The following is a 109,076-nucleotide window of genomic DNA, read 5'->3' on the forward strand; positions in this document are numbered from 1 at the left end:
CTGGTATTCCGAGTCCTTCCTCCACTCGAGCCTCCAGTGGAGGAGATGCTTGAAATCGGTTTGCCCATAAGCGTTGCTGAATCCTCCCCTCAACCGAGTGCAGGAAGCAAATGGAGTGTAAGAGGGAGTCAGAACACGGCCCTCGGTGTCCTTCCACTCTGTACGTAAAGAAGGATGACCAACGAAGCTGGGGTGCCGAGACCCGGGCGCACAAAACAACACACGCTTGTTTGCCATTTTCGATTGAGCATTCTAGCTCCTTGGTTATAATTACATGAATGAAACTTGGGAGGACAGGAGTTTTGTTCCAGCGGACAAACACGGGCTGTCCGTTTCCCTCCCGTAGATGTCCATGCATTGACAGCAGACGGGAATTCCCCAACATTTACAACTTCACCGGGAAGTATGGAACTTTAAAACGCAAATGAAATTTCGTGTAGTGGTCATATAATGGATTTTGGGAGAATTTTAATGAAACGGGAGTTGTAGCCGTTTTCTGTAATTATGCTCCCTCCGCAGACGGACGTGTTTCACTGTACACGTAACAATGTGAAAAAGCCAGCTTACAACTGAAGGCAATAAAGTCGTCTTCACCTCTAAGCGCAACTTTGTTGCTGAGAAGACATCTCTTCTAATTCAACACACTGATTCAACACAGGAACTAATTCAACAGCTAACCTAGCGCTTTCCTCTTCTTTTTGGGTGTTTCTTTTCTGTCCTTCAAACACAGCGCTTGTGTTGTACATCTCTCCGTTCTTCGTCCGGTTTTTTTGCGCGCTGTGTGTGTTTCCTTCAAAATGTGCACTGAACATTTTTATTTTTGCTCTGTATTTCATTTTTTCTATTGTTGTTCTGATAGGTTGTACATCGTGTCGTATTTGGATTTGAACCATCTGTAATATATTCCTGTCTTTTTTGTTGCTATAATGATTTGATTACTGCGTTATCACTTTTTTCAAGTTTACAATGTGTATTGTATACCGTCGAACACGGATATATCGAACTCCAAAGGCATCCCGAGATATTTCGATATATCGATAATTCGAAATATGAAATATGCCCATCTGAAGCGTATCTGAAAACTCCGCACATCACTGAGAGCTTTTCAAGGTCGCTACAAGCAGTAGCCTACCGGTTTGTTCCTCACAGCACGGTAAATTCCAGCCACACCACTACCATCATTACGCTTTAACATAAAAAATAATCTGTAAGATTCGCTTGCTTCTTCTTCCGTGTCATAAGTTTACAAGGCTGTTCTAAATCCAAAGTCTTCCGTTTTTCGGTGACCATGGCTCCGAAACGTGGGCCGTGGACAAAAACACGTAACACGCCACATAGGTCCCCCTGAGCGATCCACCACTGAAAACCGCTCAAGCACACAGAAAAAAATGCCAGAAACCGAGCGCAGCAGGAGAAGTCACCATCATAATCCCATCCACATCATCAGGAGAAGCGCACTTTCAGGGGCACTTGGGGCGCAGCGTTCGATATATCGAATGTGGCCGTGATCAAGAGTTCGATACACGCGTAGAACAGCGCTTTTCTTTTGCACGGGATTTCCAAGGGGATGTTCAGACTGTTCGATATAGACAATAATTCGATATATCTGTGTTCGATATATCCGTGTCCGACTGTATTTGCATTTGCAGTGTGAACTTTCCTGCTTCTTTTTGTTTATTTTTTCCGCTTTACTGCGCTAATACAACACGTGTGCTATGTAACCCCCCTATGTAATACCCCTTCACGGGGGCCTTTAGGGGTATTGTGAATAAATAAATAAAATAAATAAATAAGTATAAGCCAGGTTATATCAAAACATGGCGGCATGTTTTTTTTGTTTTGTTTTTTATGATTTTTACGGGCGAAGCACCTTAAGGCTAAGGCTTGTCCGGCGTCCGTGCTCACGGCACAGCACCGCGTAAACCGAAACATCTGTGAACAAAAGGTTCACAAAAGGTTAACACGAACAAAATAAAAGGGTCACAAAAAGTTAGAGAGACAGAGAGAGAGAGAGAGAGAGAGAGAGAGAGAGAGAGAGAGAGAGAGAGAGAGAGAGAGAGAGAGAGAGAGAGACGCACAGCATCGTGTAATAAAAGGTTCACAAAACGTGTTCACAAAACACAAAACAATGTTCACAAAACAAAGAGAGGGAGTGTTCCTGGAGAGCCGTGCTGCGCATGCGCAAGGAGCATTGAATTGAATTGGATTGGATTGGATTCGGATTTGGATTGGATTGGAAATCGTTTTAGCAGCAGTAAGCACTCTCACAGGTTATTTACGGTAAGAACGATCCCCAGTGCTTCGCCCACTCGTCATGATTCACTCCATGGAGATGTGTGAATTTTATTTCCCTTACGCTGAAGGTATGGCACAGTTTTACGATACCGGGGACTTGAGTGGGCATCGCAATGTCACGCTACGCTCGCGTGGTATTTTGGTCTACATTGCTCTGTAGTGGGAGACCGTCTGCTGGATCCTAGCCGAGAGGGTCGCTGTAAAAACGAGTTTGACAAGTGGAGGGGGAGAAGGAAGAAGCGCCTTGGCAGCAGTTCGCACAGGGCGCCGAACGAGGTAAGACCGGCCATGGTTGGCAATGATGTATTAAAGGAGTGAACCCAAAATGAAAGTTCGTATGTTGACTGAGGCTGCCGCTAACCCCAAAACACACCCTTTTGGGTTAGAAATTTGTTACCATCCGCCTTACTAGAAGGTGCAGTGATACCGTACAGCGACCGCCCATCGCATGTGGCTTGCTTCTGACCGGACCTGTACCTGCCGTATTTTTGCTACGGTTGATAGTACAGTCGAACCTCATTATACCGAACACTGATACAGCGAATCATGATATATAGCAAACTAAATACGAAGTCTGTTTGGTCAAACTACATTTCGATGACACCCATTCTTTTGATAAGGAAACCGAAACCTGGACAGCCACGCGATATCGGCTATAACGAAGAAAATATTTGGTTTCCGCGAGGCTTAAACGTCAACAGCTAGCATATTAAAAAGAAGTTTTAAAAAAGGTGGGTCAGAACAACCATTTTTTAGTAACTTGAAAAACTGCGCAAGTAGAAGTGGGCACTGTGAAAAACTTCATTCCATTCAGACTGTGAAAAGCCACCATTCGAAGGCCACAACGTACCTCCTTCACGTAAATAAGAATGCAGGCCTGTTTTGCCGAACGAACTTAGTTCTGTTGCAATTTCATGATCTCACGTTCCGGTCTGTTTAGTTTGAAATGCCAGAAGGAGACAAATAAGGATTACCTCGTTTATAGTGGGTTCGAAGCCTAGAACAATGCGTTAATCGTTTCGTAAAACATCAGGCGACTTGACAAATAGGGTCACGTAAGTGGCAGTGTTGCCAATGCCAGTTGGCCAGTGTTGCGTCCAACAGGCCCAACACACTCCACAGCTTTGCAAGACACCATCAGCCGGTGTAGTGCCACATGCAGCGTTCACATGTTCACGCGTTATTGCTTATGCCACCATTCCCACTGCTATAAAAAAATGCACCAAATTTTAAGCGCAAATAGCCCGTTCTGCAAGCTTGTAAGCCGTTTAATTTGCATTTGATTACGTATGTCAGTCTTGGCCAATTGCAACAAGTTGCCCATAATGCATCATAAGCTCAGTGTGATGAAATAACAGGTGCGTCATATTCCGATTCTGTTCTAATTATATAACTCACCTGAGTGAAGTTCAGAGTTATTTTGGCAAGGCAACCTTTTGAAAGAACCAAATTTGAATTTTGTCTCTGTTGCCCCTATAATACCAAAAGTCAAAACAAAGGCCATTGCATGCATAAAAGAAAATGGAGCTTCTTTAACTTTGCTGGCCACTGCATTTGTGTAGCTGGTCACACCACAGGTGTGCGAATATAAGGTTCTTGACATCCTTTACCATTAGTCCTAATGTAGTGCTTTAAAGTTGCTGCTACACTTTGTCAGACTGTGAGGCACCATGAGTGGCAAGACTTAATTCACCTTGGGTGATTTTTGTGCAAAGAACACACGCTAAAAAAGTCCTTATTAAATAGGTAGCCACGAGCTACTTTGCAAGAATCATTTCAATTCTTCTAATGTAGTCTACAATGTGCTACAAAAACCTTTAAGCATAATTACCAAGCTACCAACAGTGCCTGTACTGTAAGCCAGGCTACAAGGTATACAAGTATAGCATGTTATAATACTATACCTTGTTATGAACCACTTTTGCAATCAGTCAGAGCAAGCTAAACTTGTTACAACTTCACATGAAGCAACTATAGGCAATTAACATGCTCCAGCACATATATCAATTTAAAGGGACAGCAGCTTACTACAAAGTTTGGAAAAGAATACTGCCCTCCAAGATATGGCATAGCATGCTTCAAGCAACCTGGACGCATACCAAAATGAAGAAAAAGGTCCACACAAAGGTTGATTTGTCTGGCATTTTTATTCAACACACTATTAATAGCTTCTACGCAGCTTTTTAACATCGCTATACGGCAAACAAAACCATATTCACAAGGTAGGCACCGCCGCCACCGCTCCAGCTACAACGCCTCCTCCACAACCTTTTCAACACACCACCTTTTTTTTTCACCTCATCTTTCAGATTAACTTAATTCTCCACTGTTCCCTTTCAAGTTGTGTGGAGGAGGACATTGGGACAAGGAATTTTCGTTCCTGAGTTCATGGTGACTATCCCCCGTTACCACAGGTCAGAAAAGGCATGAGCTCATCAAGCAATGCATAAGTGAGCCCAGAACTACTGCTCATTCGTGGTCACTAGTGGGCGGCTTGTTCTGCAGGCCGTACGCATTCAACAGCGACTCCGGACTTGGATCACGGCCCAAGAACCGACGGAACACTTCGCTGCCACTGCAGGTGCCGCCCAGCTCCAGGAAGGTCTCCCGGAACCTTCAAAAAATTGAGAGCAGCTCAAGTCACACACAGAGAAGGTGAACCGTACAATGTAGTTGTATTTTGCATTGGACTCAATCTGAATAAAATTCGCGATACTCCACAACTGCCTCTCGTGTTTATTAATGCACTACTCGCGGCACTCCGCAGGGCTTGGTGCTAGGTCCAATATTGTTACAAGTGTTCAAAGTTCAAGAAAGACGTCAAACAACCGTTGCAGTACGTGTGAGCACAGCGGTAGCTCATTCTTCCAAATTGCGGTAACAAGGACAACAGTCAGATTTATTCTAACCGGCCTCAGATGTAGGCACACAATATTAGCACAGCTGCTACAACTGCAATGATAAATCAATATTTACAAATACGTCTAACAACATGTGCTGCTCGTTTTGTAGAGCTCTGTCTTGAAAGCGGTGTCCAAGGCAGAGAGCTTTGTAACAGCTCAGGCATAAACAACCTTTAGGGTTGAAAGATCCAGAATAAAATCGCGCATGGCGCTATTTTGGAGAATAAAAGAAACGCCACAGTGGAACTCCCTAGCACAGACGTAGAGCTGCATCCTTCCAGTTCAGGATCACAGCAGCTCAAGAAAAAAATGCACCCTCTGAAATGCCAGTCTTTTTCACGCAGGTGGGGTGTACACACCATGTAGCATCACTGCCCACTAACGTTAATGTCAGCAGAAAACACTGTCGCTGTTTTCACATGACAAGTATAGCCACAGAACCTGCCTAAGACATTGACAACATAGCATTTGTCCAGATGACTGGGCAGAACACCTACAAAGCATCAGTTCCACAGGTACATTACATCTTATGCCAAGGATGTTACCCTTCCCAATTCTGCAAGCGTACACCATCCCCTGGCAATAAAATGATTTTTTGATTTGACTGTAGGGTCTAACGCGCCGACACAACGCAGGCGATGAGGCGCGCTGTAGTGGAGGGCTTCCGGTTAATTTTGACCACCTGGGGATCTTTAACGCGCGCCATAATCTCGTACACATGGGCGTTTTTGATTTTCGCCTTCATCAGAAAAGCGGGGAATCAAAACCGCGTCCTCGTGCTGAGCAGCACAACGCCTTGGCAACTGAGCCCCCGCGGCGGGCCCCTGGCGATAAAATGGCCAAATGTGCTGACTGTGTAGGCGCACACAAGATGTCTGTGAAACCGATGATAAGTATATGTAAGCAGCCAACAACCACATCAGCAACAAATAAAACACTTCAGGCCTATTCCTAACGCCAGTACATTAAGTAATTACCTGTTGAGCTAAACTATTTCCAAGTAAGAGGAAAGTTGCCGATTCCCTAAAGAGCCTTTATCGCACTAAAAAAAGCCTTAAGCAACACACCCAAAATAATACCCAAAGCAAAACAAATGTGCGACACGGGCACTCTGGAGCAAGATGGGGACTATGCTGCTTTCTACTTCACTATCCACTCAGCGACGACAGCCGAGCCATTTATTTTGCGAGAGCCATGATGTTGTTTCCCGCAGGCGTGCAATATATTAATAAGTGATGGCCACTCACCGTTTTCCTACAGAACTAAGCTCTGTCGAAGAAGACCCGGCACTCTGGAAGGCCTCCAGTATGTCGGCAGCGATCATCTGCGCGGTCAAAAAGGAGCCCGTGAGGTACACTCCCCAAAAACAAGGCAGCAGTCACCATGCTGGTTAACACGTGAGGCACAGACCCATTTCAGTACCATGGCTTCCCTACATAATTTAGGGCGGTGTGAGGGGGCAAAGGAGTGAAGAGAAAAGGCGTGGGGATATTGTTGAACTCAACGGGGAGTTCACCCTCACACAACCCAGTCCAGGGAAGGGAAGGGGGGTTTCAAAGAATAGGAAGAGAGAAGGGGGAAGAGAAGAGCGGTAGGAGAGTGGGGGACAGTCTATATCATGTTCGTCTCGTCCCTGACTCGATGGCTACAAACGCAGCACTAGTCCTATTGTAACCAGGAAGTTGAGTAGGTGCTGGAAGACCTCCCGTCGGATGGCGTCCGGCCCCGTGGGGAACAAGAAGTCTTCTAGAGCTTGTGGTTTGGGGCACCGAGTCACCACTCCACCCTACCTTCCAACCCCCTTCCACCGCTCACGTGCCTGACTGGCAAGTCCTCTTCAGCTGAGGACCAACTGGCCCTGACATGCTGAGCCACCGACCTAATCAACGCTTATATGTGTCCTGAATAACCTTTAGGCACCACTACTTCCCATTCTATCCTCTGCCCTCTCCCTTCTCTCTCCACCTTCTGCACTCTTACCCTCTCTCCCCATCCTCATTTTGCACCCCACCCTATTTTCCCTCACCCCTCTTCTCTTTCCCTACTTTACCGTGCTCTTCCTCCACCCCTCCTCACCTTTCACCCTCTCTATACAAACCTTCCTCCTCCTCCTCCTCTCTTCCTAGTCAGCTCCCTCCCCACCCAGTCACCAGTTGGTCGTACGACGCACCAGTGACCCACACTAGTAACTTAAAATGAGGATTATAGGTTACTGGTTAAAACCCACCCTTGGTGCAAGTGACACACCAGTGACCTATGTATTGCCACAACATTAGCATTATTAGTGCCATACACACCGACCATTTTAATCTCCAAAACAGCTTTAGCCAAACACGAGGGAGAAGCTCACGCAGATGAGTAAAATGGAAGATGAAATAGAAAAAGTTGCTTAGACGGTGGGACTAGCGGCGGCAGCTGAATTGTAGGCACAAGTTCGCCCTTTAAATAAATAGTGTTTCTTTACCCTCTACAAAGCCTCAGCGCTCATTTCAGCCATTACAATATGCCTCTGTTTATAATGCACGAGTACTTGGCATCAGCCCCCTCCCACACACAATATTCCTGGCCACGCCACTGCACGAGTGACCTCTTTTCCCACTTTCTATTTCAATAAATCACTTTCCTCCCTCCCTCCCTCCCTCCCTCCCTCCCTTTCTCCCTCACTCACTCACTCCCTCCCTCCCTCCCTCCCTCCCTCCCTCCCTCCCCGCCCGCCTGCCCGCCCACTTGCCCGCCCGCCCGCCCGCCTGCCCGCCCGCCTGCCCGCCCGCTCGCCCGCCCGCCCGCCCGCCCGCCCGCTCGCTCGCTCGCTCGCTCGCTCGCTCACTCACTCACTCACTCACTCACTCACCCACCCTTAAGTGACCCACCGATTCCCAGAGAGCCAGTGGCCAATTAGTGAGTATGCTCACTGGCTGATTCAGGTGCAGACAGATAGACAGACAGAAACTAAACACCATCATCTTCAAAGAAAAAGAAAGGGCCCTGTACCCGAGCCCAGAGGGGACAGAACCGGGACGCTGGGCTGGTGAGGAAGCTCTCCAGGGAGCAGAGGCGGCCCTCGTGTTGCGGATGCGTGGCCATCGGCACAAACTGTTGCCACAGGGATCCGCTCAGTTCTCGCCAGAAGTCCCGCCTGCGTCCGCCAACCAAAGACAGCTCAGCTTAGCGAGTTCGTGGAGTTGACCCAACTAAACAGATTCTGTGTTGTAAACGCCATAAGCAAAACTTGGCTACTCATCAAAGAACTTATGCCTGAACGTGCATCCCCCCAGTTTTTACTAATGGAAGGAATTGAATGAAAACAACATTGGGTTTCCCCCCCACAGACACCGGTTACACCAGTGCTATATACAGCACAGCATGCACTGGCCTTGCCATACAGAACTCGCACTCCACAGGGCCAGAGTAGACTAAAAACAAAATTAAAGCCGTTCCACTCAATGTGAAAGCTGCCGGAAGTGCAGAGCAGTGATCCGCCATAATGGGCTGTGGCGCTGTTATCTGTTCACTGCTACCACCCAATGCAATTCAAATTTCCCGCCTTCGCAGTGCTCATGCGCCCCCGGCCTGAAACTGCACCAACGGGAGTTCTGTTCTTTTTCTTCTCGCTTTTACTCCCGCACGTGCGGGTGTTGCACTGCCATTTTTTTTTTTCACTTACTATCGTAAAAACCAACCCAACGAGCATTCCTAACTAAATGAACGTGGGCGCTGCCGGTTAGTTACGTATATTTTGCCTCAAATGTACCTGCAGTTTTCTTTGCGCTATACAACGGGGAGATGTATGACAAGCGCCAGCGGTTCAAGAGTTTCGAACGTTTATGACTATGTAAACCACTTGGCTTTTGAAGCCCCTGGGTTACGCAGCTACGACGGAACGCCATGTGTGGCTCTACTTGGGTCCATCGAGCGAGCTACGATGACAAGGTGAGCCCCTAAAGTGCTCTGCACTTAAAAAAAACACAGCTCTTCCCTGCCTCATGCCAGTAAGGAGTAAGGATGGAAGAATCATGTCCCCTAAAGATGTCATTCCAGCAATGCAGAGCCAAATTGCAGAAAACATGAAGCACTACCATAAATCCAAGGACACCTAAGCACTTCCAATCAGCTGTGAATGAGAAACCGTTAAGGGAGTACTGACACCAAATTTTAGCTTTTCCAATTTTATGCCGCAAACAATACCTCTTCACCCACTAATAATAAAAATCAAGCAAAACCCGGTAAGCAGTCTACATAGGAATGCGAAGTTACAATGCATTTCTTTCAACCAGTTTTGGTTTCGGTCTGCGGCAGCACAGATGACAGTTCTGGGCAACGCTGGAACGTATTACATCACACTGTTCTGGCCACAAAACCGCCAGTTGTAATGTCAGTCAAAAGCTGTGTTTTCACACGCATTTTTTGCATCGTGTGCGGTGGTCTCCCGTGGTTTGCATTGGCCTGCCCGAGCTTGCATGGCAACTGGGACACAAAAAATTTAAAAAGAAATTCGAAAATTCGTGCAATTAGACGTTATTGACGGGGTTTAATTTTTAATTGAGACAAACTTGAGTTCCTTTCTGTTCATGATGTTGGCCTTCTATTAGTTTTTGAAAATGTAGCATTACATTTTTTCCACTTTGCCAAAGTTCATAATGCCGCTGAGAGACCCGGTCTGGCGGAGCGACACCACCACCAACAGCAGCGCAGGAGAGTGTTTCCACTTTCGGAAAGGGCTACCCATTGTCACCAAGCACCAACCAGTTCCCAGGGCGTGGACTATCTTTCGTCATGCTGACAGCGCCTTTGCTGGCAATGGCAATCTGAGGTAGGTCATGGCCGGGCCAATTAAAATTTATTATCGATGTACTTCCCAACTTGCCTGGCCATGAAAATTGCTAAAAGGTATCTTCACAAACTATTGAAGCAAATTACAGTCGAACCCCAGTTATACATCCCCATGTTTTAAGACAACCCGGGTTTCACGACAGACTAGTTGAGTCCCAGCAACAAAGTCCCCGTACAAAGAATGCATTGAAAGCCTCAGTTATGCAACGACTCACGCAAAGCGCACAACCGACCGTCTCATCTTCCGTGTCTCTCCCCTCTGGTAGCCGTCCACTCCTTTGCCCAATCGCTTTCCCCCTCTCCTTGCTGGCGTCTCCTCTTGTTGCACAGCGGTCGCAGGTGCAGTGTGCAGGTGTTACTTCTCCCACTCAGCAGTGAATCTCCAACACACCCTGGCAGGCTAAGGCTACCATGTGTGTTTGTCATGATCGTGTGTGCCATAATTCGCACTAGCTGGCGAGAATCGTGGCAGTGGACTCCAGTACAAGGTTTGTTTTAACGCAGCGTAACTGGCAGCAGCACTGCATTATTCTTTTCGCATTTACTTTTCTTAGCGATTTGGGTTTCCGAGCCCTGCAAAGCCTCAGTTTGTAGTTTACATTTAAGTGTCTTGCAAATCCGTCCTGCGACACTGTATATATAGGCGTAACTGTTGTTCAGATTCTACGATGCCCGCATTTTACGACGCTTCGCCACGGTCCCAAGAAAATCGTATAATTGAGGCTCTACTGTATATTATATTTTAGGACTCTGACTTTGGTGTCAGCACTCCTTTAACGTTCAATCGAACACACTAACTCCTCCTTCCAGTTTTGCAATGCAAGTACTTGTGGCTGCTGTGCCTCCGAGTGAGGGCAGCGGGGCACGTGCTTGATATGACATGTCGCTAGCACTGAACACAGCGGCACTACCAACATTCTATGTGGCTTTGTGCAGGTGCAGGCATTGCCCAACAGCATAATCCTTTACTTGTGTTTTTATTGTTGCAAAGCTCATGCTACGAAATGCTTCACAATAGCACAGAAGCCATTTCTCATCTTTGGATGCCAATGTTAAGTTAACGCCGACACTCTATTTTTTTGTTCGATTGGCCATTTACAGCTTTCGCAGTACATCTTCTTTCTTTTCAAGCCACAATCCCAATAAGCAAGGGAAGGCTACGACTATGGTTGGCTGAAGCTCACCGCGTATGGAGGTCCAGGTCCAGCTTGGAGTAGTACAGCTCCCAGCACAGGTCCCACGCCGCCATGTGTCTGTCAGCTGCGGGGTTAAAACAATTAACAGAAGAGCTTTAGGAATGAGAAACGACAAAACCTGCATCCTCCTCATGTGCGTATCAGACGACGGGCCATTGGTTCGAAGAAAATTCTATTTGCGCACGCCAATTACTGCCAGTCGAGAAAGGGCTGGCCATACAAGCAAGATGCACAGGGGACGACCGTGCGGTAACAATCAGGAGTGGGTGTTGTGGCCAAATTTTGAAATCCTCTCCCTCATCTCTCTTCAGTCCATCTCCAAATGAACAACACGTTCTTCCTATAACTGCTAAGCTGCTCCCCAAATTCTCCCACACGCGCGCATGTTCTCAGGTTTTAACACTTAGTCACTCATTCAACTCAGACACAACAGTGACATCAGACCCACTCACTCTGTCATCTCACTCAGTCACCCCCAAATTTCCACCACTCCCCACTCCTCCCCCTCTTCCCTCAGTCCTGTTGATGATGATAATACGACATCGACAAAGACACACGTGGCAGACCCTTGCAGAGGAGAGCAACAAAGTGTACAACTACCGTATAAGCCGGAATATAGGTCCACCCCCATACCTTGCAGCCGAGAAATGGGTAAAAAAAATTAGCTACACAAAGTCGTTTAATTGGGGCTATAAGCACTTGTTTCGTCTCAGGTGCTCGTTGGGAGCTGTCTGATATCTTGTCGGACGACTGCTTCTGTCTGGCTGTCTCCCACAAAGCAAGTCGTCCTCAGTACAGCCCAGGGAATCGCATATGCAGCGCTTATTTCAAAAGACCAATGTCATCAGGAAGTGAGTGCCAAGCATGCGACTCCCATGTGCTGACCGTTTGTGAGAGTCGGTCTGCGCGGGCGTCTTGCGGTCGTTGCTGGCCATCCATTCATAGAGAGGTCGCACGACGGCCATGGACAAAAATCGCCACCTCGTACTTCAGTTTCAGGTGCACAGTGTGGCGCCCACAAAATGAGGTATTCCAAGCATTGCATACCAGGAGCTGCCCCTTCAGCGTACACCAGTAGCACTCTTTCTGGCAACACCAAACTGGCCCTAAGCAGAAATGTTGCCATTGGCTTTTGCGTACTATATAACGTTTCTTTAAGTGCTGCGGTGAACTCATCTCGAGCGAGAAGAAAATAGCACGCACATGTCCACTGACAGTGAGAGACGAGCAAAAAAGATGATGGCATGTCTGATAGATGGCAGTGGCAATGGTGCCTTTGTGGTGTGGATGGGCCCGATGCGCTGCCTAGTTGCCAGATGTCAACCAACATTACACCAGTGACCAGTTTATAGGCTGAGGGATGACTTTAAGGCAAATTTTTTGGTAAGCCTTCTTGCCCTATATTCCCACTTATATGGAAAACCTCACTACACATAGGTCGGTAGGCTCACTCATAAGCTGGCCTCACATTCATGGGCCTCTTGCTCATACGGGAGGGCGAGTGGGCATATCGTGAAAGCCATGGTTCACTATATTTCATCGAATGTACAAGGTACCGAAAAGCATACAGAAAATTGTTACGGACTCGTATGGTTTATGTGGCCGCGTCGGCTCAGTGCTTCATTTCACAACGCTTGGGTGATGATGGGCCAGGCCCTAGTCGCGGGATGCAAAAACCGAGAAAGCACACCATGGTGAAAGAGGCTACAGCAGCTTGAAATGGCGCTCATTGTAACTGGTGTCAGGGGGAAGGGGCTGACTGAAACTGAGGCAGCGGCCCGATGAGAGCAACATGAAAGTTCAACAGAAAGGTCGCAACAGCAGACCCAACAAAGGGTCCAACAAGGCTTTTGCCTTCACATTCTAGGCAACTTCCAAGCATCCCCCATAATTATTTTCAGGAGATCGGCGTGAAGCTGGTTCACCCCTGACCTGCATGCAGTGCCTGGTGCAGGTCGGCAGGTAGGGGCTTGGAGGCGAGCCGGGGGGCCAGGGTGGGTCCGAGCAGCAGCCACTGGAAGAGGACGCTGCACACCTCCACGCGGTCCCACTCGAGGCCCCGTGTGCCCGACAGCAGGGCGTGCGTCGACCGGTTTAGGCAGTGCTCCAGCACCTGGGCCAAGCGCCCCACCAGGGCGCCCAGCTCCGTGTAGGACAGGCCGGGCACGGGTGGCGGCGGCACGCTCAGCATCATGCTCGCCACGGGGACGCTGCCCAGCAGGGCACTGCGACCTGAGCGGAGTGCCACAAGGTTCAACCCTAGCGCCACTGTTGTTCATTTCCCTGATGGCACAGTGTTCCCCGACTGCTCTGGAGTACCGCAAGATTCACCCCTTGCACCAATGTTGTTTGTTGCCCCAATTATACGAATGAAGTTCACTGACTTCCCTGGGGGGTACCGAAAGGTTTACCCGTTGCACCAATGTTGTTTGTCTCCCCGGTTGTGCGAACAAAGTTCACCGACTGCCCTAGGGTACTGCAAGGTTCACCCTTGCACTGATAATGTCCACTGCCTCACTCGTACAAAGTTCACCGACTGCCCTAGAGTACTGCAAAGGCCAACACTCCAGCCATTGTTGTATTTTGCCAAAATTGTATGAACAAAGTTCACCATCTGCCCCGGAGTACTGCAAGGCTCAAGCCTTGCACCAATGTTGTCCGTTGCCCTGGTTGTGCAAACAAAGTTCACTGACTGCCTCTGAGTACCACAAAGTTCACCCCTTGCACCGACGTTCTTCGTTGCCCCAGTTGTGCGAACAAAGCTCACCAACTGCACTGGAGTATCACAAGGTTCACCCCTTGCACGGTTGCACAAACTAAGTTCACCAACTGCCCTGGAGTGTCACAAGGCTTAAACCTTGCACGAATGGTGTCTTTTGCCCCAATTGCATGAACAAAGTTTATCGATTGCTAATAGAAGTCGTTCACAGGATGCAACTGAGTGTCACTGTGGCCAACACCACTACAGGTTCCCAATAAATTAAATTTGCCATCTGCATTTCACAAGTCATTTATGGAACATAAGGCTGCACATACGGGCCTGGAAAGCTTGCCAGTCTGTATTGCTGGTCTAAGAATACTTTTGCAATCAAACTTATTTGCCATTTCGTACTGGTCAGATCAGCCTCGAAGCACCTCTGTATTTTATTTGCCCGTAAAATGTCTACGGCAGGAGCAGTTTTGGACTGTCCAGGGACAGCTCAGAACTGCTCTGGACAAGCAAATAAAAGAGACCATTAATTACTCTTCGCCTACTGCGCAAGAGTACACCTGCGGAGTATTATGAACGCAACTCACTGTTTCCCATTTTCCGCTTCACTCCCTTTACCTGAAATGACATTTAGCTGTACTGACTGAGAAACATGGGAAGCAGCCACTACACCTGCTCAAAGACTAAATGTAGGACAAAGCAGGGGCCCCCCTGGCTGTCAAGGTTCGCTGGGTTTAGGCACATCTGGCTTTATGCAAGCAAAAATCACACAATAACAATCACAACGCAGCAAGGGGACAACAGCACTAGAATGACAGCAAAGTGACGCATGCAGGTACTAGTAAGAGCCTTCAGTTAGTAAGAACTACTCACGAATGCACCAGCTCATCCAAAACCTAATTTCTCAGTGCGTAGCAGTGACTTCTTGGGGCACTAAAACAGGGAAGAGCACATTCCTTGCACGAGACAGCCAGTCTCCCCCATCTCCTTCCACAATAATGGCCACAAACTTCTTCTTCCCGCGTTGCTGTCCCTAACGATGTTTGCCGTGGGCCTTGGGGGTAACACTTGCCTCTGGCTGGCTCCATCCAGCTGCCGGTGTGCTTTCCCGGCCTTGAATAGGGGTCCAGGAAAAAGCTGCCCGCCAGCTCCCCTATGAGAGAACACAAAGAAGGGTGCAAAAAACCGTCAAGAGTTATTTTGCTTTTGTCCCCCTCTCTCTTTGTTTCCCCCTGCAGGGGTATCATTAAAGAAAATTAGGAGTGGGCACTTCACATTAACCAGCACTGAACAACCTTACTCACTTTGGAATAGTTTAACCACATTCATTTGCCCTCTCTGTGCCCTTATTTGCAGCACTTGCACTTGTGTCCAGAAGCACCACTTGCAACAAAGTGAGAGAACGAAGCATGTGCATCAGAAATGAATGCACAAGGCCACAAAAGAAGTGAATCCAGGCAGTGGCTAAGAAATTCAGTGTCACTTTCCTTGCAAAAGAAACTGCTAAGAGGACATGCGACATGATATGTGTGCATCCATATGTGCATACATACATACATATAATGTGGGCTTACTGGGTCTGGCTACGGGACAACAAATGACCCCGGCTAGCCTCGTTAGAGACGTTGAGCGACGATGTCAGCTCGACGCCCGGAAATGACCCATCCAAAATGCCCCAGAGAGGTACGCGGCGTCCACAAGGGAGACGCCGCGACGGGTTCGACTCACCGACACAGGCGACGACAGGCTCCAAAGGGCCAGGACGAACCATGGGGTTTATTGGCCGAGTCGTACAGTGCATAATAACGCCAAGACCGGGTTAAGAACTACACTGTACCGACACGCGTCCGATCGGGGCCAAACAGCGCCCGACCGGCCGGCGCGGCGGGGAGGAGACGAGCCGGCCGGGGGCATGGAGCGCCCCGGTATCCGACTCCCTTCTCCTGGACGTGGGGCGGCGAGGGTGCGATACGATCCGCGACCCCTCGCGTTCCCTATACTCTATCCTCCATCTCCTTCCCGAGTCCCTGGAGTCAGGGAGACATCCAGAGAGCTCGCGAGAGAGCCGACCGATCCCAGAGAGCAGAGAGCCGCAAAACGTCCGCGTCGCGGTTTTAAGGCGCTGAGGAGAGGAGGCAGGTTCCCGGGCGAGGAGGAGCGACAGCGGCGGCGGGACAGTCGGTGCCCGCCGGCGCGTCGGCCCGCGAGGTTGACGTCACGAGCGCGGGAAAGCGCGCTCGTTCGAACATCGCGCTCGCGGGAGGAGGAAAGGGGATCAAGCGGATCCCCACATCCCCCCCTCCTCAAGACCGAGCCCGGTCTGAAGGACCGGCTCGACAACAGCAGGCACAGCACATACCCTACGAGCTTACAACGGGTCCCCAGCCCAAGAAGTCCGTGAATGTCCGCACGTTCGAGTCCACGCCGACACACACGCCCACACTTCGAAGACACGCCGTTCCAAAGTTCGACACGACTCCAGAGTGGTCGGCACGAGCAGGGGCCGTCCAGATGACTCGCCAGGGCACCAGGGAGCCAGGCCCAAGACCGCCAGGCCGCGGGGCAGGTTCACGCCGGACGCTCGAGCAACAGGCTCGAGGGTTGAAGCTGCCAGGCGTAGCTTGACCAGCTGCAGCAGGAGAGGGCCACCGGAGGTGGAAGATAGCCGCAGCTGCAGGGTGCCGTACCGGCTGAAGGTCCCGAAGAAGCACCCAGTGCGCGCTCGTTGAAGGCGCCAAGGAGAGGAGCCGCGGCGAGCGACGCCGCACGAGGCATCGTGAGGGAGTGCCCCGAGAAAGCGCCGGAGCGCCCGAGTTGCTTGGGTGTGCCATGGCCACAGCGAGTGGCGACGAAGAGCCGCCGGCCGATGCAGGATGGCGTGTGGCAAGGGCCGTGTGTGGTGCGGCAACTGAAGACTGAAGAACACCGGGCTGGGGACCGAGCCGAGGCACAGTGCTGCAAAAGGGAGACGAAAGGCGAAACCCAAAACTACCTGCCGGGAACAGCGATAGGGGCGTGCAAAGGCTCGGGCCAAAAAGTGGCCGTTACGCCGGTGCCGCGAGAAACTGGGGAGAGCTAACGGCTTCGTAGTGCGTAACAGCGGTCGCACGGAAGGTAGCCGGCATTCCCCGTTTCGCTTCCATCGGCGGCCATCCTCCCCCCCTTCCAAAGCGTCGCTATCGGCGACGAAGGCATGGAGGGAAGAATACTGGAACGAAGGGCGTGAGGCCCGCGTCGTTCCCTAGGCCGCCGATTGAGTGGCGTGCCCTTCTCCCGCGGTACCCGCGGTGTCTCTCCGGTCTCTCCGACATCCGCCATGAGAGAGGGTCTACCTGGCGTGTCACGTGGGCTCATTGGGCCAATTCGTGGGCCCGTCGCCTGACGTGACGCGCTTCCGCCCGCCACGGAGAAGAGGGGGCAAACTCGCTGCCCAGCCGGGCGTCGCGAAGAAACCTCTCCGTGGCTGCGGCGTTGGCGCTCGGTAGGGTTGGTCATGGGGCGGAAACGTCGCCCCGCGCCAACGCTCCGCTCGGACGTGAGGACGCATGATCAGGCCCGCGGAAAAAGCCTAACGGGTGAATATCGCGGTCCTTTGTCCTCATCACGCATGCCTAGCGCTTCCGCAGGGCGAAAATGTCGCCAATCCGCGAAGCAAACAGCGGCAGCCCGAAAGGAACCGACGACTACGGCTACCGGGGTGGAGTCCCCAAGTGTACGCCGCATTTTGCCGTGGTTGCGCCTCTCGATTGGGTACATGAAGTGGGATAACTTGCGTGATCCGGACTTCGCGCTGTGGCATGCGCGGCACGAGCGAGAAGAGAAGAGCCTCCTCGCTGTGTGCGCGGCCGGACTATTTCGCAGAGTGACTCAACTTCGTAAAAGTCTTACGGTCGCTCGCTTATCCGGCCTGTCGCGAGTCGGGGAAGCCCAACGCGGCCTCCCTAGACTGCGGCAAATCGTCACCCCAGATGCGCCTCTCGGGGCATTGTCGGGTGAGATTTTATCGGCAGAACTCCCATCCGCTCCTTGCAAGCACGGGTCCGAGGCAAAAAATAAAAAACGCGCTTGCAGCAGCCTGGCTGCATAGCGCACGGGACCTACCGCAACACCAGCGGTCATCAGCCTCCGGCGACAGCGTCGCCCGCTCCATCTCGGAGCGCGACTCACACAGAGCCAAACGACGTACTATTTACATATTTACAAACGGACCTTACTGCTGCGTTCGGAGGAGGTTTGTTCTGCCAAAGGCGATGCCGGCGGACCGCATGTGGGGTACCGTGGGTACGCTTTTCGTCTAGGGATTGCCAAATTCGTGGCAGTGCTCCTTTCGACGATCGCACCGACGAACACATTCGAGCACGTGGTCGCATGTTCCGTCAGGTGCGGCGCGCGTCAGGAACTCCGGGTTAGCGACGGGGGCTAATATCCGCCGCCACGTTCGCGTTTCCCTTCCTTTAGCGCAACGGCAAGAGCGAGGATAGTGGAGATCAACTCGCTACATGCTTGGCCAGGTCGTGGAGCGGCACAACTTCGTAAAGTCTTGCGGCCACTCGCCCAGCCGCCCGCGAGTCACGGAAGTATCGTACACCTTCCTCAAACTGCGGGTGCTCACCACCGTGAAACTCTCAGGGGGAATTTCCTTAGGTGGGATAAACTTCAGCGAGAGACATTGAGCATGTAGCAGATACGAATCCGAGAAATAAAAAAAAAACACGCCTGCAGCAGTACGAGCTGCAAAGCGCTCGAGGCTGACCGCAATACCAGCGGTTAGTAGCCTCCGGCGACCGCGTCGCCCGCTCACACAGAGCACGACTCACACAGAGCCAGTTAAAATCATATTTACAACACGGATCGTTCTGATCACCGGGCAGCTGCTCGTCTCTGCTGAATGCAATACCGGCTGACAATGGGTCTGCTCGGTATGCGATATCGCCCGGGAATTGCAACGTTTGCACGCTTAATGCATTCCCTTCGGGGCTCGCACCAACTGGCCGACGTTCAGCGCGTGGCTACGGGGTCAGTCGGGCGCTAGGCGCGTTAGGAACATTCAAGCGGCCACGGGGGCTCACGTAATGTGTCCGCCACCACGTGGTGCTACCGCTCCCATTGCGCACGGTGACGTTTTCACGGGCGCAGCTTATATGGCCAGCACGCGTGGTTCGCGTATCCGCTTAAGCCAGCTGAATGCCACGTGGTCCGTCTCCACTACGAACGAACTTTTGTCGACGAAACGGTCAAACTCGTTCAGAACGTGTGGCCCGATCTCTAAGTAGTCCGTAGCACTACGCGGCGGGCGGGCCGCCGTGCTTTGGAAACACGAGATCGTAAAGCGAGCTATGCCTGGGAAACAGAGTGCTCCCCAGTGGGCCTAGCTGTGGACTCAGCGCACTGCATCTCACGCGCGCCGGGCAAGATCGACAACAAAGCGTCGTACAATGCCTGCGCGGGGATGTGCTATGCGGTCCCGGCCGTGTCGTGGGAGCAAAATGCGCTCTTTTGCGACAAGGCCTTGGCGTCCGCGCGTGCGATGATGCACTCGGTAGGACGAATGCGCGTTATCGTCGTCGGAGCAGGATGCTCCCCGACGAGGCGCAAGGGGCTCCTTGGCGAAACGCAAACTTGGCCACAAAAGCCGTTTGTCGTCTGCACGTGGAGATACATTGGCCGCAGGCTAACGTCGTCCGAGCAAAAGGTGTTCTCGTTTCCGACGTAGCGAGCGTATGGCTCTGCTCCAGGTTCATATCGTACGTCAAGTTCGCAGGCTCGGGATCGCCACTACGTTGAGTCGTACAGAACACAGGAGATGCTGGCGCGGGTCGGGCGATAATCGCCTCGGTTCCCGGGCAGCGGTGAGCGGCGGGAGCACGTGACGACGCAAAGCGTCGTGCTCCCAAAAGCCATGCTGGCGCGGGTTGGGCGATAACTGCCTCGATCCGCGGACAGCGGTGAGCGGCGGGAGCACGTTACGCCGAAGCGTCGTGCTCGGAAGCCGAACCGCTCACCTCACAGTAAATCGCACAGGGACTAAGGCCAGGGGCCTGCTCCGTCGCGCAGTGTCGATACCGTGTTGGGCGCCAATGTGGGCTTACTGGGTCTGGCTACGGGACAACAAACGACCCCGGCTAGCCTCGTTAGAGACGTTGAGCGACGATGTCAGCTCGACGCCCGGAAATGACCCATCCAAAATGCCCCAGAGAGGTACGCGGCGTCCACAAGGGAGACGCCGCGACGGGTTCGACTCACCGACACAGGCGACGACAGGCTCCAAAGGGCCAGGACGAACCATGGGGTTTATTGGCCGAGTCGTACAGTGCATAATAACGCCAAGACCGGGTTAAGAACTACACTGTACCGACACGCGTCCGATCGGGGCCAAACAGCGCCCGACCGGCCGGCGCGGCGGGGAGGAGACGAGCCGGCCGGGGGCATGGAGCGCCCCGGTATCCGACTCCCTTCTCCTGGACGTGGGGCGGCGAGGGTGCGATACGATCCGCGACCCCTCGCGTTCCCTATACTCTATCCTCCATCTCCTTCCCGAGTCCCTGGAGTCAGGGAGACATCCAGAGAGCTCGCGAGAGAGCCGACCGATCCCAGAGAGCAGAGAGCCGCAAAACGTCCGCGTCGCGGTTTTAAGGCGCTGAGGAGAGGAGGCAGGTTCCCGGGCGAGGAGGAGCGACAGCGGCGGCGGGACAGTCGGTGCCCGCCGGCGCGTCGGCCCGCGAGGTTGACGTCACGAGCGCGGGAAAGCGCGCTCGTTCGAACATCGCGCTCGCGGGAGGAGGAAAGGGGATCAAGCGGATCCCCACAATAAATACATATGGACATACATATACACGCACATACATACAACATACAGTCAAACCCAACTATACTGAACCCGTCTAAATTGAATGATCCTGTATATCGAAATACTTCTGGTCATGGTATATTTGCAAAGAGAGCAACAATTACACCCATAACAATTACACCCAAAAATACCCGAAATTGCTTCAAATCTGCCACCTGTGTGTGCCAGTGATGACTTTGAAAATCCTGAGGAGTGCAACGAAGCCACTGCCGGTGTTGGTGAAATGTGCAGTGAGCAGCAGGAATTTCGGACACCGCTGCCATATCGACGGCCAGCGAGTTTATGCGTGTGGACGATGGTGTTGTGGCCATGGGAGAGTTTGTAAGACTACGTTGCCAACATCGTACCGAGTACAAGTGAAAAGCAGGTGCAACGAGGACGGCGACGACAATGCTTCGCTCACAACCTCCGAAATGAATGGTACACTCGCTCTAGTCCAGCGCTTCTCCGCGAATGTGAAAGGTTGCGACCTCAGCTGCTCCGAGTCATTCAACAGTGCGCAGGCACTAAGGCTGTTCAAGCAGAAGAAGATACCGGATTATTTCGAGCTAAAGTAAGGCAGTTTCATTTATAAAGTCTGTCAATAAATAGTAAGTGCTTTTATGACTTCCAAATCCTTAGCATGCTTATATCGAATTATCGCCTATATCAAACTGATAACTGCTTTTTTGCAAGTTCAATATAACCGGGTTTGACTGTATACATATGCACATGCATACATACTTATACATAACACACGTTTGGTTTTTCAAACAGAGACGAAAAATGAAAACACTCGCGTGTCCAGATTTTGGCACACAATAAGAATTCCCAAGTGGTCGATATGAATCTGGAGCCCTCCACCATGCCACGCCTCATAGCCCAGGCGTAGCTTCGATGTGTTAAGCCCCACGAACCGGAAATATTGTCACGGGACACCTAGGTGGCCAATGCCCCATACTGCCATGGCTCATCACAGAAGACGACGAGGACGACGAAGAAGTGGCTGGGTCGCAGCGCGCGCTGTTATGGCCGCATTGCAAATTCTGTAAATAGATCGTTCCTCATCCTTCAACCATCGTTCGAGTCATTGGCTCTGCCGCCATGTGACAATATGAACACATTTGTACGTACGATGTGGTGTGACGTATATAACATGCACATTTGTGCGTGCCCATATCCACATACGTGCGTGTGGACAGACAAACGTCTACTTGAAGCCAGGCACACGTCGTACTCTACAGTGACCAAACGACAGTGTACCCACCTGACGGGTGCAGTATGTCGAAAGCGCGCACGTCCGAATGCCACGCGTGCGTGGCTAGACTGGGCGACTCCCGCACTGTGATGCCCAGAAGCTCGTGCAACACTTGCCACAGGTTCTGCAGCACGTCTGGCAGGGGGAAGTACTCGCGCACGGATGCCTCGTCGAACCTGGAACGTCGTGATCGCAGTCACAGTGATGATGACAGACATGGCAATTCCCTCTCAGAGCAGGCAGGATAAGTTTCGAAAACTGGGCTCATTCTACGCTACGGTATGGTAAATACATACGGTGCAAAACCACTGGTAACAACGCCAGCAGTAACAACGTGTTGGATACGACAGTGAATGGCTGTGGCACACCTTATGTTTCGGGGCGAAATAAATTGCTTAAAACAATGCTGCCGTTCACTTATATTGGTTAGAACAACAGTGTAAGCGGGCGTAAAATTTCGTATTTGGAGCATGGTGTGAAATTCCCACCTTACGACATGGTCGCGTGCTGCTCCAAGATCGGGTACGCGTTCGGTTGGGGAGCGGTGACTCTTGCTCGGACTGGGGGAAGCGGCGCATCGGCGTACTCCGAGTCGGAGTATCAGAGCGACCACCCGAATACCGCATTAGACGCCGTAGTGAAGGAAGCCGTGCTGCTGCTCCCACAGCATCTGTGTCACACCTTTCAATTTTAGCTCCCTCAGGAAAAGTAATCGAATGCTCCTTTCGTTGCGATTACGCTAGCCTTGAAGGAGAGCTCTCATGGATGCCCCTGTTGTCTTTTTTAGCCAGCTCCGAGACCAAGGTGTCCTTTCCAAATCCCTCTAGACGCAGTAAGGGCCCCCACACTACTTCACAAAATTTGGACAAGGAATCAAACGTAAGCAGGTGATTCGGAAGCTTCCTCTGATCTGGCCAGCATTAGTTTCTCATGCACGTTGCACTGAGTAACAATTACTACATTATTGCTGCAAGTGGCTTAGACACTATTTATATCCCCCCCACCTCAAACTGTAGTCTCACAGAGAGTTAATGACTGAAAATCAGCACGCAAAAACACACCACAAAAAAGGGATGAGAAGTAGACAGGACAGCATTGAACGTTCACCAACTCACCCAAATCACAGTCCTCTCACAGAGAGATAGAGAGAGAGAGAGAGAGTTTAAGCCAATCTTAACAATAATAAAACATCCGCCTGCCCGTCTGCCTGCCAAGATTTTTTCTTCCCCACATTACTATTGTATTTTTTGAAACATGCAGTGTCGTCGACTTCCGACCTCCAATCTAACAGCATGCATGCGATCCGAAAACAAACACTGTGTTGATAAAAGGCTGCCCATGTTGCTATTCCCCTGCAATTGGCTACCACCTGAGTCTCATTTCAGCCTTTGCACTCCCAACGTTTCGCGATGCCGCTGACGTCCGCAGAGCACACTCCAAGTGTTATAGCCCAGCAAGAGCAGGCTCTGTGTCGCCTCATTGAAAACAGAAAGCTGTGGCCAGCAATCCTCTGCCCACCTGGCCAGCATGGCCTGCCGCTGCTTCCTGCGCCAGTAGGGCACGTCCCACAGCTGGAGCTGGTCCCGGAAGCCCCGCTCCTGGCAGAACGCCCCCAGGGCACCCAGCTCCTGCTCTGCCCGGGGTCGCACCTGCTCCGACAAGCTGCAGTTTGAAGATAAACAAAGACGGCATGGGTCACAAGTGCAGTTCGGCACCAGCTCCAACACTTCAGACTTCCGCCAACAAAAAATCCAAGCTCAGGGGCGGTATTCCCTTGTTTTGTCCGCTTTGTGTCCGTTTCAAAAGTGTCCGTTTTGAGCAAGCCCTAATTGGCTAAAAGCGAACACCTGGATGTGACGCCATGCAAGCACGGCGGAGGTATGAGGCGCGGCTTCTCGGAGCAGACGATTAGGAGCAGACGATTTTTGCGCCTTGTTGTCGGTTCGCTGGCGGAACAATAAACACATAAAAGATAGTTTAAAATTGGTTCAGCCGTTTAGAATGTGTTTTCAAGAACAGTTGTGCAAAAGCCAACCTAAAGCCCGCCTACAACAGGAAGTATGTCGCAGTAAAACGGACGCAAAACAGACGTTTTCAAAATGGACAAACACGAGAATACTACCCCAGGTGCAGCACTGCATGGTCCAATATGGTAAGCTGAAAGTGGAATGATGAGATCCCAACTCAAGGCCAGTGGCTCTTCGTCTCCTTCATTGGCGTTTTCAATAAACGTCACCTGTTTGTCAAGATGCGTGACGGACGACCAGCGCCCATAAAAATAAACACATAAAGAAGAAGAAAGATGAATAACCAGTGCTGCCACTTGTGCTACACGTGCCAACTGTTAATCAAGAACCATCCCCAAGTCGCACAACAGTCGATTCCTTTGAACTACATGCCTTGTTATACCAGCCTTGGTCGTGTCACAACCTGTTCTTCTGTATTCACCTCAATATAACAGTTTTAAGAGGGGACACTGGTCTTGAAACAACTTTGTTTATTTTCAAGTAAGCCTTGTGACACTTGTCAGCCTTGCTGCTTTCTTCCCACCGATTTGGAATTTGCATATTAGAGTTTGGGTTTGGGCTTAGCGCTTGTACCCGTCGCCCCCTTTGTCCTTGTCGTTTTGTTGGCGCTACACGAAGTCATGAAATTTGAAATTATTTTTTGAGTCAGTCAATTAGTTCCCAAGATAATTAGGTATCATCAGTGAATTTTGGTCACAATAAACAAAACGGTGTTGGTCATACAGCTGTAACCTTTATATCTTCCAATACTATGAATCCTGGGGAGTGCAATAATCGAAGCAGTTTTTCGATGTATCGCTTGGAACTAATTTTACAACTGTTGGGATGGACGATAGGTAGAATCTGGCTTCATGTTGTGGAAATCGGAAGTTCGATTTTTTCCGGGCGCATCCTTTTTTTCTTTTTTTAAATTGCCATTGGCGTATTTGGAAACTAAAATCGAATATTTTAGCAGAACAAACACCCCTGAGTCACACAGAATCGTCAAAGCTCCTTCACTGGGTCTGTTTACTGAACGCTACCGTTGATTCTGGGCATGAAGGCTCAGTTAGCCACACTGAGAGCAACCCAGTGGCGGCGGGCGGCGTGTCTTTAGAATTTTCAAAATAATGTCTAAAAATACATATACAATTTAAACTTGTAGAAATACTTGTGTTAAAAGGTTTTCAATAAGTGAATAAACTTTTCAGCAGTCACAGTAGCTGCTAGGTTTGCAGGTCACGTGACCGGGACACATATTGTAGTGTCAAGTTTCTACACCACAAACCGCCACCTTTCAGAAAGTTTCAGAAAGTTTGGTGCCAAATTAAAATTATTTCCGCCAATTTGTTTATAAATTGCTTGTGGTTACCGGGCTATATAAAGTGCTAGCTTTCATACGAGCTAGAGAACAAATACGCAACAAAAATCGGTTGTCCGTACCTTTAACAAGTGCTTAGGTCTCCTCAGACTTTCCACATTTGACAAATGTGGTAAGATTGTAATCTCTAAGATCGTAATCTCAAGGTCAAGATTGACAAGACAGGACAATCAGAGACGAAATGATGAAAAGGCAGGAAGGCGGAACCCCTCCTTCCCACCAGCATCACAGAGAGGGAGGAGAAAGCGGCTACCTGTCGAGGAGTGCGTCGACGCGCTCTGTGCTGGCGGCCATCTTGGTCTCCATGGAGAGGGCAGCAAAGTGGGGGTACCCCAGGGCCTCGGCCTGCAACCGACGCTGTGCGCGGATCTCCTCGATGGGCAGGCTGTTGTTGAGCGGGTTGGCTGTGGCTCGGCTGTGGTATGCCTGCCAGAGGTTCCACCGCTGCACCCGGTCACCGCAGTGCTGCAGGAACCCCCGGTACGCCTCCTCCTCCAGCGTGGCAAACCAGGGGCCATGCGATGGCTGGCTCCTGCAAGGTAGGGCGGGTAACGTCGTGCGGGATGAAGGGGGGGGGGGGGCATGCAATTTGATTATTGATTGATTTATTGATTGATCGATACAGTCCACTTTCGATGATTTGTTACACGATTGTAGGTCGCCCCTTTTTTCCAAATTTGACCATGCAATGTTGGGAGGTTGACTTAGAATCGAAATCGAACTGTGTACCACTATACTCGGTTACAACTTAAGAACGGCAACGGAAGTTGCCGCTGTGCCTCATCACCGCAGCCGGATGTTACTCCGCGTGGCGCAAGTAGTGCGCTACTGCGTTACTGAGAAAATTGTGAACATGACACGAGCTGTTCCCATGATTTTCTGGACTCAGTATGATTTTAAATTACTGCAGTGATGACAAACAAACTACGTGAGAAAAGGCAGACGATATCACGCATTCATAGCGACCTCTTTTCAAAACACGCACGCCTGTTAACATCCGGGTCCATCGCTTAAACGAAGGGATACCGTACATGAGCTTTTGCCGTTCTTAACTTGTTCCCGAGCATAGTAACGACAAGAGAAACGAGAAATCAGGGGTGCTATGAGGTAGGGACAGCTTTGCACCCTCGTTTCCATGGTTATGGTTGAATCGTAGCGTATTAATTTACCATTGCATACATTCTGGCAACAATAATAAAGTTGATCCCGACTTTGAAAGTTGGCGTTGCCGATCTGTGCCCTTTGTCCACTGTACTTAGAGCGACTAACCTCCCACCATTGCGTTCGGAAGTGTACTGAACAATGTGATGTGATTGTGGCTACGCGGCCGCTTCCGTCAGCCGCCATGTTGTTTGTTTTGGTATCGCGCGGCAATGGCTGCTGCCGGTTTCTTTGATGGTTGTCATCTTGCAGCGAATGTGTTCTTCCTGCTCAACCCAGAGTGTATGGTTATTCCGCGTACTTACACAAAAGCTTTTCTTTTTTAACATCCCTTCCCTCTGCGCTTACTGTCCCCAGCCTGGCACCCTCTACCACATCATATGGGAGTGCCAACGTACTCCAGACTTGCCCCCCCTTTCCAACCCAACCTTCGAGCAGTGGAGGGCTTCCCTGGCCAGCCTGGACCCGGATATCCAGCTTAAGTTGGTGACCCGAGCACGGACGGCCAGCCGAAGTCAAGGCATCCCGGACTAGGGATGCCTTCCACGGGGAGACGCCCACACATCAGCCTCTGCTGGAGAAATAAAATCTCTCTCTCTCTCTCTCTCTCTCTCTCTCTCTCTCTCTCTCTCTCTCTCTCTCTCTCTCTCTCTCTCTCTCTCTCTCTCTCTCTCTCTCTCTCTCTCTCTCTCTCTCTCTCTCTCTCTCTCTCTCTCTCTCTCTCTCTCTCTCTCTCTCTCTCTCTCTCTCTCTCTCTCTCTCTCTCTCTCTCAACATCTGCTGCGTGCACCACAAGCGCATGGCCCTTGAGGGAGCATCGATCATTGATGGAAGAGCCGTCGTATGGGGGGGGTATTGGTAGTTGATGGAATAACTTCTCTTCATGATACAATTTTATAGGCGGCGCTCGCATTTCTTTTCCTTTTTTTTTTTTTTTTTGAGAGATTCAGTTTTTGGTGGGTCGACCTACATTTGAGTCGACTTACAATCGTGTAAATACAGTAATTGGAATTTTCGGTTACTTAGAAATGACGTTCCAGTACCAGGAATTTTACATGTGATTCGCTAGAAGAATCACTCGCTAATTCTAATAAAGAAGGGAAGCATGTTGCGGACTAATGGCAATGCTTTGATCACGTCTTACTGATTAATGACCAACTCTGATTGATTTATCAGTTGATTGATTGATTAGTCAAACAATTTACTGATTGATTAATGACCAACTGCAGCTGGTTGACTGATCAATTGTTTGACTGACTGGTATATCAGTGACTGATTGATCAATGGAGTGACAGACAAAGGAGTGACTGATTGATCAATGAACAACTGCGATTGATTGATTGATGAAGCCATCGGCAGATTGGCATATCAGTTCATCAGTAAAATAACGGACTGGTTGATTAATAACCATTTGCAATTGATTGAGTGATATGTTATCCATTAATCCACCAAATGACTTACTGGTTGCTTGTTGACCAATTGCAATTTATTCACTTACTAATCTGACTGACTGACTGAGGAACTGATAAATCAGTCAAAGGATTTCCGACTGATTAATGGCCAACTTTGAGTGGTTGATTTATTGATTCGCTGATCCCTATATTACCTAATCAGTCAAATTACTCACTGATTGATTAATGGTCAACTGCAACTGACTGATTGACTGATTGATATATTGGCTAATCACTCAAATGACTCTCTAATTGATTAACAACAAATTTGAATTGTTTGTTTGATTGATGAACTGATTTACTGATTGATATGTCGATTAATCAGTCAAGTGACTTATTGATTAACGACCAGGGTTAAAATTGTGAGTTGTGTTCATTTCAAAAATGTCCATTTTGCGTGCATTTCAACCGTAAGGTGCCTGCACTTGTAAGGCTTCTGGCCAATAACATGCACAAAAATCGGCGCCCCGCCTTTCTTATGCTACATCCCATTAGGGTCGTCAGAATGGACACTTTGCTCCTGCTCGAAATAGACACTTTGAAATGGACAAAAATAACAATTCTGTCCCGGCTGTGATTGATTAATTAATTCATCGACCAAAAAGCTAATTTTCATAACTGAGGACTCCGTCACCAGGCAATGCATTTACTCTAGCGACCCTTATTCATCCATACATACAGTCAAGTCTAGTCTGTGCTCTTACAATAAGACCATACCAGCATCACATGCCTAGCATCCGCTTTCTTCCTATGTTTTGCCGTACACTATCTTGCTTCAACGCTGTCATTATATTTTTTTTCCCCTTTCAAGGAGCCATGAAGACAAAATGCAAGTTTGTGTTATTCGAAAGGTTTCGTGTTTTATAGTGCTCCCAGCGCTTGTCCAAATGAGAAAGTAATCCATTTAGGTAAAAATTTTGATTTTCCCGCTCTATCGTGCGTTTTCGTGGTTCCAAATGACATCACAGGAACCGACCGCTCTGCAGCCTAGGGTCCCTTGATTCACGCATCCGCCGTACAGGGTGGAGACATGTATGCGCTGGCGCCGCCATTTTGGTCCACTCGCTCGCTGCCGAAACAAGTCATTGTATCAAAACCGCGGTAAAATTATCGCCGCAATGGGATTAACTGGCGAAGTTTGAATCATCTTATCTGTTTCGCGTTGCTGGGTCTCATGGGAAACGAGAACAACGCGTTGTGCACGTTGACCCAACTGCAGCGGCACGGGACCGTTCAAAGGGTGTCTCCACCCTGTACGTTGGCGCTGGCACTGAGGTACTCGCGCGTTTCTTTAAGTTATTGAACCTAGGTGGCGCCACCATTCGTAAGTTCCGTAGATTGTGGCGCCGCTCAGCGGCCGCAGGCGATGGCGCCGCAGCGGTGATCAACGGCGAAGCCGCCGACGCGCCATCATAGCGCGACCAGGCGCGACTGTGGAGATGGTGGCGATACTGCATTTCCTTGGTGTTGTCGTTTCATGAATTAAGTGCGATGGCTCGTAAATTTAGCAGCAATCGAATGTGTTCCGTCCCGCAGTGCAAGAACCGAGCGGTTGCTAACAAAATAAGCCTGCATTCGTTTCCGCGCGACGACCGACTCAAAAAAGCATGGACCGTAAAACTGCGGATCGGCAAACCTGTGACGCCGGCAATGGTACTGTGCAGCGAACACTTCGTGAACGACGACTTCTGGAGCGGGACGGGTAAACAGTGATAAGCATGTGATTTTTGTACGAATTGCAATGAGGCAAACGTGCATGGGCGAATAGCTGGCATTGTTCTCAGTGCGGGCGCCGGGCCTTTTACACAGTATGTTACAGTGGGACTTCGATTGTCAGTCTCGGACCAGAGAGGAGGCTACGAAGTTTTATCGCTAGTTGAGAGATACAGAGAGAGTGAGCAAAAATAGCTTTTCTTTGGTGGTTTTCTATTGTTACAAGCCGAGAGGTCTCACAAACCTCCCAGCGTCTAGCAGCGACGGTGCTCGTCGTGCCGTTCTTTTGTACACGCACGATGCCAAGGTATGCTAACGATATTCTACAGGCGCCAACGTAGCGCGGGCATCTAATGTTATTGCGGTGTTGCTTGGCAATTTAACCATAAACCCAGATGCCCTTTTTACTATTTCGGCCGATAATAAAGAACGTCTACAGGATAATTACTGTTGCGTGACAAAGCGACGGGAATTCCGTCGCTTTGTCGCACGACGATGTGTTTTGTCGAATAGTAGGATTTTCGTCGCGCGACAGAATTCCTGTTGCTTTTGCTCGCTTTCATTGCAAGTGTGAACGGGCCTTAGTCCGTCAGCTCAGCTCGCGCAGCTCCGGACAGTGCGTTTCAATCTGCACCTGCAAGTCGTGCGCGCTGTGCGGCAAGGCAGCAGGGTATTAAAAAAAAAACAGTATCCCATCTGTTTCCTCTACCCATGAAGCAAACAGGCGCGCAGCAAAACGTCACTTCCAAATGCGGTAGAGCCTGTTTTCAAAGGCGCGAGCCTTTGTGTGCGGGCTCCAATGCGTTCGCTCGTGTGGCTAGCATCAGTGATACGACATTTACGTAACTTCAGTGAGCCGTCGTTCACTCCAGCTCGTGTGGCTTCCTTTTCAAGGCCGAAGTTTGAAGGCAAATGCCTTGGACTGTGACAGATGACACCTCCTGACATTTCACGCCACAACACACCAAGTGTCCCGCATCCAGCACCGCTTCGCCCTCGGTGTAGCACCGGATTCGTTTATCCGAGGTTCCTACGTGCCTCATTACTTCGCCCCACAACAATGAGCGCGTGAAGGGCAACATCGCCCAGAAATGACGATAGATCGGATAATCGCAGATGATCGGGGTATACAGCCGGAGCATTACGATGAGCCTCCGACCACCGCTTGGTCCGCCATATTGGAATCGCCCGGTTGACTGGCGAGCCCTCTATATGCCGCGGAACTTGCGAATACCGTGGCGTGTCGTTTTCTGCCTTTATTTTCGTTCTGTGAGAAAATGGTTTCGTGAAACACAGTGCTCGCTCGACAAATATGTTCACGTAAGACACCGTCGCGTCAATCAATCGGCCAGTGTCGTCTGAGACAACCCCAAAGCCCCGCAGTTCTGTGCAGCTAAACAAGCATAGTGCGCGCAGTACCAACAACAGCAGTACGAAGCGGTACTTCTATGTTTACATGTGCTTTCGTAACTTACACTTACCACCATTCTTACGGCTTTAAAAAGAATGTGCCCTAAATTTAAGCGCAAATAGCTCGTTCGGCAAGCTCTGCCTAATTTGCGTTTACTTTCGCCGGCCTCCGCCAATCGCAGAACTGGCTCGAATGACATCATAGGTTCTGTTGCGGGAAATGAGCTAGTGGGTCGCATGGCCTTTCCCTTTTTTCCTAATTATGTAGCTTATTCGAGTGAAGTTTACGTTAAAAGTGGTGTCAGTATGACTCTAACGAGGCAATCTTTTGAATGAACCAAACTTGTGTTTTCTCTTCATGGCTCCTTTCAGGAATCTTCAACCAACCACTACACCAATCTCTACGCAGCTGGGATTGTGTTCCCCTGAGTTTTACCATCTAGGCGACGTACCGAGAACTGACACATCACTGCGCTCTCTTCGATTGCGAACACCTCGCTTGCCGAGTCAGCATTTCTGGCCATCTCAGTCTGCGAAATTCTACTACCACGCAGTTTTCAAGCCATGCTCTTGCAAGTGGTTCCTGCCGCTTCCTCGAGACAACAACAACACAAAAGAAAAAGGACTCACTTGTCAGAAGCCAGCCGTCTGACCAACTCTGGGGGGAAGTGCTTCACCAGGTCGCCATCCACCCGATGCCTGAACTTGGTGGTGGCCGAGTGCAAGTTCTGCCTGCACCCGCAAATGGGAAGGCGTGTGACTGAGTTGTCCTATCGCACAGCCACAACAGTTATAAAAGGAGCTCCTCCCAACCCACAAAGTGATCACTCTAGAAACAAGTGTACGAAACCTGCAATGCATTGCTGGGGCGTGCGAGACCGTATCCCCCATCGAGTTTGATGCTAATACATACTAGAGGGAAATCTGTCGCTGCAGTTGCATGCTGTCACGGGCACGGCCAAAGCAGCGCGCAACACTTCTAGCACACTCAACTTGGCTAGCTATATGGCTTCTTTTTGTTCTTGAAAACAAAATCAACAACGACTGTAACAGTTTTTTTTTTTTTGTTCGTCCAGCACAAAGCTTCCAAATATTCCTTGAGAAATAAATCTTTCTGGAACTCCATTTTTATAATTTGCCGCATTTAAATAATCTTTTACAATAAAATTGTTTCTTTTTGAAAGCCACAGGCAACTTTACAGCCTGTTCACCCTGTTCAGCCTTTCCAGCGTGTTCATGAGCCATGCCAAGGTCAAGTGGAACGTACCTGCCTGGTACATGACGGAAGAACGCTTCCTGAAGTGCGGCTCCCCTAGACGGTGGCACCAGGGCCCGCTTGCTCGAAGCCAAATAAGACAGTCTTATTCGCAGTCTAATCTTATTGGCAGTCTTATTCGGGGTCTTATGTTCCCTAGGCTATAAGACGCTTTCTGGAAACTTATAAGACAGCGAATAAGACTCTAAATAAGAACGCAATAAGACTGTGAATAAGCCTGCTCTGAGCAGTCTTATTCACAGTCTTATGCTGACGTGGTCGGTCGCTTCATCATAAAGCTCCATACCGTGAAAAACGAGTGCAGTAGCCGTACAAGTGGCGAACGATACCAAGCGGCAGCCGTTCGACCGTCTGCTTGGAACAAATAAATGCCTGTTATCGACGCCGTTGGAAACGCCGTCGGGAGAGAGGGTGGAAAGCGACAGACAACGCAGGCGCCGGAAGCCGCAAGGCCTACCTGCTTTGAAGTGGCACCGATGGCTGCAGCCAACCACCGTTTTCAAATTTCGCTGTGCCCGGGTAGCGCGGCTTTTTTTCTCCCTCAGTTCAAACAAAGATGGACACGAGTGATAGTCTGCGGCCCGATATTAGTCCCGAGCAGACATCGGGCGGCCAAGCGCGCGGTATGAATGTGTGATCGTCTGCTATGTCGGCTGTCACCACAGTAGCTACGAAAGGGTGGCACGGAAAGGACGGAACAAATGTATTGTTTTATAAAATCATGCCCATTAACCCAGGAACAACAAATAGGCGTTCACAATAGAACTACAATGTGACAACAAAATTACACGCAACATCAAAACGCTAGCAGCCAGTAGTACCTCTGCCCGTGAGCGTCAAATAAAATCACGTTTTCAACGAGAAGATGCGCAAACTCGCGTCTTTCTATCCTTCCCTTCGAAAGTGGCGGTTACGAAGCGCATTCTGCTTGAGCAAATGGGATCCGGAGGCGACACGTAAAAGCAGCATGCATAATACCAACATTCGGCTGTATTCTACAGCGCGATTGTATAAATCGGCAGCCCTCGCTAACGTGCTGCCGGCTAGGCAGCGGGTTGTTGCGATCGTGTGACGTGTCGTCGTTCCAGGCGGCGTGAGCCGCTGGAGTGCTCGTTGCATCCGAGTCTACGACGATGAACCCGAAGCCAATTTGCAACTTTCTAATTTACGGTGAGATGAAACGCACGACTCGTGTTGCGACAACGTCAGAAAACGTCGCTGCTTTTTGCGTCAGCCCAGTGGGTTTCTCGCGCCCACGCTTCGAGCAGACGATCTTTGTTTTACGCGGCCGGGCGACCGAGACCCGGCCGCGTGAGTTGGCGTACCAGGGATGGCGGATCATTGTAACGCATGTGTCACAAGGACCAAATACGGCGTCTGATGGTCAGCATTTCTTGAATTTATCCAATCATGGTTGAAAATAAACGCTTGCCCAACGCCGGCGACGGCAACAAGCAGTTTTGCGGCGTATTCCCCGCTTTTCCCTAGGGGCCTCTCTCGTGCTCATCTAGGTACCCGCTGTCCCTATAGTCTTCAATAAGACCGCTCTGTAGACTGGCCCGAGTGCTTTCGAGCAAGCGCACTAGCCCGAATCTTATTCGTGGTCTTATTGAAGTCCGTGAATAAGACTAGACTGTGAATAAGACTGCCAATAAGAACGTGTGTTCGTGCAAGCGGGCCCAGATTTCACTCCAGTATAAATTAGTACGAAACTCTATGGTATCCACAAGCAAAATTTGCAGAAGCGAGCACGCTGTCTATAAGGCAACTGGGCACATGTGAAAAAAGCAAAGAAATCTGCTTCGCGCCAGCTATCACCAGCCGTAATACCGTATTTTCACGCATATAACCTGCCCCTGCATATAACCCGCACCCCCACTTTCCGTCGACAAATAAAAAGAATACACATCCCCGCGTATTGCCCACATATTTTATACATAATTTATTTATTTATTTAAAAATACCTTACAGGCCCTTGTTGCAGGGCATTGTGTAAGGGGGGTAACAAAGGGTGAGTGTCGTGACAGAACTGTAAGGGAACATCAAACTTTGAATGAACTTTGAAAGAACGGAACAGCAAATAACAGGATATATGTCACTAAAGAGAAAAAGAATGTACGAAAAAAGTCACTTGAAGTGACACATACATGGGAACATTGCAGGTGGGAAGGAATGCAAATATGCGCAATAAAACTTAGTAAAAAACACCTACTACACACGTAGTTAAAAATATTCTATAACAACGCGCAGAAAGCAACTTGTTCTTGTTTCGAAAACACAGGATAACAGAGTTTTACTTGTGTGTATAAGGACATCATAAACTACAAAAATGCAGCGGTCACAAAGTGTGAAGCGGTAAGAAAAAAGAAAGAAAAAGAAGAGCGCGATGCTGTTTTACCGAACACAAGGCCTTAATCTGTAAGCGGGAGGAACCGGAGTAAAAACGAATGGATATAATTACACTGGAGCGATACAGGAGGTGGCACAAATACTTGTAAAAAGAACCAGTCGACGTTTCTATCACTGAAAGAAAGAGTGGAGAAGTTGTCTGAATTTTTCGTGGTCTGATTGATATGCGATGTCATTCGAGAGATCATTCCACAAGCGAATGGCGTGAGGAAGAGCCGATGAGTTAAAGGCGTCGGTTGACCCATATAATCGCGTGAAACTTAAGTTATTATGCAACCTGCGAGATGTAACGGAAGGTATATCGAGTTGAAATGGGAATGGTTTATTACTGTACACATACTTATGGAAGAGGCATAGAAGAGAAATATCCCGCCGAGTACTCAGCAATTGAAGAGAAAGGCAGAGCTTAATTTCCGTTATGCTGCTATGGTAGTCGTAATTTCTCGAGATAAAACGGGCTGCCCTATTTTGAATCGCTTCAAGCATGTTGATTAGGTAATTTTGGTAAGGGGACCAGATGGATGCGGCGAATTCAAGTTGTGGGCGAACGAAGGTCTGATAAGCTAGTTGACGAACATGGGATGGGCAGCTATGCAAGTTACGGCGTAAGTATCCCAATGATTTTGAAGCTTTTGCACAAATGGTGGTGATATGGTGTGACCAAGAAAGATTTGGTGTGAAATGAATACCTAGGTACTTGTAGGAGGATGCGTGCGACAGAGGGTAATCATCAATGATGTACGAACAATTGGAAATATTTTGCTTGCGTGTGAAAGACATAATTTTGCACTTCTGCTTGTTTAGCGACATCAGCCATTTTTTGCACCAGTCATTAATCTTGTTGAGGTCATTTTGCAGTGTTAGGTGGTCGTCAGCACAGGTTATTGAGCGATATATAATGCAATCATCGGCGAAAATTCGCATGCGAGATGAAATGGTGATTGGCAAATCGTTAATATAAATTAAGAATAGCAGGGGGCCGAGGACACACCCCTGCGGTACACCTGAGGTTACGTGGGAAAGCGGGGATTGGATATTGTTTATTACCGTGAACTGCTGGCGGAGCGAAAGAAAGTTTCGAAGCCAAGATAAAGTGAGCGAGTCTAATCGAAGTGAAGATAATTTAGAAATCAGACGACAGTGGGGTACACGATCAAATGCTTTTGAAAAATCGAGAAAAATGCAGTCAGTCTGAAAGTTATTGTTCATGTTGCAATGTAGTTCTGACGTAAATTCCAGCAGCTGTGTTTCGCATGAAAAACCTTTTCTAAAGCCATGTTGGTTGACAAAAAAGAAGTGGTTAGATTCTAAGTGCCGGAAAACATGAGAAGCGATTATATGTTCCAGAAGTTTGCAGCAGATGCACGTTAGAGAGATGGGGCGATAACTTTCGGGTGAATGTTTATCGCCGGCTTTAAACACGGGGACTATTTTACCAATCTTCCAGTCAATGGGAAGCTGGCCTGTTGCTAATGATTGTCTGAAAATGTGATACAGGATATTAACAGAAACAGAAAGGGTGTTTTTCAGAACTTTGGAATTTATGTCGTCAATGCCAGCTGAAGTAGATAGCTTAAGATTAGTGACAAGAAGTGCGATACCCTCAGACGTTATTTCAATAGGTTGCATGTAATCTATGTTGAGATCGGGAACGTTCGGAACATCGGTGTGGTCTTCCCGGGTGAAAACAGATGAAAAGAAGGTGTTAAATGCTGAGGTGCAATGACTGTCTGAGAGGGGAGCAAGGTGATCATCTAGCAAGGAAATCTGTTGAACATCGTGTTCCGGAGATATTTGTTTCCAGAATTTTCTAGGATTTGATTTCAGAAGGGAAGGCAAATCGTTAGAGAAATACTTTTGTTTAGCAGATTTAATTGTGGAACAGTATATTTCCATACCATTTTTGTACGCCTCCCATGACGAGGACGTACCAAGTCGTTTTGCCGCGCGGTATAGACGTTTCTTTTTATTTCTGAGCTGTCGGATGGATTTTGTAAACCAGGGGTTAGTTTTATCATTTTTGACGGAAACAAGTGGAATATACCGATCTGCTAGCGCGCATAATTTGTTTCTGTAGAGCACCCAGTTATCATTTACGTCACGATTGGAAAAGGATGGCAGGAATATGTCATTGTAGAAGGTTTCTAGTTCAGCGTTGATTTTGCTGTAGTTAGCTTTATTGTAATCACGGATTTTTTTCTGTTCAATGCCAGAGAAAGGTAGTCGAATGTTAAGGGTTACTTGAAGAAGACTGTGATCGCTGAATCCATCTATGTTCAGTATGGTATTTACTGTTTCAGGAGCGGTGGTGAGAAGTAGGTCGAGGATGTTAGAACCGTGAGTGGGCTGATTCACCATTTGCGATAAGTTAAAGTCTAAGGTTAGGTTGATAAATTCTGTAGAAATGCGGCAAGGGGAAGACAACTGGTTCCAGTCAATCGCGGGAAAATTGAAATCGCCAAGGATGAATATGGAATCGGTATGGCAGAGATGGATGGCCTCAGTGATGCTGCTGTGCAGTTCTTCCAGAAATGAATGGTTACAGTCAGGAGGTCGGTAACAATTTCCGATGAGCAGTGTGGCGGACTTGGTTAAGCATGCTACCCAGATAATTTCTATGTTAGAGTGTACTCTGATGGCATACGATTGTAAAGTTTTTTTTACTGCGAGAAGAACTCCTCCGCCCCGCCTATTAGTACGGTCGTTTCGGTAAATGTTGAAACTGCTACGATCAGGGAGAACTTCGTTATCGGTTATGTCAGGGTAAAGCCAGGTTTCGGTGAGGGCAAGAATATCGCAGTCACAATCGTCAAGGAAGGAACATAACAAATGCCGTTTTGGCATTAGGCTGCGGATGTTAGTAGACGATAGCGATAATGTGGTGATGGCTTGAATGGGCGAAGTCATATTCCGATCTTGCCCGCACGTGTTATTTAGCTATCTGCTAGCTAGTACAACACTATCACTGGTGACTTCATAGATGTAAGTCTGCTTGTTAATGTGCAGGCGGTCAACTGAAGAGGATGGACTCTGAACTGAAGAGGATGGACTCTACTCTTCAAGCAGCATTACACACTTGTTTATGCAAAAGAACTTACCTAGTTGACTATGTAACTAGGTGACTTGCTGCATACATTTTTTATAAGCACTGTCAGTGGGATAACAGTGGCTTAGTCGCTATTACTGCTGTAGGGGCATCACGGCCCAACGCGCGTTGCGGTGAAGCTGCACCAAAGGAAATACCTCGCATATAATCCGCACCTCTACTTCCCCCCTGAAATTTTCGCATTTTTGGTGCGGGTTATACGCACGAAAATACGGTAAGCAAGCCAAGAGCATTATCTCGCCCCAAAAGTTCATATTTTGAAACGAGTTGGGGTATAGCTTTGCATCACAACCATGCTAGGGATTGTTGGGGGGCAGAAAGTCCCTATGACTAGGGATATAAGGCTGCATCCCTAGTCCTAGGGACTCCCCCTCTCCCCTCCTCCCTCAAAAGAGGGAGACTGACCGGAACTTCTCTGCCTCCTGCTCGATGCGCCTCACGGTCTGCGCGAGCAGCTTCTGTTGCGGTGCGGGGAGGTCGACGCCCATCAACCTGGCCTCCAGGCCGTGACGATGCACGATGCGACACTCCTCCGGCGAGTAACGCTGCTCGTCACGCTTCAGCTCCTGGGGACACGGGCACAATCAGCGAAGGCGTGACATTAAAGGGGCCATGAAGACAAAATACAACATTGTTCAGTTTGAAAAGGCTAGCCCTTGGCACAGCCTTTGTCAAACTTTTTTAGGCCACGCCAAAAGCGTGCGGAGCACAAAAAATTCGGAGTACAAGCTCACCGTTTTAATGATGCTGAAATGTGTTGTTTCAGAAAGTGGGAGAAAGCACCCCTCTTTCTTACTGTCAAAGACAACTTTGGTCACAGTTAAGCGTTAAGATTTTACATTGAATTCTTTGCAGCGCAGCAACCTTTGTCATGGCCTAGAAAATTTTGTCAAAGGCTGTACATCACTCAACTCAAAATATGCTTTCCTAGCTCAGAAAATGCCAGAAATATCGAAAAAATTTCAAATTAAGTCCTGCAGTGATGTGAAATGGGCAGGAGTGATGTATTGTGGGTCAGCAGTAAGAACGCAATTATGAGTGTGTTAACGGCACATTACATTCAGATGATGCGTGATCAAACGGAACTAGAGAGAGAGAGAGCAAACTTTACTCGGCAGCTCAAGTCCAAGCAGTGGAGTTATGAGTCCTCAGAGGGAAGGGGTGTTCCACGGTCCTCCGACAGTGGCGGGCTTGGCGGAGGTGCACAAAGCGTTTCAATGTGAGCAGCCAACAGGGATGACAGGATGGCCCATGAGTTTTTGCGGGGAGCGGCCCAGCTAGACCATGAGTAGGGAATATCAGGGGGGAAGGGTTTGGTGGAAAGAAATGTGGGAGACGAGGTGGCCCATACGCTGTGCCAATATGTGTGTTCATTGCGCGGACAGCCACCGCATACCGTATTTTCGCATGTATAACCCACACCAAAAAGGCAAAAATTTCAGAAGTGAAGTAGAGGTGCGGATTATATGCAAGGTATTTCCTTTGGTACAGCTTCACCCCAATGTGCATTGAGCCATGATGCCCTTACAGCAGCAATAGCGACTAAGCCGCCGTTATCCCATTGACAGTGCTTATTTTGCACATACAGCTCAACAATATCCCGACCTGAAAACATGTATGCAGCAAGTCATCTAGTTATGCAGTCAGCTGGGTAAGTTATTTTGAATAAACAAATGCGTAATGTTGCTTGAGTAGAAGCTTTGGTACATACTTTTATGTATAAAATGTGCGGCCAATACGCGGGGATACATTTTTGTTATTCGTTGACCGAAAGTGGGGGTGCGGGTTATACGCGCGAAAATACGGTACCTGACAGTACGGGCGGATGGCCTGGTGACTTCTGTATGTAGTGGAGAAAGAGATCGCAGGGGAGGGACAATGTCTGCGCCTGTCTAATGTATGTAGCGTGTCTTCGTGGCATGAATTTAGATGGGGAGGGAAGTACCATTCTTGCTGTACGGAGGTGCCTTTTATGATGCATCACTCTATCCTCTTCTGGATTCTATTCCTCAGGCCACGGCCAAGGGATGCCCGGGAAATGAGTGTCGCGGGACAGAGCGTGAGCTCGTTCATTACCCTCTATGCCTTGGTGGCCAGGGATCCATTCGAGGAAAATGTGTCGGTGGGGATGAGCTTGCATGTGTGTTGTCAGGCTGGTGTGGACAGGGGATGGAATGTCATTTGTGGCGAAGCTTTGTAGTGCTCCCTGGCGGTCCGTGCAGACTGTAATGCGGTCGGTCCAATACTGGTGAAGAATAATGGCGTCTGCAATGGCTTGAGTCTCTGCAGCTGTGGGCGAGGGGATGTTGTCGTGATGCCGTACGTGAGCTGTGCAGGGGCCAACCGATGCCGTATTCGTTGTATGGTCCACAAAACGGGCGTCCGTGTACTAGGTGTCAGGGATTGGTTCGGGCAGGTGTTGAGCGCGAGATGCTCTACGTTCTTGATCTGTGGCTGCACTCGTGTGTTTCATTATGGGTAGCACTGTGATTCTTGGTATGCTCTCCCAGGGTGGCGATGGGGGAGTGATGGGTGGGAAGAGGTCGGTGGGGTGCCTGAGGGCGCGAAGAATTTCCCCCCCTTGCATTGAAGTTGTTCCATGGTGGTGCTGAGCTTCATGATAAACTGAGGCTTTTTCTTCAAGAGTGTTGTGGAGGGCAGTGCCATTAATTAGTGCCATGGGGCCGTACAGAGGCACTCCCATTTCTAGGCGGACATGTTTTCTGATGGCTGTTTCTAGTTTCTTGGCTTGTGTCTTGGTAAGGCGCTGAAAAGGGTATGTGTTCACGACACATGTGAACACTAGGGCTTCAACTACTTTGCGTAATTCATGTAGGCCTCACTACAACTGCCCAGCCATGTTTCTTGGCAGTGGCTCATACTACTGTCACGACTAGCTTACACTAGTGTCACTAAATAGTGACACTAGCTTACACCATACACCCAGAAACACGTAACTTAGCACAAAACTAATCTCAGCGACACGGCTTGGCAACATAACTAATTCAGAAGGGACGCTCGCACATTTTCACATCATAAAAGGGAGCTCAGACGGCCCCACAGCTTTTATTTCTATATTTCGGCAGCATTTTTGTTACCCGCCCGTATAACTGAACACTTCGTTGGCACTTGTGCTCACTAAACGTCTTTTTTCACAGCCTCTAAACCTTCTAAGCCGGGTCAATTCAAAAGCTAATACAGGTCTTCGCTCTTACCTAATCGCCTCATTAACTTAGACCCCTTGTAAGAAAGTCGTGTGGTCATTAGTGCCTTCATCTTTCTATTCATCTCTCCTAAATTTGTTAAGAAACTCTATCTTTAGACTTAACATGAAGACAAAATACAACCCTGTTGAGTTTGAAAAATCTAGCCATTGGTTACCCATTAAGCTTCATTCCAGTCATCAAAAAACGTTCAGTTCAACAAAAGTACGCAATGAATATCGCAAAACCTCAAGATTTCGCACCACAGGATATCAGCAGTGACAGAATACAGGAAAAACTATAGCTATAGTTACCAGTATCTTAACTGCTCATTAGTATTCAAGTGATAAGACCAAATGAAACCAGAGGCCCCATTGCAATCACCCAGTCTAGTTTCTTCGTGGTGGCTCAGGTCAACGGCCCCAATCATGCAAACAAGATTCCGTGATGTCTGTGGGAATCGTGGCGAGCCGCAACCCACGATCCCGAGCCGGTGCGCGCTTCAGCTACTTCGTTGCAGAGACGCGGTGCGCTGAAACCGGTCTGGCGCTACACTGGATCATCGGCGCCCCTGAGAGACGGCACCACCAGTCCGTGCGCTGCATAGGCGCGCTAGCCCCACAAACGACTGCACACAAGAGAGTCGGATCAGAGGTCCAGTCTGGGTGGGATTGGCGGAACAGCGCGGCTGCGGCGGACCACGATCTCAGGTGAGAACTGTTGTAGTCGCACGCTGTGAGTGCCTGCCTCCCGTTCACGATCACGACCAGGACGGCATGATTTGTGAACGTCGTCGAGCTTTGTGCTCGCACACTTTGGGAGTCCCCAAATAAACGGCTGCACTTTAGCACAACTGTCTTCTGTGTTCTCGAATCGGCGAACCTCGCTGGGCTGCCGTAGATGCAGGAGACCACACGGTTGACACGCCGGGAGCTAGCGTGGTGGCCTACGCCGGAGTACTGGCTAGGCCGCCCTCAAAAACCCCGCAAGTTCCACACGTCATAGAAAAGATGCCGGTATGTGGCTGTGGAGTCACCACTGGTTTGTTAGTTCTTCTTTAATATCTCAATTATTTGTCTGAAGCTTGCGATAAAACTGGCATCACTGTTATCCGGACAATGCAGTCTTTCTAATGAACCAAACTCGTATTTTGTCTTCGCGGTCACCCTAACTACTACTCTGCTTGAACAATAAACAGAACACTCCCACAGAGGGAAGCAAACGATGGAAGGCGAAGTGAAAAAGAGAGAAAGGACGACACAACACAGAGGGAAGAGGAGGGAGAGGGAATTCTGTCATCAAAATAGGGAAAACAAGGCATTTGCAGATGAGGATAGGACCTCCTCACCTTGACGGCATGGTATATGGGTAAGCTCTGGTACTGCCTGGACAGGGCTCGGTGAACCCGTGCCTGAAGCTGCAGAGATAAGAAAGACAAAAAATTGGCTCAGCTTGCACTAGTAGTGCAAGGTTCGAGAAACAGCAGAGCTGGCGGCCGATCTCCCTTCGTCGGAGACCCAGCTGTTGCACCTCCCATTTATTCCCGAACTTGCCACGACTGGCAGGACCAGGTCGTTCCGTCCACAGGCTTTCACAATGTATTGGTCACCGATCACTCAAATGGCAATTATCGCCAAAATAAAGTTCCACACGTGAAAAAGAGGATGACAGTGTGGCGAAAAGTTGTGTTGGGGATGGTCATTCGCAGCTGTACAGATATCGGCGGTCAAATATATCTCTCCCAAAGTGGACCGCGTTAGCACACGCTAGAACCCAAGGCAACCAATTACGCAAACCCGGCGTCTGTGCTCCCCACTTCTGGCGTGAACACACGTGAACTGGCAAAGAGAACGGCCCACGAGAGGTCACGCTACGAATGCAGAAAGACTGTTCTCGAAGGCAGCGCTGGCCAAGGCCCGGCACTCCTCACAAGGTGGACGTTCACAAGCGCTTGGACTTTTTTCTGCGTATTTTTTTCTGGCAACGCTCGACGGTGGAACTAAAGGCTTCAGCAGCTCTGCTGTTAAAAGAAAGATAAAGAGCGAGATGACCCAGCATGCAGGTAGACTGGGTGAAACAAACCACTACAGAGAAGAGGCAAGTTTGGGAATTCACATGAAAGACACAAATTCTGGAATACCTGAAAAATGATCGATTGATTGATTGATTGATTGTAGGGTTTAACGCACCGACGCAACGCAGGCGACGAGGTGCGCCGTAGTGGAGGGTTACGGATTAATTTTGACCACCTGGGGATCTTTGACGTGCACCGAAATCTCGTACACACGGGCGTTTTCGCTTTTCGCCTCCATCAGAAAATACCTGAAAAAATCCCCAAGCATTGTCGCCTTTGCTGCAATAAAAAGCTGCCACATAAGGACGGGTAATCTCAATCATGAAGTTATTGCCACATTTCTGCGCTGTGTAGGGTGACTTTGCTTTGCTTTCTTTTAATAATATTGCAAGCCAGAACGAACAAACAACATACATATAATGTATAAAATTTTCAGGAGTTCTTTACTTTTTTTTTCGCTCCCCTCTATCAAATTATAAAAAGTTGCCTTTTTTCTCTTCCCTCCATCATAAATTATAAAAAGTTTCCTGAAAAACCTCGCCCACAAATACTGTTGTGGTATCAGTCTCACATGCTAATACAAAAGCATACGCTGATATTTTTTTTAATTGTCAGTGGGGATGAAATAAATGATGAAAAATGTTTCACAGTAACTGTTCTAACAGCTGCAGCTGATGTCATCTTGAAACTATGTCTGGACCACGACATTTTAATTGAGTTTCAGCTTTTCCCCCCACCAACAGGCACATTTTTGCAAATTGCGTACAGTGTTAACTTCGAAGCATGCCAAACTTGTATCTCGACACCACCAGAACGCACAATTCGCTTCCACATTTCACAACAAAACTACAGACATACAATGCTTCCTCTAGCTTTTCTATAACACCTTGAAGGGTCAAGTTTGGAGTTTGGGCTTAGAAGGTGGAACCAGAAAAACCGGTTTTGCCTTCCAAGCCCAAACTTCAAACGGTCGTAACTTCTGCTACAGACCAGATAGAACGATACTGTTAGTCTTATTGCACTCCTTGATTTGTGCACAGTTCACTGGTACCTTGTTCAGCTGCATCACTCCGGCAGCTTTTTAACAACGCAGTGTCTAGAGTTACGTCCGACGGAACCCAAAATTGAAAACTAGAGTTACGTCCGACGGAACTTTAAGCCAGTTTCTAGAGTTACGTCAGACGGAACCCAGAATTGAAAACTAAAGTTACGTCCAAAGGAACTTTAAGCCAGTTTCTAGGGTTACGTTCGACGTAACCAAAAATTGAAAACTAAATTTACGTCCGACAAGAGTCCTGGTCCGACGGAACTTAGGCCACTGTTTTAAGTTACGTCCGGCGTAACGTACAGCACAAAAAAAAAATTACGGTTGACTACACCAAATACCCGGACGCCCTATATGTGCAATCCAATCAGTCCAGGATCATCCGCGGACTGCCCGAGACGCGATCCGATGCTCGATTTTCCCATGTATTCCTATGGCACTTCCGGTCCGAACGCAGTCCTCGGACTTCCCGGGACTGGTAGATCGAGTGGGCCAATTATTGAAATGGTTGCTTGTACGATACATGACGTCAAATTCAAAAACACAAATGTTGCTGCTTTACGGCTAAACCGGTTCGGAATCAGTAAATCATAGGTAACATGTTCGACAGCGCCGTTTCCCCGTCAGTCGAGTGGTCAGGAGCGGGATGTAAGCGCCCGCACTACTGCAGCGATCTGGGTTCGAATCCCAGCTGGGTTGATGGAGTTTTTTTAATTAAAAGATTCAAATTTTTCTGTACTAGTCCTTGTGCACTTCTTTCCACATCTAACACATGCAAGCAAAGGGCAAGACGGGAATAACAAAATAGAACTTCCTTACGTTTTTCATTAGTCAGACAGATCAATTAACTAAAATTTATCGACATTTATTTTTTGGTGACAGAGAAGAGAAAAAGGACCACCAGGACATTCGCTTTATTACCACTAATCAAGTATTTATTATTAGGGGTAGGTTATTGATCGATTAACCTTCCGATTAATCGATTAATGCTTTAGCCGCGATTAATTGTTTTAACCGGTTAAGCTGGTGAGATAACTCGATAATATTTCATCGACAACTCTTAGACTTTATACACGAAGTACCCGCCGCGGTGGCTCAGTGGCTAAGGCGTTGCGCTGCTGAGCACGAGGTCGCGGGTTCGATTCCCGGCCGCGGCAGCCGCTTTTCTGATGGAGGCGAAAAGCAAAAACGCCCGTGTGTACGAGATTTCGGCGCACGATAAAGATCCCCAGGTGGTCAAAATTAATCCGGAGCCCTCCACTACGGCGCGCCTCATCGCCTGCGTTGCGTCGGCGCGTTAAACCCCACAATCAATCAATTTATACAGGAAGTCGACTTGCTCGTGTACCTCTGAGCTCATGTATCTTCATTCCACAGGGCAAAATTTTGAATAAAACCTACAAATATACACGCACAAAAAACGAGTAGGCAATTATATATGCCGTTTTGCCCTTGTAAAAACTATTTCTGCGGTAAGCAAGGCGCGATTAAACGGCGCCATCTGCACTCACGGCGGGTGCTGATGTTCCCGATTCTAAAAACGTGTGCGTGACGAACGAGCTGATAAGCGTCTCGCCCGCATCATGCGCCGTGACGATGACCTACTTACCTCATCTGGAATGTGTGTGAACAAGTGTATGAGCATATTGATCTTATTTCTGCTACTACATAATGTTTTTTGGTCATTTGTTCTTCCAAACCAACACAACCGAATAATCGATGCGAAAAGCCAGCCGATTAATCGGGTTAAAACATTAACCGACGGCCCTATTATTTACATTTATTAAAAGACTCTTGGCCCATGTAAATTTGTTCTCGGCAAACTGCAGACGCTACAAACTGGCACTGCGCCCAGTGCACGAGGTTAAATTTTGTTAATTCCTGTCTGGACTAGGACGTGGACTATTTGAATCCTTCAATTAAGAAAAAACACCATCAACCCAGCTGGGATTCGAACCCACATCACTGCAGTATATAGTGTGGGCGCCTATATCGCGTTCCTGTTGACCGACGGGGAGCCGGCACTGTCGAACATGTTAGTATGATTTACTCCTCACCCGGTTTGGCCGTAAAGCTGCAGCATTTGTGTTTCCAAATTTCACGTCATTTATCGTACAAGCGACCATTTCAATAACGTTGCGTCTAGATTACACATATAGAGCGTCACGGTAGCTGGTGCCGTTAGCTGTAAATTTTTTTTTGTGCTTTACATTACGCCGGACGTAACTCAAAACATTGGTCTAAAATTCCGTCGAACGTAACTCTAGTTTTCAATTCTGAGTTCCGTCAGACGTAACCCTAGAAACTGGCTTAAAGTTCCGTTGGACGTAACACTAGTTTTCATTACTGGGTTCCGTCGGACGTAACTCTAGAAACTGGCTTAAAGTTCCGTCGGACGTAACTCTAGTTTTCGATTTTGGGTTCCGTCGGACGTAACTCTAGACACTGCGTTTTAACAAAAGCTGTCAGAAAATCAAATATAAAAATTTGAATAAATGTGAACATAGTCATTTTACGCAAAAACAAATGTTATATCTACAATCAGAATGAAAAACTACATATCTTCTCCAATTTTTATCACCATAACTGTAAAAATAAAATTTCTGATCAAAGACCCATGTGCCCCCCTTAGCTTGTTCTGGCAACGCGGATTGAATTGGCCTTAACGAGGGGAAGGGACTGACGTTCTTGTAGGCCTGGGCGATCTCTTCTGTCCGGTTCACCAGATAGAGGATCCGGAGGGCACTCCACGCCGACTCCAAAGGCGCGGCGAGTCTCTCCAGGGGTTCCATGACTGACTCGAAAGTTTTCACGTAGGCTCCATCTGCAAGCAAATGAAAAGACCGTGCCTGGTTGAGACAGCATGACCATGACCCCGGTTACCAGGTCGAATGCTTCACGACCCCAGCCGACGAAGCAGCACAAGAACGCTGCTTCCACTGTAGCAGCAAGACCGCCAAGTGTTCTCAGCACTACGCTAGATTACATATCCTTGGGGGTGTGGGCTAGAGAGCAATTTTTTTTTTTTTTAGGTTTAGGGCCAATGCAAAAGTTACATCTGTTTTAATTCTTTCGTGACCGCGCCATAGGCCATCATTCACGGGTGAATGATGATTTTCAAACCTCCCGCAAAAACCAAGAACGGTGCTACTCGGACAACTGACGCCATCTGGCGTGTTCATTGGAAACCTCTTTTTCGGTTTCACTGCTGTTCATTTACATTTTGCGCGGGTAAACGGCATTGCGAGTTAAATTTGACCCCAAGGTAGCGGCAAGTTGGGCAAAAATGGTGTCCTCTTAAGGCGGAGAGCAGTTTCAGGGACTTCGGCCACTGCTGCTGCTGATTTTGTTTACCCCAGCAGCAGTGATGACTCCAGCAACGATGTGGATTCTTCAGATTTTAGTTCTGATGAAGACTGTCCCATTCAACAGCCTCAGACTCCGACAGGTGCTGCCAGGGAAGGTTCGTTTTTGACTTCGCGCTCTATTTATCAACAAAAGGTGCCTAATATCCGATGACTGCGGTATTACTTTCATGTGTAGGGTCTGGACAACGTGCAGCAGGGATATATTGAAAAATGCACCGTGCCGTATTGTATTATCACCTTCAAGATAGCCTGGCGCTCATGTAAAATTAGCGCTGCGGAGTGACAATGCGCTGCTTATCAAGAGAACTAATTTTTTTCTTGTTTTTTACTGCTGAAGTTATAATGATTTTGTGTGAGAACACAAACAAGCATGCTTGGATACATATTTTAGAGACACCGACTGACTCTCGAGTGGCTTCACGGAGTGGCACAGCCGTCAGGGCCGTTAGGTTGGTGGGCCCGCAAAAATCCAGAACTTGGTGTACAGCGGTGATGTATATATTTAATCATAGCATAAGAACGTAGAAACATTTCGCATATCTTGAAATAATTTTTAGGCTCAGAAAAATTGCCTATTTGTGCTTTGTGCATACTGTTTTCGTGCACTTTTTTTTGTTTCGTTGACCAATAAACTGTCAATAACTAGGTATGTTTTTCACAAAACTTCTGTTACGTGTTTTGAAGAGCAATTTAAAGCTACAATTCCATGCATAGCAATGCTGAATGCATTCAGTAGCTCAAGAGAAAAGAAAAGTTTTCTGGAAGCACTCAAAATTGGCCATTTTCCGTGGACACGAAAGAGTTAAATTGCAGAAGCATAACTTGTCAATGAACTTGATAAGTGTGCGTGTGCCTTTATGCCTCCACTTGAAGTGAAACCCTAATTCCCGAACCACCATCCCCTTCTTCATCCACCAGGACCATCCACCACACAGGTCGCAATTCACTAATTCACTAACTAACTCACTAACTTTGGTGGCACCACTGGCAAAGAACCATTTTGAATGCACATTTCAAACACCAAAGCTTAATGAGCTGTAAAATTAGTTCCAAGCGGTGCATAAAAAAAAAATGATTCTCTTATTGCATTGACCAGGGTTCATACTACTGGCAAATGTAAATATTACAGTTTTATGGCCAACACTGTTTTGTCCATTGTTCCTCCAAAAACAACTTATTACCTCTAATTATCTTGGGATATAATTGACAAAATAAAAAATAATGGCATATTTGAAATCACTGGGGAAATGCAAGACTGACAAGTTTTACAGAGTTTACTTGAAAATTAAAAGGAATTTTCTCAAGAGCTATGTCCCCCTTTAATACAGAGAACCATTTCTCCCCTTGTACTTTTGCCTTTCCTTTCAAGGGTGTACCTTGTACTTGTTCCTCAAGTGCAGACACCCCGCCCTCAAACTCCACGAGTAGCTTGCCGACGGCATTGTAGCACTGGGTGCCTGTGAGGTTGGCATAGTCCGGTGGAGCGTTCGTGAAGCGGAGCAGCGGATTGCTCTCGGCTGTGTCCTCCGGCACCTCGGGAAGCCTGCGGGAAAGTGGTCGGTCATCACACGCGAGTTCGATCACAAGGAATCGCACATACTCAGTAATGAGTAAGTACTAGTACTCGCAAGTGACTACATACTCGCCAGAACATGCTAATGCACCGTTTGTGACAATACGGTCATGACTACATGTACTCATGAGCACTATGGAGTGCGCAGTTACTCACTACTATGCCCAACAGCTCATGAACACATTGACTTATAATGGCCGACTGGAATCGATTATGAGAACGCACATACAAGTACTTATACCCATGAGTATAAATACTTCACGATAGGCACCATGATACATAGCCCGAGGTGTCGATCAGTTCCAGTCACCCATCGTAACTGAATGAGCCCACAAGCGGTTGGGCATACTCAGTGGTGCATACTCAGTGCTTGTGAGTAAATACTCATCAGTGCCTCTGTACCCACGATAGTGTATACAATTGTGAGTACTATACAAACGCTTATTAGTGAGTCTGTAGTCTATAGTTCATACTCAATATTGCTTTTACACTAATGAGTGATTCCATATCACTTTACACTCACTTTCTACTGTTTACACTGTCCTGTATCCACCTTTACACCCATATCTTCTAGCAAGGCCTGCACTCATTCAGCATCATACTGCCACAAGCTTGGATGCATTGATTGATTGATTGATTGTAGGGTTTAACGCGCCGACGCAACGCAGGTGATGAGGTGCGCCGTAGTGGAGGGCTCCAGATTAATTTTGACCACCTGGGGAACTTTAGCATGCACCGAAATCTCGTACACAAGGGCGTTTTTGCTTTTTGCCTCCATCAGAAAAGCAGCCGCCGCAGCCAGGAATAGAACCCGCGACCTCGTGCTCAGCAGCACAGCGCCTTAGCCACTGAGCCACCACAGCGGGTATAAGTTTCGATACAAATAGAAAGAGGTGAGTGTACAACTGAATGAGTACGCCGACCTATTCAAGGAAAACGGACCAGGAATCAATTAAGGTGACTTTGACACCAACAGTTAATCTTTCAGCTATCTGCCAAAAAGGCGCCAAATGCAGGCAGTTTGTTTGTTACAATTCTGCTCGCACCAGTCACTTCATGAAGCAACTTAGTCACAGTAACAACAAACACCAACATTCAAATCAATACGGCCCCCGACACACACGGCACAAGAAGAATAGCAGTTGACTTTCCCCCGAGCAATTCGTTAGCTGAATGAAATGCAAAAGTTAATTTTTTGAGAGCAAGAAAGGAAGCAAGTCGGCTTCCCAAGCATGAGTATCTGCCATGACCCCCTAGGTATGCCTAACACGATCTGGTCGTACCAATTTGGCCATCCCCCCAAAAGGGCACACATTCTGGTGCAAGAACCTTGGCAGAGGGGTCTGGAGTGCAATGGCACATCTTTCGGCTTTGCTCTTTCCTGTTGTAGCATAATCGACAAGCTACAAATGGTTTTGGCTTCTGCCTCCTAGGCTTTGTAACCGCTCTTAACATTTACGCAAACATTTAGAGCCCATTCCACTATTGTGATGAGAGAGAGAGAGAGAGAATGATCTTTAATGAAGCTGGCGATGTCAGCCAAGCTAAGTTGCCTGGCTTTCTATGCCAGATGAATGCGGTGACGATGATGATGATTATAATGATGATGAGGTGCACATATGTTTTCCACTCCAGCCCCGCACATCCTGTCAGGTTGATGTCAGTAAGGGAGTGTTGAGGGAAACAGAGCGCATATCTTGACTTTCTAATCTGCTTCTCTGGGATTAGCCACGCTGTCCCGACCGTCTGCTGCGCAGTGATGGAAGGCTAGAGATGGTTTAGCTGTGTCGGATGGCTTTTTCGACTACACTGTCCTGATAATACATTGGTCACCTCTCACGAAATCACGCAGTATAGACTGACACGACAACATTACCTAGTCCCACATCCAAACCTCCCCACAGAATACGAAACAACCCCCGCCAGCTTCAAAGCAACACTTTCCCTCATCCAACCAAGCTCCATTCTATGTACAGCTGCCGTCAGAAGTGATTGGAACACGAGAGCTGTGGCCGATCCGCATAGGAGAGCCGTGTGTAACTGCACCAGCGGCAAACTTAAAGGAGCCATGAAGACAAAATAGAAGTCTGTGTTAATTCGAAAGATTTCGTGTTTTACAGTGCCCCCAGCGCTTGTCCTTTATTCACTTTATTATACAGTGCCCCCAGCGATGCTTTATTCACTGAGAAATTAATTAATGTAAGTTAAAATTTTGATTTTCCCGCTAAGTTGTGCGTTTTCGTGGTCTGCAATGGCATCAGAGGAACCGACCGCTCTGCAGCCGATTGGGAAGCCTTGTTTACCGTTAGTGAACCTAGATGGCACCACCATATCGTGGGAAGCCGTTTTCTGCCTTTGGTTTGTTTTTGACCGTATTTAAACCTGGCTTGTTAGTTTTTATTCATGCAGAAAAAAATCGTTTCATGAAACATAGTGCTTGCTCGACAAATATGGTCACGTAAGACACCGTTGCTTGCGTCCATCGGCCAGAGTCGTCTGAGACAACCCCAAAGCCCTGCAGTCCTGTGCAGCTAAACCAAGCATAGTGCGCACAGTACCAACAGCAGTATGCATCGGTACTTCTATGTTTACACGTACTTTCGAAACTTCCAATGTTTGTCCCACCATTCTTACAGCTCTAAAAAGAATGTGTCCTAAATTTAAGCTCAAATAGCTCGTTCGGCAAGCTTATAAGGTATGCCTAATTTGCATTTGCTTTTGCCACCCTCCGCCAATCGCAGAGCCAGCTGGTACGACATCATAGGTTCCGTTGCGGGAAATGAGCTAGTGGGTCGCATGGCCATTCCCTTTTTTCATAATTATGTAGCATATTTTTGCGAACTTTACGTTAAAACTGGTGTCAGTATGATTCTAACGAGGCAACCTTTGAATGAACCAAACTTGTGTTTTCTCTTCATGGCTCCTTTAAGGACAAGAACACGCACGCGCGCCTGCCAACGGCAACAGCCCAACAATACATCTCAAACCACTTCTTTTAACCTAGCTTCCAACATTTTTCGCAGCACACTGGTCTCAGCGATGGCGCTGATAGCAGAGACACATCTGACAGCATCTTTGGCACACTTCCAGAGCACGCGAGCTGCCGAAGAAGTGATTGCATTCACAGAAGAAGCATTCACAGGGGTCTGCAGTGACAGTTTTTTTTTTTTAATCAAATATTTTGAGGTATGCTATCAGAGCCATCGCTGAGGCCAGTACGCTGCGAAGAATGCTCGAACACAGGTTAAAAGAAGTGTTTTGAGAGGCAGAGGTGGGCTATTGCCGTCGGTAGGCGCGCATGTGTATCTGTGGAAAACTAACTAACTATGGAAAACTAACTGTCGAATTCAGTGCGATCAAATTTTGGAATGAACTACCTGTATCAATCAAATCAACCGCATCATTTCCTACTTTTAGGCGTCTACTTCGTTCGTATTGTGGAAATAACTGCTGAGAACTACCTGGAACTTTTTTTCAGTTATTTCCCGTCTACTGTAGTTACCTTCCTTTTGCTTTAAGTAAATGTCGTTATATTATTTCTGCTTAAAATGTTTTTTGCGCTCGTTTTTGTTATTGTGGTCATTTTGTTGATGAAGTAATTGAGCATTGGTAGTTTGTATAGTCATGTGTTTTTCACATTGGTATTTGTGTGCTATAAAGTATTCATTATTGCACCAAACGTTCTTTATCCTTTTCCTTTTTTTTTTTTCCTTTACTTTTCTTTTGTATTTCTTCCTTTCTATATTTTCTTCCTTTCTTTTTTTTCTTTATTTTGTCTGCTGATCACCTGAACAATAAATTAAACGCTGGTTCGTAATAGTGTATAAGCTATAATTGTTTGGATGTATGTCTACCGATTTGGAACATTTGTTTGTAAATTGTACGCCTGCAATAATGGCTAAACCGCTAATATTAATCACTTTTCATACATTCAATAATAAGAGGTCCCCTCGGCAGTGCTTCACTTCGGGACCTCTTTCTGTACCACTCCAATGTATTTGTTCACTATCATGTAGCTAATAAACTTTGATTTGATTTGATGTGTGTTCTCATCTGCCGCCGGTGCAGATACACGGCGCTCCTATGCAGTTCGGCCACAGCTTCCATGTTCCAATTACTTCTGACGGCACCTGTACCCTGACCGACATCCTGCAGAAGGCCAATATTGCATCAACCGGGCATCCGACCTCACATCGTCCCAGGGCGTCCACAAAACCCAAACCTACCCCCTCTCCTCCCCCTCTCTCTGTGCTGTCGGATAACCTGACAACCAGCGGTCAACGCGAAGCCCAGCTCCTTTTGGCGTCCAGGGCGAAGACCACCCGGTTGTCTCATGGACACTGTACTGAGGAACCACTCTCACAGAACAGCTCAGTAAATGTTTCTGCCACCCCCACCATACACACTCCATCACGCTTTTACAGCAGATACTGGACACCCAAAAGCTTCCCTGACTGGTAGTATTGAGGGATCGTGTTGACGCCACCAATCTGACGCAAGAGCAGGAAATAACCTGCCTTCTTTTGCCCCCACAGAACCTTGGTTGATTCCTTTTATGCGTCTTTTCGGTAAGCTATTCAACAAGACGAATAAAGCGTGTATGAGCGCGGAAACGGTAGAATGGCTTTGGCTGTTACAATCAACAGATCGCTGGGGATTTGCAGTTCTTATGGGTCGCTTGTGGTCTCAACTAAGAACCCAAAGGCATTCAAACAACGCAAGCCAAGTGGCAGTGTACAAAGTAGGACGCACTGAACTAGTACAGACTTGTTAATTTATTTTGGATAAGCCGGTGGAGTTCGTTATTTTGTTTCTTGAACATGGCGAGATGTGAAACTAGACGCCCGCATTTTTGGGCCCGGTGCGCAAGACAACGAGCTAAAAACCGGCATCTTTTGAGTGCAGGAGTTGCACAACGTCCGGCGGGTACTCACAGCACGATATACTTGTGTCGTTTTTGAGCGCCGACCGCAGCAAACCGTCGTGCTGCTACGAGCAAAGCGTTGCGCGAGGGCCACATGAGCGCGGCCATGTTTTGTTTGAGAGAGAAAGTGGCGAAGAAGAACGCAAGTAAAAAAATTGGAAAAAACTTGTCTAACTACACTTTTAACCTAAAATCGTCGCGTAAAAATGATTAGTGTAGTTTTAATCATAGAGTTTCTCACTAGCTTTCTATGGTTTTAATAACTTTATTGCTGGGCTATTTATTTTTAGTAAAAGCCACTAGTGCGCTTGCTTCACGCTGTGGCGCTGCGATCGCTTTCTGCGCCGTTCAGATCGGGATCTAGAACATAACATGTAAGCGTCGTTGTGATTTCGTATTCGTTTAGTACTGCGATTTAATCTTGTGAAAAGCTCTCCCCGTGCTGTCGTCGTTGCGTAACTGTTTCCTTAACCTCTTCCGTGTGTAGAATAGAAAATGGGCAAAGTTCGAAGAAGCAAGAAGCCCCCTCCCGAAGGCTGGGAACTGATCGAGCCTACGCTTGACGAGTTGGAACAGAAAATGCGCGAATGTAAGTGTCCTGTTTTCATTTCGTGTATATTCGAGTTTAAAAAAAAAAACAGTCCAAGAGAAAAAGCGCTTTTTGTGTGCAGTAATCTGTGGTCAAGCGTATGCACATATGTACGTTTGGTCAGTCGAAGATTTTAGTTTTGACAATGAATGCTGGTTTATCACTGCGCCACACGCCTAGTAATAGAAACGCAATGAAATTAATAGTGTCAGAGATGAATTACTGTGCATCGGTCGCCCATGTTCAATCTTTATGCGTTTCTAGCGAGCGATTTATTTTCCTTTGGCCATAGTTCGCTCAACGTGCGTGTAAATTTCACCAGTCGTTTCGATGGATTATGAAACACCGAAAATGAGAGCCATTGTTAACTTCTACGAGTGCGTAAATTGAAAAGGGGGTTGTATAAAGGCTCTTCCAGTTTACCAAGAGCGACATGCGTTCTAGGGGATAGTACTCAGCATGTCAGATGGCGTTTAGACGCATGAGAATGCTTGCCAGCCGATTGCACGTAGCAGCGCTAAAAAGCGTGAATTCCTTTGCAGGTGAGACGGAGTCGCATGAGGGCAAGCGCAAGGTGGAGTCGCTGTGGCCCATCTTCAAGATCCATCACCAGAAGTCCAGATACGTGTTCGACCTCTTCCACAAGCGAAAGGCCATCAGCAAAGGTGCGGTTGGTCTGCTTGCTTCCATTCTAGTTCACTATCCCTCAGGTAGCGTCCTCCTCCTTTTCAAGCGCAGTTGAAAAGGAGGACGAATTCTGTGAAAAGAACACACGTTGTTTTTGAATGGCGCGCACTTCAGTTTGCAGCAGTGAACACAAAAATTAAATGTACAGAACTAGTCCACGCTTCATTTGTGCTGTGCGTTAAATTTTGTGTTTGGCCCCCTGTAAATTTCAAGTACTCTCTATTCAGAAATATCCCTGTAACCGATTAGCCAATTAAAGCCCAGAAAAAATCATTACTAAATCTACAACAGCAGCCATTTCCCCCCTCTCCACCTCTCTATTCATGCCGTCCAGTTTGCTTGGTCCCATTGTCGAATGCACCAAGATCATCGACAGGTCAGAGGACCACCTTTGGCATGGCACAGTAGTGTAATAGTTGAAGCAAGGCAAGCAGAAATTACTGCTACACCGTCAAAGAGGGTATTTCAAGCAGAAAACAAGGTTAAGTTTTGGTAGGTTAATGATGTGTGTCATAAATAATGACCAAATTTCCATTTGAGACAGGTGTACATTGCTTTCTAGTACAAAATATAAATTCCTCCTCCTCCAAAGGGATATATTAGTGGAAAGAGCAGATTTCTTGTCAGCATGATGTGAGCGCATGACATTTTGTTGGACTGTTGGAACATATTGTTGCATCTTATACCCTGTCTACATGAGCACTTCAAAGGCCTTTGAGCCGATTGTCATTTCACTCAAATGACACCTTTGAGCTGCTACACGACGTTTTTCAAAGGCCTTTGTTTGAAATGCCGTTTGTGTCAAGGGGTGCCACCAACGACCTTTGAGGTTCTCAAAGTCCTTTGAAACGTGAACGGTCGTACTCTCGGGCGCAGTTTCTGCATGCCATAACTACAAAAGCAAGTATTTGAGTTAAACTTGGTGTTTAAAGTGCACAGTCCTCATAATTTTTCACTCGTTTCTGTTTTCTATCTCTCGCTCTACGATTACAAGTTAACTTGGCACTCTCAACACCAGCTGTGTGAAAAAAGAAAGCAAAACTGGCTGTTTTGTGCATGTTCTGTGCGCACATGTAGATTGTTATCGATTTGAACACTAATAATCTCTTTTTTTTTTGTCCATTCTAACTCCAAACTTAAATTTGTGCCAAGAACAAAACAGGGCAGCAGTGGCGACACCAAAACATGGCGGGCAAACGCGGAATCTTTCAACTGCCTTTGAGAAATGTCGTGTAGATCAGCGAAACTCCTTCTAGTTCGAATGGCATTTGAAATTTTGAAGGCCATTTGACTCGAATGTTCTTTCAAACACTCGTGTAGCACAGGTAATAGCTGAAGGAAATTGCCAACTGCTTTCTGCTGCTGTGACCTAATCGGTTTGAAATTTTCCAAAGGCAGTATTTAATGCGAGAGCATCGGTTGGCTCATAGAGGGAACACCAGAACGTCATCAGAAAGCTGCAAAAGAAAAAAAAAATCCGAGCCATCTCCACCAACGTGAAACCTGGTGAGGGGCGAAGCATGCAGTGTATGTGTATTCTTGGCACTTGGCGTTTTTGCCAATGGAGATGATACCGTTGGGGGGTGGAGGTATACAGCTTTGCTGCAAAAGTCTCCTGCCTTTGAAGCACGAAGTTTTCTAGCAAGAGGCGTAAACGAGTGACCTGCTGTATTTTTTAGGAGAAGCATGCAGTGTATAATTACTCTTGGCGTTTTCGCCAACGGAGATGAAACCGTTGGGAGGTAGAGGTATGTAGCTTTACTGTAAAAGTCTAGTGTCTTTGAAGCACGAAGCTCTCCAGCGCGAGGCATAAACAAGTGTGCCGGTGTTATTTTAGTGCGCGTTACGAAGTGCTCCAGCGTGAGGCGTAAACGGGTGTCCTGGTGTTTTTTTAGTACGCGTTACGTTCTAGCGTGAGGTGTAAAAGAGTTTCCTGGTTTTTAGTGCCGTGACTACATGAGACGAATGACGATTACGACAACAGGAGACGCCAACAGCCCCAGCCCCTAAGAGGCTTCGCCCCTAAAATGAACTCGAATTGCCTGATGGGAGGTTCACCAGATGGTGCAAGCTTTCCTGGGGGGCATAGCTTCAACCTGAGATGTAAGATTTCAGCCGAGAGAGAAAGCAATAAGGCCGGTTCGTTATCTTGCATTTCATGTCTTCATCAGAAACAAATGCAGGAGCACTAAATTTCTCAGCATTGCACATAGAATTACTTAGGTGCCCTAGTTTTTATTGGCGACCAACTCAGTAGCGCAAGCCAGGTAGCCACTTACAGGGGTGGAATTTGGAGCTCTGGTCTCCCCCAAAATGTTTTGCAGTAATTTCATTTCTATTGCTACTGACAGGATTACATGTAATAAGAATGTTGTACCTATGTACAAGAGGGAAAGAAAAACAGTTGATTTGAGCAATGTTAGGGGCAATGCATGTTGGCCAATGCAGAATTGATCGACAAGATTTTTTTTCTTTTGAGGGGCTGGGATTTGCTTTATTTTCAGCCTCTCGCTCGCATAGTTACACACAAACAAGTTAAAGTGTCCGCTTGGAAATAAGTTCCCACAATGTCACTGGTATGCAAGTTGCCTCTGGTGCATACCAGTGCCACTGGTATGCACCGGCATAAAAGTTGCCTCCTACTGTTAAGGCATGCTATACCGTACTCATTCAGCTGTTTTCTCGCCAAACCTGCCTTGACGAGCATGAAGGAAAGCTGCTTTCAGACCAGGAAGTGTCTTAAACACCTCTTTCGATGCGTTTGGTCGAACTTCTCAAATGTCCGCCAGCATGGAGAGGCGTGTGGCATGCTGATCTTCCTCGTCTTTTTGTCCTGTCCGTGGGAGCAGAGCTGTTTGAGTACTGCATCCGGGAGGGCCTGGCTGACCGCAACCTGATGGCCAAGTGGAAGAAGCAGGGCTACGAGAACCTCTGCTGCCTGCGCTGCATCCAGACCAGGGACACCAACTTCGGCACCAACTGCATCTGCCGTGTGCCCAAGGGAAAGCTCGAGGAGGTGCGCTGCTCCTCCTCCTCCTTTTCCTCCTCTGTCTTAATGTCTTCACTTGTTCTTTGACGTCAAAGTGAGCGTGTGTTAGTTGTGGGACGGGGCTAACTGCCGGAGGCGTGCTTTAAAGGGTCCATGATGAGAAAATACAACTTTGTTTGACCTTAAAGAGTTAGACTTTAGTACCTCACTCAGCTGCATTTCGTCCACAAAAGACGTTTTTTTAACCAATGAAAACGCAAGAAATACTTACGGCCTTTCAAATTTCGCGCCTATAGTGACGTGTTATCGGCGCGAGTGACGTCATATGGGCCAGCACTAAAAGCATAATTTTCAGTGGGTTAGGTGCACGTTAGCATTCGAGTGGTTCGGTCAAACAGAACTAGCGGCCCCACTACAATCGTCCAGTCAGGTGTCCTGGCAATTGATTAGTTCGGCCGCCGTCAATCGCCCAAACAAGATTCTGTGACGTCATAGAAAAGTTGCCGGAAACGGGCTAGCGAGTCGCCACAGCTCCACACTTTTTCTTTAATATCTCTATTATTTTTTGGAAGATTGTGATGAAATCAGTATCATTTTTATCAGGACAAAGCAGCCGTTATAATGAACCAAACTTGTATTTTGTCTTCATGGCTCCTTTAACTTTTTTTTGGTCCGTTGTCGGGCCCTGCCTGAAAATGCAACGTGGCTGTAGCGATCCACTGTTGGGTTCTGCCCAACTTGGATGTTAAGGTTAAATTTCACAGTTTTCCTCACTGCGATATGCGCTTGCATTTTTTGTATACATGATGCGCCATCTCTCGAGGGATACGTGAACTTTCTTTGTTGAAGTTTACTTTTTATTTCACGAGGGTGCAGCACAAGGTTCAGCACGGGTCTTCTGGATCTGGGAGCATTTTCATGTGCCCGCTGCTCGCTTAGAAGCATGGCTGCTTTTTTCATCGTGTGCGTTCTACGGTGATGCACGTATTGAAAGCGATGATGACTTCAGTGAGGAAGAGAATTATGTGCCTCCGTCAGATAGTGATGACAGTGGTGGAGACAGCACGGTGCGGAGCATTACTGTATGAGCTATGCATTTTATCAAAAGACAATGAAATGGGGGTGGAGGTATTTTTTTCTGGCTTCTAGAGGTTTCCATTGTCAATAGTTTTATTTGTAGGCACACACAACTGCAGAATCATGGCAAGAAAGAGCAGGGAAACCTGCAGCACTGCCGCAACCTCATCCAACAGCTTAAAGGGACCCTGAAAAGCTTTGTGAAGGTGGCAATCAAATGCATTCAGGCGGTAGAACACATAACGGGGAATTTTTGAGCCAAGTGTGAGCCCCATACGTTGTACAGATAATTTGTAAACAATTTTTGAAGATCACCTTTCTCAGCCGATGAGCGCGACGCCGCAGCGAGCCGACCGCGGCTGACGCAATGGCGACCGCGGGTGACGCAACGGCGACCGCGGGTGACGCAATGGCGATCGCTGCTGACGCAACGGCGAAGGCGCCCCCTGATTCGCCCAATTGCCGGCAAGGTCGGCCGCCGCCGGCGTCACTGCCATTGGCTTCCGGCTGCTCTTCCTCCTTCCTGCGTGATCCCGAGGCAAAGGCGGCAAAGGCGGGTCCGCAGTGATTGACGCGAGCCTAGGCGCAGAATGTAGGTAGCTGCTTTGAAGGAGGCAGAGAGGGAGGAGGAGTCGATCGGCAAGTGGGGAGAGGTGCATTTAATTGCTTCTGCCGCAGCTAATACTGAATGTAGATCAATAATTCCAACGGCATTGAATCGCTATATTGGTGCTACGTGACAATACAGGCCTTTTGTAACTTTTACAGAAGGCTTTTCTGGGTGCCTTTAAAGGTGATCTGAGGGCGCGAGCCAAAAGGCGGGGCCTGCGTTCACATATAGAGTGCGAGAAAGGGATATTTGGGAGAGGCCGTTTCATCTACAAGCTCACAGGCTGAAGCAGTGACTATGCTGTTTGTAGCGATAGATGAAGAAAAGGAGGCAGGAGGGAAACAGTTTTTCTGCAAAACTTGCAGTAACAATGCTGGCCTGCACCCGGGAGAATGCTTAGAGTGGTTTCACACACTGCTCTAATATCGGTAAAAGAGTTGCAAGCAGAATACACGAGAAGAAATAAACATCCTGTGGGTTTTTCCTGCACTGTTTGTGTTTTTCATTGTTGCGCCAGAAACTGGCAAAATAGTTGCAGATCGGGACGGCCAGAAAGTGGGTAAACGTTTCGGACCGCAAAGAGTTAAAGGGACACTGAAGTGAATTTGTCAAGCTCCCGTTTTTGCTTGCACTGCGTAGACTGGCTCAAATTAGCACACTTTTCATCGTTTATCCGGTTGACAAATCGGTAATTATTTTACAAAGCGCGAAAGAAGAAAAACTACCATGCGCGGTTTGCGGCGGCCGCACCAACTAAGGCTGTGACGTTGGGAGGAGGGGCGCCGTGATTGGACGATGCCCAAGGTTAGCAATCACACAAGTTTCGGTTTCGGTTCTGTAAAACATAACCAATGGCTTTGTTGGATGGGCATTCTCAATATCTCAGTAATCATCGTACCGCGCTTCTGCCATGTTGTCGGCTGTAAAATGCACAAGATAAGCCTCCCAGGACGGCTTGTAGTCGTAGCATTCACTAGCCGAGACCTACGCAGTGCATGAACGCCCTCCGCGTACCCGCAGACACCCAAATGTCATGCGCTTTTCCCCCATATTTGGAGCTTGCCTCCCTCATGCCTGTATCGTAAAAAGCGTGTTCGCACCAGGCCAAGGGTCTGTTCATTCTGGCCTGTGCCCACCTCCTGCAAGCAGTCGGTGCTTATGGCAACAGCACGCCAACGAGAACTCGCTAGCGCGCCAGTGCCAGCCTGCGCGCGTTTTGTGAACTAGTTCGTGTAGCCATGAACGTTGCGGCCCAAAAAAAGGTGAACTCAATATAGAAAACATCGGCGGAAAACAAAAAAGTTAACTTACAAAGAAAAAAAAAGCACGTACCCACGGAGATTCGAACTCGTGACTCGCAAAACATTTGCGGTGAGTTCCTAGCGCCCCAGACCGCTAGGCCACGGAGCGGGACGCGGAGGCCTTGCTAATATAGGGTATATATTATACAACCGGTTTACACTTTTATTTAGTTTTGGCATTTCAAGCCGTTTAGGTGACTATTTGTTGTACTGCGATCGTGCAGTAAGCGTCGCCTGAGTTTCCACAGTAGCTCACGTCTAGCAATTGCATTTCGTAGACGGAAAAGCGTTCGCAGATGCGTAGTCGTGCTGCTGACCGCTGTGCTTGTTCGCCCAGCGCAAAAAAGTGCTTCCCGCGCCCTAGTTTTACGCTGTACGGTAAAAATATCAGTTGATTTTATTTCCTTAGTACCTATATTGACTTCGCGGACTCTTCTCCCGCCTTCAAGAGGCCTTATATTTTCCTACTGGCGTACCAGTCAGCGAAGCGTCGCATGTGCGCTTGTGCAGCGCTTGCAAGCGACCTTGACTTGGAGCTAGATACAGTGTACAAACAAACCAAGTAAAGAAAGGCACATTCTTCCATTCACAAACGTGTCCTGGCTTCGTTTCAACTAAGCGAACGAATTGCGACCAAGCAATTTTTTTTAGCCTCCTTGATTGCAACGACCCGCCAGCGGCCGGCGGACGAAACTGACGAAACGCTGGGCCGACTGACTCTGTCGGCCGGGGAGCCGTGCCGCCGTGCAGTAGCGCAGCCGTGGCGCAGCCAATTGCCAGCTCATCCCCTCCTGACGTCACACGAAAACGCCACAGAAAATGGGCGAGCGTCAAGAGAGGAAGACAGCATTTTCGAATTAGTTTTTCTACTAAATAAAATCGCGTAAACGCGCCTAGAGTGGTCGAAACATGGCCTGGGGACTCCGGACTACAATTTGCGCTAGTAATCCCGCAATGTTTACATATCACTTCAGTGTCCCTTTAAGGGGGGACACAGCTCTTAAAAAAAAGCTTCGTTTAATTATTAAGCAAACTCCGTGAAACTCGTCAGTCTTGCTGCTTTTTTACCACTGATTTCAAATGTGGCATTATTTCTTGAGTCAGTCAGTTACCAAGATAGAGATAATTAGTCATTTTTTGGAGGAACAATAGACAGAACAGTGTTGGGCATAAAACTGCAATCTTTATGTTTTCCCGTACTAAGAATCCTGGTGAACCGGTTTTTCGATGCACCACTTGAAACTAATTTTACAGCTCATTAAAATTTGGTGTTAAAAATGGGCATTCGAAATTGTTCCTTGCCACTGGGGCCACCCAAGTTTAATTAGCTGTAAAATTAGTTTCAAGTGGGGCATCGAAAAACTGATTATCCTATTGCACTCATCAGGGTATCAGGGTTCATAGTATTGGAAAATGTAAGGATTACAGTTCTGACTAACACTTTTTTGTCTACTGTTCCTCCGAAAATGACTAATTATCTGCCGTAAAAACCCGCGTATAATACGAACCCGCGTATAATACGAGGTGTAATTCGGGGACAGCAAAATCAGAAAAAAAGTTTTCATCCGCATATAATACGAGGTAAAGAGCACAGAAAACATTTATTTGCACTGCAGTTACCCTTCAACCCTTCAGTCATTGTCAGTTTTCGCTGGCACTGTCTCCCGACGTCCGTTCAGACATCGTCAAGTTCGCTGCCGCTGTCTCCGGAAGTCGCCTTGTTGGAAATGTCTTCCCACAGAAAAGGGTCCTCAGTGCCATCAAGGGCGTTCGAGATGCCGCATTTCTTAAAAGAGCGACTGACGAGCTCCTCTGGGATGCTGGCCCACGCATCCGCGATCCAGCCACAAAGCTCCGCTGGAGAGGCCCGCGTCAGCCATTCGGTAGCTGTCACTTACGGGTCTCCTGACCTCATCCACTCTTGGTAGCAGGACCTGATGCAGTCTTTGAAAGGCTTGTTGATGCAAACGTCTAGCGGTTGCAGCTGGGATGTCATTCCTCCTGGAATGACAATGAGTTTGGTGCGGGGTTCGCGCAACAACTTCTTCACTGAATCAGCCAGGTGGCAGCGAAAGGCGTCCAACACGACCACTGACGGGAACCCCTAACAGTGCTCCAGGCCGCCGACACCACACAGACTTTATCCAGTCAAGCACCAGTTGCTTTCTCCACCCGCGAATGCTGCCTTCGGTGACGCCGAACTGCCGTCCTGCGGCGCAATTCCTGATGGTCTTGGCACATAAAATAACTTTTCTTTTAATTGCCGCTGAATGCTGCCTTCGTGCACCCAACATATCGTGATAGACTTGCGGTGAACGTGCCGATCCTTCGCGTGGTCAAAACAATCAAAATGGCGCTGGCTGAGAGAAGCAGCAGCCAGCTCACCGCAACTGCAAGATGGCCCACCCTCCGCTGAAACCAAAACCGAAAGTGCAAATTTTCGGCTGAAAACTTTGGGATCCACATATAATACGAGGCACAAATTGTACATAGTAAAATTGGGAAAAAAAACCTCGTATTATACGCGGGTTTTTACGGGACTTACTCAAAAAACAATGGCATATTTGAAATCAGCGGAAAACAAGCAGCAAGACGGACAAGTTTCACAGTGTTTACTGAACAATTAACGGAAGCTGCTTTTTAAGCGCCGTGTCCCCCCCTTAAAGGGGCCCCACACGAAGACAAAATGCCAGTTTGGGTCATTGAAAAGACTGCTTTGTCCCGAAAGCAGTGACGCCAGTTTTATTCTGGTTGTGCGATTGAAGTCGCAATTTCTGGAGCTGCAAACATTTGGCCGGTTGTTTCAGCCTTCAGACAATCAAGTTGTAATGCCGCCATCACTGTTTCTCTGCATTCCTTGTGACAGCTGTACCTAGCTTTATTAAACTTCGAAAGTGCAGATTTAACATCTTTGGCTCGGGTTAACGATTGTATGAGCAAGTTTGAAGACATTGCAGCGGAAATGTGTAATAAAGTGGGAGATGTGCCCAAGTTGCTGGCTCTTCCAGTTGAACAATGTAGCACTGAAAGCTGGCTTTGCCACGTGTATGGGTGTGTGCGTGGTGCTGCACACTTTAGAGGTCAGTACACGACAAGGCTGAGTTTGGTTCATGTGGAATTTTTCTTTTTAAGTGCAGAGCAGTTTAGAAGCTCGCCTTGTCGTCATAGCTCACTTGCTAAACCAAAGGAGGTTAATTAAAAAAAATTGCGAGCCACACGGCGTTCCGTTGTAGCGGCTGTCGTAGCGGCGTAACCCAGAGGCTTCGAAAGCCAAGCGATTTATATAGTCATAAGCGTTCGAAATCCGTGGACAGCTGGCACTTGTCATACATCTCCCCCTTGTTTAGCGCAAAAAAATACTGCAGGTACATTTGTGGCGGAATATACGTCACTAACCGCCAGCGCCCGCACTCATTTAGTTAGGAACGCTCGTTGGGTTGGTTTTTGTGATAGCGAAAAAAAGTGGCAGTGCAACGCTGGCACGTGCGGGAGGAAAAGCAGGCACAAAAAGAGCAGAACTCCCGCTGGCGCTGTTTCAGGCAGGGGGCATGCGAGCACTACGAAGGCGGGATATTTGAATTGCACTGAGTGGTAGCAGTGAGTAGATAACGGTGCTACAGTGCATTATGGCGAATCACTGCTCAGCACTTCTGACAGCTTTCACATTGAGTGGAACAGCTTTAATTTGTTTTTATTAGAAACCGGCTGCAACAGGTCAATTGCAGTTCATGGTATCACAAACTTTTGTTGGAAGCTTTAGTAAGACTGCCTTGTCCCAATAACAGCGATACCAATTTTGTCACAATTTTTTAATGAAATTGCAATATTGAGGAATACACCAGTGGTGACTCCCCACCGACTTCCCGGAGATTTTTCCGCGGCGTCGCAGAATCTTTCTGTGATTGGCTGCCACTGGCCTAAGCCACCTCCGAGGAACATGGAGACTGTAGTGGAGCCCCTAGTTTCATTTGATCATATCGCTGAATTGTTTTCAGTGCTGACCTGCAGTGCGGAATTTGATTTTTCAATATTGCCGGTGTCTTTTTCGGTTGAAAAACGTCTTTCATGGCTGGAATAGACCTTATGAATTATTAAAGGCCAGGTCTTTTAATTGAACAAGGTTGTACTTTGTCTTCGCGGCACTTTTAGACGAACGTTTAGCCAGGTATATACAAGGTCCCATTTTTAAATGAAGTTGTACGTTGTCTTGGCATCATTTTGATGGGCTCACTGAGCTGTCCTCGTCCGAGTGCATCGTTGACATTCTAAACGTTGTTACACACATTGGCTGCTGACTTTGGAGCGTCCACATAGAATCTGGAGTTGAAATCGTGTAACAGGCCGGTTGCTTGCAATGTCTATTGTAATGGCAGTGGTTCTGAATCAGCTCTGTCTTGTCTCATTTACAGGGCAAGATTGTGGAGTGCGTCCACTGTGGCTGCAGGGGTTGTTCTGGATGAAGCGAGTGACAAAAGCAGCATCTGTTGCCACGAATGGAGCCATTGACAATTACCTGTCTGAAATAAACACATTACCAGTGCCGAGTTATGTGTCACTTCTCTATGGCGACTGTCTGCAACCCCCTTAAAGGGACCCTGCAACACTTCTGATAAACGCTTTCACTCTTTCCTTTACGTCTGAAAGCATTGCAAAAGTTATAGTTATCGCAGCACAGAGCGGCGCCGTGTGATTTGCTCGTCGCAGCAGATACACCTTCAGTTTCTACATTGATTTTATGGGGTTTTTTTTTTTTTTTTAAGTGACCATCGAGTATGTTCATTGCTGCCACTGAAAGAAAGTCGGCCAATAGCAGCTACACTACAGTAATGGTGTAATTCCAGCGGTTGAAGAACACCAAGACCGGAAAAGAGAGAAAAAATCCTGGGCCATCTCCACTAACGTGAGACCTGGGGAGGGGCTAAGCATGCAGAATATAAGTGTATTCTTGGCGCCTTGGCGTTTTTGCCAACGGAGATGAAACTACTGGGGGGTAGAGGTATACAGCTTTCCTGTAAAAGTCTTGTCTTTGAAGCACGAAGCCTTCTAACGCGAGGTTTAAACGATTGTCCCGGTGTTTTTTTAGAATGCGTTACGAAGCGCGAGGTGTAAATGAGTGTCCTGGGGCCGAATTCTCTAAAAAACGGCCGTCGCTTTGAAACGACGGGGTAGCGCCATTGAAATGTATGTGTTCTGGGGTTGGGGCCGCCGCTTTGAGGTGGGCAGCGTGAAGTAGGAGCTGCAAGAAAAGCACTGTGGCAAGGACGCGAAGCGACAAGTGAAATGACGGAGGGCAGTGGGTGTCGCTTCGCGTCCTTGCCACAGTGCTTTTCTTGCAGCTCATACTTCATGTCGCCCACCTCAAAGCGGCGGCCCCAATCCCAGAACACATACATTTCAATGGCGCTACCCCGTCGTTTCAAAGCGACGGCCCGCCGTTTTGGAGAATTGGCCCCCTGGTGCTTTTTTAGTACGTGCTATGTTCTAGCGCGAGGTGTAAACAACTTTCCCGGTGTTTTAGTACCGTGACTACACGAGACGACGACAGGAGACGCCAGCAGCCCCAGCCCCTAAGGGGCTTTGCCCCTAAAAATCCTTTGAGCAAGTTTTTAAGTTATGTGATGGGCATAGAGCAGTTTAGCTGAATTGATTTTGCGACACCCTGATCTAGTGCTGGATGTGTTGATTTACTACGTTCTCCAAGCATTTAAGAAAGGAGCACTGACACCAATTTTTGTGGCTGATGTTATTGTACCGTTCGCTTCCTTTACCTACCACGACGTCATGTGTAAAGTATGAACAGCGTGTGTAGAGTGGAACATATTTTAATTTGATGGTAAATGTAGCCCCCACGAGACCTCTCTTATTTCGACTTCCACCGAAATCGACATCTCGTGACATCAACTCGGGAGAGCGAAAGCTGGTTACGTCATCGCGCGATTCCAAAATCCGTGACGTCACGTAACAACCGGCGGATCGCAAGGCAGTCGCACGAAGCAAGTTGCGAGCCTTCTATTTCGTTCCGTGAGCAGTGCACGATGCATTGGTGTTCAGTGAAGAACTGTCCATCGAAAACGGGAAGTGCAGTTTCTTTTTTAGCATTTCCTCGCGACGAGGTGGTGCGTGATAAATGGGTCGAATTCGTGCGCCGCAGCGGTCGCCCTGAGTGGGTTGCGAAGAAGAGCAGCGAAGTGTGTTCGCTCCACTTTTCAACCGAGTGCTACAGTGAGAACCCGGAATACCTGGCGAGGTTTAACCTTTCAAAAGGTCGCGCCTGGATCTTTCCCGGGTCACTGCCAACCATTCTTCCCGGCGCACCTGTGGCTGAGGGCGCAGCAGCGACTCTCAAGCGTCGTAAGCGAGAGGTTCGTACGCCTATTGTTTATGTCACACGGTGTATACATTTCTGACGCAGCGCTTGGCCTAATCGCCTGCATTCCTATGGTATAATGCAGGCAGATGCAGCAGCAGAAAGCGGCGCACGAGCTATCGACAGCGCCGACGTCGCGATTGCACCGGCGAGCGAAGGTCTGTGACACGACCGGTCGTGGTCTGTGATAGCTCTTGTCTCGCTCGCTCGGGATGTCGCGATGTCGCTGTGCTTCCGAGTGCTCCGGCGGTTTGTTTGAAACACGCTAAGCTGCTTTCTGTACGAAGTAAATTATGCACCTGCCGGCAAGGTATAACGAGTTTTAGACCTACCAGAAAAAGAACTGCACGTTATGAGCTCGCCCTTGAGTCTCGGTAAATAACCTGCTTGTTGCGGTGCTCTGTTTAGACCAGTTGAGTGGCGCTTTCAAAACCAAGGACAAACAATATAAACAGCACAGCTCTAATTTTTTTGGTTACTTTGTCGCGCTTTTACGTATAGAAATATGGGCTGCAAGTGACAGCTAAATTGCTTGTTGGTAGTGGCAGTGACAGGGGCATGTTTTAGGCAAAGCTGCTTGCTGCAGGGGAATGTTTGTAGTTGTGAGACAGTGAAGCAGAGAGACATAGCAATTTTTTGCTGGGTTATCATGCAGACACGGTCACTGAGCTGTCGGTAGCAGGCAGCGCTTGTCTCGGGAGAAAAAATTCAGTGTGAGAGGTCTAGGCATCCACATTTGGGTAGAAGGACATTTTAATCAATGATTTGTTTTATATATTGTCTTTGCATTGGCCATGAATGAATGAAAGTTACAAAACCTTACCGTGGGAAACTTGTGCACTAATTTTTGAACACCAAGAAATTGTAATAGCCACAAGGTATTGTAAAAACCATCGTAATGTAAGTTTCTAGCCCTCTGGAAATAAATAACATAAAAATATTAACTTTATTTTATAATTGTATCAATGATATTAATAATAATAATAATAAGCACCTTTGATCTGCATTCTGGCACGAAATGAATGTGACCCCTTCCTCAAACCTCCTCCTCTCTCCTGAGGCAAGCTTATGGATGTTGTACCCTGCACTGAATGTGTTTCATGTATGAGGTGATTGCGTGTAAGAGCCTTCTCCAGGTCTTTTGACCGAAGCACCAGGTGTGCCGTAGCAAACAATCCTTGAGCATTCCTCATTGAAGTGCGAGCCATTGTACCAAAATTGCTTGATATAGTTCATTTCTTGCCTTTACATTCAGCCATTGCACCTGCATCATCCGCTGCCAGTCCAGCCAACAAGGCATGGACCCCACCCAGAGTCGGCCACGTTGATGCACGAACGCAGGCTCACACATACGTAGCCATGAAGAAGACGCAGGTGAACCGCTGGCCCAAAACCCGTTCAATTGGTGTGCAAGCCGGAGGTCCCACAACCCGAGTTGCCGGTGTGTTCCTTTTACTGGAGAAAAAGCTCATCCGTACCAAATTCAGATGCGTGTTTAGCCAAACGAATTTTTCAGAAATTTTCCTCCAACACTAACACTATATAAAGGCATTTTTGTGCAGCGTAATTACTTTTTCGTTGCTTCTTTTCCTTCTTAGTAACCTTTTTTCACTCCTTTGAATAGATGAGCACTAAGTTGCTCACACAGTTCAGTGCAAGCTCTCACCGGAAATAACCTGATCTTGCTTCTAGGGTGCCAAACTGATTTGGAGCTCCCCGATGTCTTGCTGCATGAGCACACGCATCAACGGCTCTGCTCTACGCCTTGTCCTAGTGTGCCAGACCACCTGGAGCTGGAGTTCTTTGGCTGCTAGCATGTCCTTATTTATTTATTTCCATTTACCCTCAAGGCCAGAGGCATTAAAGAGGGGAGCTTAGTGCAGTATGACAAAACATTTTATTTTTGTGGTTGCACACGGCTGTAGTGTGAGCAGTAACCCAGGGAGCATGGTTTTTCGGATGGTAGCATTAGTTGGTGCAGTGTAAGATTTTAGGGAGGTCAACAGAGAAGTGTAAAGCAAAGTTGAGTTGACATGGCAACAGGTGTGGTCGAAGGTGCACATGATGGTCATTTTTTTTCGTGCCCTAATCAGGGCTCATTGAACCTTGGTGCGGTGTACTTTTTCCGCAGCTTAATGTCAGAGTACACGGATGGAGCACACGACATTTCTCCCATTACAATGTGACACATGCATGTTACCAGCTGTTATTCCAGCAGCAGCAGCGATAGTACGGCGCAAACGTACATGTTTACACATTTCAGTGATTGGTTCTTCATTTTATTAGGTTAGGGAGAGTACAAGAGCACAAGTCATGCCTACCCGCCGCGGTGGCTCAGTGGCTAAGGCATTGTGCAGCTGAGCCCAAAGACGCAGTTTTGGTTCCCTGTCGAGGTGGCCGCTTTACTGATGGAGGTGAAAAGCAAAAACAACCCGTGTGTTTGCGATTTCAGCGCACACTAAAGATCTCCAGGTGGTCAAAATCAATCTGGAGCCCTCCACTATGGCGCGCGTCATTGCCTGTGTAGCGTCGGCGCATAAAACCTCATAATCAATTAACAAGTCGTGCCCGATGCACAGAAACATGCCCAAATAGGTACAGTCACGGAGAAAGAAGTACAGTCGAGCCCGCTTACAACGAACCTGAGCGTTCTAAGCGAAAGTTCGTTTTAAGTGGGGCTGTTACATGTGGGCTCGACTGTACTTGAGGAGGGGAATTCGCTGGGCTGGGACAGCGTGTGCGGGCGGTGCGTTAATGCCACTGTCTGGCGAGGAGGAAATGCAGCTTGTGGAGCAGCACAATAGATGACGCGTCAAGCGCATTGCCATAGTTTACATGTCCTTCTATGGACGCAATGCACGAAAATGGTATTATCATTGGATATTGCCAGATTTCTTTCTCTAAAGTAAATAAATAGCAGTGCTGGACATTTTGGCGACAGTTATTAATAAATACTGCCCTAGTCACAAGCCATAGCGCGCTTGAAACGAAGCACTAGAAGGAGTCCTGGAGCAGACGACATCGGCTGACGCCGTCTTCTCACCGCAAGTGGTTCACTCTTGCCTCTCTGGCCTGTAGCGGGCTTCTCAGATTTGAGCGTGCTTTCCATGTTGCTCAAGCAGATCGGGGAAGTTAGGGCAGTCTAAATATGAACTAAAGGCATAGAGGACAAGAACCATCATTCACTGGAACAAATCATACCCCGATTTTCAACCACGTGAATTTTTTTTTATCGTAGGTTTTGCGTCCCAAAGATATCAAGGCCCCTTCGTCTAACAACAACAAATGTTTGAAACGCAAAGATTTCTTCCGCCGCAAGCCGACTCCAATGAAAGTCCAGTCGCGCGAGGAATTTGTCGGCGTCGTCTGCCCGTGACTACAGCCAGCTATGCACTGGCTGACTTTGAACCAGCGAGCCTTTTCGGAAAGCGTGCGTTTTCCCTTTGGCGCCACGCGACAGAGGGCGCGTCGGTGTCGTGCCTGGCGCCGTGACTTTATCGCGCCTCCGAAGGAAATCCTCTTGCGCCTCCTCAGTAATTCTTGGTCCGTGGGTACAGTGCCTTGGGATTACACTGGGCACACCATGGCTTTTGTAGCGTAAGCTACACTGGCCGAGGTTGAGCGGTTTCGCGTGTGCCGTGAAGGGCCGTTATGTGCAAGTGCGAGAAGCATTGGATTGGTTTGGATCGGATCAGATCCGCTTGGATTGGATTGGCTTGGATGAAATTGGATTGTGTTGGGTTGAAATCCAATCCAATTGGAGTACGGGTGCTGAACCTTAGCTCACGCTACGTATATTCTGGCATAGCCGAGCTAAGCCACTGCTAATTTTTTGAACCCAGAGTGAAGTGGGAGGAGTAATGTTTCAGTGGGGTGGGGGGTGTTTATTTCTGTTTTTACATTTACCGATTCAGTGATAGATGAAAGAAACCTTCGGGATCTTTTTCTTTTGCAGTCCAACGAGGTTGCTTCAAGCAGCCACATGGAGCTTGAGGGATTGAAGAGGTCCCTGGAATTCTTGGATGATGGCAATGTTATGATAGGCGAGCTGGTCATGGACCGGCACCCGCAGGTTCGGAAGTACCTGAGGACGCAGCGGCCTGCTGCGAGCCGCCTCATCGATGCTTGGCATGTAAGCAAAGGTCAGTAGATCATGATGTTTGTTTCGGGAGAGTTAAAACTTGGGCTGGTTTTCTTTCTCCTTGTTGTGTTGGGCTCGACCCTCGTGTTTAAATAAAGCTTGGACCCCGATCCATTAAAGGGACCCGGCAACACTCTTCGTGCAGTGCAAGTAAACCTGCGCGACATTTAGAAGACTTCCAGGAACACCCGAGCCAAATATTACGCGTGCACGTGAAGCGGTAAGCGCGCAAATCGCCGTGAAAGACGCGAAATAACCAACCACCAGCCGCGCTCTCTTCAATTTTCCTCATTATGCACCCCTAGCATGACCTCTGCGACGTCAATCGGGCCTTGGCTGTCCTATTGGCTGTCGCTGGTCAACTTCGCGGCTAAATTCTGGCATTTCCTGTGATGATCCGCCGTTGTCGGCACTGTGTATGAACCTCTTCTATGTCTGAACCTGTCCGCATGCTTTTGGTGTTTCTTTTGTTTTGAGTGCACGCGGAGTTTGAGTGACGAACTAAATATTCCACTTTCAACAAGCCCACTCGACAGCAAATGTTTATTGTTCCAAAAACGCCCTACCAGCCTGAGCGCTTGCTTGCGAGCAGGCCACCATGCCTGTTTTTTTTTGTGGCACCAGACCGGGAATAGACCCGTCCACGTTGCGGGGGAAAAGGACGAAACTCCCCGGCCTGTGACATATCGAAGGTCGCCGAACAGAATGCCGCGTGCCGCCCCCCTTTCCGGGAGGGAGCGCGCAGCTTTCGTCGCGTTGTCCGTGGTCGAGTTGAGAGGGAACATTTATGCGCAATTTTTCATCGTGCGTAGTTTCGGTGATAGTGAACGGATTTTCATAATTCTTGCAGGAGGAGATTGCTGGGACAATAGACTGTACCTGAAAATACTTCCCGAGTAGTCGATGGTAAGTGTTGCAGGGTCCCTTTAAAAATAATTTGGTTGCTAGTAAGCAGAAGTGTTTATCTACTTCTTTTCCTTTCCCATCTGACAAGCCTTCCAATAAACACTTCCTTTCAAAGTGTTTATTTCAGCTGCATGCATAGGCACACAATAGTCATGGCACAAATGTGAGACGTCTGCTCCATGTTTTTTTTTTAGGGCCCAAGAAAAAGCTTTTGGCAGCCTCGAAATCAAAAGGCTGTGATGCGATGGCCTTGTGGTGTGATTCTATCGCGAACCACATCTACCATGCTGTGCAGGTAAGAGGCCCTAGTTTGACTGCCTTGCAATGAGTGTCTGTTGTGAACCACACTGGTCATGTTGTGCATGTGTCTGTTGTGTCTGTTGTGAACCACACTGGTCTTGCCTTGCTCTTGCCATTTGGCCACGCATTATCGGAGCAGTGCGGTAGAGCTCGTTGTCGTGACCGCAGGGCGCTGGTGCATGTTCGCGATCTTCAAAATACTTGAAAATTTCTTCAAAATTTCAAACAGTGCTGGTCGACTCAAACCCAACTTAAATTTCACATTACTCGCCTGTACAAATTCAATTGTACAAGTTTGTACAAATCGCAGGAAATGTGAACCCACAACCTGGCAGGTATGTGTGGCTAGTCCTAAAGAGTCAAATAATGTGTTTCTTAATTCTGTGACAATGCTGCCTTGTGTGGTTATTCTTTCTCATTGTTTCTTGTTTCTGCATTTGTCAATTTGATTTAGAATGTGCAGTGCACAGGGGTGGCAACCCAGTAGTGGCATGCAGGCGTGCGACCCGAACACATCCGTGTGCCTGCACGACCTCAAGCGGTACTTCCTTTGTGGCCTGCTGTAAGGGCAAATACAGTGTGTTGCGACGGTAATCGGAACACTTTAAACAATTTTCCTGAGCGAACCGCTGCTCTGTTTGCGCTCAAACTTCACACGAAGGTCGCACTTTGTGGTCGATTTTGTTTGACACCGGGAACAACGACGGTACTTACCCGTTTATCCTGAAAATAAATAAAAACGATTTTCGCCTATGGGAAAATGGCGGCGATTTGGACGTGCGAGCCTAAAAACCGGGTTTTCTGATCGTCTGCTAGCACATTTCTAGGTGCATTTTCTGATCGTCTGCTGCACCATTTGGCTCCGTACGTGAATCCCAAATATGCGTTTCACTCTGCAGGTGGTTCCGTCGTTCCAACATCAACTTGCGCTTACTCGCACGTCCAAATCGGCCGCCATTTTCCCATAGGCGAAAATCATTTTTATTTATTTTCAGAATACACAGGTAAGTACCGTCGTTGCTCCCGGTATCAAACAAAATAGACCACAAATTGCGACCTTCGTGGCAAGTTTGAGCGCGAATAGAGCGGCAGTTCGCTCAGGAAAATTGTTTACAGTGTTCCAATTATCGTCGCAACACCCTGTATGTGTTTGTGTTCGGCACAAGTATGCTGCTGCCCATTGGTTTATGTGCATACACTGCACTCTTGTTCCAAGCAAAACTAGTTCGGGTTCGAGCACCTGCCCCTCATGTTTCCCCATATGAGGCAGTGATTTGTACCGTAATTCTTATTACAAGTTTTTACTACGCTCTTTTAGGGACCGATGCTTACAGCAAGCTGCAACATCTACTGGGAAACGAGCGGCTGCTTCACGATATCCGCCAGATACCACCTCGCTTCCAGACTTACAGCGTGGAATCCTTCCACGCTGTAATCGATCAGTTTGCGCCGAAAGCCTTCGCATTTTCATACAAGGGAATATGCATGTCAGGTAAATATTCGTAACAAAAAGTCAACTGTGCGAATGTACACTAAAACTTATAACCAGACATACTGCACGGCTACATTTTAAAGACGATAGTCTTTCTTGGGCTACTTCAACCCTGAAATTTTGGTCTCTCTGTCCGTCTGTCTGTAACTCGATTCAGCCACCCGGCCAAAGTAAAATGCTTACTGCGCAATAGTCTTATATACTCACAGCCAAATGTAAACGTCTAAGCTCGGTTTATATGTTCATACTTGTCAACTTTGTTGAACAAGAACGTGACATTACACAAATATAAGACAGGAAATTAGTACACAAGGGATATTTACAGTGGTCCTTTATTAAAAAATTCCTGGATGCTTGGTTTTTCGATAGCAAATGATATTCTATATCTACTGCAGAACAACGTGTACCGCCTGCTGTTGCCCGCGCCACCTCCGGGCGGCATATGAGAAATCACGCGGCAACAGCAAAGAAAGGTTCCACTTGCTAGGGCGTTCTGCTTGGAACGCACGTGGAGCACAGCAACGCGGTTCTATAAACCTTGAAGTCGGCCGCCTCGATTCACGCGCGTCTTCGCCGTACTGCAGCTCTGGCATCAAGGAACCCCGCCTGTAGCAGTGGAACGCGGTAAATTCAAATCGCCTTGAGTAATCCTTTAGTGTGTTTACCTTGGGATGAGCGCGATGGAACAGGAACAGCATGAGAGGTGAGCGGGAAAGCGAAGGGGGGCATTTCCTTGGCAAATGTTTACAAAGACTATCGTCTTTTGGCAACATTTGCAACGAAAGGAGCAGATACGCGGCCAATTTTTTTAGAATCCACACAGCGGTTGTACGTGGTTTTACCAGCATCATGACATAGCAGCCCCTTAAATTTGTGTGAACCAGGCTTGCTTTGTCATGTTGCTTCACTAGTGAATGCGTAGAAAATTCTGGCTACGTATATCTTGTCAGGTGTCTTGTGAAGCAACCAGGAGAAGTCGAGCCCATTTCCGTGAAGCTGCATTTTTGTGTGCAAAATGTGTTGCAGGTGTGCACTGGCTGCTCTCCATTACAACGAGAATGCTGGGAGGGAGCAAGCCAGGACCAGTAGTGGAGGCCTGCGCTGGAGGATGAATAACCCAAGGCAGAGTAAAGGACGTCACACCGTCTCTGCCATCACTTTGCCACTCATGTATGGTACGTACAAAGCTGCTTACACATCTTTGCATTCAGTACAATGGGGATATTTTAACTGCTTCGTCTAAATGTTTGTGACCAGTTGTGACAGGCAGCTTCGTGCTGGATGTGATATAGCTATAAGTTTAAGGGGAGACGTGGGTCTTGAAATGAACTTTTTTATTAATTGGTCTGTGATAATGAAAATCACTGTGCATATGTGTTTTGTCTTCCTCATTTCAAATATGTAATTAGTTTTCAAGTGGTAGAATTATTTTTTGAGTTATAAGGAAAACACTGGAGCCTAATTAAGTAATTTCTTACGGGCCTTTAAGGAACTTTTTATTCAATTTTTTTTTAAATAAATGGTATGGATGTGTAGCTTAAGACCTGCCATGCATGCTGAAGCTATTTATATTCCTGTGAAGATAGTTGATTGGATAGAATTAATCTAATTATGCCAAGTACAGTTTTCTGAAAACTTAATGACCTCTAATTATTACTCATAACATTTATTTGAGGCAAAATGAGCCAATTAAAATAGCTTCAGCATGCAGTTCATTTTATCCCGAATTCAACGGTATAACACTTGTAGAAATCCTTTTAAAAAAACTACCTCAAAACCCCTGTAAGGCTAGGCACATATGCAAAAAAAGGGAAGCTGAGAAAATCGCAGTTGAAGTTTTACTACAAGTGACAGTTTTATCTATTGAGCATATGAAAAAAAGAAAGGTTCTAGAATGTAGCTCGCGTTTCGCTCAACACGAGCATACCAAGTTTGCTGAAATCAGTTGGTGGGAAAATTATGAAATCCTCTGTCTACAGATGGCACCTGGCAGAAAAACTGAACAAAAACAAAGCCAGAACGTTGCTTCAATTTTTATGCTGTTGGCATCGCGCCGTCTCTCTTTGGCGACTAGGGCTGAGGTGCCGAGCGTGCACCACAGTTGTAAACGCTATTTTGTTATGTTACTGCTTCATTTGTAGCAATCAAATCGGATTTGCATCGCGTGAAGTGAGTTGCAGCGAAGGGGCTGGTAACGGAATGCCCGCCACTGTTCTGTAACGTGCATGCGCTTGGCTAGGTGGGATAACCACGTTTTCGGTTTAATCTACTCGTATATCACGTCACCAACGCACATTGTGCACAGTGCGAACATTTATAATTCTCAAATCGCTGATCTATATGGTAACCTGCCGACGAGGAAGCGCGCGCCGGAGTGCGGGCCGAACCGCCGCAGCATCGTTGATAACAGAATGAACACACTTCCCTTGCGACGTCGGCATGCGGCATCCTCCACTTTATCATTTCTTTTCTTTCTATTTACTGCTGATCAAAAGATAGACGCACCTTAGTGCCTCCGCAGGCGTAATCATATCGCTACGCTATCGTCTCGGCAGCCCGCGCGGGCGCTAAGCCTACCTCCGTCTCGGCGCCGTTCTCGGGATAAGTCGTCGTCACAGGAGCAGAAAATCGTATTTCAGGCGCTTTTAATAATGCCTGTTCTTCCTTTCGGTTATCGATAGACATCTTTACTTTATTTTTACGCCATGCGGGGCTTTTGCCGGTCCTCGCATAGACGAATACATGAGCCGTTGCCCTGTGATGAGAGTGCCGAGCAGACGACCCACGGCGCCCAGCCAATGAGGTTGCGCCCTGCGGTCACGTGCAGTCAGTAACCAATTAGGCGGCGCGATCCGTCTCTTTTCAACCCCGGTTTTACTCACAACCAACGGACGAAACGAAGTGGTTCTGGCGGGGAATTGAAAACGAAAAGACGCGCTTTCGAATCAGACCAAGATGGACGCCGTGGCGCATGTAGAACCCGAGGGGCGAGTCGTCGAAAAAATGCTATTTTCGCGTCGAATCTTGGCCGATTTTAGCGGGCGTCGGTGCTATAAATTGATATTATGGCTCAAATACGTACTCCTGGGTCTGGATATTTTGCTAACCTGTAGAAAAATAGCTCTACTTTCCGAAAATGGCGATTTCTAAAAATCGATTTTTTGGCCAAATTTCGGGATTCCAAGACCCGCGTCTCCCCTTAAATCACTTTTGTTGGTATCACCAGAAAGATCATTCTTGAACTCGTCATTCTCTTCAAAAAAAGACTTGCTGACACTCCTTGTGCCAGCAAGGGGGTGATACTTTTGGGAGTTCTCCTCCAAAACTTGTGGGTGCTCTTTTCGCACCCCTTACCAGTGCCTTCATTGAAGCATACCTGAAAATGCTATGTCTATGCTAATAAATAATCAGTTTTTTTTTTTTTTTGTAAGCTTGTGTTGCTTTGTGTTTGTAGGCCACACCGAGCGCCTGATGGGAGCTGTGGAGGACCACCTGGGCTCCAGACAGCCTGACCCAAGTCTGTTCACCGCGGCCACCACCCCTGGCCAGCTCCTTCAGCCCAGCAGACAAGGAAGCGCTGATTGCAAAAAAGCTCTCTCGCTACAACTTACCTTAGGTGTTGGTTGCCCAAGTTTGGTAGTGTGAAGTGACAGATAAAAACTTTGCATTGTAAAGAGTCGCTGCACGAATTCATCGCAGGCCACATAACCAGCAGAAAAAAACAAAAGCTTCGATTCGAGGCAAGCTTCAATCGCAAAACTCGTATTAATATTTACTTTATTTTACAGAATTGTGTGTGGTAAACCAGGCATTGTGTAGGACCATGCACAATTGTATGCATTGGTACGTGCATTTTTTTACTCAAATGCACTTGGAAATATTGTATAAGAGCAAAATAAAGTTTCAGGGCAAAGGACAGTTGCATAGCATTGCCTTCCAAGTATTCTTCGATGCTTTGAATTCACAAATTAGAAGCAGTACTAAAGCTTGGATAATTTTGCGGGACACGTGTCCATTTTCAGGAATCATGGTTATGAGCTGTGAAACACAATTTTTGCTCCTTTATTTGTGACTGCGCATCACAGAATGTTAATGTTCCTTAATCAACAAGGAATGTGTAAGTAATTAAACTGTTTAAAATGATTATTTTATGCCAGTAAAGAATGTACTTTCTTAAAAAAGTTTTGACGATTAGTTAGTCCTAGTAACAAAATATGAACCCCCAAAAAAGTATCTGAAACCTCTTGCACTGCTGGAGGCTTTTTGCAACCAAGCAGAAAAACTGGCAACTGAAGTCGTTAATTAAACACCATGATGACAAGGAACCCATAGCAACACACCTAACCAGAGTCCAGTTCTCGGACCATTTGAACATCACATTTTGGTTCAAAAAACAGTACAATAACTACACCTCAAGTATAGTGACTCCATGCAGACCTGTTTGTGAAAACGGCATCGGGCCCCAAGCACCAACGCGGTACACACAAACCAGGGGTTCTTCGCACCAAGCCAGCACTCAGTGGATACTTAAAAAATGGCTTTATTTACAATTTTAAAGACACAAAAGATGCCAGCCAATCTCTGCCAGCTATTAAGAGACATTTACCCCACACTGAACACAAAGTATCCTTCTTTTCTTTTTTTATTCTGAAGACGCCATCTGTTTCGCCTGGGCCCGAATACGCTTCTCATACTCCAGGGCATTTTGGCTGCAAGAGAGTAGAGAGAGAGTTAATGAATGGTAAAAGCCACACTCCCTTCCCCCTCAAACCAAAGCTGCTACCCTCGCCTTGCTCTCAACTAGCCCCACATCTGGTACCCATTAGACACTCATTTTAGAGCGCTCTCCTGCACCACATCTTCCAAGGTCATTCATCGCGTCGCAATGACCTTCAGCTGCCGGCGTGCAAGCTGCTGCGGCCAATCAACTGCAATACCACATGCTGACTCAGCTCAGCAGAGGCTTGCAGGCCAGCACACCCTGTATGTGCAATCTATTTTTTTGCCAGCTGTTTCCCGCGCTTCCACCATTGAACTGTAAACTAATTTCACTATTTCTGTTAATTCATTACAAAAGTACTGTCTTCTCTCAAGGGTTTCCAGCTGCTGCTGACCTTATGGTAGAACTGGCTGGTTGCAAGAAAGGTGATGATTCTCGGAGTTAGTGCACTGAGACACAGACCGACCTTGATGCACTTAAAATAAACTACGAGAAAGTAAAACACTCATTGTACATTCCCTCTACATAACTAAACCTGCTTAAAGGAGCCATGAAGAGAAAACAAAAGTTTGTTTTATTCGAAAGATTAGGTGTTTCATGGTACCCCAAGCGCTTTCCCGGAAGCAAATGATGCTTTATTCACTGAGGAATAAGGCAATTTAAGCCAAAATTTTAAAACTCCCGCTAAAATTGAACATTCCGTGACGTGTACAGCCGGTCCATGAAACATACTTAGTATGTCGACTCCATATAGCACCCACACGCGGGAGTCGATCGAGACGGCGGCCATTTTAAAAATACTAGTAAAACCTAGTGCACCCGCAGCCCTAGTCATGGAATCACCTGATCCGGAGAACAAAACTCTCGCCGAGGAGCTCGGGCTTGCATTTAACAACCTCACACCACTAAAACGCTCAATGCTTCTAAGTGCACGAGCGGCAAGAGTTGTGGGATACGCGGTGGACGGGAAAGCGACCATTCCGCGATAGCCACAACAGACGAACGCCCAGCCGTCGGCACCGCTGCCTCGTCAGCCCCATCGCGACGGACGAATATAGACTGGTACGTATGTGCCGTATTTTGATTACGGTTAATAATAGTTCAATTTCAGTAGCAGTACCACTTATGCCAGTTGGCCGGTGTCGTGTATGGAAAGCCGTTCGCGCGAGCTCTCTGCTTCGACCAGAAAGATACGAGCGTCAGTGCGCGGTGTTTACGGCATTTTTTCCCCCCAAGGTCAGAGCGATTTGACGAAGTCGGCGACGAGCGCCAGCACGTCCCAGGAGTGAGCTAACGTAAGGGTCCCTGCCGTAATCACTTCCTCGGAAATGAAGCGAGCACACTCGTACTTCCTTTAGCTCTCTTTCTCCTCCGTTTGCAAAGTTCACAAAACGTAGCCACTTGCTTCGCCTAGGTTCGTCGTTGGGCAGCACATGAAAGGAGATCTCCTCACCGGCGGGGATGTCGCACTCCCTCGACGATTTGCCCGTACTACATGGGCATTTCAAAACGCAGCAACGAAATTTCATTGTAAAGTACTCGAACAAACTGAAGTTTTCAGTGGTTGTAAACTGGAAACGAGCTCGTAACGACAGCAGCAAGCCAACACCATTCGAAACTTACGCGACGACTGGCACTATCTCGTCGCTTCTTGCTGTTCCTTACTCCCCTCGTTTGTATTTTTACCTTTGCTGGTTGGCGATATGACGGCCAACCTCCTGTGAAGGGATTACGATACGAAGCAAGGTCGCGGCTGTGCGTGCTGGAACAGTTCGTTGGCCCCGAAGAGCCTCGAACCCGAAAATTCGTCTGCGCGACGGCGAGATGTCGAGCTCGGCCGGCGCTAGTTTCGTACGCATTGGCGCACACGCTTGCGAGTTCGTTCGGACCTTCAACCGTTTACTCCACCGTTCTTTGTCATAAAAAGAATGTGCAGTATGTTTCACGGGCATTTAGCTCGCTATGCAAACTGTAAGCCCTGCCTAACATGCGTTTGCTTTTGCCAGCCTCCACCAATCGCAGAGCATTCCCAAGTGACATCACAGGTTCTGTTGCGGAAAATGAGCTGGTGGGTCGCATGGTCATTTCCTTTTTTCCTAATTATGTAGCTTATTTGAGCGAAGTTTGCGTTATAAGTAATGTCGTTATGGTTCTAACGAGGCAATCTTTCGAATGAACCAAACTTGTGTTTTCTCTTCATGGCTCCTTTAAGCCAGGTTCCTGGGCAAAACACAGACAGCTGTTTATATTGAAGGTACCTCCATGTTTTAAAGGGACAGACAGACAGCCCATTTTTGTCGAGTATATAGTCTCTATCCCACAAGAAAGGGCATCATCAGCACCTTGAACCGAAATGGTTTTCCAGACAGGACCCTAAAAGAATTGAAACTGGAGTTTTTTTTTTATATACCAGCCTTAAGTATACTGCCAAAACGAATGCAGGCAGCCATGATGAGCTACATGGCACCATTCCTTTAACTGAGTGTGAGATGAAAAGTGGTGTTTAAAACATGTCTCCAGGTAAAACAACAATTAAGTGCAGTCGCTCTCACTCCTTCATGCGATTTTTGCATTGCACGTTGAAACCGACAGAGCTGTGTATATGTAGAGTAGTGTCGTGTTTATACACTACATTGCACCACCAACCACCTTGCAGATTTCAGAAACTTCCTGTGGCGACACCCCTACATAAAACGCCAGCTTTCATGAGCTAAAGAACATCCACTCAAAAAACAAACCAGCAGGCTGTTTCTTCAAAGAATTGATTCCAAAATTCAAGAACTCACCAGTAGATGGTGTAGGCCTCGGCCTGTGCGGGGTCCTTGACGTTGGGCTCGTTGAGCAGGTCCTGCACGCCCAGCAGGATCTGCTTGATGGTGATGGCGGGCCGCCAGTCCTTCTCCTCATCCAGCAGGGACAGGCACACCGTGCCCGAGGGGTACACGTTGGGGTGGAACAGCGGCGGCTCAAACTTGCACTTGGGTGGCGTCGACGGGTAGTCGTCCTTGAACACCATGCGCAGCTTGTACAGCCCTCCCTCCCAGGGCGTCTGCGAAGCACCACGACACCCCTCTTTTACACCTCTTTTCATACCCAAGGCTCGTACACGCTTCAAAGGCAAAAATTCAAGGATTTTCAAGGACTTTCAAGGACCAATAAATACATTTTCAAGGACCCCATCTCATGGTTTATCTGGGATTATTTATAATATAACTTTTTCAACACAATGCAAAAGTTGTTTATTGCACAATACCTAAGAACATTAGTTCAAATAAGTACTAACGAGTTGTTGAAAGCACCCCAGCTTTATTTTTTGGGGGGGCATTTATAAGTAGTTCTTCTTTCTTTGTTTTTCCTGTTTTTCTCAGGCGGTTTTATTTCACAATGCATGCACTGTTGCTTGTATCACATGCTTTGTCAGCAAGGGTGTCAGCTAAGATATTAAATAAGCAACTGTTGCCCTCACGTTGCCAATCTGCTCTTCGAGAATACGTCTTTTTGTCTGCTTTTTTTCACGAGCTGCTCTTTTTTTGATTCAACATTTGGGAACATTTATTTGTTTCGATATAAGTCATATTTAGTGCATTCAACAAGCAAGACGATGCAAGTCGCATTTCTATATCTCCCACTGCGCGGACCAAAATTATCATGGCAGATTGTATCAGGGCAGGTTGAATTCAGAAGTCCCTCCTCATAATATTGCCTCGTTGTCAAAAAAATTCGCTAAATGTGTTGTAACTTTGTGTGATAACACTGAGACTGGATTGTTACAATATTTTTTGCGTTAGTTAAAACTTACAATCCAAGATAAACACTTTCAAGTCCTTGTGAAAAGACAGATCCACTGATAATCACCCATAAAAATCAAGGGTTTTCAAGGACCGCTAAAAAATTCCAGGACTTTCAAGGCCTTGAAATTGACACTTCTAAATTCAAGGGTTTTCAAGGACCTATGCGAACCCTGCATACCCCCTTCTACATTTACTCCCACTCGACTCTCTATATCATGGTTTTGTACTTGTATATACTGGAGTTAAAACAGGCACGTCCATGAACACCACGTGCAGCTCATAACAGCCTCCATTTCCCGGATGTCTGCGGGCAAGCAGAGATGACACCTCTTTCACACCCCCTTCTTAATTTGCTCCCACATGACTCTTCAGATCAGTTTTACACTTATTTACATACTACACCTTATGCATCATTGTACACCATATGCAACTTGTACAGACTGCCCTCCCACAGCACCTGTGAGGCAAGCGTTGGGCACAGCACCTTTCACACCTCTCCTCAACACCTTTCCTAAATTACTCCCAATTTACTCCCACCTGACCCTTCCTACCATAGTTATTCATACAATATAATCTAGAGAAAACTGCCACTCGAGTGTCAAGACGGGGCTGGCATACATTCCACTCCTGCTTATCCTGGCTTGCAACTTTTGCACTCCCGACACCGAAATAAACAACACGGCTAAAACAGTTGTTTTTTACAGCAGAGCTGTTTAGGCTTGAGCTTGGTCCAGTGGCGTTCGCGAAAAAACATCGAGCGCACGTGTGCGTGCCGCTCATGAGGAGCGCCCAGTGTCGTCCAGGCTTGTCCACGTGAGGAGCTTGCAAAAAAAAATATTAAAAATACCAGGAAGAAATATTGAGTGCATGTAAGCGTGCTCCTCGTGAGAAGCGCCCAACGTCATCCAGCTAGACTTTAGAAAACACTCCGCCCAGCGTTCATGGCGTGATCTTTCGCGTGCTCGTCTCCTCACCAGTTCATGCGCATTTGCACCAGAGTGAGAAGCACAGAACAGCTCACGCTAGACAACCAAGTCCACAAAGCCGGTTGCCGCCGGTTCGAGTGCGTGCTAACGCTGTCCACTTTGGGAGAGATGTGAAAGGCTGCGGACAAAACGATCTGGGCCTGCCAGTCATGGAGAACTTTCAGCGGCAAGTTCGGAAACCCATGCGAGGTGTGACAGCTCACAGACATCGGGAGAGGGGCTGCCATCTATGCTGTTTCTCCAGCCTTGTACCACCATTGCAAGCTGCTCCAATCTTGTTCATTTTGTAAGAAGCTTTTAAAGACGAGTACCCAACAAATATTTCAGAGCTATGCTTTTGAACAGACAAACCAACTGTAAGTACTCTTACAGCAACATTTTTTTTTGCAGCCACAGACTTGCTTGACGGCACCGAGGACGAGATGTGGTCAGCGGAGAGCGATGAGGAGTGAGATGAGTGAGATTACTTCGGGAAATAAATCACCCGTTTTTATCGCATTCGTTTTTCTTGCTCACACAGTTCCGTGCGCGTTACAATCGGAGGTGCAAGTTTTTTCGGTTTTTTTGTCAGGAAAATCGGGTGCGCGTTAGAATCAGGTAATTACAGTATACTCTTTTGTGTCCTCGCACAAAATCCTTATCAGTTCGGTAGTAAAAAACAAGAAAAAAAATCTAGTGCTCTCGACAAGCGTTGCACCTGAACCCTGCAGCGCTAATCTGACACGAGCGCAAGGTTATCTTGAAGGGGTTAGCGCTATACGGCGCGGTTCATTTGGCAAAATATCCCAGCCGTACGTTCTCGAGACCCTAAGCACAAAATCAAAACCGCAGTCGTCAGATAAGAAGCACGTTTTGTTTATAAATACAGCGCGGAGTCGCAACGAAATTACCTGCCAGCGCTTGTTGAAGTGCGAGGCACCTGAACCGGAGCTTCGTCTTCCTAACTGAAATCTGAAGATCCCACATCATTGCTTGATCCCTCACTGCTGCTGGAATCAGAAAAATCGGCAGCAGGACCTGCCGAAGTGCTTGCTACAGCAGTCCGACTGTGCGGAGCGCGGCGCGAACCCGACACCATTTTTCCTCCTCCTCCGCTCCCCCTTAGGTTCAAATTTCTCTTGCTACGCCGCCACCACACGAGACACATAAACAAACGAAACCGAAATTGAAAGAGAAGTTGCCAATAAACACCAGATGGCGATAGTTGTCTGTGGAGCGCGGGTTTCAGATTTTGCGGGAGATTTAAAATCATCGGACGCCGGCTTCCGATTGCCTATGGCGCCGTCGTGAAAGAGTTAAGCGCTAACCACATGGAGCAATTTTGCAAGCGATCTGGGGAGCAACGTGACTAGCGACGAACAGTCACGAACTACTTTTCGCTGCGGACCAAATCGCTCATCGAATCGCTCGGCTCTGGGTCACCAGAACAAGTCGCTCACCTCCCGGAAGTGGCCTCAGCGACTAGCCAATAGGAGAGCGGTAAAGGGCGCAACTTCCGGCTTAGGGAGAGATTGAGGGGAAGGGGCGAGCGGCAGCACAGTGCATCCTAGAAAAAAAAGATCCTCTGCTCGCTGAAATACGTTTATTTCCAGTTTTTGTGACAAATGCACACATAAAAAAACCTTGCGGCTGTGTGTACTTCGATAATCGTATTGGGCACTGTGCGGCAATATTGAGATTGCTTGTCGCGTCGCCCGCGCGATAGCTTATGTGGCTGCCTCAGTGAGCGACTGGGACGAGCAATTGGTAATCCCAGTCGCATCGCTCGTCGCGTCGCTCGCAAGAATCGCTGCATGTGGTTACTGCTTTACATGTAAAGGCCCGTTACCACTCGCGACAAAGCGACGCTATATCTGTCCCTTAATACGCCTGGCAATCATTTGTGCATTTGGTTTCGACCAATTTTTTGTCCCCAGGCGACTAAAGCGACAGAAATAGCGTCGCATCGTCACGAGTGTGAACGGGCCTTTAGGATTTTTCTGCTTACTGATGAGGTTCGCGAAATACAAAAAACTCTACGTGACATGCCTGCTTGCGTGTAGTGATTGCAGTGCTCCCCGCATTTTGCGTACAATCACATGTGTACAGCCACTCAAAAAGCGATGGAGCAGATGATGCACTGTTGCTTCCGGCAACACAAGCGGTAACCGCTGCGTCTGTATCGCTAAACGGCCTGCCACGAGGGAAGCACTGTGCTGGCGTAAATGGCGGCAGCGATGTGCTTTTAAAGGGACTTAGAAAAGCTTTGTGAAGGTGGCTATCAAATGCATTCAGGTGGTAGAACACATAACGGGGGATTTTTGAGCCAAGTGTGAGCCCCATACGTTGTACGGGTAATTGGTAAACAATTTTTGAAGATGGCCTTTCTCAGCCGATAAGCGCGACGCCGCAGCGAGCTGATCGCAGCTGACGCAACGGCGAGGCGCCCCCTGATTCGCCCGATCGTCGGCCGCCGGCAACGTCACTGCCATTGGCTTCTGGCTGCTCTTCCTCCTTCCTGCGCGATCCCGAGGCAAGCGGGTCCGCAGCGATTGACGCGTGCCTAGGCGCAGGAATGTAGCTAGTGCAGAACAGAAGTCTAGCGTCGTGATGTCACATGGCTATTCCTAGTGTTTCCAGCTGCTTTGAAAGAAGCAGAGAGGGAGGAGGAATCAATCGGCAAGGGGGGAAGAGGTGCATTTATTGCTGCTGGCGCAGCTAATACTGAATGTAGATCAATAATTCCAACAGCATTGCATCGTTATATTGGTGCCACTTGACAATACAGGCCTTTTGTAACTTTTACAAAAGGCTTTTCTGGGTCCCTTTAAGCGGCAGTGCGCTATATAAATGTTTGTGCGCGGAACATTTGGGAGCACTGCAATCACGACGCGCAAGAAGGTCACGTCACGTGGTGTCTTTTGTATTTCCCAGTCGTCATCAGCAGCTGAAAAACAATAATACCTAATAGAAAGACAAACTGTTTATTTGAATGTTTTTTTCAAACTGCTCTGCAACTTTCTAACTAAAATTTTTCCCCTAGCGTCATTGCTTCAAAATACAAAAAAAAAAAGCGCGACACACTACGTACAAAAGTGAGCCACATGCATTTGGTCATGTTGTCTTAGAGTGCATCGGTATATTATTAATCCCTGGCTAAGGTTAGCTGAATCACCCTGCATATATTGGTACGAAAAACCTATGCTTCGTATCCCCGTCTGCTGTCCTTCAACGAATTCCAAACGGACTGTGTACCCCTCTTGCTGCTTTAATTCCATATTTGCGCCCAATTCATCCTCCCCGCGCTCTGTATTCCTTTCTACAGTCAAGGGCCATTTTGCGATCCCTTCCGTTCAAACTAAACTGCCTCTCGCTGTAAAAGGAGCTCAAAACTCACACACAAAAAGCCAATGTGCCACATCATCCCCCTTCATAGGAATGGGTCGCCTTGTTTTTCGTAAGCACTGCCACGCTTTTTTTTTTTTTGGTTTTTGACTTCACGATGCAACTGCTTCCTTTGCAGAAAAAAGGATGAACTTGAAAACAAATTCTAGTTTTCCTAAAACAGAAGTGGTGCACGCAATTTTACCTGTTTTCAACAGGTTCTGCATTACACTGTCAAAGTTATTTTTACGATCTAAAAGTACTTGCGACATCACAAATACGCAGTAAAAAAAAAACTGGTTCATTGGGACGGACACTAGGGCACGCTGGGCACTGGGAAACACTGGGCACTGGCTGCCGGTATATCACTTGAACAAGAGAGCATGAGAACAAGAGAATAAAAGAGCAAGACCTTCATGAGCATGATTTATGGTTCAAGTGAGGGCAATAACGTAAAGTTTGTGTTGCTATCATTTGTAATAACAACGAAATTGTCCAATTTCGGTTACATGTCACTAGCCCATTGAGCCACCCGAGCTCGATGCGAGTTGACACGCGTAAACAATTTTTTTTTAGCATACAGAAGTACGTGCTGCCCTCTCTCCTATAATTTTTGAAGGTCCGGGATCCCTTGTATGTCAACAGGTGGTGTTAAATGTCGAAAGAACCACAAAATGCGAGAAAAAAAAATATTGTTTGAGTTGCTGCTCTTGAGCATTAGAGCAGCACAATTTTTTTCTGATTCGCGGTCTCCTTTGAAGAGTTCTTTAAATAACAATATTTCACTGCGCCACAATTGTTCCCGACTATAATAACTCTAGTCACACACAACTTTGAGGATCTACTGTTGTGCTGAATTTGACTGCGATAGGCACATTCTCTGTTCGCTGCTATGAGTAAGATCAAACAGCTATTCTAAGTACTGCAACTCACCATGCCACACGACTGAAGGGTGTGAAACGAGTAAAAATATGAGGGGGGAGGGCTTACACCATGTTTTCCAGGGATTGCGCACTCCCAATTCAGAAGGTTTAATGTCCCGTCCAAGTTCTTGGTAGGCCGCGCAACGAAGCCCTGTAAATAATACATTGTGAGCACAAAAAAAAAAAAAAAATCTAAACATCACTACAACACCTCATTAATTAAGTACTCAGACGAAGTTAACCCGCCTAATCTAACTGTTCTTAGCATTGACGCTTATTTCAAATAACGAAACGTCCCTACAAAAATGTTCTGCACAAGATTTTGTTCATCTAAATGCCGGCGGCACTTTCCCTCCACGTTTGGAATGTACGCATTCGCCTACTTTCAGGAACGAACTTCTCCATTTTCAAGGGACAGCCAACCACTTCTGGTGAAGTGCATGTACTCTAGCTCATACAAAAACCAGTTTTATATGGTCGGACTGCATAGGAAGGCCTTCAATTTATTACTGTTTTAGCTATGGACAAGTTTTTAAATACAGTAATCCCTCGTTAACTCCGAAAATTTCGAAATAAGCGGAGTTGCAAGCTAAGCAAAATGACAAAAAATTGTAGAGAGGTCACTGAAATAAGTGCTATCGCTGGCAACAAAAGCTACACTGCACAGGGGCCTTTTATAATAAAGGCAAAACAATTTGCAGGAAAGTGAAATTTTATTTTTGCGGAAGAAGTAACTGCGGGATGCTCGCCTGTTTCGCATTTGCATCTGCATCCCATAAAAGCGTTCTCGAGCTGCTCAATGCATTGCATCAATTGTTGGGTGCCACCGCTACATTCTACTTTGTTGCGAAGCAGGCAAAGCATGTTTCTTGCTTCTTCCGTTGCAAGCACTTCTTGAGACTTGTCGTCGTCCACATGATCAGCTGCATCATCCACAGCTACCTCAACAATGTAGGCAGCGTACAGCGTTCCGCTAACGGGGGCATCGGCCTCCTACAGCGCATACTTTGCATACATTTTACATTCACGACCGCGTTTGTTGCGTAGCAGGAGCTAAGCGCTTAAACGGATACCTTATCAGCTGCCTGTAGCTGACTTTGGCAAGTGTCCTCTCTGTCAAAATTTCACGATATCTGTGGCCCCCTAAAAGATGTTTCAAGGTAAATGGGTGCAAGTGCATAGCGCCTATGGGAGGTCAATGCATGGCAAGGTAAATTTTCGACTTAACAGACATTTTGAAATATCCGAGTCCGAGTTAACAAGGGATTACTGTACCTCTCTTCATCCCAAATACAGTTAAAAGTACGTAACCGATAGTGATGGTGTGCCCTTTGAAAAGGGCTGTCGCTTCATAGGCCGGTTCGTAATAGGCCGTTTGGTCACATAGGATCATTCGTCATAGGCCAGTTTGTCACTTAGGAAAGTTCGTCACAGGAACGCAAAAACAAAATTCGTGGCTTTTTTTAGAGGTAAGTGGTGATGAGGCATGACTATGACTACTTTGCACACCTTTTCGCAGTACCGGTCCTCTTAGCGGCCGCCACGGCGATCCTAAACTGGCAGTAAGGCATGCGCCTAAAAATGTTTGGCTTTCGGGGAACCCGTGCACGAATTATCCTTGTCCTGCAGTCCATACCGCTCCCACCCGTCTCCCTTGCCTTTCACATGAATGTCATCGTGGCAGGCGCACGCTCGCGTGACTAATTTAGAGTGGCCGTAGCACTCCTTTTTCTTCACTTTTTTTCATTTTCGTTGCTCCCTCACTGGTAGCCAAGTGCTCACAGCGTGGTCATTTTTGCCCCTTTCCTTGGAAAGCCTTTTTTGTGTGCACATAAGAACTCACTCGACCTGTCCGAAAGGAGGATATATCCGCTCCCCAAGCAGCTAGCTGAGAGGGCGCCCTTTTGTTTATTTTGCCCGAGAGCTACTGCCAAGAATGGCGGACCGGCGCCCCGCGCAGATGGCTACTGGAGAAAGGTCCATCAAATAATTAGTTGCACCACTTGTATTAAACCACTAATAAGTGACACGAAATGGCCCATGTGAAATGTCCAAGAACGAGAAGGTCGGTGCTATCACTTTCCCTATTACGGGACCACTTAGAACCAGACGCCTGGCCCATCTTCCAAGAACTTTGTTGGGCTACGTCCCTGTCTCACTTTCGGTCTTGGGGTTGTTGAACTCGTATCTATAATCTTGTCTGAACACGTCAACCTACTTGCCCACTCTGGCTTGCATTCTTTGTTGAGCTTTGCTAAATGTATGGCCCAAAGTACAAAAAAAAAAAAAAAGAACTAAACCTTTGCCTCCCTTCCCTCTTTCGAGTCGAAAAAAAAAACAACACGTGGACATTCATTTTGTGCACCTGTGACGAACTTTCCTAAGTGACAAACTGGCCTATGACGAATGATCCTATGTGACCAAACGGCCTATGAGGAAACGCCATGTGACGAACGGGCCGTATCCCATTTCAAGTGATGCCCTTTCATATGGCATGAGAGCGTATACTCCACAAAAATCAATTGGCTGTCCCATAAACACACTTTTCAGTTTCATTCAATATCCTAAGATCAGGTTTCGACACTCACGCCAATGCACTGCAAAAGTGGCTACAGAGTTCAAGGCTGTGCATTATTTTTCAATGTCTGAACAGAGAAATTGCAGAGAGCTGCGCTTCAGAATAGCATCCGACTTAGTGCCAGTTGTATCTCCTGCAAAAAAAATCAAGCTTAACTCTTCCTACAGAAACTCCCATTACAAAAACGCTCACACTCACTTGAACCGCAGCACTTTCTTCTGATATGAGTGAGTGAGTGATCTGAACATCCCCCCCACGAGGAAGCCCGCCAGCGTTCCCCGAAAAAACCCAGCGAAAGGGCACCAATTCAAACTGTTCGACAAATGCGGGGTTTCCCCGACTCGTAACCAGAGTTAGGACAAACACTGCAACGAAGACCGGCCGGCGTTCCCGCCGAAACAGCTCCACCGATGACGCGCAAATGAATCGGCGGTAACCCCGCAGGGAAGCCGAACGCGAACAGAAATAAGTTTCGAGCACCACCTACACTGGCTGGCCTACATTACACGAACTTGAACTTTGATTTCGTTTTCTTCTGAGGCGTGTACTACTGCTCCCGCGTCCCACTTTTTTTTTTTTTTTTTTACGCACTCCTTCCTCGGTGTTTCCCCACGAGCCGAGCGTGCCAGCTCAAAACGAGAACCGGAGGCGGGTTGAAAGCGCGGCATGAGGGGTACTTACGAAAGGGTGGTCTTTCCGCCAGGCTTTTCGCTCCTCAGAAAGCCGAGCGATGGCGATGCCGGACATCTCTGTGTCTCTGTGGACAGAAAAACGTGGCGCAGATGACGGAACGGTGAACAGACACACGGCGCTGTTCAGCGCCCGCTCAAAACGCCGCCTGCTTCACTGCAGTTCGCTTACGTGTTAAACAAGGCGGTTGCGGGTAGTTCGCTTACGCATCACTTAAGAACAATAGCTCTCAAGGATTTCTCTCAAAGAGATCGATTGGCAGGCAGGGTAATTTTATTTTAGGGCCTCAGGTAGTGACAGATGAGTTAACCCTACTCACAGCGAAAACGCTAGAACCTCAACGCGGAACGCTAGACGCAGCAAGCGCTGAGTCCGCCCCTACAAAGAGCACTGATACGAAACGATACACATGCAGCACGGTGAAGAAAGGTTAAAGCTTACCAAAATAAGAAGCTTTTTCAACCGAATTAACAAGTACAGCGGCGCCTTGACGAGCAAAAACCGCGAAACGATGGCACAGCCAAGCACAGCTAGGCCCCCGCCAGCAAAAAACAGTACATAAATGGCGGCGGTCACCACATCGATGTTGTCTGGAGAGGGCGCTCAGAGTAATACCCCTGTAGAATTTAAATTCATTTTAAGGAAATTGCCGATGAGAAATTAAGCTTTTTAACCGAATGACGACGCTCAATCGTTCCTCTCGGTTAGCTCGTTCAAACCAAAAGGGCTCGAGCGACTCATTCACGCGCAGTTTTCGTAGTCTTCGCATGAACTAAACGCTGTACAAGCGAAGGAGTTTTGGTTTTGGTTAACTTTTCTATAATTCCTTTTGTTAAACAATGACAAAAAAAACCGGTGCGGTAATTTCGTAAAGTGATGACGCACAGTTCACAATGCTTGAAAGGAATTTTGTTGGAACTGGGAGTATACCGTTCGGGAAAATCCCCTATTCTGATCGCGTGTATCGTTGTCTTCCTCCAACAGGCTTGACAAAATATTGATAAAGAATAATCTCAACGAAACGTGTTCCAATTATTCCAAAAAAATTACCGCAAGCATTCTTTTTTTTCCATAAATATTTACATCAGGCAGTTGCGCGGATGCTTTGTGCCTCGGCTAGCACTTTTTCTCAATTTCTAAAATGTATTTGGATAGTTTTTGATTAAATATCCCTTTCACAACCATCTTTAAATGTTCGGCGTCAGCTGAAGCCAAGCATTATGTTTTTTCACAAGTTATGAACGCTATGAACTCCACAGAATGAACTGCAGTGCACTCAAATTCTAGAATCCTAACATCAACATATTGTGACTGCAGCGCCGCGCACGTCTGCCGAGCGGAGGGAGAGAGCAAAAGTTATTTCGGGCCCACTTCCTCAAATATTGGAATATCCTCGTCCCAGCGCTACCCACTAGGGCATTTACCGTTTACTTTACGTTGTTGCACTGCCCATATCTGCCGCTTGTTCTTGTCGCAGTCGGCCCAGATTATCGAGCGTCGTGCGAGCGTGGATTAAAGGCTTCAAAGTCTCCCAGTGTCGGAGTTTCGCCCTTCGTGGTTCCGCCCAAAATCTGTGGCCATGTGTGTTCCGGTTTGGTGAGCGAGCGTGGCCAACAAACGCTGACCCGTGGGGCTAAAGGCAGCTGTGCCGTGTTTGTGTGTGTGTGTGTGGGATTGGCAGGTGCTGTGATAACCGAAAATGGAGGCTCGGTAGACAGCGGCGGCTTGCACGAGGAGGGCATGGTGTGGAGGCGCTGTTCCTCTACTCCCCAAGAGACTGACGAAGGAGGAGACCGAGTCTCGGAGGCGAAGTTCGAGGAAAGTTTACGGAGCAGCAGCGATTTCGAATGATGTCTGTCATGGATAGGGTGCTGGCTCGGTGCGGCTGCCTCTACGGGCTGAAATACGGGCCCGAGGAGCTCGAACAGCTGCAACGAAGCCACAAGATCGACAAGATAATACAGAAGGATAAGCAAGTGATCCGGCGTCAGGTTAAGCTGCTCTTGCTGGGCGCTGGCGAAAGCGGCAAGAGCACCTTTCTGAAGCAGATGCGAATCATCCACAACTTCACCTTCGATCCCGAACAGTTGTTGGAGTTCCGCGCGGTCGTCTTCCAGAACGTCCTGCGCGGAATGAAGGTTCTGGTCGACGCGCGCGAGAAACTGGACATTCCGTGGCAAGACCCCGCTAACGACGTTCACGCTCGAAGGCTGCTGTGTTACGACGCCAGCTTGGAGCCGCTGGACGCCGACACCTTTGGGCGGTATGCTCCGTCCGTGCGCTGTCTGTGGCAGGACGCCGGCATACGGAACGCCTTCGAGCGCCGCATCGAGTTCCAACTGGTCAGTTGACTTCCCCGTCCCCTGCACTAGTAGTGTTGGACAACTATCGAGTGTTGGACGGCTGTCGATCTCGAAACCGAGTCGAGGTGCCTTGTGCGGCATGACTGGTTGTTGTACCTTGCTAGCCAGATAAGCGTTCACATTTAATTTTTTTTTCCTGACTGTAGTTTTTATTATGAACAATATTTTCTGTGCTGTATTTCCTTTTCTAAATTTTGGGATCTAAAATAATATAGGACACATCCTGATTAGGTACAAAGCTTCTTGGCCAATCCCCCGCTTGGGTATGTGCCAGGTTCTGAGGCCAGCCAGCGCACGATACGTATAGTTAAACTAGGATAAATGTGTGAGGGCAGTGTCATTATGCTAAGCTAGGGGTTGTCAAAGTTGTTGGTACTCTTATGTGCTCCACGCATTGGTTGCCAAATGTTCGACCCAATACTGTAAATACATGCATGTTTATTTGCCTTAGTAGAGAATAGACAGGACGAGAAACCGTCAAGTCATTTATCTATTGGGTAGTTTTTTGGTACCAGCCGTTTTATAGTTTTGTCTCAGCAAAAAATAAATCTTACGCCATTGCCTTCGGTAGGGTATCATTTTGATGTCTGGTTGGCTCAGTACCATTTTCGACGACAGAGTAGTAATTTGCTCCTGGTAAGATGCTGACTGCGTTGTAGCTATGTTATAATAATTTTATACTAATGCCTGTGCTCCACGGTAACCTTCAGTTGACATTTGAAGGCTTAGTGACTAATAAATATCAATGCGCTACTTGGTAGACAGTTTCTTTGAAGGCCTTTGGAAGGCCTCTAAAACAGCTGTGTAGTGCAGGTATAGAACCTTTCAGAGGAAACCTTGTTAGGGAGCAGCAGGTGTGAAACACTAAAAAAATTTTCTGTGCCACAAAAGGGCGCTCTACTGTGTTTCGCTTACTCTGTGCAGCAGTTGTAAATAGTGTGAGGTAAGGATGCCAAAAATCTGCTCCAGAAAATAGCTCTAAAGCGCCGATGACCTGGTTTGGATATCACTGAGGGATTTAGTATTTAATGAATGTACTGCCTTGATTGGCTGATCCGCTCTTCCTATTGGCTGATGCTTGTCATAGCTTTCCCCGGACTTGCGCGGCGTTCTCGATGCTGTGTTTCTAAACTAACAACACCATCCTCTTACAGGGAGATGGTGTGCGCTATTTCTTCGAGCACTTGGATCGGATTGCCACCAAGGTAAACCATTGCTTTCCACTTTCTGAGTATGCTAGCTGCTGTGCGTTCGTGATCTACCAGACTCTGCGTTGAAATTTCTTGTCAATCGACCGACTGGGTGTGTCGTTATGTTGAGTCACGGTGACAAAATGTAATACATTGCATCAACTGCCCCGATGTTATTTTCAGTTATATTTATTTGCAAAGTCAGTTCATTTTACTTATGTATTTCTTTGTGCAATTCGTGTGGTTTTTTTTTTTTTTTTGCGAGAAGTGTCGCACAACAAGTATGCCCGCAGAACTACTGCAAAATACAAAGAATGGCCCACCCAAAGCAGGTTTTAAATTTATTGAAAACGGGGACGTGTGAGAAATTGGAAATAAATCGGGAAATGTTGAAGTTGCTTGCCAAAAAAAAAAGTGAGGTTAAAAATGTTGAAGTTGCATGTGAAATCGGCATGTCAAAACGGTGGCACGTTGGACATTCTGATAAAGCGATAAAAACTGTGTCCACGTGTCGGTCGACTCTTATTCTACATCCAACCTTTAACAATAGGTATCTTTTTTTTGCATGTCTGGGGTAGCTCTGGGTAGTTTGTGTGCAAGGCAAAACTGCTTTCGCAATGGAGATTCTGTTGGCAAAAAAATGGGAATATAGAGCTGTTCTGGAGCCGTTATGACAGGGTTTGTGTAAGTCCTTAAAAACTCTTGAAATTAAAAGATTGTTTTCAGGGCCCTGAAAGCTCTGGATTTTTTACGAACCTTTGGAAATCCTTGAATTTCTTTCATTTTTGTTTTGAGCAGCATAAAATCAACACAAGGCTACCATAAATACCGTGTGAATGGTATTCTGTTGGTCTTATTGGTCTCTTGTTGGTCTCTTATCTTATTGGTCTGTAACAAACAGGGGTAAAAAATCGTCATAAAGCCATCGCTTTGACGAGGGGACTTGACCGAACGAGAGTTACCGTGTTGCAATGTTGGCTACTGCTCCGTTCCCATTTTTCGATGATTTCTTATCATTCCATGCCTCCCTCTTCCCCTGAACATCGATCTTATCTGGATTTCTATCAGGCTCTGGGGTCCTTGGAAACACTTGGAAGTTTCGCCAGATAAACCAGCACGAACCCTTCTCTAAGTTGCCCAACGTGACAAATATTAGAGAGATCGTAAAATTTCTTGGAAGCAGCGCAAAAAAGACAGGGACAGATGAAGTAGACAAGACAAGCGCAGACTGACGATTGGTTTAACCGTTGAATGTGCACAATATATATATGTTGGTATCAGCAGAAGAAAGGAAAGAGAACACAAGAAATCCACGTGAACAGACTATCTCACCCACATCATAAACACCTCGTAAAGCTTTTACCTAAAGCATCTGAAGCTTCAACAACGGACCACCACCTTCAGGCTGATAATGGAGTTACAACACAAAAGAGGGTAACATGTTCCCCCGCACTCATGTTTCGCACCAAGTGCTGGCTAACAACACAAACTCTGTACGAACTTGCCCAGCTTACCACCACTCTTTTACTTATAAAATTCCTGTCACATTGTCACAAGTCTACATAGTTGGCCGTACTCTAAACCCCCCTTTCTATATTGGGACTTGTTCAGGAGTACCTGCCAAGCAATCAGGACATCCTCCATGCCCGCAAGGCCACCAAGACCATCACAGAGTTCGTGGTGCCAGTCAACGGGATACCGTTCCGCTTCGTGGACGTCGGGGGTCAGAGGTCGCAGCGGCAGAAGTGGTTTCGCTGCTTCGACAGCGTCACGTCCATCCTCTTCCTCGTCTCGTCGAGCGAGTACGACCAGGTAGGTCGTCATTGTTGTTCGCTAAGTGCCCAAAAGGTTTATGCGTCAATCCTGTATGATTGTATCATGATGTTGTCACTGATTCCTTGCCACTATACTGGCGTGCAGAGCGGGTGACATGTCACTATGACACCGCTTTTAACTCTCTGTAGCCACTGCAATGGTGCAGAGGCTAAGGCTTTGTGACGCTGAGCTCAAGGACGCGGGTTCGATTCCTGGCTGCAACGCCTGTGTGTGCATGATTTTGCCACACGGTAAAGATCCCCAGGTGGTCAAAATTAATCCGGAGCTTTCCGCCACGGTGAACCTCACTGCCTAGGTGTCGCTTCGGTGCGTTGAACCTTCGAAATCAATCGGTGATCTTTCACTCCTGCATCACTGTGCAGTTATGTCATTGTGACACCACTATGATGTGACTCTTGTCACTTCTGAATGTGATAGGGGCCTCTGCATCATTCTTCATGTTCACCCCTTTTGGGAGGCCTAGTTATGCAGCCTTGACTGTGTCATTCACACCCTAGTAGCGAGAAAAAAAGAACCTAACACCTAAAACAGATTATTGCAAAGCAGCGTTGAGCAAAAAATGCTTTCGCGTCTTCATCTTATAAGAGTATGCGTAGGGGGACAGTGACTTGTTGCCATAATCTCGTCACACTTGATGGGCTTATTAGTGGTTAGTAAATTACTTTTGGCTGTTGAGAAAAAGCTTTTTGTACGTGTAGAAGAAATGGGCACAATACTACCTATTACCCTGTGATTCCCCCCAAGAGGACAGAAGGTTAGCCATTGAAAACAATATTACCCCACGTTGATGGTAGGGATCAAAGCCACATTTAATGCTTGGCGGGTTGTGGTGTGCTAATAGAGAAACCACCCGCATTAGACATATCTTTTGGGTTTGGAAGAAGAACGGATAATTTGTGTGACACAACACAAAAGGTGGCAGGCATCGGGGCATCGAAGAAAAGGTACAAACGCTGGACATGCATTATGACTTTCGCACCTACCGTAAAGTTCCGAAAAAACACCCACCCAAAGTACAGAGATATGAAGTGAAAAATAGGGGCTGGGCAAACTTTTGTGTCAGACGCGAAGAACTGCAAAAAGGTTTCTGCAACGCCAACCAAAACTGTGGAGATATAAAAAAAAAAACGATATTGGAGAACTTTTGGGCCAAGTACGAAAAGGACAAATAGGTGACCGCATCAAACCATTGAATAGATGATTCGCGTTTATTTTGTTGACTCATCGGTGCTAAAGTTATTGATTTTAGGGGGTGGACGATCTTTGGGGTCTCTTAGTAAATTGAATATTTCACCCCTAAAGGGGGATGGGCGATGTTTTGGGGGGAGGGCGTTCTTTCGGAACTTTACAGTCGTTTTGTAGCAAAGCAAGCAAGAAAGACGTTTAAATTCTCATTTGGATCTTTTTTGAATGGTTGGTCTTTCATGAAAAGTGTTCTTGAGGAGGGCATCCTTCCCTTTAACTCTTTCGTTACCGCGCCTGTTCAAAATCGTTCTATGTGAACGATACCTTGAAAGCCCCTTTTCGTAGAGTTCCAGGCGTTGGTGGAACAAGTAAAGCTATTTTTGGAGTTAGCTCGGAAAATGCCCTTTCAAAATCAGTTTTGTTTTCATTTTTGCTACAAAGACGTGATTTTTGACACGCGTTTGCATCACCTCGGTGTGGAAAAGGGGCGTGGTCATTGCGCGTCACTGCTACCAAAGAAGAATGTGTGCCACTCGTAATTAATCTGCATCAGCGTTTGGTTTTTGTTATCAGGGCACGAATGGCGAATCACAAGATGATTTTCAATCGTCAGGTTTGCACTCTGACAGTAATAATCCGGGAAATCGGCTGGAAATATCAGGCAGTGCCAGCTTGCAAAGTTACTTTATGATTTTGGCCAGTTGTTCTAAGTTGTATTGTAGTTCTGCTTACCCCAGGACCATTCACAAACAGTCTACAACAGTTTACGTTTTGTTTCTGCATAACGAAATTCATATTTGGCGTTATTACGCAGTTACCCAACTTCAAGCCTATCTGCCATGGCACCTTCAGCGTCCGCTACTGATCCTCGAAAAAAAACAGGCCGCTCCCGATTTCACCCCACCCTAACCCAATTTCTACGATAAGAACTTCCAATGCAAATCAAAAGATAACACGCAGTCGCCAGATATCTGTTTTGACGAGGAGAGCGCTTCAAACCGGCCTTCACCGCCAGCTGTTCGCCTGTCAGTTTCGTTTCCATGCGAGGGTATCTCCGGAGGTCTAGTGCTTGAACTGTCCGTTTTAACGCAGTCTCCAATAAGTTTTGGACTGTTTCATTTCAAAAATATTAGGTGGCGTTGCAACGCAGGAGGGTCGTAGTGCTGACCTTTTTTATCGCGCTACAGCTACTCTGCCAAAGTTTCCAGGGCACGGTTCTAGCGAATCTCACCTCATTCCTGCGAGCAGGGCTACAATTGCGAGTTATCTGATAATAAACCGCAAGTTTATGTTTTGAGAGATAACTGACAGTGAACGTCAAAAAGCATCAACCACAAAGTTTCGTTTTCAACTCCGCGCATGTTTTGTCGCATCGCGTGCTTGTCCTGAATGCTGTGCTGGCCGTAAGTGCATAGTAAGTCATTGACAAGATGTTTTTGTGTCACGTTGAAACAAATTGGCGCCTCTGATAATGTCGTTAAACCACCAGATTTCTTCAAGGGAACCACCCAAAGTTGCACATTTTGAAATGGAGGGTGGGCTTCACTGCATGGCACGGGCACCATGCGTGCTAACATTTTTTTTTTTATATCTGACAAACTGTTCCACGAAAGTCAACATTTTTTCTGGGATCTGTTTTTGAAATGTTTCCCTACAAAATGTGTGTTAGAAATCTCTTCTACTATCGGTGGTTTGTTATACGCAACTCGTTCTTTATCATTTTCTTCAAAACTTGACAAAAATTTTGATTTTGATATTTTTTTTTGCAACTATAATGTATGAAAACATTTAAAAAGTGATGTTATTAGAAAGGGTGTTAAATAATCTGCATTTTGTGTTCCTGTAATCAGTGCCTAACCAGTCTGTTTAGCAGAAAAAAAATGTTTTTTTGGACCCCTAAAAATCAATCAATTTTCCTGCGGTAATGAAAGAGTTAAAAAAGCCATGAAGATGAAATATATCCTTGTTCGGTTTGAAAGAACAAGCCTTTGGTAATGCTCTTAGTTCCATTACAGCCAAAAAAGACCATTTTTTTTTACCCAAAAAGCACAAGAAATATTGAAAAAGATTCCAATTTTGCACTACAGTGATGTAACATGGACCAGAGCACTGAAAACAATTTTCGGTGTGTTAACTGCATGTTCGCATTCAAGTGATGCAGTCGAACCGAACAAGATACAATTGTCCAATTGTGTTTCCTGGCAATGGCTTAGGTCTCTGGCTGCCAATTGCACTACCTAACAAGATTCTGTGACGTCGTCAAAAAGTTGCCGCGAAGTGGCTGGAGAATCGCCACTGCTTCACATGTTTTCGTTAATATCTCCATTATTTGTTTGAGCTCGGCGATAAAATTGGAGGCATTGTTATCGGGACAAAGCTGTCTTTTAAATGAACTAAAGTTGTAATTGCATTTGTATTGTCTTCATGGCCCCTTAAAGGGGGGACACTGCTCTTAAAACAGCTACTTTTAATTTTTAAGTGAACTTTGTGAAACTTCCCAGCCGTGCTGCTTTTTTCCCGCTGATTTCAGATATGCCATTATTTTGTGAGTAAGTCAATTGGTTCCCGAGATGTTTAGGGATAATCGGTCATTTTTGGAGGGACAATAGATGAAACGGTTTTGGTCGTGAAACTGTAATCTTTATACTTTTTAATACTATGAACCCTGGTGGGCGCAAAAAGAAGATCGGTTTTTTGATGCACCGCTTGAAGCTAATTTTACAGCTCATTAACCCCTTAAGTGCTTTATTTTTTTTTAGAATTTCCCGACCAAAAGTGCCTATTTTTTTTATTGCTGATTTCGAATCTGATTGTACTAAAAAGTAGCTAGTCGATGTTGAAAAAAGATTTGTACCCCACAGTTAGTGAAATCAACACAATAAAGTTTATTTCTGAAGAATACATAGGAAACCAGCTACCTGATGCTAACAAAATTAAAAACTTTTTAAATAGAACAGTTGCAGATACCACATCTTTCTTCACTTGTGTAGGCTAAGCACCTTTGCAATAGCAGGAGTGCAAGGAATACCCACATCTGTTCCTTTGTCACTGGTACCCATTTTTTGAGGCGGGAGTGATCACTGGGAGGAAAGCATTTCAACTTTTCAGCCGCTTTGCGATTGGTTTCGTCTACCACAAATGATATAAGTTCATCGTGCAGAAACTGCTGAATATATTCCATAATGTCACCCGGCGATGACAATATGAAAGTCTTGCCTGGAATGGCCAAGAATGGAAAGCGATGAGGCTTCACAGGAGGATTGTCCACATAAAGCAGGATCCACTCGCGAGCACTCGCGATGTTCGCTTCCCCGCTGTCTTCGTCATCACCGGAGGAGCTGCTCAATTCACCGTCATCGCTGTCTTCACTTCCAGAGACAAGATAAACATCTGTATCCGAATCAGCATCACTTGAAGAAGATGACGAAAATGAAAAGCTTTTTTTTTCTAGTTGACGGGCCAGCTATGCATGGGTCGGCGCCACCGCACGCCATATTTTCATAAAAAAAGCGCGCCTTGCCGCAGGAGAAAACTAATTCGTCGAGTAAATGCTGCCATCTAGTGGATGGCACGCAAACTAAGCCGCAGACGAGCGCTTCTCGTCCTGAACAGTATAGGGCAGTACCTATTCCGCTAAGACGAGCTCTGCTCGTCCAAAGCAGTTTGGTGACAGTTTGGGCAGGACGAGCTCTGCTCGTCCAAAGCACTTAAGGGGTTAAACTTTGGTGGCACCAGTGGCAAGGAGGTATTTCGAAAGCCCATTTCAAACACCGAAGGTTAATGAGCTGTAAAATCAGTTCCAAGAAGTGCATCAAAAGACCGACTCTCTTATTGCATTCACCAGGGTTGATAGTGTTGAAAAATACAGCGATCACAGTTTTATGACTAGCAGTGTTTTTTCCAGTGTTCCTCCAAAAATGGCTAATTATCTCTAATTATCTTTGGCACTAATTGACAGACTAAAAAATAATGGTGTATTTGAAATCAGTGGGGAAAAAGCAGCAAGACTGACAAGTTTCACGGAGTTCACTTGAAAATTAAAAGGAAGCTGTTTTAAGAGCCATATCCCCACCTTAAGTGAGCTTGCGTACGATGGTTGACTGTCGGGCGCTTCGCTCGCAGGCTCTGCTCGAGGACCGCTGCACCAACCGGCTGGTGGAGTCGCGGAGCATCTTCGAGACGATCGTGAACAACCGGTGCTTCGCCGAGGTCTCCATCATCCTGTTCTTCAACAAGACGGACCTGCTGCGGGAGAAGGTCCGCTCGCGGTCCACCTGCATCGCGGACTACATCGAGGGCTTCAGCGGGGACCCCCACGACCTGGCACAGGTCCAGCGCTTCCTCGTCGACTGGTTCTACCAGGCGCGCAAGCAGGAGAAGCCCCTCTTCCACCACTTCACCACGGCCGTCGACACGGAGAACATCAAGGTGGTGTTCAACGCCGTGCGCAACACCATCCTGCAGAAGAACATCACCCAGCTCATGCTCAACTGAGGTGTTCCCGTCGAGATCCTGCCGAGGTTCTTGTTGAGCAGTCGGAATCAACAAGGTTTCCGTCAAGCGGCCGCAATTTGTTCTTTTTGGTGTCGTGTGGACTTGCCGGCGATCCGCAGCTTATCTTGAGCATTGTGTGAACTTGTGTTGTGGGCTTGTCGTCGTCGTGCTGAATGCCCCCGGCCTGTTTCGGGTGGTTTGCGGACTTGCTGGTGAGTTCCACTACAAATCCGCAACCTGCTTCGTTCATTGTGTGGACTCGCCGAGGAACCCTGTTAAGCATCCACAACCTGTCATGGGTGTTTCGTGGACTTGGAGGTCCCTGGTGTCATCCGCAGCTTATTTTTGAAGTTGTTTAGACTTGTTCGTTACACGCTTGCGTTCACTTTGGTCATTGTGTATACTCAGAGAGTTTCATTAACGTCGGAGGCCTATTCCGGGTCCAATCTTTCGGGGTTGCAGGGACTCAAAAGGGTGTTCCTTGTAGTGTTTGGTGCATACTCTAATTGTTATGGGGGCTCGCTGGAGTGTTCGATGTAATATCCAATGCTTACTCTGATCATTGTAGGGACTCACTGGATTGTTGCGGGGACTAGCAAGAGTGTTCCATGTAACGTCTCGTGCCTACTCCGATCGTTGTGAGGTAGCGTTCCGCATAACGTTCAGTTGCAGGGACTCGCCGGCGAGTCCTACTAAACTTCTCCAGACTTTTTGGGGGGTTGCGTGAACTTGTGAGAGAATTCCCTGCCGAACACTGGCCAGGGAATTCGACGAGCGACCCACACAAAGCAGTTCAAGCCACCCGTCTGGACTTGGGATTGTTGTGACATTTCGCTGTTCTATGCACCAGTGTTCAGCATTTTTCCGAACGTAAGTCGAAAGGGTGTTGAGATTTTTTTATATACAGTATTTCACAAAGGCAGGGTAATAACATACGAGCTTTCTCGTTTACAAGAGCAACCACCCAGTGGCATCGTGGCTAATACTAGCACTTGCAAGGCTTAGTACTGTTCTCCAGAAAAAGGCTAAACTACCAGCAACCACGTCTACAGGGAGGTCCTGTATTTGGGCTGTGTGCAGTGAAGTATCAAGAGTAAGCTTTGCTGCAAACATACTCTGAAGGTTCTAAAATGAGTGGAAGAATATCTGAACTTTACAAAAGAAGAAAAAGACGCAGCCATGCGCAGCTATCTATGGGGCTGCACTTTTTTTTTTCCGGCAGTCTTTGCTGCTCTAGTCGTAATGTGCAGCCTATGCAAACCACCTATTGGTGCAGGTAGCAGTACAAACAAATGGCTTGTGAATAGATATTGTACATAGCTGCACCAATTAAGTGCCTCGGATCATCCATCCAGGAGCACTGCCCAAACTGTGCGATGCAATGCGAACAAGAAGTTTTGGGGCCAACTAACAAATATGCATTTTTTTTTTTCCACATTTCGTGGAACCTGAGCTTTCGAATGAAAGGTGTAACCAAGCAGCTTATTATTATCCTTACGTTAACTTGGTAACACAAGACCTAACATTTGTATAACGAGCTTGCTTGTTTGGTTACCGTACGAAATTTGTACATAATGTAACGCGTCTTTAAAAGGAAAAACTATTTCTTGCTACCTGGGAAATTGTAAATACTCAGAAAACGAAAGAGAGATGTTCACTTAGCTGACACCAGCTGTGGGCTTTATTTCCCTCTCCGCATTCGACCTTCCGGGAGTTTTTTCGTGGCTGTAAGGTACTCATCTAAGCTAGCCGGAGGCTTAGATTACTGAGGGCATTTAGCATTGCAGTTTCGGTAGTCGCTCTGCGCTTGCGCCTCCCGCTGTCCGCTCAAAACGAGATTTTTGCCTACCGACATGGTTGTCGCGGGGAGGAGGGACCACTGCCTGCGTCGTGCACACCCCAGTATTGCCTTTTACATGTTTGCCGTCCGGTTCTGCAACTTTTTTCTCGTTGCAGTACCGTTGTCTTGTGTCTTGTTCCTTGTGTAACGCTTCTCCTCGCGTCTTTTGCGAGTTGCTGCCGGCAGCTATCTTATCTTGGCCCAAATCCCTCTAACAGCGCGGGAGAATGAGAAAGGAAGGTGGTAGCGTAGAACAGGAGTGCCCAGAGTATATCGACGCAGTTTGTCTTATCTCTCCTGCTGAGTGCGCACATTTCACTCGGCTCTACGTTACTTCAATTTGTCGAGGAGCCAAGGACAAACAGTACTTAGCGGCAGTTTCTGAAGCTTCTAGCAATCGAATGTTCTCGTACCGGTTCCTGGCTGAAAGTAAACAATTCTCACATCTTCGTGCAATGCCGACACTCAGCTTTGTGATGTTCCTTTTTGGAGTGATTTATCTGCTCTCCTCTTTTTCTTCCTTTTTTTAAAGGTGTGAGAGATAAAGGAAAGTCGGCTGTACCCACTATCTTTCGTGGCCGCGTTTTTACTACTGTGCCAAGTTTTTGGCAGGCTTCTTCTATACGCCGTTGATGTGCAGCTGCGTTGTGATCAAAACTGAACAAATTGCATGGGGACATGAGGGGACACAAAATGGCCACGTGTGGATCTAAATGGGGATGTGTGGTACCAAATAGGGACAGCTTCCCTATGATTGGTCCCGAAATTTGGAAATGGGGATACTAGGGACATTGCTTCCCCAAATTGGGGGTTGGTGATTAGGAAGGAGTGCTTTGATGTATAGCTCTGGTAAACGTGCACTGTGTCCCCAACCTTCTGTGCTGTTACTGATGTACCAGGTGTTCTAAATGCTCGGTTTGGAGAGCACCGCAGATGTGGAATGAAGCCATCGTCGTGGGACACGATACCTGTTTCGTGTCATTCCCCGAGAGGCTAGCTTTTAAATATCGATATCTGTTACCACTGCTTTGAAACGTTGACTGTCGTCTGCTGTTAAATTTTGAAAAAGCGCCGAGCGAGGGGGAAAACTACACTCAGGGAAGGGTTGTGCTTAAAAGTGGGAGGATACGGTTCTGCCGCTACAAATGGTTTTTGAGCCAAGGGGGGGTTTTTCGAGCCGAGAGGGGCAGTGCTTACACAGGGAACAATTTTCTGCAGCTTTTTGCCAATGTGCCTTAGCAGTGTGACGAAAATTGTTGTGTATGTAATTTTTTTTTTGTATTTGTTGTTGCTCTTGCTCCCTTTTTCAGCTGTATATGTGTCATCGTTTATTTCTGTTTCAAAGGCTGAACGAGCGAGCTTACGTTTTTGCTTGCGGCCGTTAAACAGCATTAAAAGAGAGCTTATTATATATATATAAAAAAGAGTTGTGTGCTTTTAAATTTTTGGTTAGAAGACGGCAGTATCAAGACAAATCCAAGTTGCGATTGAGGTGCTTACAGAAAGACTGAGTTGTCGGACAGAAAAACGAAACAAAAAAAAAATCTTAAGCAACTTGGGTCCCCTTGAAAGGGCAGTGTGGTAGCACTACTTAAACTTTGCCGTCTACACCTTAGTTCTATCATGCGGTCTGCACGAACAAGTGCAGCAGGTGAAGCCATTCAACATGATACTTCTTTGAACAATAATAGATGCCCCGGTCTGTGCACTATGCAGCTTGAGCATTGCTGGACCCAGCTGTTTTTAAAAGTCAAAAGAAGGTGCACTTATAAATGCACCAACATGGTGACACGGCCCCTAAAGCGTAGTTTATTGAGGTCATTTTACAAGCAACAGAAGTCTATTGGCTTAGTGCAAGTCTATTTTCCCACAACAGTCTGCAAGCTGATTGGACATAGGCGAAACGGGCGAGGGACAAGTCGCGACGGAATATAAAATCATGGCTTTGAGGACTCAGCCCTACAGTGATGCCAAAAGAGGTGTACATCATTGTACGCTGTGTTGCATGCCTTGTCATTCCGTCGTCCCGTTTGAAAGTTGCATTGTGTGTACAAGCAAAGTCTACAATAACAGCTTCTGAGCCCCTTGTGGTTTTGCCGTCTGGTCGCAGCGGCAACCCAGTACAGCGAAGCTGACTTGGTCCCATCTGTGCCCCTGCTGGGCTGCCTAGGGCAGCCTGTGTCACTGCATAGTGCTAAGCACCGTGACATTTAAAACTGTTTCTAGTCTTATCGTGATCATGCCTGTTTACTGCTAGTGTGAACTTTAGGTCACCACGTTGCCAAAGTTAATGCCAGTTGTTTCTGAAGCAGCCCTTATTGAGCCTTGGTTGCAATGGATGCAAAAGGTAAGTAGGGCACAAAAATAAGCAGTGGGCTTGTTTCAAGGGTCCCAACTGGTGGAACCCAACTCTGTTGTCTTGCCTGCATGTGGTGGTTGTGTGCGCAAGTTTTCCATTGGGTTGCCATTGGGAGCTGTTATTTCTTGAAAGTTAGGTCACAAAGTGAAGAGGAAGCATCTCAGGTATGTACTGCAAGGCACCGGGGAAAACAGACTTTTCAGAAGATGCAATAAAGCACAGAGCTCGGAGAAAAAAAATGTTGAAAAGAATAGCTCCATGTTGTGTGGACGGACACAAAGAAACTGCAGGCAAGGCAATGTGCAGCCAAGAGCAAAAGATTGCGGACCACGAAAGCAGCAAATTTGGGTTATTTCCCTGCCGCATGGCAGCCAGGGGTAATATGTGCCATATTTTTCATTACTACAGTAACTAAACGAAAGCTCACATGTGCACGGCAGTTTGTCGGGCTGCTACCGGAAGAGAAATAACATGAAATTGCCGTTTTCTTGGTCTGTAAACTTTTGATCGTGGCTGTACCTCGAAGGGGCGTGAAACAGGCTGCAAACTTGTTTCTCTGCTGATATCACAGGGTTGATCGGCACCGTTCTTTCGAATTGGACTTATTAGCTTGCACTTCTTATCTAGCACTTGTGAATTCGTGACAATATACACTCTACCGTTACTGTTCTTTGCAACTTACATTTTGTAACACTGCTGCCCTAAATTTTGTCTTTGCTTTCCTACCACCAATGCTCCAACCTTGTAACTGGTGCAAACTGTTTTTCCCATTTGCCTGTTTAGGTAATCGGGCATCCGGAAGGCAGAGGCTTGTCTGTTTGGTTTGGATGGACGCACACTAGCTCTCGCCTTTTGTAAACACCATTTGCACACCTGCTCAGTTCTCACTATCTTGTTCACGTGCTTTTCTTTTTAGCTCGCTGTTTTGTTCTTCTCCAGCACCTTGACTTGGGTCTCAAAAGATATTTCTTCATGGTCTTGCTGTTATTGAATCGTTATCTAGCTTGTAGCCTCTTGACCGACCCTGCGTGGATTTTTTTTTTTTTTTGCGAGATGTTTATTTAACAAAAGCTGCAGGTTGGTTGGTTGCATGTACGGAGCCTTAGATTTGACCTCGCTGTCGCAGCCACTAACGATTCGCACGATTGAGTTAACTGTCCTGGGTAATTGTAGGGATCGTCTGCTGAAAAAACTCGGGTTTTTGTTGCTCCGCGATTCAACCGACTGAAAGGAAAACCCCCGGAGAAGAGGGAATACTCCAAGGTAAGACTGTTTTTATTTGTTATTGAAAAAAAAAAGCTTTCTTTAGGCTGCGAGCATATTTATTGGCGCTAGGACAACGCGATAATTATGAGCAGCGCTTACTGCAAGACAGCTTAAAACTGCTTTCGGATCGCTGCAAAGTCAACCGTAACTGCACCTGTACAATTTCATCGACCTTTTAAACACCGAAGCTGTTGTTGGCCGTAATGTGCGCGGTGCGCGGCGTTATCAAAAAACTACGTCATAGTTACTCTTGCCGTTTACCGCGCTCGTGAGCACGCGCTTTACGAGGTGCGCCCGGCGTCGTCCAGGCTTGCACGTGGCGCTCGCAAAAAAAAAAATCCAAGAAAACAGTTCACGAGCGACCGGCCCTCAAGGGCGGAAGACATATGCCGCGCTCACGACCAACTAAAGTTGGTCGTGGTCGCGCTACAGTTCACGAAGCGGTTGCCGCCGGTTCTAGCGCGTGCTGCCACTTTGGGAGAAATGTGAAAGCCTGCCGACAAAACTATCCGGGCCCGCCAGTCATGCATGAAGACGACGATTAGTAAATAAACAATTTTTAAAACCTACATGCAATGGTACCGCGTCCTTCAGTGCTTATATACATAGAAAGAAATCCTCCAGCTTCGAGCTTCGCTGAGGTTCAAGCCTTTCGCGACTTAGTGCAAGCTTTGCTAATTTATTTCTGCTATTTTGCAGCGCTGTGCGAAGCTAGCTGAGGTGCGCAATCCATATTTAGCTGCAAATGAAATTAAGGAACCTTTATGGATGAGCTAGCTGGCAATGCACGTCGGAGTGGCGATTTCAAAGATGGAGCTTCAAGAAAGCCACCATTTCGCCGTTTTTTTCTAAGCTTGGTCCTGTGACTGGCCGATCCTTCCGTTTCGAAAAACAATGAATTTATATCGCGACAGC

The 109,076-nt window shown here is 47.3% G+C and overlaps 4 protein-coding genes and 1 long non-coding RNA gene across 7 annotated transcripts; 3 read left to right on the forward strand and 2 right to left on the reverse strand.

Moving 5' to 3' along the window:
- Window positions 1-4,423: 4,423 nt before the first annotated feature.
- On the reverse strand, window positions 4,424-54,232 carry LOC144138359 (uncharacterized). Its single transcript, XM_077670603.1, has 15 exons — window positions 54,129-54,232; window positions 48,998-49,164; window positions 46,938-47,077; window positions 42,483-42,551; window positions 38,337-38,497; window positions 31,771-31,872; window positions 25,659-25,937; window positions 23,537-23,680; window positions 22,028-22,194; window positions 15,007-15,087; window positions 13,157-13,456; window positions 11,213-11,288; window positions 8,190-8,334; window positions 6,446-6,522; window positions 4,424-4,909 (listed from the first exon to the last, which is right to left on the reverse strand). The coding sequence occupies exons 1-15, from the start codon at window positions 54,224-54,226 to the stop codon at window positions 4,765-4,767; spliced, it is 2,151 nt and encodes a 716-aa protein (XP_077526729.1). The 5' UTR covers window positions 54,227-54,232; the 3' UTR covers window positions 4,424-4,764.
- A 227-nt stretch (window positions 54,233-54,459) lies between these two features.
- Window positions 54,460-65,915, forward strand: L(1)10bb (BUD31-like protein). The gene is made up of 4 exons (XM_077670604.1): window positions 54,460-54,707; window positions 55,250-55,372; window positions 58,244-58,410; window positions 65,781-65,915. Exons 1-4 carry the CDS (start codon window positions 54,614-54,616, stop codon window positions 65,829-65,831), a joined length of 435 nt encoding a protein of 144 aa, XP_077526730.1. The 5' UTR covers window positions 54,460-54,613; the 3' UTR covers window positions 65,832-65,915.
- A 5,811-nt stretch (window positions 65,916-71,726) lies between these two features.
- On the forward strand, window positions 71,727-78,970 carry LOC144138362 (uncharacterized). Its single transcript, XR_013315873.1, has 6 exons — window positions 71,727-71,880; window positions 72,730-72,785; window positions 72,980-73,080; window positions 74,404-74,577; window positions 75,604-75,752; window positions 78,032-78,970. It is a non-coding gene; the product is annotated as an uncharacterized LOC144138362 (long non-coding RNA).
- Window positions 78,971-79,101: 131 nt separating this feature from the next.
- Window positions 79,102-92,356, reverse strand: Lwr (ubiquitin conjugating enzyme lesswright). 3 transcript variants are annotated; one of them, XM_077670605.1, is made up of 5 exons: window positions 92,070-92,356; window positions 91,620-91,695; window positions 88,428-88,511; window positions 82,084-82,346; window positions 79,102-79,286 (listed from the first exon to the last, which is right to left on the reverse strand). In XM_077670605.1, exons 2-5 carry the CDS (start codon window positions 91,683-91,685, stop codon window positions 79,220-79,222), a joined length of 480 nt encoding a protein of 159 aa, XP_077526731.1. In that variant the 5' UTR covers window positions 91,686-91,695; window positions 92,070-92,356; the 3' UTR covers window positions 79,102-79,219. The 3 variants fall into 3 exon arrangements, with proteins under 3 accessions (XP_077526731.1, XP_077526732.1, XP_077526733.1); XM_077670606.1 differs by lacking the exon at window positions 92,070-92,356 and adding an exon at window positions 91,948-91,989; XM_077670607.1 differs by lacking the exon at window positions 92,070-92,356 and adding an exon at window positions 91,800-91,824.
- A 651-nt stretch (window positions 92,357-93,007) lies between these two features.
- On the forward strand, window positions 93,008-106,626 carry Cta (Guanine nucleotide-binding protein subunit alpha cta). The gene is made up of 4 exons (XM_077670608.1): window positions 93,008-93,970; window positions 95,146-95,196; window positions 96,793-96,993; window positions 102,325-106,626. The coding sequence occupies exons 1-4, from the start codon at window positions 93,476-93,478 to the stop codon at window positions 102,694-102,696; spliced, it is 1,119 nt and encodes a 372-aa protein (XP_077526734.1). The 5' UTR covers window positions 93,008-93,475; the 3' UTR covers window positions 102,697-106,626.
- The last annotated feature ends 2,450 nt before the right edge of the window (window positions 106,627-109,076 follow it).

The sequence above is a fragment of the Haemaphysalis longicornis genome, unplaced genomic scaffold (genome assembly GCF_048455015.1).
Source record: "Haemaphysalis longicornis isolate Haplotype H1 unplaced genomic scaffold, Haemaphysalis longicornis Haplotype H1 scaffold_5, whole genome shotgun sequence".
Taxonomy (NCBI): Eukaryota; Metazoa; Arthropoda; class Arachnida; order Ixodida; family Ixodidae; genus Haemaphysalis; species Haemaphysalis longicornis.

Bases quoted from the DNA above. Each gene is read 5' to 3' on its own strand.
- Cta (XM_077670608.1), top strand. From the start codon at position 93,476: ATGATGTCTGTCATGGATAGGGTGCTGGCTCGGTGCGGCTGCCTCTAC. The intron at 93,971-95,145 runs GTCAGTTGACTT...ATCCTCTTACAG, and splicing joins GCCGCATCGAGTTCCAACTG to GGAGATGGTGTGCGCTATTT. The intron at 96,994-102,324 runs GTAGGTCGTCAT...CTTCGCTCGCAG, and splicing joins CGTCGAGCGAGTACGACCAG to GCTCTGCTCGAGGACCGCTG.
- Lwr (XM_077670605.1), bottom strand. From the start codon at position 91,685: ATGTCCGGCATCGCCATCGCTCGGCTTTCTGAGGAGCGAAAAGCCTGG. The intron at 82,347-88,427 runs GTAAGCCCTCCC...GGTGCTTCGCAG, and splicing joins CAATCCCTGGAAAACATGGT to ACGCCCTGGGAGGGAGGGCT. The intron at 79,287-82,083 runs GTGAGTTCTTGA...ACTCTCTTGCAG, and splicing joins GAGGCCTACACCATCTACTG to CCAAAATGCCCTGGAGTATG.
- LOC144138359 (XM_077670603.1), bottom strand. From the start codon at position 54,226: ATGGCCGCGCTCATGTGGCCCTCGCGCAACGCTTTGCTCGTAGCAGCA. The intron at 22,195-23,536 runs GTGGGCAGAGGA...ACGACGTTCCAG, and splicing joins CGGCAGGCCATGCTGGCCAG to GTTCGACGAGGCATCCGTGC. The intron at 8,335-11,212 runs GTGAGCTTCAGC...TGGCGGACGCAG, and splicing joins GACCTGGACCTCCATACGCG to GCGGGACTTCTGGCGAGAAC.